General features: G+C 39.2%; 2 protein-coding genes and 2 pseudogenes across 3 annotated transcripts; 2 read left to right on the top strand and 2 right to left on the bottom strand.

Annotated features, from left to right (window-relative positions):
• The first annotated feature begins 3,510 nt into the window (after positions 1-3,510).
• LOC124501269 (homeobox protein NANOG-like) lies at positions 3,511-4,591 on the top strand (annotated as a pseudogene).
• Positions 4,592-13,984: 9,393 nt separating this feature from the next.
• On the top strand, positions 13,985-21,506 carry SETD9 (SET domain containing 9). 2 transcript variants are annotated; one of them, XM_047065450.1, is made up of 6 exons: positions 13,985-14,116; positions 15,562-15,929; positions 17,566-17,689; positions 18,180-18,295; positions 19,011-19,116; positions 21,137-21,506. In XM_047065450.1, the coding sequence occupies exons 1-6, from the start codon at positions 14,019-14,021 to the stop codon at positions 21,222-21,224; spliced, it is 900 nt and encodes a 299-aa protein (XP_046921406.1). In that variant the 5' UTR covers positions 13,985-14,018; the 3' UTR covers positions 21,225-21,506. The 2 variants fall into 2 exon arrangements, with proteins under 2 accessions (XP_046921406.1, XP_046921497.1); XM_047065541.1 differs by lacking the exon at positions 21,137-21,506 and having other exon boundaries at positions 19,015-19,093.
• Positions 21,507-26,014: 4,508 nt separating this feature from the next.
• MIER3 (MIER family member 3) lies at positions 26,015-60,213 on the bottom strand. Its single transcript, XM_047086769.1, has 13 exons — positions 60,196-60,213; positions 58,728-58,752; positions 55,550-55,695; positions 46,024-46,158; positions 44,378-44,498; positions 43,171-43,256; positions 42,903-42,975; positions 40,773-40,924; positions 37,153-37,234; positions 35,555-35,649; positions 30,342-30,469; positions 30,122-30,264; positions 26,015-30,016 (listed from the first exon to the last, which is right to left on the bottom strand). Exons 1-13 carry the CDS (start codon positions 60,202-60,204, stop codon positions 29,559-29,561), a joined length of 1,653 nt encoding a protein of 550 aa, XP_046942725.1. The 5' UTR covers positions 60,205-60,213; the 3' UTR covers positions 26,015-29,558.
• Positions 60,214-128,356: 68,143 nt separating this feature from the next.
• On the bottom strand, positions 128,357-129,312 carry LOC124501502 (60S ribosomal protein L7-like; annotated as a pseudogene).
• Between the last annotated feature and the right edge of the window lie 14,867 nt (positions 129,313-144,179).

A 144,179-nucleotide genomic window follows, 5' to 3' on the forward strand; every position in this document is an offset into this window, starting at 1 on the left:
TGTGAACCCATTGTGTTCAATCCCATCTCTGTACCTTTGCTCATGCCAGTGGTTCTCAAACTTCTTGAACTCATAGTTTTGTCTGAGAAGTGGTTGAGAACCAATATTCAAAGCTGCCACAACCAACTGTGTACTACACAATTCTATGGGGCATCATTCACACTACAGTCCTAAAAGAGTTTTGTATTTATTACAGTTACTTTCCACTAGATGGCAGTAAAGTGGCTGAAGGAAGAAGTGGCTTTTGCTTAAAAAAAAAAAAGTGGCTTTTGCTAATCCACACAAAGACTAGCAGAGATCATTTTTTTCTTCTGCTTTTAATGAAATATTTTAGGTCCTATGGCACAAAATAACTTCGAAATATTCTGTGTCTAATTTTATCAATATGCCATACACTACTGTAATTCATAGAATGGGCATTAACTCCAATGAAATGTCCTTCCTCAAAATTTTGCATCACAGTTTGTAGTTCTAACACTCGATTCTTAAACATTTTTGTCTTCAGACTCTATTACACTTTTGAAAATTACCAAGAGTCCCCAAGGAGCTTTCGTTTATATGGGATATATCCATTGATATTTCCTGTATCACATGAAAACTGATGTTTTAAAATATTTACTTATTAATTAATTAAAAATAAAATTTCAAAATCTATTACATCTTAATGTGGATGACATACCTTTATAAAAAACAGTTAATCCATTTCCCCCATAAGTAGTGAGAAGAATGACATTTTTTCTATTTTTGCAAAGGTATTTTCTTTCTGGCTTAATAAAAGAACTGGATTCTTGAGACAGGGGAAGCTAGTAGAGTAGGGGGGACCTAAGCTCACCTTTCCTCTCAAACAAATCTAGATAACTATCAAATGATCCTAAATACCCCAGAAATCAACCTGAAGACTGGCAAAACAAACTCCACAACTAAAGGGAGAGGCCATATCGAAGAAGACAGCAAGTACCGAGACAGGTCTGGGAGAGAAATACATTGTGGCCACTGCAGTGAGGAGGGAGCTGTGGCCACAGAGAAAAGCAAGAGACAAACATAGAGGGGAGCACAGGGGGAAAACAAATCCCCAGAGCAATTGGCTAGGAAAGCAAGAGGGCCCAAATTGCTTGAGTTCTTGCACCCAGTTGTGCTTAAAGCCTACAGTTTTAAAGGTCAGCTTGGCTCTGGGAGAGCTTGGAGGATATCGGGCTACTCTTGAAGAAAAGGCAGGTCAAATACTCTGTAGACTTAGGACATGGAAACAGTTATCTGAAAAGAACCTGGGGCACACATGGTGAGGTTAGTAGTTGCTCATCTCAGAGCATGTCACAGAGAGGGAGTATTCAGAGAGTCCCCTTCTGGAAGAAAAGAACTCACAGGCACCATTTCCCACCCTGTCCCTCACCATAAGCACGGGACCACCTGTAGGAACCAGCACAGACACTTGCTACCTAACTTGCTTACACCAAGGCCCACACCCCACACTCTGGTGGAGGCGTCCTTTCCTGTCACGCTGTCACGCTTGCCTCAGTCCCAACATGGCAGGCCCTTCCCAGACCAGCCCAAACCCATGCTCACACCTCATTTCCTGACATGGGAGTTTGGGGGACCCTTGGTTCTGGCAGCAGTGGCACAGTGGTGACAGGTCTCACATCACAAGCAGACCAGAAGACACCTAGGTAAAACTCACCACATCCAGGCCAAGGACGAAACACTGCCCACAACAAAGAGAGCCTCTGCAGACTACTGGCCTGAGAGATAAAGCAGCCAGGACACAACAGCAAAGCAAGAACACGCTGCATACAATGGAGATAGTCTAGAAACCACCAGGCCCGGGGAATAGGTGATACTATACTTAGGCACCTCCTCTTCATAAAACCATTACTCTCAAGAACAAGAGGTATAGCTGACTTTCCTAGCATACAGAAGCAGGCACAAAGACTTAGACAAAATGAGAAGAGAGAGGAATTTCTTTTTTGGGGGGCAGGGGGAGAGGGCGAAAGTAAGCAAGGAGCAGAGAAAGAGAGGGAATCCCAGGAAAAGCAGAGAGAGAGAGAGAGACAGAGAGAGAGAGAAGTGGGGCTTGCCAGAACCAGGGCTCGTGTTCACCTGAAGCGGGGCTTGTGCTCGCCCAATGTGAGACTTGAACTCACAAACGGTGAGATCATGACCTGAGCTGAAATCCGATGTTCAATGATTGAGCCACTCAGGCACCAGAAGAATTTCACCTAAATCAAAGAACAAGACAAGGCCATGGCCAGGGATCTAAGCGAAACAGATATAAGTACACACCTGATGGAGAATTTAAAGCAATGATCATAAGAATACTCACTTGACTTGAGAAAAGAGTGGAGGACACCAGCGAGACCATTAACATACAGATATGGAATAACATAGCACAGATAAAGGGCTCAATAAAAAAGAGAAACATGCTTGACGGAATAAACAGCAGGCTGGAAGAAGCAGAGAAACAAATTAGTGACCTAAAAGACACAGTAATTAAAGTAATCAAGCTGAACAAAAGAAAGAGGAAGAATTATGCAAAACAAGAATTCACTTACGGAACTCAGTGACTCCATCAAACAGAGTAGCACTCATATTACAGGAGAAGAAGAGAAAAGAAGAAGAAAGGGAAAAGAGGGCACAGAATTTATTTGAAGAAATAATAGCTGAAAAATTCCCTAACCTGGGGAAGGAAATTGACATCCAGATCCAGAAGACACAGAGAACTCCCAAAAATTACAAAAGCAGATGCACACCAAGACATATTGTAATAAAAATGGCAAAATATAGTGATAAAAATATTATATTATAAAAACAATGAAAACACTAATTTGAAAGGATATATGCACCCCTATGTTTATTGCAGCATTATTTACAATAGCCAAATTATGGAAGGAGCCCAAGTGTCCATCGATAGAAGAATGGATAAAGAAGTTATATATCTGCAATGGAAGATTATCAGCCATTAAAAAAGAATGAAATCTTGCCATTTGCAACAACGTGGATGGAGCTACAGAGTATTATGCTAAGCAAAATAAGTCCATCAAAGAAAGACAAATCCCATACGATTTCACTCATGTGTAATTTAAAAAACAAAACAGATGAATGTGGGGTGGGGAGAAGACAGAGAGGCAAAGATTCTGTTTAAGAATCATAAAACAGATTCTTAACTATAGACAACAAACTGAGGGTTGCTGGAGGGGAGGTAGGCGGGGGTATGGGTCAAATGGATGATAGGTATTAAGTAGGGCACTTGTGATGAGCACTGGGAAGTGGTGAATCACTAAATTCTATGCCTGAAACTAATATTACACTATAAGGTAACTAGATGGAATTTCAATAAAAAATTGAGTGTTTTGGTAAATTGGGTTGGTTGACGCTTAGCTATTTCAGTGGTGACGCCACTTCATTCTTTCTGATACTCTTACCTCTGGAGATCTTCATATTTCTCTAAGTTCTTCCATCTAAATACATAAGCCTGTATCTCCCTCTTTTTTTTCTCTCTACCCTCTACTCAGCAACATGAGTGTGGATCTAGCTCAGCCCCAATGCCCACTTTGCCCTAAAGCACCCAATTCTAGGGACTCTTCTCCAGTGTATGAGGTTTATGGGCCTGAAGGAAATTATACATCCTTGCAAATGTCATCTGCTGAGACCCCACACACAGAGACCATCGCTCCTCTTCCTTCCTCCATGGATCTGCTTGTTCAGTACAGGCCCAATACTTCCACCAGTCCCAGAGTAAAAGTACTACACACTTCTACAGAGAAGATCACAGGGAAGAAGGAAGATACAGCTCAGGGCAACAAACAGAAGATTAGAACCATCTTATCTCAAACCCAGCTGTATGTACGCAATGAGAGATTTCAGACACAGAAATACCTCAGTCTCTAGCAGATGCAAGAACTTTCCAACACTCTGAAACTTAGCTATAAGCAGTTTAAGACCTGGTTCCAAAACCAGAGAATGAAATGTAAGAGATGGCAGAAAAACAACTGGCCAAAGAATAACAAAAGGGTGACTCAGCTCTCCAGAATACCCAGACTTCTATTCCTATCACCAGGGATACCTGATGAACACTTCCGGAAACCTTCCAATATGGAGCAACCATTACTGGAACAGTCAGACGTGGTACCCCCAAGCCTGCAACAGCCAGGCCTGGAACAATCAGCTCCACAACTGTGGAGAGGAATCCCTGCAGCCCAGATCCAGTTCCAGCAAAATTCTGTCAGCAATTTGGAGTCCATCTTAGAAACTGCTGGAGAGGGGCAGCTGGGTGGCTCAGTAGGTTAAGCATCCAATTTCGGCTCAGGTCACGATCTCACAGTTCATGGGTTGGAGCCTTGTGTCGGGTTCTGTGCGGACAGCTCGGAGCCTGGAGCCTGCTTCGGATTCTGTGTCTCCCTCTCTCTCTGTTCCTCCCCCACTCACACTCTGTCTATCCCTCTCAAAAATAAATAAACATTAAGACAGACAGAAAGACAAAAACTAACTGCTAGGGAAAGCCATAGTGTAATACAGCAAACCACTAAGTATTTTAGTACTCAGGAAACAATAGATTTATTCCCAAATTACTTTGAACATACAGCCTAAAGATGTGTGACGATGAATATATCAATCTCAATGTGGGTGGTGGCTGTATTACTTCTCCTAGGATTTGTCTTTTACGGTCTGTATCTCTTCCTTGATATTGTTTTTCATTATGCTTATTCTGTCAATCAAGGGGGTATGGTTGCAGTCTAATCAAAGAGGATTCCGTAGCGTTGGCCGCTATAGACAACATGCTAAAAGATGTTTCTGGGGGCGCCTGGGTGGCGCAGTCGGTTAAGCGTCCGACTTCAGCCAGGTCACGATCTCACGGTCTGTGAGTTCGAGCCCCGCGTCGGGCTCTGGGCTGATGGCTCGGAGCCTGGAGCCTGTTTCCGATTCTGTGTCTCCCTCTCTCTCTGCCCCTCCCCCGTTCATGCTCTGTCTCTCTCCGTCCCAAAAATAAATAAACGTTGAAAAAAAAAAATTAAAAAAAAAAAAAAAGATGTTTCTGGCTATATATAACTAGATACAATACTAAATTGGACATCTTTCGGCTCCAGAATTCAACCTCAAGAATGGGAAGTAAAAATACAAAGACATGTGATGAAGGATTATTTGTATTTTCTGAGATTGTGAGGCTTGTTAACAACTTCAACTGTTATGGTGATGGGTTAAGTTATAATGTGCATCACTGATTTACTCTGCCCCCTGTGCTGGTTTAATTACAACTCCTAACTTGTTCATTATTCCAGTATTTGTAGAAAGCTGAGTGCCAGCTTGGCTGGTGGTTTATAGGTTTAAGTACAAATAAATACCCACTTTATCTTTAAAATACATACACACATACATAGAAACAAAAAGAACAGAAGGTCTCAAATCATTGATGTAAGGTTCTACTAATCAAGCTGGAAAAAGAAGAGTAAAACCAAAGTAAGTAGAATGTATAATAGAGAACAGAAATTAATAAAATGTAAAATAGACAAACAAAAGAGAACATTAAGACAAAAGCTGTTTCTTTGGAGAAAAAACCCGAGTTACAAGGATGAAGAAAAAGGAAAAAAAAATCACCAAAATCAGGAATCAAAGTGGGGTTCTCACTACAGATCATATATAAGACTATATTTATGAACAACTTTATGTCAAAAGTTTGACAGCATAAATAAACAAATTTCACGAAGAACCTTTTATCAAACTTGAAACAAAATGAAACAGAAATTTTCAAGAGGGCTTCATCTTTCAAGGAAACTGAATTCAGGAGGAGGGATCAAGATGGCAAAGTAAGAAGATCCTGAGCTCACTTCCTCCCATGGACATACCAAAATCTACAGCTATGTAAAGAACAACTATCTTTGAAAACAAACTGAAGACTACCAGAACATGTCATACACAACTAAGGAAAAAAAGAAAAAGCCACATTAATATGGGTGGGAGGGGGTGAAGACATTATCTAATTAGTACCCACACCTCCTGCACAATGATCCCCTGCAGGAGGGTATCAAACATACAGGCCCTCCAAGAGAAACAAGGAGTCCAAGCCCCACATCTGGATCCCCAGTTAAGAGACTGGGAGCTAGAGAGCATTATGCTAAGCACAGGAAAGATGAGTGCCCATAATATCTGGCTTTGAAAACCAGTGGACTTATGTGTGGGAGACCCAGAAGGCAATAGGAAACCTATGTTCCATGCTTTAGGGCAGGTGCATAACCTCAATCATCCCAAGTTCCAGAGCAGAGGCAGCAGTTGGAAAAGCACCTGGGTGCTGAAAAGAGATTCACTGACCAATTTCAGGACATGTGCCAGAGGGGCAGGGATCTGTTAGAACATTCTCCAGAGACGGGTGTGTTACCAGACACCTTTTTCTTCTTCTTTTTTTTTTTTTTTTTTTATTTATTTCCCTTCTACCTAGCTGGTCCAGCCTGGCAGGAGCCATTTCTGACACTCTACCTACTGTGCTAACACCAATCACCTGGCCCCAGCCTTTCTCTGCAGATTGTGCCAGCCCAGCCCAGCACCCCTCCAAAGCAGCTCCCACCCTGCCACACCTGGGGGTGGAGGCAGCTGTACTGGAGCCCTGGCCTCCCACTACTCCCATCCCCAGCAAGCAACCTCCACCCCAGGGGAAAAGAGCCAAATACTAGGGCACCTGCAATAGTTACACCTGGAGGTCACAGCCAGCCACAGTGGAAGCCTATTCCACCCACACACATGGCCACAGCTGCTGCAGCAGGACTTCACAGCCAGCTGCACAAGGAGCGAACTCTGACACAAGCATGCCCATAGTGGTTATGGCCTGTACTCTCAGCCAGACAGACCAAGGACCAGCCCCACTCACCAGGACATCCAGAGTCGACATGGGTAGCCCTCACAAAAAGCTGCACAACTGCCCTGAACACCAGGGAGTTCACACCAAGTGCAACCCAGCTATAAAAGAAGGGTACGTGCAGCCCACATAGGAGAGTCCTCTAAGGCACCTGGCTCAAGAATGAGGAGGTGGGAGAGGGGTTGCACAACTGGGCCTGACAGGACACTTTCTGCATAAAGCCAATCTTTCAAAACTGAAAGATATAATTGATTTACCTAATACACAGAAACAGAAACAAACACAAACAGGCACAAGAGACAGAGGAATATGCTCAAGACAAGAGAACAAGACAAAACCTCAGAAAAAGAACTAAAGAAAAGAGAGAGAAGCAATATACCTGATAAAGGTTCAAATTAATTTTCATAAGATGTTCACCAAACTCCGGAGAATGGATGAACACACTGAGAACTTCAACAAAGACAAACAACATATAAAAAGAATCAATCAGAGCCCAAGAAAAACTGAAATGAAAAAACACACTAGAAGAAAATACCAGTGGATGAGATGATGCACAAGAATGGATCAGAAACCTGGATGACAGAATAGTGGAAACTACCCAACTGGAACAGCAAAAGGAAAAAAGAATCAAACACAATGAGGATAGCTTAAGGGACCTCTGGGGCAACATTCTCAGCAACAACATGTGGGAAGCAGAGAAACATTTGCATAATGGGTACCAGAAGAAGAGAGACATAAAGGGGTCGAAGACCTATCTGAAGAAATATTGACAGAAATTTCCCTGACGTGGTGAAGGAAACAGATATCCCATTCCAGGAAGCACAGAGTCCCAAACAAGATGAACCTAAAGAGACCCACACCAAGACACATAATAATCAGTGTCAACAGTTAAAGGCAAAATCTTTAAAGTAGCAACAGAAAAGCAACTAGTTATGTATAAGGGGACCCTCAAAAAACTATCAGCTGATTTTTCAGATTTCACAGGCCAGAAGGAAGCAGTACAATATATTCAAAGTGTTGAAAAGAAAACATTTAAAACAAGAATATTCTACCTGACAAAGTTATCACTCAGAATTGAACAATAGATCAGAGCTTCTCAGATAAGCAAAAGCTAATGGAGTTCATTAACATCAAACCAGCCTTACAAGAAACCTTTAGGAAACTTCTTTACATGAAAAAAGAAAAGGCCATAACTAGAAATAAGAAAATTGTGAAAAAAAAAAAAAATGTAACTGGTAAAGGTAAACACATAGTAAAGATAAATGATCAACCAGAGTGAGTTATGAAGACTGAAAGACAAAAGTAGTAAAATCATCTAGACCCACAATACTTAAAGGATACACAACATATTAATATGTAAAATATAATATCAACAACATAAAATGTGGTAAGGGTGGTTAAACTATGGTGCTTTTAACTTGAACTTAAATGACCATCAACTTAAAACAGAATGAACCTCATGTTATATATAAACCACAAAACTAAATCCTATAAATAACAGATACACAAAAAAGGAATACAAACATAACACAAAGGAAAGTCACCAAATCACAAAGAAAGAGAGCAAGAGAAGGAACAGAGAAGAACAGCAAAAACAAAGAGAAAACAACTGACAAAAACAGCAGTAAGTACCTATCTATCAATAACTACATTAAATTAAATGAACCAAATGCTCCAAAGAAAAGGCATAAGGTGTGTAAATGGGTTAAAAAAAAAAAAAAAGAAAAAAAAGAAACATAAAAAACAAGACCCATCTATAAGCTGCCTACACGAGACTCACTTCAGATATAAAGACATACACAGACTGAAAGTGAAGAGATGGAAAAAGATAGCCCATGCAAATAGAAGTAAAAATAAAGCTGGAGTAATACTTATATCAGACAAAAACACAGTAACATACAGACTGTAACTGAAGACAAAGAATGGCATTACAAAAGATAAAAGGATCAACCAAACCAAAGAATATAACACCTATAAACATCTATGCACCCAACACAGACGCACCTAACATATAAAGCAATATTAACAGACATAAAGGTGAGAATTGACAGTAAATGAAATAGTAGCAGTGACATTGGTGGATAGATCATCCAGACAGAAAATCAACAAGGAAACAGTGGTTTTAAACGACACGTTACACCAGGTGGACTTAATAGATATACAGAGCATTCCATCCCCAAACAGTAGACTACCCATTCTTTTCAAGTGTACAGGGAATACTCTCCCAATAGATCACATGTTAGGCCACAAAACAAGTCTCAATAAATTTAAGAAGAATTAAATAATATCAAGCATTTTTTCTGACCACACAGTATGAAACTAGAAATCACTTGGAAGAAAAAAAATGGGAAAAAAAAAACAAAACAAACAAAAAACACATGAAGGCCAAACAACATTCTACTTAACAACCAATGGGCTAATAAAAAAATCAAAGGGGAAATTTAAAAAATACCTTAAGACAGGGGCGCCTGAGTGGCTCAGTCAGTTAAGCATCTGACTTCGGTCAGATTATGATCTCACGGTTCATGAGTTCGAGCCCCGCATCGGGCTCTGTGCTGACAGCTCAGAGCCTGGAGCCTGCTTTGGATTCTGTGTGTGTCTCTCTCTCTGCTCTCCCCCCCTCATTCTCTGTCTCTCTCTCTCTTTCAAAAATAAATTAAAAACATTAAAAAAAATGTTTTTAAATACCTTAAGACAAATGAAAATGGAAACACAATGGTCCACAACCTGCAGGATGCAGACAACACAGTTCTAAGAGGAAAGCTTATAGCAATACAGGCCAATCTCAAGAAACAAGAAAAATCTCAAATAAACTTACACCTAAAAGAACTAGAAAAAGAACAAACTAATACTAATGTTGTAGAAGAAAGGAAATAAAGATCACAGAGGATATTAATGAAATACAGAGCTGGTTGTCTGAAAACATAAACAAAATCAACAAATCATTATGCAGACTTACAAGAAAAAAACAAAGAGGGCCCAAATAAATAAAATCAGAAATGAGAGAGAAGTTACAATGAACACCACAGAAATATAAAGGATTATAAGAAAAATCCTGCAATTATAGGCTAACAAATAGGAAAAACCAGAAGACATAGGTAAATTACAAACATACAATCTTCCAAGACTGAATCAAGAATAGAAAATCTGATCAAACCTATAACTAGTAATGAAGTTGAATCAGTAATCAAAAAACTCTCAATACACAAGAATCCAAGACCATGACATATCAGATAAAGGGTTAGTATCCAAAATCTATAAAGAACTTATCAAACTCAACACCCCAAAAAAAAATAATCCAGTGAAGAAATCAGCAAAAGACATGAATAGACACTTCTCCAAAGAAGACATCCAGATGACAACCAACACATGAAAAAATGTTCCACATCACTCATCATCAGGTAAATACAAATTAAAACCATACTGAGATACCACCTCACACCTGTCAGAATGGCTAACATTAACAACTCAGGCAACAACAGACACTGGCCAGGATGCGGAGAAAGAGGATCTCTTTCGCGCTGCTGGTGGGAATGCAAACTGGTGCAGCCAAGTATGGAGGTTCCTCAAAAAATTAAAACCAGAACTACCCAATGACCCAGAAATTGCACTACTAGGTATGTATCCAAGGGATACAGGTGTGCTGTTTCAAAAGGGCACATGCACCCCAATGTTTATAGCAGAGCTATCAACAACATCAAAGCATGGAAAGAGCCCAAATGTCCATCGATGGATGAATGGATAAAGAAAATGTTGTATATATATATATATATACACACATACACACAATGGAGTATTACTCAGCAATCAAGAAGACTGAAATCTTGCCATTTGCAATTACATGGATGGAACTAGAGGGTATTATGCTAAGCGAAATTAGTCAGAGAAAGACAAATATATCATATGACTTCACTCATGAGGAACTTAAGGTACAAAAAAGATGAACATAAGGAAAAGGAAGCAAAAATAATATAAAAACAGGGAGGGGGAAAAACGTAAGAGACTCTTAAATATGGAGAACAAACAGAGGATTTGCTGGAGGGGTTGTGGGTGAGGGGATGGGCTAAATGGGTAAGGGGCATTAAGGAATCTACTCCTGAAATCACCTTTGCACTATATGCTAACTTGGATGTACATTAAAAAAATAAATAAATAATTTTTAAGAAGGCATCATACTCCCTGATCTCAAACTATGCTATAAAGCTATAATAATCAAAACAGTGTGATCTGGCACAAACCCAGACATATAGATCAACAGAATAGACTAGAGTCCAGGAAAAACCTTACACTTATGCAGTCAATTAATTTTCTTTTTTTTTTTTTTAATTTTTTTTCAACGTTTTTTATTTATTTTTGGGACAGAGAGAGACAGAGCATGAACGGGGGAGGGGCAGAGAGAGAGGGAGACACAGAATCGGAAACAGGCTCCAGGCTCCGAGCCATCAGCCCAGAGCCTGACGCGGGGCTCGAACTCACGGACCGCGAGATCGTGACCTGGCTGAAGTCGGACACTTAACCGACTGCGCCACCCAGGCGCCCCAATTAATTTTCAACACAGAAAATAAGAATATACAATGAGGAAGAGACAGTCTATTCAATAATTTGGTCCTGAGAAAACTGGAGAGCTGCTTGCAAAACAACGAAACTAGACCACTTTCTTACACCACATACGAAATTAAATTAAACTAAAATGGGTTAAAGACTTAAATGTGAAACCATAAAACTCTTAGAAGAAAACATAGGCAGTAAGCTCCTGGACATCAGTGTTAGCAGTATTTTTTTGGATCTGCATCCTCAGGCAAGGACACCAAGAGCAAAAATAAATGGGACTACATCAAACTAAAAAACTTTTGCACAGTGAAGGAAAACATCAACAAAATGAGAGGCAACCTACTAAATGGAAGAAGACATTTGCAACTAATAAAACAATAAAGGGTTAATATCCAAAATATATAAAGAACTGATACAACTCAATAAAAAAAAAATCCAATTAAAAAGTGGGTAGAGAACCTGAATAGACATTTCTCCAAAGACATACAGATGGCCAAGAGACACATGAAAAGATACTCGTTACTAATCTTCAGTAAATGCCAATCAAAACCACAATGAGATATCACCTCACACCTGTCAGAATGGTTAGTATCAAAAAGACCAGGAATAACAAGTGTCAGCAAAGATGCAGAGAAAAGGGAAACTTTGTGTACTGTTGGTGGGAATGCAAAATGGTGCAGCTTCAATGGGAAATAGTCTGGAGTTCCCCAAAAAAATTAAAAATAGAAATACCATACATTTCAACAATTTCACAGCTGCGAAGCAAACAAAATCACTAACTGGAAAAGATATATGCACCACCATGTTCACTGCAACATTATTTACAATAGCCAAGATATGTAAACAACCTAAATGTCCATTATCAAAACATGAATAAAGAATATGTGGTGGGGCACCTGGGTGGCTCAGTCAGTTAAGCGTCCAACATGGGCTCAGGTCATGATCTCACAGTTAATGGGTCCAAGCCCCGCATTGGGCTCTGTGCTGACACCTCAGAGCCTGGAGCCTGTTTCGGATTCTGTGTCTCCTCTCTCTCTGCCCCTCCCCTGCTCATGCTCTGTCTCAAAAATAAACAAACATTACAAAAAATTTTTTTAAAAAGAATATGTGGTATAAATATATACAATGGAATATTACTCAGCCATAAAAAAAGAATTCTTGCTATTTCAAAACCTGTAACAACTTTGTATGGTGACAGATGGTAGCTAGACTTCTGATGGAGATCACTTACTAATGTATATAAATGTTGAATCACTATGTACACCTGAAACTAATATTGTATAACAACTGTACTTCAATTTTAAAAACTGAATTCATTATCAAAGAAAACTACAAATCCAAATGGTTTCACTGGTGAATTCTATCAACATTCAAGGAAGGAATAACACCATTCCTATACAAATGTTTTGGTCTTTTTTCACAAGTAGAGGAAAAGAGAATACTTCTCAATCCATTTTATGAGGTCAGCAAAAGTCTAACACCAAAACCTGAAAACAAAACTACAAACAAGCCACGACACTGAAAATTTTATAACACACTTCGAAATAAATTTGAGACAACAAAAGCATGTAAAAACCTATAGAGTATGACCAATGTGTTACTCATAACTATCTAGCTATCTCAATCCAAGCATGGTGTAACATCTGACAATGTATAATTCATACATTAACAAAATAACATAGAGAAATTATGTGATCACCTCAGTAAATAGCAAAGAAAAGCATGTGATACTCATCAACTTAAAACAAAAATTCTTGACAAACCAAAACTAGAAGAGAACTTTTTAGATTCGAAGTACACTTACCAGAAAATTAAATAGTAATAAACGATGTTAAAACCGTAGAAACAGAATAATAGAGTGTAATTATACAAACTAATATGAAGAAACTCCAAAATACATTTTTGAATAAATAAAAGAAGTTGTGGATATTTGTAATAGCTTTAAAACATTCACACATATATCTATGATTTTCTGTAGGAATACAGAACACATAGAAATAAGACTGAAATAAGACAAACACATAGAAATAAGACTGGTAGAAAACATATCAGTCTGATAACTTTTTTTATGTTTATTTATTTATTTTTGAGAGAGACAGAGACAGAGTGTGAGCGGGGGAAGGGCAGAGATAGAGGGAGACACACAATCCGAAGCAAGCTCCAGGCTGCGAGCCGTCAGCGCAGAGCCCTACATCGCGCTTGAACCCACCAAGCTTAACCGACTGAGCCACCCAGGCACCCCATAAATTCTTAACAAACACGTACTGATTTCAGAGATTCTTGTAGTTTGCATCCACTGGAACTAAGCGTGGTCTGAACTTCTCCGAAGTGGGTGTGTGTGTGTGCGCGCGCGTGTGTGTAAATACACGAGCGAATGGAGAAAGAAAAGGGGAATAGAGGGCTTCCCTCAGCTATACGCACCTACGATTCAGCCAGCTGAGGTCAATAAAGGAGAGGGACGGAGGCCACAAGATCCAAGGGAGTCCCAGGGCAAAGGAGCAAGGCACTGAAGGCGGAGACCCAAGAGGGGCGGGACGGCGTGGCCTCCGCTCCTCCCCAGACCAGGGCGGGCCCGAGACTGTGACCCACCTCTCCGGCGCTGTCCTCGTTACAGCGCCGCGGGACGGCCATGCCGGGCCGCCTGCTGCGGGGCCTGTGGCAGCGATGGCGTCGTTACAAGTACCGCTTCGTTCCTTGGATCGCGCTGAACCTAAACCACAACCCGAGGTGAGAGGGCGAGGCCGGAAGACCAGGGACATCTTCTTTCAGCCCCACGACGCCACCAGGGCAGCTGAACTGGAGGCGTGTGGGCCCTAAGTGGGCGGAACCTCCGGCGACAAGCACTTTAAACGGCGGTCTCTGGTGGGCGGAGCCTCAGGCGACCCTGGGGTCCGAGGTGGGCGGGCCCGTAGCGAGCAGAACCTGAGGTGGGGCGGGGCCTGAAATGGGCGAAGCCGAGGCTGGTGGAGTCGGAGGACAGCTGGGATACCGAAGACCGTGGGGAGCCTTAGGAGGGTGGGACCTGAGGCCTCTTCTCCCAGAGTACCCCGCGCTGTGAGGTTTGTGAGGCGGGCGTCCCTCACGGGCAGTGCGGCTCGTGCTCTCCTTTAGAGGTCTTCGCTGACGGGCGTTTCTGTCCGGGCAAAAAATAGAAACTTTTGAAAAAGAGCAAAGTTTATACAGCGTGAGGGTGCATGGCCTTCTCTCCGCCAGGGCATACTTCAAAGTTCCTTAGAAAAGCCAAACTGAGGTTTATTTTCATAGCTCCATAGTTTATATGGTGAAAGCAGCCCGGCTTGGATGTGAGGATAACAACTTGCTGACGCAGAAAAACGAGCAAAATGTCACTAAAAACACGTCCGAATGTGGGGTTTAGAATAGTCCATGCCTGAAGAAAGGGATCTAGTTGAGTGGGTGGCGGTGGAGTCACTGTTAATTCCGGCTCTAGTAAGTGGCATGGTAGCGATCGTGAAGAAGCTCACGTAATGCTCACTTAAATAGGCAAAGCTAGCTCCACTGAAGGCCAGTTAATAACCGAAGAGCTTTTCCAAAGTTTGATTCCGCGGAAACGTGAATTCAGGGCCACCGTTGCTATAGAATTGTGAAGCGGAATGGCTTTCTTTTTGTCAAGAAGTAAAAAATAATACCATTATGCGAGTAAAAATGATGCAGCCATTAAAGAAGTAAGTATTCCCGGGAGAGAATGTGACAAAGTATATGTTAAATTTGTCTTTGTAATTAAATGCCTATAAAATATATGAGGATTCTTATGCGATATTCACATAATGGCCATGGATGTAGTGGGAAGAAGAACTAGTTCTGTTTGAGCTGTGGCTTTCCAGCTTAACAGCTTTAGGCTCTTGGGCAAGCACCCCAACGTCAAGCCTCAGTTTCCCTGTCTGCAAAGATGAGATAATGAATGTAAGGACCCAACAGCATTTGGTACAGATAGACTTTTCACAGATAACCGGCTATTTGTAACTTGGGTAGGTATTGCCAGGAGTTAGCGAACTAGAACTATCCCCAAACAATTCTTTCTTGAACTTTTTAGTTTTATGCCCTTCAAACACATGAGAATAATCATTAAGCCCAGTAACTTAGAAGGCATGAAGGCATGAAGCCTGACTTTTATCACTTGAAGGGTAGTGAATGGAAACTTTTCCTGTTTTCAGGACCGTCCGATATGTTCCAGAGGAATCCAAAGACAAAGTTATCTCAGATGAAGATGTCCTAGGAACATTACTGAAAGTTTTCCAGGCTCTGTTCATTAATGATTTCAATAAGCAATCAGATATCTTGACTATGCTTCCAGAAACCGTTAAATCAAAATATCATGACCTACTGTCAGTTCAACATCCAAGGGTGAAACTGCTTGAATACAGACATCAACAGCAAAATATCTTTAAACCAGAAGAAATTCTTTATAAGACACTGGGTTTCAGTGTTGCCCGAGCAACTAGCTCATTGATTTCTGCTGGAAAAGGTGTCTTCGTTACCAGAGGATTGGTACCAAAAGGCGCGGTTGTAGCTATGTATCCTGGTAATGACACAATTAGTGCTTTGCCAAGAGTTTCCTATTTATCAGTTAATATAAGTCCAACAAAATACTTACTCTTATAATCCTTTGAGTAAGGAGTTGAATTAGAAACTGAGATTTCCACACATTTGTAAATCCTGATTTCGAAAATAACTACAAATTATTTTATGTGCTAGAAAGCATCCTTGAGTATTTATTTGAATAAAAGCACTTTTCTTTTAAGGAAATTTTTGTAGTCAATGTTTAAATGTAGAATATAGTATGGCCTACTTTGATGAATTACTTAGAAAACACTAGAGAATAAGTCAGTTGGCTTACATAATTGATAACTAAAGGTAAAAATAGTACGGGTTAAAACAGGTATGACAGAGTTTAAACCTGTAAATCAATAAATACCTTCTTGCCATTTCTACACTTTGAAAGTAAAGCAGCTTCTTTGCAAAAAGATCATTGACTAGAATGCTTAGTAGGGTATGTTATTTGTTAAACTAAGATTACATTATTTGTAAATGTTTAATTCAGACATGTTTTCAAAAAGTCATTCTATTTTCTAATTTTACATCCCTAAGCAAAAGAGTTGGTTTCCTCCTACACAACTAACTCTGTAAAGGCTAAATAGAACAAGCTGGCAACAAATTAATACTAGAATAAATTTAATAGATTAGGATGCCAGTAACATAGGACACACTCAGTAAATACTAATTTTCTCCTTTCCTCTACTGCTAGCGAAAGGGGAAACAACCTGAATATCAGATTCATTTATTCCCATTTTGTCTACATTATTTAACTGGTTATTAACAGGTACATTTCTTAAAAGACTTTTTTTTTTTTTTTTTTTATTGAGAGAGAGAGGGCGCAAGTCAGTGAGGGGCAGAGAGAAACCAAGCTCACCTGAAGCAGGGCTCGAGCTCACCTGAGGCAAAGCAGGGCTCGAGTTGACCAATGTGGAACTCGAACTCACTACTGTGAGATCATGACCTGGGCTGAAGCTCGATGCTTAACCACTGAGCCACCCAGGAACCCAAAAGACTTTTTAATGGATGTCAAATAACACTCTACTTTAAAAAGCAAAAACATGGGGCGCCTGGGTGGCGCAGTCGGTTGAGCGTCCGACTTCAGCCAGGTCACGATCTCGCGGTCCGTGAGTTCGAGCCCCGCGTTGGGCTCTGGGCTGATGGCTCGGAGCCTGGAGCCTGCTTCCGATTCTGTGTCTCCCTCTCTCTCTGCACCTCCCCCATTCATGCTCTGTCTCTCTCTGTCCCCCCCAAAAAATAAACGTTGAAAAAAAAATTTTTAAAAAAATAAATAAAATAAAATAAAATAAAAAGCAAAAACAAAACAAAAAGCCCCTATAATTTTGTAAAGCTGAATCTCAAATGTGGTGTTCACATTTTAATTAATCAAAATAGTCACATTTTATTTGGCTATGTGAACAAGTTGATTCTCTGCTCCATTTACTTTTGGGCACTCTTTAAAGGGAAGAAGTAGCCAAAGAGAATGTGATAATCTAGACTGGAGTAAAATATTAGAAAAAGGTAGAGAAAATAAAATAGTTCATTTCATGTTATGTTTATTTTCCAGAGAGAGGTGCTTATCATGATGTTAATAATTTTTACATATTGCTATGTCCTTATAATAGGTACAGTATATCAGAAGTATGAGCCAATCTTTTTCCAATCCATTGGAAATCCATTTATTTTTAGATGCCTGGATGGGGTACTTATTGATGGAAATGACAAAGGAATATCAAAAGTCGTATACAGGTAAGTTAGTGCCCATGTTCAAACATAACGATAGGACACAGAGCCACAGGAAAATGACCATGACCCTGGCCTTTTCACTTTAAATAAAAATCTGTTTAGACGGCTGCTAAGTGGCAACTCAGCTGCCCTATTGACTAGACAAAACTTTTTTTTTAATTTTTTTTTTTTATTTATTTTTGAGACAGAGAAGGACAGAGCATGAACGGGGGAGGGTCAGAGAGAGGGAGACACAGAATCTGAAGCAGGCTCCAGGCTCCAAGCTGTCTGTCAGCACAGAGCCCGACCCGGGGCTCGAACTCAGGGACTGTGAGATCATGACCTGAGCCGAAATTGGACGCTTAACTGACTGAACCACCCAGGCATCCCAGACTAGACAAAACTTTTTAAGAGAAATTGGATTTGTTCAGTTCTAGGATTAATTTTGTACTTTTGGATTTTACTGTAAGACATAAAAGAACAATCTCTTACCTAATGCTTTCACCTGTTTCAGATCTTGCAATGGGAGGGATCAACTTGGTCCTTTAAAAATGAGTGACAGTACATGGCTAACATCAGAAATTTGTAATCCACTTGCTGTAGGACAGTATGTCAACAATTGTTCAAATGGTAAGTTGACATTATGGGTCTGTGAGACAAGATATAAATATAGCAGTAGTAATTTTCCTCCTTTGCTATATGACTGAGTGCCAGAGGCAGTTAAATTTAACATCTCAGCTTTTCAAAGCCTGTAAATAAATTGTAATGCTGAGAAGGCAGATATTAAAGAAGTTGGGGAAATAATGATATACATTAATTGGAATTCTTTAATTTACTATTTTTCTTCTGGTTTTTCAGTAAATATAGGTAACTGATAAATGCTCCTTTGATCATTATTATTTTAGCATTTTTTAATAGTTAAAAAAAGAGCATTAGAGATCATTTTGTCAGAGCCTCAGTAGAACCTTGTAGGTTAAACTAGACTGGTATCCCCTTTCTGTTGCTACTTTTGTGAATCACTTACCTTCTCTAGGGCTTGACTTTCCTAAAAATATAAGTTTGATCTCGCCTACATTTAGCATAGGTTTTGGTGTTAGGGAGATATGAACTTGAAACCTGACTTTTCTATGTAACCTTCAATCTTTCTGAGTCTCTGTTTTCTGATCTTCAAAAAGTAAATAATAAAACATACATAATCTAGTAATGCCTGGAAGGTAATAGTGATTATTAATTTGAAAATGTTCTAATAATTTAGAAAACCATGCATCAAGTGTTAAAATTCAGTTCTGTTTTCCATGACCTTTTTTAAAACGGCTATTTCTAAAAATTATATACTTGTTCCTAGACAGAGCCGCTAATGTCTGTTACCAGGAATTTGATGTGCCTGCAGTTTTTCCTATAGAGCTAAAACAGTATCTTCCAAACATTGCCTACAGCTGTGACAAACAAAGGTTAGTCTTTTCCTGTCCCCTGTGTTCTGCTGTACTCAAAAAACATGTATATTCGAGGGTGCCTGGGTGGCTCAGTTGGTTGAGCATCTGGCTCTTGATCTCAGCTCAGGTCATGATCTCACGGTTTGTGGGTTCGAGCCCCACATAGGGCTCTGCACTGACAATGTGGACCTGCTTGGGATTCTCTCTCTCACTGCCCCCCACCCCTGCCTCTCTTGTGTGTCCTCTCTCAAAATAAATACATAAACTTAAAAAAAATTTTTTTAAATATATATATATTCCAAGAAAAAGCTATACAGAACTTGGAATAATTTCTCTTAGGAAAAAATTATAACTTAAATTTTGATTTTCATCATACCTTAATGTATTAATGTAGGCTCATTTGAAGTTTAATATTTTTCATTAACTTAGCTCATTCTGCTTCTTATTACCCATTTTCGTTCTATGTAGTCCTTTATAAGTATCAACCTTAAAATTTTTTTCAAGTGATTCATTGTTACTTTTCTACTTACAAAATCTTCAAATACATTTTTTAATCATTTTAAGCATTATGTTCTTCATCTTACTTGAGAACACCCTGTTGAAGAAAAAGGCTAAATTACACTATTCTTTCTTTTGCTCATTTCACTATTCCGTTTGGAAACTTAATGAAAAATGAGGAAATATTCAGGGGCACTTGGGTGGCTCAGTCAGTTAAATGCCCGACTTTTGGCTCACAGTTCATGGGTTTGGGCCCCGTGTTAGACTCTTTGCTGACAGCTCAGAGCGTGGAGCCTGCTTCGGATTCTGTGTCTACCTCTCTCCCTGCTCCTCCCCGACTCACACTGTCTCTCTCTCTTTCTCTCTCAAAAAAATAAACATTAAAAAAAAAAGAGGAAATATTCAGAAAATACATATTATTAATGTAACATTTGTATTCAATAAGTGGAAAGTCTGAAAGTGTTCAAGTAACAATTTCTAAATGTAAGTAATTCTGTAGAGTTCTTTATCAACAGTGCTATAGGAAAATATAATCTTTATGTCATGTCACTGAGCTGCCAGGTGCTAGCAAACTTTATTTTTTATGGGCCCCATTAAATTGTCCTTTTAAGATGAAAGAGATTTAAAACTTAGACTGTTCTTTGGGGGCACCTGGGTGGCTCAGTTGGTTGAGCGTCCAACTTTCAATTTCAGCTCAGGTCATGATCCCAGGGTTATGGAATCAAGCCCCTCGTTGGGCTTCACACTGAGTATAGAGCCTGCTTAAGATTCTCTCTCTCTCTCTCTCTCTCTCTCTCTCTCCCCCCCCCCCCCTCTCTCCCCGCACCTTCCCTTCTCCCCGACTCCTACTCTGTCTAAAAACACAACAAACTTTGACTATTCTCTGTACTTGATACATACTCTGTCTCTATGTGTGTGTATGTAACAGTTGGGTTTTTTTTTTAGCTATATGCTCTGGAGCATAATATCACTACTGTTCAACAAGTACAGGAAAAGTTAACTGAGTAGGAACATTGAAGGTTACTTATGTCTTACGGTGTTCATAAAAGTATTTTTTTAATCCCAATTAATTTTAAGTAATGTTTTCATCTTTGCAGAATACAAAGATACAAATTAATTTTAAAATGTTAAACCACAGGGGCACCTGGGTGGCTCAGTCGGTTAAGCGACAGTTAAGCGTCTGACGTCGGCTCAGGTCATGATCTCACAGTTCGTGGGTTCGAGCCCAGCATTGGGCTCAATGCTGACACCTCAAAGCCTGGAGCCTGCTTTGGATTGTGTCTCCTTCTCTCTCTGCCTCCCCCCTGCTCATGCTCTGTGTCTCAAAAATAAATGTTAAAAAAAAAATGGTTTTTTTAAACTTACTGATTTGTGGTCTCCATCAGGGATAGGAACTATTTCTTCATGGAAATCAAATAGCTAAGACAATAGTAAAAAATTTGAATAAAATTATGTCTATAACAGCTAAATTGGTTATATTAAAAATATGAGCTTGGATTTGTTAATACTTCTAACTTTTGTGTATTCTTTTTGTCCTCAGCCCACTTCGATGTGTCATTCTTGTAGCACTCAGGGACATCAAACAAGGAGAAGAGCTTTTCTCAAACTACTATACAATTGTCAGCTAACTATGAATTAGAAATTAGGTTTTCTATTCAGCTATTTATTCTAAATGTTTTTGTTAATTGTATCTCTGAGTTCCACCTATAGAACAAATATTTTGAGGCCTAATTGGAGTGGGAATTTTTTGTTTTTATTGATGTTAATGTGTTTATATTAAAAGCTATTTCCTTCATTACAATTTCAAATTTATAATGCAATTATAATTTTAATTGGTTTTCACCTAAAAACACAGTAGCTTATTAAATTAAAACCTACTGCCTGAAATTAAAATTTCAATTTTTCTTTTATTTTGTATCTCTGTGGTTTATAAAATTTTAACCAAATCATCACCATTTCTTGCACTGTTGATGTGTACAAACTTCTTTAAAAACTCTATTTTTAGACCTACCCTATGACCCAGCAGTAGCACTGCTAGGAATTTACCCAAGGGATACAGGAGTACTGATGCATAGGGACACTTGTACCCCAATGTTTATAGCAGCACTCTCAATAATAGCTAAATTATGCAAAGAGCCTAAATGTCCATCAACTGATGAATGGATAAAGAAATTGTGGCTTATATACACAATGGAGTACTACGTGGCAATGAGAAAGAATGAAATATGGCCCTTTGTAGCAACGTGGATGCAACTGGAGAGTGTGATGCTAAGTGAAATAAGCCATGCAGAGAAAGACAGATACCATATGTGTTCACTCTTATGTGGATCCTGAGAAACTTAACAGAAACCCATGGGGGAGGGGAAGGAAAAAAAAGAAAAAAAAGAGGTTAGAGTGGGAGAGAGAGCCAAAGCATAAGAGACTCTTAAAAACTGAGAACAAACTGAGGGTTGATGGGGGGTGGGAGGGTGGGTGATGGGTATTGAAGAAGGCATTTTTTGGGGATGAGCACTGGGTGTTGTATGGAAACCAATTTGACAATAAATTTCATAAAAAATAAAAATAAAAACTCTATTTTTATATTATAAACTAAAGCCAAAAATATATGTTGTTGCCATGAGTTGTGTGTGTGTGTGTGTGTGTGTGTGTGTGTGTGTGTGATTTAAGGATTGTTTTAGCTTTTAGCATGGAAATAAAGTCATAAGATAGTGGTGATGGGAGGAACATGTATTCCCCATTCTCTTTTTTTTTTTTAAGTTTATTTATTTATTTTGAGAGAGAGCGAGCAAGCAAGCAAGCAGGCTCCTTGCTGTCAGCACAGAATCCAATGCAGGGTTCAAACTCACAAACTCTTGAGTACATGACCTGAGCTGAAACCAAGAATCAGACACTTACCCGACTGAGCCACTCAGGTGCCCCTCCCCATTCTCTTATTCCAAGGGGGAGCACTTCCAATAGTGATGCTCCTGGCCTCTCTCTATACCCATTGGAGGAAGAATGATTTTCTGAAATTATCTTTGGAGGAGAACTAGGCACCCATGGCCCAGACCCCTGTATTTTTTTTTTTTTTCTGTGGACTCTGCCAGCAGAGAGGGTGTCCTGGTCTTCTCTCTGCTCAGCCAGTGATAGAGTGAGTCTAGTAGTTCGGAGGTGGAGTATTAGTGAGCTCACCTGGCCACAGCTCTGAAGCCACATTCTCCAGTGAGTTTCATTCGTAATCTTTCCTTGATCTCCATCAACCTGACTCCCACATTTCTCAGTTCCAATCTTGGGTGGAGAGGACACCTCAAATCCTAACATGGAACCAGATTTTAACCACCTTAACTGCTACATCAACAACTTTCTTCAGTTTATTGCAATTTCAATAGCATCGTAATTGCCTTCCCTTGTTTCCACTCCTGCCAGTTTTACAGAATTGATCACCCGGAGAGGTTCTTGTAAATGTAACTCAGATCTTGACCCACCTCTGCTCAAAATCCTCTCGTTACTCCTCATATACTGGAATAAATGCTAAAGTCCTTCACATATATGATATAGCCATTCACTACCTCTGATCTCACCTCTTGCTCGTTCTACCCCAGGCACATCTGCCTCCTTCCCACACCTTGAACCTGTTGGACACACGCACACTTTCAGGGCTTCTGCACTAGTTTTTTGTGCCTGCAAAGGTCTTCCCCTTTTTTGTCACCTTGCCAACCATCGTACAATCACAATTCACAATCCCTAAGTGCCAGCCCTGAAACTTCCTATTACACTTTTTTTCTCTATCATATGTATCATGTATAAATAGTAAATGTATATTTGCGACAGCATCTGATTCTTTTTCTTAGCCTCCTTTATCTTCTATTTGTGTCAGTAAGATCCTTAAAACCAGGAGAAACTAATCTTATTTGGAAAAAAAAACCAAAACAATCTACTTGACCAAGAAGATCCTGTTACCCAGAACCTTATATAAAATACAGAAATACTAACTCCTGTGGACATATTAGGAGGGGCTATAGGATGGGCTGGAGTTTTTAGGAGTGAACTCTTGAAATGTCAATAACTTAACTAGTGCAGGGAAAAAATATGTTATATAGAAAAAGATCAAATATGGGAAAATGTCAGTTCAATCTGGTTTGTTCATTATACTATTCTAATTTTTGTCTTAAAAAGTCTTTCTTTCAAAGCTAGGGGACAAGTCACCATTAGTTTAAGAGTAATATAGGCCATCAAGCATTCAGTGATACCTACTAGGTGAAGGGTCCTGGGATATACAAAGAATAAAACATGGTTCCTCATAAAATGCTCACGGTGAGAGTATAAAGCTTGTCTAGTATCATGACTTGGTTTGCACTGGAGGGGTGAATTTTTTTTTTAATGTAACACTGACATTTTAAAACATCGAAAAACCATGTTATCTTTTTTCTTACTAAAAATTTTTTTAGATTTATAAATGGCTAATTTCATTTCTGACATGCTTACAAAATGCTTTTGAGTTCTATACCAGAAAACAACTTTGTAGCAGTATTGCCTTTACCTTTGTGTAAGCATCTCATCAAAATTGAGTTACACAACAGCCTGTGTGTCTCTCGAAAGTGAATGTGAACTAATGTATTAAACGTAGAAAAACGTGAGCACTCCTGGTCTAGAACCATGAATTCAGTCCCCTAGTATACAATTTTGCCAGAGAATCCACACAGACACAGAAATAGACGGTGAGGATTAAAGAACGCCTACCTGGATGGGAAATGGTAAACAGTGCTATGTACCAGGGGCTAGTTTAAATTCAAAGCGTACGGGCGCCTGGGTGGCTCAGTCGGTTGAGTGACCGACTTCGGCTCAGGTCATGATCTCATGGTTTGTGAGTTCGAACCCTACGTCGGGCTCTGTGCTGACAGCTCAGAGCCTGGAGCCTGCTTCAGATTCTGTGTCTCCCTCTCTCTCTGCCCCTCCCCCACTCATGCTCTGTCTCTGTCTCAGAAATAAACATAAAAAATTTAAAAATAAATTCAAAGTGTACATAATGAAATAGGTAACTTACAGATACCCTGAGGCCTTTGAGAAGTCAGAGAAGCTGCAGGCTCAAAGCCTATCATTGATGAAAATTATGGCCAAGAAAGATAAAGTCTACAAGTCAGGAGAGATTATTCTGCTCCCACAAGGCTCTCCTCTCTCCCCTAAAAGCCTTAAGTACTTTGTAGCTCTCACATGGTACTTGGCCACATGCTTGGCTGGATTGAAAACACCTGTACTTGTCCCCACCTGAAGGCACTACTGTGTTGTGTCCACCACAGACCCCTGAACATTTATGCTCTGTGGCATCTGTGCAAGAAGGAATGTGATTTTAGAAAAGTAACCAAAGCAGAGGAGTCAAGAGCGTTTGCTTTCATTTTATCCTCTTTGTGTCCTTGTACAAAATCTGGACCCTATGTGCTATCTGATCACTGCATATTTTTTTTTTAAATTTTTTTTTTCAACGTTTTTATTTATTTTTGGGACAGAGAGAGACAGAGCATGAACGGGGGAGGGGCAGAGAGAGAGGGAGTCACAGAATCGGAAACAGGCTCCAGGCTCCGAGCCATCAGCCCAGAGCCTGACGCGGGGCTCGAACTCACGGACCGCAAGATCGTGACCTGGCTGAAGTCGGACACTTAACCGACTGCGCCACCCAGGCGCCCCCTGATCACTGCATATTAAGAATGGACTAGGGGCGCCTGGGTGGCTCAGTCAGTTGAACATCTGATTCTTGATGTCGGCTCAGGTCATGACCTTGCAGTTTGTGGGATCAAGCCCCACATCAGGCTTCCCACTGGCAGTGCGGAGCCTGCTTGGGATTCTCTCTCCCTCCCTCTCTCCCTGCTCTCCCCTCCCCAACACCCCCTTCTCTCTCTCTCTCTCTCTCAAAAAAAAAAAAAAAAAAACACTAGATAAAGCTCTGCTCAGAGGAAATGAAATATGCGAACAAATTTGTGAAATTAGACTAAGAGATCTTCAGCTTGAAAGATGAAGGTTTTGAAAAGATATTTCTACGAGGCTACTAAACTATGTATACTAGGGTAAGAAAGACTAGTTTACCATAAATACATTGTCAAATAACAACACAATTAATAGACATCACGTCTTCCTAAAAGACATACTTACCTAGAACAGTGTTTGAAACAAAACAGACATTCAACAAATATTTCCTGAATTACATTGAAAGTATAAGCTAGCCTCATTTTGGGATGGCTGTTTTATTCCATATGGAAATTTGTTATAGAGGATTTAAAGAAAAAGTATTTTATCTGCCATTTGTCACTATCAAATATCTTATTTACTGCCTCAAAAACCAACCGAACAGTGGTTAAATATCTACCCATGTCCCATGAGTTATAGCTTATGATTCATTAAACAAAAATCTAATTGTGGCAAATACTCACACGAACCAAGAAAAAAAAAAGATTTCCAGATGTTTATTTCTGGAACTGTACACCAGGTATTAAAGTACAACAAATACAAAATAATGCTCAAAAAAATCAGTGTTTATGTACAAATATTAAAATCAATGCAACAATAGCAACTTCCTCTTGAACATCTGATACTAAAACTTGTTGTGATTGTCACTAATTAATCTCATACTCACAGGATACTTATTTCAAACTGGGACAATTGGAATCACTGGTCATCTAAGAGGAATTTTAATATCTACCATATTTAACAATAAAACTAATAGTTTCCTCCTTTTAGTGAAAAAATTAAGAACTTTTTAAAAAACATAGTAATGTCAATATTTTTATAAATTATTTCAATTTCCATTTGTAGACAATGTGCTTTGAAACTCTGGGCAAACAATCTCCTTGGTGGTCAGGTTTATTCATTAGTTTACATTCAAAGTTGAAATATTCACTAGAGACTTTGGTTAAATTAAATAGTATCACTATGCTCTATTAAATCTGACGTTCTCAAATATTTATGACCCTCAATTTTAAAAATTAAAAAGGAAACAATTGCACAATTCTTTGACCTAATTGTACACACTTTAGTATTGTTTAAACAGTATTCTACATCCTTCAAGTAAATTCAGCAGTTGACCGTGACAAGAGGAAAACTAAACATTTAAAATGCTAGCATGGAAAAGATGACGTACGACTAACAAAAGTATTGCTATAATCACAGCACCAGTTACACTCCTAAATGGATCCGTTGTCCTCTTCAAATTCCCTGTACATAAAAGATACATCAGCCAACAATGCAACTGCTCACCATGGATTTTTGGTTTGTTCATAAGAAAATAATGCGGCAAAAGAAAACAAAAGAATTTATCACAGTTTGTTATAAGAATTGTGCTTCACACTTCATAATAAAGGCATTATTGTTTCTTCATAAAATTGCAAATCAGTTATTTTCATGCTCTCAAACGCAATTCTTCTAATAAACAGCAACAAATTCTCTGTTAAGATGCTTAACTGGAGGAAACAAAACCCAGTAAATCGAGCTTTTAAAAGAAAATTCAATAAATAGCTATTTTACATGGATAAAGTCATAGTGGTACAATTTATGAATGTCACATCAAGCATGCACAAAAATGGTATTATACATGGCGGAAGCAGTCAGAAAATATTGAATTAGATCTAAAAAGATATGAAGAATTTACATATATATACAAAAATCTTGCAAATTATTGCCTCATTTTAAGAAGGAATTAAAAGTAAACGTTACCAGCTAGTTAGCACTCTCTAAGAGGCTAAAATCAGATTGACATTTAAAAATCTATTAAACTAGCTGGAATTTATTTTTCTCTCATATCATTTTCTGGATTTTGGTCAAAAATCTTTATTTAAATAACTAAAGTGTCCATTCAACTTGCTGATAATCAAAACTTTAGATAAGAAACACTGTTTCCATCTTATATCAAGATCCCAGCAATGCATAGATAAACTGACTATGTTACTGCATCAGCTACTGAGAATGGGCATGTTCATTTAAGTGCAACTGGTATTAGCATTCAGTCATCTTTGTGTAAATTATTTTATACAAACCAGCCACTGTAAACCCAGAGTGAAAATTAAAGTTATAACAATGGAAGATTATGGCCAGTATCTTACTAAATTATAAAAGGTATACTGATTTTTAACAAAAGAAATAAGGTTCAAAGTTTAGCACAACACCACAGCAATAAGAAGCTGATAACTTGGATAAAAATATCTGAAAGCAACATAGAGCCCAGGCTACCCATTATTTACTGTGTGCATACAGGAATGCTAGACTTTAGATGTATAAATTAGAGACTGATTTTAAGTTATTAATTTAACTACTTTTGTCCACTGCGCTAAACTAAATTTTATAGTAAATATGCTACTGCGTAAACACTTCAAAGCAATCTTCATTAAAATGCTGCAAACAAAAATAAGAATACACATCATCCAAAACTAAGGATGTCATTGCAGTTCACAGTTTGTATAATAAATACCCTCCCTTTCCATCACTACTAAGGTCACTACAACCTATCTACTCATCAGCACAACCTTGAAGCGACTTATACTTACAAATATCAGCAATGCAGCCAAACATTTAAGTTTTTTGCAAAGCACGACAACTAGCAGAAATTGAAAATTTCAACTAAGATGGTGCAAAAAAAAAAAAAAAAGCAAAATTCCATTGTAACTGAACTATAAAAGCAAAGCTTATTACATCCTAATACTGTATTGTGTATCATGTGAATTCACCTTTTAACTTAAAGATGCATATCTATAGAGCAAAAATGGCCAAAGTTTATGACAATGGCTTCTCATTCACAATGTCTGGAATAGAAATAAAACTGAGTGTGAGATGCATCTGAACGTCTATCACTTTTTAAAACTTAAAGTGGTAAAGTACCATTCTATGTCAATAGACAGAAACTCACATTTTTCTTGCCAACTGTTCAAGCTAAACAAAAAAAGTTTAAATATACTTCAAGGTTCTACTGCATTAAGTGTAAAATCTAGAAGTCCCTCCAAAATATGAACACTTTGAACTGCAGTGCTACAAACAACATAAGAAGTGTCCCAAATGTAAACCATTGAGTGGCAACATCCTAGGCTCTGTAGACTGTGTCCTGCAAGTCAGTTGCCTCAGGATAAACTAAATTATCAATACCAGTATGATTTTTAGAATTATAATCTTGACAATGGTGGACAAAACCCCATCTAAATACCACATCTTCAAAAGCCAAATTTTTAGCCAATCAATGAAGGTACACAGAACTCTTCCCACAGTAAAATGACAGATTCTGTGTAAGGTAGCCCTGGTCTAGAATTTTGAAACAGGATCCAAGCAAGTGTCTTCATAATTTGCACGCAGTTCCTCGTGCTGGCTTCCATAAAGATGGACTTGCTGTTTTGTAAACTGAAGTGCTCTAGTTGAATAACATGAGAGAAGTTTCCATTTTAAAAAAATCCTTGCATGTTTGTGCAGTTTAAAGAAACCTACCCCTGCTTTTATTTAATTAAGAAAATAAAACCAAAAAATGCTACATTGAGCAGGGATTGGGATCGGTACCTGTAAACATTGTTATTCCACTGCATCCATTACGGCAAAAGGAATTTACACGAAAAGAAGCCACTCCATTCAGTTCAGAACATCTGTGCTGGTTTTGAGCCGGTGGCCTCTGTCTACAGGTTTTAAAATTGGGAGTGAGGGCAGTGGGGAACAGAAAAGAATAGAAAAAAAGGGAGTGGAGAAGAGGTACTGGGGGATGAGGAAGAGATAAGCAGAGCTTAAAGCTGCACCACAGAGTTCAATCTTAGTTCCCAACTCTGCTGATCATAGTTCATTTCCACATTTATGGATTGAAAAATGAAAATACTCTTGATAAATCAAGATATAGTTCTATACATACTGACATCACTGATGTCATAGTGAAAAAGGTTCAAACTTCCAGTGAAAGACTAAGCAAACCTGATCCTTTCCTCAAGTTTACTGGTTCTGCACACCCACTGTTTCTGGGCTCCTCACTCGTGTCACTCAGAGTGAAGGGCGGCATGCTGATGTAGAGCATGGGCACTGATGAAGCCATTGGTCTCACTGGCAGACAGACTGCCAAAGTCAGCCACAGAGACGGCCATTTTGGCACTGGTGATGTGATGTGTGTGATTTTCAAAGTCCACACCCAAATTATTTACAGAAACCTCATTCATAAAGGATTCAGGAACAGCAATGCCCATTTTCAATCTCTTTGCTGGTCTTTCTGACTCTTCACTGCACATGTTCATGGGGTTTAGCTCCGAGTGATAAAATCCAGTCTCAAATAAATTAAAACAATCACTTTCCCCGTTGCTAGGCAAGGTGAGTAACTCTTCCGTTACGACAGGCACATGATTTACTTGTCCACGGGGTGTGTTGCCCAATGGAGGAAAGCTATCATCCAAACAATTAACATCCGTGGGGTTGCAGACAGTTGCTACGCTGTTGGTCAAAGCTAAAAAGAAATGGAAAATGGTTTAAGTAAGTTGTCCTGTGTCATGAAACAAAGAAGACACAATTTTGCCCTAAGCTGAAGAACACAAAAAGATGTTCATTTTACCTGTCAAGTCACTGGCAGTGAAAGAGTTGAGAATGTTCAGCTGTTGATCAGGAAGAGGCTCAGGTCGATTAGAAGTTAAGGCTGAAGAATTTACTGTCCCTCCCAGAGCTTCTGTTTCATCTACCAAACGATCCATATAGTCCCTGAAAAACATACCCCAATAATTTCATGACTGCATATCAGAGTTAAAACAAAAGTCTCTAAAGCCCATGGTACTTACGTAACTCCAGGGTGATGGTTATATCGTTTCTTTCCAAATCTTGTCTGTTGAGCAAAGTAATCATAACGTTCAGATTTCTTCCACATATAGTAGAATGCTACACATTCAGCAACTGTTCTAGTTCTCACCTAACAAAAGAAAGTTGAATTTTTCAGTAGAAACCAACAAACCCAATCCATTTTTTAGTAATTTTTTTAATACAACTATAGCTTTAATCCATGGGTCTTATTTTCTATCTCCCGAATTATGAAATTCTGAACATTTTATTAGAAAAAAAAAAGGCTTTATATTTATACTATTTAATAATAAGGATACCTTCAAAAGGCCAAGGTTTGTTATTTCAATCAGAATGTATTAGTTTATAAAATAAATGTGTACCCAGAAATGATGCTGAAAATCCTAAAACACTGGCAACCTTTACTTTTTTCCTCACTGAACACTCATTGTGATTCTGACTGCAGCAGGAGTCCTTAACCCTGAGGGGTCCATGAATGGGATTAATGGGCATCTATTAAATCCGAAAACTATATGTAGGTACACTTTTCTGGGGTAAAGGGCTGCAGCTTCATCAGATTTTCAAAGGGTTCCATAATGCAAAAGAGACTAAAAACTCTTAGAAAAGGGATCAGCACTCTACTGCATCTGCAATTTAAGATGATTTTCTAGCTAAAGGCAGGGTGTTTTCCTTCAACGTGGGTTTGGTTCACAGCTACAGGAGTTGGGTAACAACAACAACAAAAACAATAAAATTTGAGCCTCACCAACGTGTCTCCACATCCAGACTAGGGCTGTTCAAACTATATGCAGCTAAAGGTATGAGTTCAAACATACAGACAAAATTCTGTGTCCTTCTCTAATAAATACTTTCTCCACTGCTTAATCAGTATCCTATGAGGAACTTTTAGCATCTCTATCCTGATTACTGATCATGACATAAGTGCATAACATAAGGAACAAGCTTTCTTTCTTTCTTTTTTTTTTTCAATATATGAAGTTTATTGTCAAATTGGTTTCCAGGGAACAAGCTTTCTAAGCCAAGAAATAAAGTGTACATTTCAATAAACATCATTAACTAGAAGTCTTTGTGGTGAACATAGGCTTCTTGGGAACAGAAAACTTTCCTGTCTTATTCACTGATGTATTCCTAGTGCTTAAAACAACGTCCAGTCAGTAAATTGTAGAACTTCATTATTTATGGAATAAACGAATAAATTTCCTAAGTCACTGTAAAACTTATGTTTTATTTTGACTTCAACAACCCAGCCTTCTTTAAAAAAGTTTTATCTATTCACTAAATACTTCGTCTCATCTTTGAGAAAACATAAGATTTTCATACATACAAAAAGGCATTAAACAATTCAACATCATACTGGAATATCTAGCAAAAGCAATAAGAAAAATAAAAGGTATACACATTGAGAAGAAATAAAACTGTCTCTGTTTACAGATGACATGACCATACAAAGAAAAATCCAAAGAATCCACAAAAAACTCATGGAACTAATAAACGATTATTGCAAGATTGTAGCATACACAGTTAACACACAAAAGTCAATTGCTTGCCTATATACCAGCAATGAACAAATGATATTTGAAATTTAAAAACACAACATTTACATTAGCACACCCAAAATGAAATATTTAGGTATAAATCTAACAAAATACATGCAAGACCTATGTAAGGAACATTATAATATGATTAAAGAAATGAGAGATATAAATAAATGGAGTGATATCCCACATTCATGGATAAGAAGACTCATTACTGTTAAGATGTCAGCTCTTCCCAACTTAACCTATAGATGCAGTGCAATTCTAATCAAAGTCCCAGCAAGTTATTTGGTAAATACTGACAAACTAATTCTAAAGTTTATATGGGAAGGGCAAAACAATACAAAACAAAAACAGAATAACCAACACAATACTGAAAGAAAACAAAGCTGGAGGACTGATAGTACCCAACTTCAAGCTTACTATAAAGCTACAGGAGTCAAGACAGTGTGATACTAGTGAAAAAACAGATACCCACATTAATGCAACAGAATAGAGAGCCCAGAAAAAGACAGACAAATGCAGTCAACTAATCCTTAACAAAGAGTAAAGGCAACGCAATGAAGTCATCTTCTAAACAAATGGTACTAGAACAACTGAATAGCCACATGTAAAAACAAATAAAAAAACAAGGAAGAAAGGAAGAAAAGACACAGTTCTTAAAAACTTTCACAATAATTAACTAAAAATGGAATACAGATGTAAATGTGTAATGTGCACAACTATAAAGCTCCTAGAACATAACATAGGAGAATATCTAGATGACTTTGGGGATGACATGACTTTTAAGATGTAATACTAACAGCATGATCTATAAAAGAAAATTTGTTAGGTTGAAGTTCATTAAAATTAAACACTTCTACTTTGCAAAAGAGAATGAAAAGACAGACAAAGACTGGGAGAAAATATATGTAAAACACCTATGTGATAAAGGACTGTTATTGGAATTATGTAAAGATCACTTACAACTCAATGATAAGACAACAAACCAGTTAAAAAATAGGCTAAAAAAAAAAAAAAAAGGCTAAACACCTTAACAGAAGACACCTCCTTACAAAAAAGAAATACAGATGGCAAATAAGCAAATGAAAAGATGCTCCACATCATATGTCATCAGAAAAATGCAGAAAACAAGATACATTACACACCTATTACAACACCCAAAATCTAAAACATTGACAACAAATGCTGGCAAGGATGTGGAGCAACAGGAACTCTCATTGCTGGTGGGAATACAAAATGGTAAAGCCAATTTAGCAGACATTTGGAAGGTTTTCTACAAAACCAAACATACTCTTACCATATAATCCCACTCACTGGCATTTAGCCAAAGAAGTCAAAAACCTTCAACCAGATGTTTATAGCAGCTTATAACTATCAAAACTTGGATGCAACCAAGATGTGCTCCAATAGGTGAATGGATAAGATGGTATATCCATACAATGGGATAGAAAGAAATGTGATAAAAAGAAATGCACTTTCAAGCCATGAAAAAAAATAGAGAAACCCTTAAATGCGTTATTACTATGTCAAAGAAGCCAACCCGAAAAGGCTACATACTATATGATTCCGACCATATGACATCTGAAATGGCAAAAGTATACAGACAGTAAAAAGCCAGGTGTTAGGAGTAGGGCTGCAGGGAGGGAAAGAATAGGGTGGAAGAGGTTAGACTACACGGATTTTTAGGGCTGGGAAACTATGCTGTATGACGCTATAATGGTGGATATCATTATACATGTAATGGTACATGTCATTACACATTTGTCAGAACCCATACAACACAAAAAGTGAACCCAAATGTAAACCATGGACTTCAGTTAATAATAATATATCAATATTCATTCATTAATTATAACATATATCACACTAATGTAAGATATTAATAATAATGGAAGCTGTGTATGTGGGGGTAAGGGGATACACGGGAACCCTGTGTACTTTCTGATCAATTTTTCTGTAAACCAAAATGCCCGAAAAAACAAAGTCTATTAATGAAAAAGGCAGAAAATATTGACCTACCCATCTAAACACTTCAGAATCTTATGTTCCTTTAGGATAAAGAGAGATAATAATAAACAAAGCATACTTTAATGAAAATTATTACAAACTACTAGAATATACACACACATACACTTTTTTAAAAGTACTTTATTTTTTAGAGCAGTTTTCAGTTCACAGCTGATTTGAGCAGAAAGTCCAAGTTCCCACATATATCTCCTGCTCCCAAACATGCATAATTCCCTTCACTATCAATTCCCCACCTCAGTGGCACTTGATACAATCAATGAATCTATACCAGCACGGGTTTATTACCCAAAATCATTTACATTAGGGTTCACTCAGTCATTACTTATTACATAGGTATTGAAAAATATATAATGACATACATCTATCGAGTATAACATGATACAAAATAATTTCACTGCCTTAAAAATCCTCTGTACTGCACCTATTCATCCCTCCCTCCACGAAAAATTTTGAAACCACTAATCTATTTATTGCCCCCATAGTTTTACCTTTTCCAGAATGTCATATAATTGAGATCATACAGTATATAGTCTTTCCAGATTGGTTTCTTTGCCTTAGCAATACACGTTTAAAGGTCCCCCCATGTCTTTGTGGTTTGATAGCTCATTCTTTTTCAGCACTGAATAATATTCCATGGAATGGATCTGTCAGTGTATTTATCCATCTTCCTCTCAAAGTGTGTTAATTCATCTATTCAAAGGACATCTTAATTATGTCCAAGTTCTGGCAATATGACTAAAGCTGCTATTAATATTTGTGTGGAGGTTTCTGTGTGGACTTAAGTTTTCAACTCCTTCAGGTAAAGACCACTGAGTACAATTGCTGGATCATATGGGAAGAGTATGGTTAGCTTTGTAAAAAAACACCAAACTGTCTTTCAAGAAACTGTCAACTGTCTTTTTAAGGTGGCCATACTATTTTACACTCTCATCAGCAATGAATGAGAATTCCTGTTGCTCCACAACCTCACCAGCATTTCATGCTGTGGTAACATTTATAGTTGGTTTTATAACCAATGTTTCTTCTTTCAGCAACTGCAGTTCTGGCCACTAAAGGGAAACATTTCTGAGGCCACAAACCTCTGAATAGCTTAGAAAGAAATCAAAGTCAAGGAAAATGGTAAAAGACTAAGACTACCTGGAAAATATAGTAAATCCATTTTCTTTTCTGTTTTAATGTTTATTTTTGAGAGAGAGAGAGAGAGAGAGAGAGAGAGAGACAGAGTGCAAGCGGGGGAGGGGCAGAGAGAGGGAGACACAGAATTTGAAGCAGGCTCCAGGCTCTGAGCTGTCAGCACAGAGTCTGACGCAGGGCTCAAACTCATGAATCACGAGATCATGACCTGAGCCAAAGGCACACACTTAACGGGAATGAGCCACCCAGGCATCCCAAGTGAATCCATATTCTATGAATATGACAACTATATGTGTCAAAAGATAGGTGAGTACACTATCAGCATTCCCAGGAGTAGGTGTTGGCAAATCCCAGTCGTGTTTAGAGTAATATGAGAAATGTCAATGTCAGGAGAGCATTAACAAGTTCTTCCTTTCTTTTGTCCTAAGTGACTTAAAACTTATTTGTTCATATTCATTGTAATTACTAAGCAATCTGTACTAATCTGCCTAATTTACCTTATTCTTCTGTATAAGATGAAAATCTTTTCCAAAAAGCATGAGTGCATGTTCAAAGCTCCGGCATTCTTCTTCTGTCCATGCAGTCATTCCTTCTAAAGAAATGTTAAAAAAAAAAAAAAAAAAAAGATGTATTGATTGACCTCACATCTTTTATGCGAATTGCTAGTTTACTTTCAGTATGTTTCCCCCTATAAAAGGCCATTAACTAACTCCTTCCCTCTCACTCTCCCTGTACCTCCCTCCCTCCCTCCCTCCCTCCCTCTCCCTCCCTCTCTCTCTCTCTCTCTCTCTCTCTCTCTCTCTCGCTCACTCTCACACACACACACACACAGTTCTGTAATCCAATGATTTCAGTTAGGATTACCTAAAGTATACACATTATAAATATTACTTAAAAATCTACAATACCAAAATATAAAAACTAGATTTTTTTTCTCTGCATGAAAGGATAAGGATGTAATTTTTTTAACTTATGCTCATTGTTTTTCTAATTTTTTTTAAACTATAAGCATGTATTTTTTTTTAATTAGAAAAAAAGGTTATTTCCTTTATGGGAAAAAAAGTTCCTTATTTTGCTATTATATCAAAACCATAGTGCTTTAAGTAGAGACCATGAGTAATCAATATACATTTATTTAAAGTCTTTTTGCAGAGTGCTACACTCTGGAAATCTAACAGGAATAAGAAACAGCCCATGTTCTCAAAACACTAAATCCCATTCAACTTCCCAGAAGACACTAACAATAAACTCAAATCTATTTGGGGCAGAAAAGACTTGGGAGTTTTTTCCTCAAAGACATGGGAGACTACATCCCCATGAAGAATAGTCCACCATAAAGATAAAACATAGTTTGAACTCAAGAAAAAAACCCAGTATTTAGTTCTCAACATTAGGAGAGCTTAAAATAAGTTTTTTAAAAAAACAACTTTTATAAGGAAACATTCCAAAAGACTGTCTCAACCTACAAGTTTAAACATACTCTTTTCAGCTTTTCTATTTTTGCCAAGCCATTTATATAATATTAGAGTATTATTTCTTTACCTACTTACTTAATGAAAGCCATGGTGCATGCAATTCACTTATATAATAACAAAACTACTGAAATTAAAGTTAACCATTTTCCTTGACACACACAAAGCAAAACCTAAGCGCTGTAAAAATTTTATTACATGATTACTAAAAACACCCTTCTTGTAATAAATTCAATGGAATATTTTATACATGTTTTTTATCTTTAATCTCCTTTCCATTTCCTGTTTGGTTTAAAAAAACAACTTTTTGTTCAGTGAAATCATAAAAATCATTCTTTTTAATTACTTTGGATATATTGTCATCTCTGGGGTCTGCTTTGTTCTGTAACTATTTCTTCAAGGAAGTGGAGGTGACAGGGGGGTAACTAATGTGTATTTGAAAAATCTCTGGTACGTCTAAAAATAGAGGGCAAGAAAAGGAAACAATTATTCGCTATGAAGATGAACACCGATCTTACAAAACTGTTACCGGACTGCTCCATCCTTTACAATACTTTGCTTATTCTACTCCCCAAATGAGGATCCCCTGTCATTTCCCTCTCTTGATCCCAAGCTTTGCTTACCTTGAGATGCCTTTCCATTGCAGCAGTACCTTTCAATTGCTTCCTTTATATTATGGTTACACTTGAGAAGTTCATATAATGCCTACAAGAGAAAGAAAAAAACTATTCAATAAAAATTATCAGAAATTCATACTTAATAGCATTAAAACAGACAAACAACCAGGACCAGTAACAGTCCTGACAAATACTGTCTGAAATGCTCTCTAAATATGTAAGACATTTGAGGGTATGTTTGTCCAAACATTTAGTCTACATACCTATCCTGATGATAGACTCAAGTATCTCAGAAGTTTGTTCATTTTCACTCTACCCCTCAGAAGTCACCCACTGGTATCACTCTTGACTTTATTTTTTATTGTCAGGCCATCTGAGCTGGGGAAATTTCCCTATTTTAGATGATTTTTCCAGTTGGGAAAAATTAGTATAAATATGGTCTTGTTCTTCACATCACCTACTCCCTGCCTTTTAGAGTGTCAATATAAGGAAACAGCAGCTAGCCTGGAAGAGGATGCGTATTTTAGTGACTTGGGTTTATAACAGTCTCATTGTCTACTATGAAACGTATCATTTTTTAATCCTGTTTAAGATTCTTCCCCTCTCTTTGCCCCTCCCCCCACGTGCTCTCAAAATAAATAAATAAAACCTTAAAAAAAAACAACCAATCTAGCTGCTAAAAGAGCATCTGGTAAATCAATATCCATTTCTAATTTAAAAAAGCCAGGGGCACTTGGGTGGCTCAGTTGGTTAAGCGTCCAACTTCAGCTCAGGTCTTGATCTCATGGTCTGTGAGTTCAAGCCCCGTGTCGAGCTCTGTGCTGACAGCTCGGAGCCTGGAGCCTGCTTCAGATTCTGTGTCTCCCTCTCTCTGCCCCTTCCCCGCTCACACTATGTATGTTTCTGTCTGTCTGTCTCTCTCTCTCTCAAAAATAAACATGAAAAGGGGCGTCTGGCTGGCTGAGTCGGTTAAGCGTCCGATTTCAGCTCAGGTCATGATCTCACAGTCTGTGAGTTTAAGCCACGCGTCAGGCTCTGTGCTGACAGATCAGAGTCTGGAGCCTGCTTCAGATTCCGTGTCTCCCCCTCTCTCTGCCCCTCCCCTGCTCATGCTCTGGCTCTCTCTGTCTCAAAAATAAACAAAAACATTTAAAAAAATTAAAAAAATAAATAAAAAAAAACATGGAAAAAAAAGACAAAAACTTTTTTCTTCATGTTTATTTTTGAGACAGAGAGAGAGAGACAGAGTGTGAGCAGGGGAAGGGCAGAGAGAGACAGAGACACAGAATACAAAGCAGGCTCCAGGCTCTGAGCTGTCAGCACAGAGCACGACGCAGGGACTGAACTCACGAACTGTGATATCATGACCTGAGCCGAAGTCAGACGCATCACTGACTGAGCCACCCAGGCGCCGCAAAGACAAAAACTATTATATGTGTAAGCAGAATGTTACTACCTTACTATAATAAAGACAACCTATATCAAACCAAGCACCAATATTCTTCTTCTTTTTTTTTTAATGTTTATTTATTTTTGAGAGACAGGGAGAGAAGGAGAGAGACAGAGAGCAGGCGTGGGGGCAAAGGGTAGTGAGAGAGACAGACAGATGATCCAAAGCCGGCTCTGTGCTGACAGCAGACAGCCCGACACAGGGCTTGAACTCACAAACCATGAGATCATGACCTGAGCCAAAGTCGGTCGCTTAACTGACTGAGCCACCCAGGTGCCCCACACTGGTATTATTCCTAATGTAAAAACCTTAGATGATTACTTTCCATCAAAAGCAGGCCTCAAATCACTATCACTACCAAACATCTCTGAGTTATGGCTACTTAAAGACTAGAAAGCCTGATAAAAACAACTGAAAAATTATTAGTTTCAACAGCTTGAGAAAAAATAAATTTTTAAAAATTGGTATTTCTCTATATTAACAACATACCATTATAATAGAGATCCCATTTACAAAAGTATTAAAATCACGTAAGTATTTCAAATATTGAAGAATTAAGTTAATTAGATGGATGTGATACCCAAACAAACAAAAACATTTGAGTGATTAAAAAAGTAAAATAAATGGAAAGTCAGACCATGTTCTTGAACTGGAAGGTTTAATGTTTTAAAGGCACTAATTCTTGCAAAATTAATTTATAGTTTCATGGATTATCAGTACAAAAACCCAATGGGATTTCTTTTTGACAGGTGAAAGATACTCTGAAATTCAGTTTCTATAACTTCTCTATGTTACTTGGGAATTCAAGGCTGAGTCCAACTATCACTGGATATTCATTTCAGTTAGGATCACCTAGGCTAAAGATACAGGGTGAAGAGTATACAAGAGGGGCAAAATGGTATCAGAGGGCAAAACTAGGGGCCTCCAAAAAAAAAAAAAAAAAGCCCTAATAGGTATTACTCCCAGCCCCATCCCACATACAATCAGGAGTATTCTGCATCTATAGGTACACAGTGCTTAACAAATGCTCCTAAAGCAAATTTATACAACCTTAATACAAAATACTTTCAAACATTTCCTGAATAAAGTTCGAGAGTAATCCAAAGAATATCTTTATTATAAAACCTACAAGTCTAAGCATAGAGAATGTTTAAGTTAAGTGACATTATAGCTACAGATGGAATATATAAAATCATCAGGAATGAGATACTAAAGAATTTTCAATGGCAAAGGAAAGTAAGTGACTCAAATTAAGATGTGCACATATACATAGAAGAAAAGACCAGAAGACATCAAACAATATGGAATGGTTATCACTACCAGCTCTTGGGACTTTTTATAAGCCAGTATTTTCCAAGTTTCAAAAATCTATCAGGGGGCACCTGGGTGGCTCAGTTGGTTAAGCGTCCAATTTCGGCCTAGGTCATGATCTCATGATGCATGAGTTCAAGCCCCGTGCTGGGCTCTGTGCTGACGGCTCAGAGCCTGAAGCCTGCTTCACATTCTGTGTCTCCCTCTCTCTCCCTGCCCCTTCCCCACTCGCGCTCTGTTTCTCTCTCTCTCTCAAGAACTAAACATTAAAAAAAAAAACAAATTGGGGCGCCTGGGTGGCTCAGTCGGTTGAGCGTCCGGCTTCGGCTCAGGTCATGATCTCACAGTTTGTGGGTTCGAGCCCCGCATTGGGCTCTGTGCTGATGGCTCAGAGCCTGGAGCCTGCTTCGGATTCTGTGTCTCCCTCTCTCTCTGCTCCTCCCCCACTCATGCTCTGTCTCTCTCTCCTTCAAAAATAAATAAAAACAGGGGCGCCTGGGTGGTGCAGTCGGTTAAGCGTCCGACTTCAGCCAGGTCACGATCTCGTGGTCCGGGAGTTCGAGCCCCACCTCAGGCTCTGAGCTGATGGCTCAGAGCCTGGAGCCTGTTTCCGATTCTGTGTCTCCCTCTCTCTCTGCCCCTCCCCCGTTCATGCTCTGTCTCTCTCTGTCCCAAAAAAATAATAAATAAACGTTGGCGGGGGAAATAAATAAATAAATAAATACATACATACATACATTTAAAAAAAATTAAAATCTATCAGAAAAAGAGATATCCAGTTCACATGTAAGAAATATTTTAATCGAATATAAGAAAATCAAGCAGAGACTAGTTAGCTGCTGTTTCGACAAAATTTGAAGAATACCTGTTCATTGTCCCTTGTGTGTGTTCCTGCAGATATCCTATCCATTATTTTTTCATTTCCAGTTCTTAATGAGGTCTCAACAAGGTACTCCTTAACTTTGCTCTCCAAAACCACACCAGGACGCCAAAGTAGCTGGTCTTCATTTTCATACACTGATAAAGAAAATCCCATTAACATACTAAATAATGAACATGCTCATAGATGTATACAAACTGTTCTTCCTCTTCTTTGATATGCTACACACTGGGACTATTTGAGGACACAAGCAATTTGATTGCCTGGCAAGGTGAGTCCTTCATTGGTAAAGGTTTAAAAAAATTTTTTTTAACTTTATTAAGGGCCAAGTGTTCCAGTGGCTATAGCAAGTAGCTTTCTCGCTGGTTGGATTTACTATCCAATCAGAAGGCTTTCTATGCCCTGTAAAATCTAATGTAAAACTCAGAGGAGAGGTTTTATACTCTCCCTAATGAGGGAGTAAAAATAACCTGTGAAAATTCTTTAATAACCTCACTGAACTCCCTGTCTTTATGATGATTATATACAGGTTAAAAACTGTAAAGAAATAAAACAAGCAAACAAAGATCAATAAAAACCAAAATATCTGCCAATAATGAAATACCTAAGAAAGGTAGGTTTTTACTTTACTGATTTCCTCCCAAAAGGTGAATTTTATTTAAAGGAGGAAGCAAATTAATCAAAAATGAATGATTAACAGTAAGAGACTTAAACTTTCCAAAATCTCTTCAAGAGGCTGATATACTAATGAGTGACATGTCACTCAAATAAGGTATATATTCTATCAATGTCCACATTGCCACCATAATTAAAGCTTCTACTTCACAAAATTAAGTAACACAGAGGCCCAAGTACTTATCCCATTGCTTCAAGTGCAATGCATTCTTCAAGTGTGTAATAAAATAATTTGCTGAAATCTCACTATGTACCAAGGACCGTGGTAAGTGCTTTACATTCACAACTGTTGGGAATCACCACAGGAATCACCACTCCCAGTGAGCAGGAAAGTTAAAAATAAAATATGCCTGTGAAATAATAAGACTGACTTTTCATGTAAATTTCTGGAACCAGTTTCTTTCCTCTTCGGTCAAAACTGAATAGGTAAAATAGTTTGGGTTTATTCCCTCTAAGTATAGAGAAGGTATATCTTTCCTTCTGAATGTGTAGAACTGAGAGATGACTACCTGCATTATGTCTAATCTAAGAACTGACAGCTGCTAAGCATGTATTTGACTTCCAAGGTTTGTGTGGCATTTAGGTGGGCAACTGGGGCATCTGAAGGTGATCATCTACTGTTTGCTTCCCTGGGAGCATATCACTTTGAAAGCAGTTTAGGAAAATGTTATTGGTAGGGACTGAAAAGGCTAAGAACCCTACAGTAGCCAGTCCTTCCTTCCTTCCTTTAAATAGAGGATGAGCTAACAAAGAAAAGGAAGAAAGACTCAGGAAGGGTTGTATCACTGTGACGCTTTGGCCCCATCATGTCATAAGAACAAATAAACTCATTAGGGAAAAGGTCAAATGCACATGGCCAAATCTACAGGCTTCCCAATTTCGGCTAGAGAAATGTACCTGTATCTTTATTTTCCACCACATTTTCAGAACCAACTGTTAACTAGGATCTAGCAAAATTGTGAAGAAAAAACTGATTACACTTAAGTAGGGGTGTACAAAACAAGAAGAATCCTTGTATTCTACCACCTTCTCTTTCAGGGCTCACACAAAATTTCATCTATATTCTTTATTCATTAAGAGTTGTCTTTCCAAGAGGATTTTCTCTCTCAAATACTCATTATCTCAAGTGGTAAGATTCTACCCACTTCTACTAAAGTGGGATGTGGGCCAAGCAGCTGCACCCTCAGAGACGTCCCACTACTTTAGCAGTTGCCTTCGCATACCTGTAAGGCTAAGAAGCACTGTACGGAGAAGAGAGTGGTTCTCCAAGCTCCGCAGTTCATTTCGATATATTATTCCTAAGTCAGTCCCAAACTTTCACTGACTCCAAATTTATCTTTATACTGCCAAGGCTGGTATACAATCAGATAAGTAAACAAACACATTAAGGGGTAACAGCCTACCAAATATTATCAATATCAAAATCAAAAGCCTCCTTACCTTTCTCATCACCATCATACTCTCCAAGGTACGGAGGAATCTCTGCCTGATATTGTAAACCAATCATTATTTCCTACAAGAAAATTCAGAAGTAAAAACACCCTATAAAAATAAATTCTGAAAAACAAGTTCCAACTTATTAATCAGTTACAAGTCAAAAGAAATTTCATCTTGTAACAACAAAATTATCTTAAGTTACTTCAGAAATGTTTTTAAAAGTTATGTTAGTCCAAACAGTCCACTAACTTCTGATGGTAACTCAACTTACTTTCCTCAAATCTTCAGGTGAGTTACCACTGTCTGTTTCAACATCTTCAGCTTCTGATTCCTTATCTCCATCACATGTAGTATTTGCTTAAAAGAAGAAAAGTAAATTTTAAAAAGGTTTTTTTGCCTACTTTTGCAGCACCCGGAAGAACAGCTGGCACATGGTACATTATAAAAGTCTGAATACATGAGAGTAGCACAAATATACTCAACTTCTTGTACTATTCTCAGATCTTAACACCAGTCAAAACAAGACACTGAAAATACTAAGAAAGTGTATATATCCTTAAAAATTTTTGGTCTAGTCATGGGGCACCTGGGTGGCTCAGTCAGTTAAGTGTCCAACTTCGGCTGAGGTCATGAACTTGCTTTTGTGGGTTTGAGCCCCGCATTGGGCTCTGTGCTGACAGCTCAGAACCTAGAGCTTGCTTCAGAATCTGTGTTTCCCTCTCTCTCTCTCTGCTCCTCCCTGCTCGTGCTCTGTCTCTCTCTCTCTCAAAAATAAAGATTAAAAATTTTTGGTCTTGTCAAAGAGTTTGGGAAAGTAAAAGGAAAACCACTACGGTCACCTTAAAAAAGAACAGAAAGCACTGGAGGTCTTATTATATACTAACCCAGAATGGGACATAGACCAAGATGCACATTAAGTCCATCAAAATTATATTTTTGTGCACATACAAGCGTATATGTATTTGCATTTGTTAAGTGAACAGTTCTTCTACAATCAAAATACCTAAAAAAATAAGCAAGTTTGCAGATAAGAAATTATTTCACTTCAAAAACATTTCAATATTACTGATATACATTAAGAGATAACACCAAGAACTAAAACGAAAAAATAAAGAAATAAATCGCTAAAAAATACTTTTTGAGCATCTGATAGTTTTCAAAACCAGGAGAGTAAAGAGTCCAAAAAATGTCCATGAAATTTCATGGCTGAAGAATTGTTTCCCATAGTAACAGATGAATCTTGGGAAAGAAAATATACAGCCTTGCAAAACTAAACAAATACTTTAGGTTTTTAAAGGACATATTAGTTTACCTCTATCCCAATAAAAAAAAGTGATAATCTTATTTGGATTATTAAAGGACTGCACGTCAATTAAAGAAAACACTTAGAATATTCTGACAAACTATTGAATGCCATTAAGTGTACCTGACCTAGAGTATCAATGCTACTACTAATCAGTAACAATTGGGTTTCTTACATCGTAAAGGCCTAGGAAAGAAATCGGAAGTTTCATGGGATGTCACAGATGGTGTCAGGTCATCTGCAGAAGACTGAGTTTCCTCATCATCACCGGACAGCAGGTCTTTAGCAATTTCCTCCTATAAGAATAGGAATGCAGTGTTAGAGTTAGAAATTATTACATCTCATAAAAATATTTAAGAATTAAAAAAAATTTAATAAAAAAATTATTCCAACTCATCAATTTAAGAAAAAGTCTTCATGATATTATTCATAAATGTATTACTATGGTATTATGATACAAGTAAGAATCTGTTGAAGCCCCCTTAGTTTTGAGATAAGTAAGTCTGAAATGCTCTTATAATTTACTTCATATACATAAATAGTGGTAACACTTAATATTTAATTACATATAATACTTAATAACTTTACTGCTTACACACTTTTAACAAACAATTTTGTTTAACTTATGGATAAACAGAAAGCTCATATGAAGCTGCAGGCTAAGTTTTAGTGACTTTACAACAAAAATAATCTTACTTCTAAATGATTAATAATTAAACTCGGGGCTTCTGGGTGGCTCAGTCGGTTAAGCGTCCGACTTCAGCTCAGGTCACAATCTCGCAGTTTGTGAGTTCGAGCCCCGCGTCGGGCTCTGTGCTGACAGCTCAGAACCTACAGCCTGCTTCAGATTCTGTGTCCCCCCTCTGTCTCTCTGCCCCTTCCCCACTAGTGCTTGTTCTCTCTCTCTCTCAAAAATAAATAAACATTAAAAAAAATTTTTTTTAACAATTAAATTTTCTGCCAACATAAATAAAACAAAACCAAAAATTTCTCCAAACTCTTCTCTTCCAATAATTTAAAAAATCTAACTAATGAAAAGCTCTGACTAGTGATATAACTTTAAAAGAACAGATTTGAATTTATTATTTAAGTATATAGTTATCTTGTGCCTGGTACCTAGTAGGCACTCAATATTCGCTAGGTGACTATAGTCATTAAGGTATGGTACAGTAGTATCACATTTGACTGGAAAGGGGGAACAACAAAATTCACAGGAAGAGGTTCCAAGATGTGGATTCCTCTCCCTGCCTGATATCTGAAAGGCAAGGAAAGCTTTCCAAAGACCAAAGAAAGTTAGCAGAGACCATGGTTGTGTGAACTTTCCTCAGCAGGAACTATGCCTTCCCCACAACCAACAATGTTACAGATACATCACAATGGCCTTGTCTACTGTGGCTGCTGTCACTCACAGAGCCCAACAAAACAGAACTTCTCTCTAACCACTCCACATCTAAGTCAGCTTGGTTTGAAGGCTTCTGAGGGATTTATTAATCAATGCGTTCAAGTAGTCAGAGGATCAAAAGAAGTGAGGGCAAAATCTAAGTTTAGACACAATATATCAACATAGGGAAGAAAAAATTGGGGGAGAACACTCAAACATACAAAGCAGCGGGAAGCTATTAGTACTTTTAAAGTAGTGTGATCAAATCCAAACAATATTTAAATTGGGTCACCAAAATGACAAGAGCAATGGGGGCCAATAACAAGTTTACATTTCAGAATTATAAAATGCTTTCAATTAAAAGGAAACTAATAAAAAACAACCAATGATAATGGGTATTTTTGGATCTGGAATTTTTCTTTTAAATGTTTGTTACTTACTTTGTCTAGTGTCATGTCTGGTAGTTCATCAGCAAGTTCACTTGGGGAGCTATTTGCACTGGAATTTGCAACTGCTGGAATTGTAGGTTCATAGCCATAGAATGCCAGTAAATCTTCTAGAGGCATGTTTCCTTCCTAGTCAAGCCAAGGCACAAACATAAACTCAGTAAATGCCACAATACAGAAGTACAGATAAACTTAATGTTCATAAAACAGATTAACAAAACAGCAGTATCAAATCAAAGCCAAGTTTTAGTTTTTCTTTTTGTACTACTGCTAGAAAATAGGCTTAAAGACTTAGAGCTTTTATTAACATATTAACAAAAGCCTTAAAAATTAACATCTTCATTTTTATTTTCCAGCATCATTTCACTATTTTTTTTAATGTTTATTTATTTTTGAGAGAGAGAGAGAGAGAGAGAGAGAGAGAGCGTGAGCAGGGGAGAGGCAGAGAGAGAGAGAGGGAGACACAGAATCCAAAGCATGCTCCAGGCTCTGAGCTATCAGCACAGAGCCTGGTGCAGGGCTCGAACCCACGAACCAGGAGATCACGACCTGAGATGAAGTCAGATGCTTAACCAACTGAGCCACACAGGCCCCCCTATCATTTCACCCTTTAAAAAATTCCTCAAATATTTGCTTTAGTGACTTTTATTTTTTTAGCATTCACATTGGTATAATGATTTGCCTTGAAAGCATTCACAATTAATCAATCAATAACTTCATGTAATTTTTAGCTTGTTTCTTCACAATTAACAGTTGACCACTTGGTTTATTCTTCATATTAATGAAATGATACCTGAAGGGAAACCACTGCTGAGCATTCACTAACACCAACAATATTTATATATTACTGTTAAAAATTATCCTTTTATATTACTACTATCATAGCTATATTCTGTACAGTTGTTTTAGGTTTCTCTTCCATAACCATCTACTGAAGTTTGTATCATTACCACCATTTTACAGGTGACAAAACAGAAGGCTCAGTTCTGGGTTCAAATCCTAGTACCACTTACTGGCAGCACTGCTTTGATAAAACCACATACTTTGGCTGCAGTGCTTCCTGTGTAATGAGTACTTATGCCGTGCCACATACTGGCACCCTTTTCCCCCAACTAATCCATCAGAAAATAAGGAGTGTATTTCCTTTTTAAAAATATCTTAATTCAACTACTAAAGTGTATAGAACTATTTATAATTATTCAAATACATAAACACAAAACAATGTATCTATAGACTAATTTTTTCAATATTGTAAAGATGTTTATGCCCATCTATTAAGAGATTCATTAAGCTTGCTTATGGGTTTAGTTTTCTTTTTAAGGCAAAATGCCTAAGTCATGATGCAAAAAGCATGAAATGCTAAAGCAGAGTATGTAAAATATATCCTCAGCATATCACAAAGTGAGCTGAAAGAAGCCAGTGATGATTCTAGAAAGCCAGTGATTGCCCACCAGGCCCCACAGGGAATTCAGGCTCTGGGGGTGCCCAAGAACCTGACCTTCACCTTTATAGGTCTACTAGAACTTACATTTTTCACTGTGCCTTATTAAAACAGATCAAGCGAAATGAATTTGGAATAAGGTTTAGGACAGAATGCTACTTTGTAAATTTGCTGTAGGAGACATGTGCCTTTTGCAGTGACCATACCAATCATGTCACTCATGAAATCCTTTCAGCTTGGGATTGAAATCAGTTAAAAAGCTGCTTTGGTAGCATGGAGTCAGCACAAATTGAGTTGGATGGTCAGGATGGACAGAAGTTCACCCATGCCATGAGGAAACCTCGTGAATTATTCTTCTCCTGAATCAATGAACAGAACCCCTCAAATGTGCCCAGAACCAGATTTAGAGTCTCCTTAGCCCTGCTCCTTGCAGACTCCATGCAGCCTATTCCCTTTGGCTCATATTGGTTTTAAGAGGAGACTAGGTTGCAGCCTTTGCAAACCATCTGTCATCAGTATTTCTCCAAAACCTCAGAAGTTTCAGATTCTCTCCGTGACCTGAGGAGATGTCAATTTTTACTCATCATACACAGGCAGGTCCACTTTTCCATCAATACAGAATTTACTGCATTCTAGATACTGTGCAGAGGCTACTAGCTATGGATAGAGAAAAGAAAATTTATAGAAAAATCCCTGCTCTCAATGACTGTACTCCTGATGGAAGAAACTGGTAAGTTAACAACTATAATACAATGTGTTGGCTGCATTAATCAATTCTGGAAATAGCACCATACACTGTTGAGTACAGAGAAGGGAAGAACTACACTCTGGGAATAATGGCATTTCCTCATGGGAATACATGAGGTTAGGGAGGTACCACATAGGATGGAAAGACTGAGCTAAGTCTCGAAAGATGAAGAGGGATTTGACAGATGAGGGCTGTATACCAGGGACTCGTGGTATAAGAAACACTGACTGAGCAGTTACTGTGTGCCAGTAGGCCAGTATGCCAAGTGCTGGTATGAAAACAGGTCTTGCCCTTCTACAGTTTACAGTCAGTGCAAAGGGTGGGGGGGGGGAGGGGGCGGGGGCGCAGAGATAGTGACAATACACAAATACAGAATTGCCAATTATGATGAATGCAATGAAATAAACAGGGTCCTGAAATACAGAATAATGTAGAGAATCTACTTTCACCAGGTCAAAGGAAAGACAGTGTCCTTTACTCCCAGGACAGTGGGAAGTAAATGGAGACTTAAAAAAAAAAAAAGGCAGGTGGGGAGTGCCATGACTTCATTTCTTCTTCAATGCTGGGCAGCTACATAAAGAAAAGTGTGAGAAGATGGAGAGGTAAGAAAAAAGCAGGGAGACCACCTAAGAGCCTCATGCTGGATTAAGGTAGTGATACAGACATGAAGAGAAGTAAATAGATGATATACATCCGGAGGTGGAATCAAATGAGTTCCGGGATGTGAGAGTGAAAGGGGGAGACAAGGAGGATTCCCCAGATTTCTATTTGGGCAACTGCCTGCATGGTGATAACTTTTACTGAGATAGAAAGGACTGAAGGAAAGGTTTGTGAAGGAAAAAAATTAAGAGTCCTGCAGAAGACACGAGTTAAATTTGAGAGGACTATGAAACATCTAAGCAAAAGAGTCAAGTTGTCCAGGAGCCTGGTGCTTAGAGGATCAAGCTGGGCTAAAGATATAAATCTGGCATTCATTAGCATCTAGATGATATTTAAAGCCACAGAGGGGCACATGGGTGGCGCAGTCGGTTAAGCGTCCGACTTCAGCCAGGTCACGATCTCGCGGTCCGTGAGTTCGAGCCCCGCGTCAGGCTCTGGGCTGATGGCTCGGAGCCTGGAGCCTGTTTCCGATTCTGTGTCTCCCTCTCTCTCTGCCCCTCCCCCGTTCATGCTCTGTCTCCCTCTGTCCCAAAAATAAATAAAAAACGTTGAAAAAAAAAATTAAAAAAAAAAAAAAAGCCACAGAAGTTGAGAGGGTAGACAGAAAAGAGAAAGGAATATATAGTTTATTAGAAGAACTTTCAGATATATTACCCTAAAGGCAATGGGACACATCTAAAAAATTTTAAACAAAATATGCATTTTGAAAGTAACATTCTGGGGGGAGTCCAAGAATGAGAACCTCAACTAAGGAAGGGAATTATCTGAGTGAAATTAAGAAAAAAGAATCTGTTTCTTGGCCTACATGATAAAGTGAAAGTAAGTGACAGTGAAGTCTACATGAACTGCCCGTTTCTGGCCTAAAAAGGCTAAATACTTATAGCACCATTATGAAACAGAAACATCAGACAAATGAACTTGAGGGTGGAGGGTAGGATGGTAAATGATAATTCAAGGCAAAAGTTGAAGCAGTGGGCCTGAATGAGATCATCCAGAAAGGCCATACAGAGTGCGAAGACAAAATCTAGAGACCTGGGGAATGCCATCAGTTAAAACATGGGCAAAGGAAGAAAAGCTCATAAATACAACAGAGGGAGATACTGGAGAGCAGAACTAGGTGAAAGCAGAATTACATAAGTTAAGGAAGAAACAACTATGGAGAGACCAGAGATAGTCACTTAAGTCAAATATCAAAGAGAAATCAATTGAGATATAGAGAGACATGAATTCTCTGTACCTATCAATCAGGAATTATTGGTGACCCTACAGACTATTGGGAGAAACAAAGTTGAGGACTGAATAGAGGGGGGAAAAGTGCATACACTATAAAAAAAGAATCACTAAAGATAACACAGGTTAAAAAGAATTTCTTCTAGGGCTCCTGGGTGACTTAGTCTGTTAAGTGTCTGACTTGATTTTGGCTCTGGCCATGATCTCACCATGAGATTGAGCCCTGCATCAGGCTCTGTGCTGACAGCATGGAGCCTGCTTGGGATTCTCTCTCCCACTCTCTCTCTCTGCCCCTCCCTTACACAGTCTCACTCACTTTCATTCTCAAAAAACATGAACATGAAAAAAAATTTTAATAAGGCATTTAAAAAAAAGTTCTTCCAAATGTAGGAAACATATGAGTAGGACTTGCTATGCTGAAATAAAAAAAAAATAAGTGGGAAGAACAGACTCAGAGCATGAGGGATAGAATTAAGAGTTAGCCTGGGATGTGGCATATACTCTAGGGACAGTAAAGAAAGAAGAAAGAATGAGTACAAAAGTTATATTTGTATGTGTGGGGCAAACAGGAGATTCTAGGTAGTCATTCATGAAAACCCTACTTTCTCTATAAAAATAATTATGGGGGCGCCTGGGTGGCGCAGTCGGTTAAGTGTCCGACTTCAGCCAGGTCACGATCTCGCGGTCCGTGAGTTCGAGCCCCGCGTCTGGCTCTGGGCTGATGGCTCAGAGCCTGGAGCCTGTTTCCGATTCTGTGTCTCCCTCTCTCTCTGCCCCTCCCCCGTTCATGCTCTGTCTCTCTCTGTCCCAAAAATAAATAAACGTTGAAAAAAAAATTTTTTTTTTAAATAAAAATAATTATGATCATCTGTTGAGAAAGAAGGTGGGTATCTTAGTGGAAACTTCACTAATACAGTCAAGGAATGGCACTAGTTACTAAAAGGGAGCTGATGTTAAAATACAGAAAAGGTGAATCTAATCTCTGAAGCACTTTACAAATGAAGTTTCTATTAGAGCCTATCAACATCTTAAAAGTTTGATCTAGCACCTTATTCCAGGTAGGAGGATTTTTCTCGGGTATTTTGTTGACCCTATTTAAATTTTAAGGAGCACATTGAGTCTACTCCTAAGGGAACTGTTTTTAAATGCAAAGGTTTTATATCAGAAAGAACATAAAATTTAGAGGCAGAGGACTCAGTGTCATTACCATAGACAAATCACCTAAAATCCCTCTCCCCCTCCATTTCTTTATCTGTAAATAAAGAGTATCATAATTTCCTTGATCCTATGATACATAACTTCACATACCACAAATCAGGATGCATTCCATTACCAACATACAGATTTCCCATAGTACTGTTCGTCTCTGCCCCCATCTATATAATTTCTAAATCTATGGTACATTTCACAATCAACAAGGCCTCTTAACCAAGAAAATAATGCTAATACTCATCCAATCCATCTCATGGTGCTGCTAGATTGGTCAACAGAAATGGTCTAAGTGAAATGTAGATCACTTTTCATATAATACCAGTCCGATATCATAAAACATGCAGAATACACATAGCTTTTTTAAATAATTAAAAAAAAACCCCACAAAACAGGAAGGATCTATTCCAGACTTTAAGTGGTAGAAAAGGTGATTTTCACTTTCTCATCTCACAGTGATTATCAAGGGGGAAATCTACATAATAATGTATAGAACTTTTCTAAAAGTGATGGCTCTAGACTATTAAAACCTTAGCAAAAATTAACATGAATAAATTAAAATATAGAAAGACATGATGTAAACCTTATATGTTCAAAGACATAAATGTAGTCACATAATGTATTCTCTACTTCTAAGTGCTACTATACAAAGTGGGGTTTTTTTTTGTCTCTTATTTTCCATAATATCTAATGTAACTAAAAATTTATAAGCACTAAAATACAGGTCATATTTACAGACTACAAGCTACCGAGTTTGTTTACTTGCAGAATAAAAATTTACTGTAATTTTTGTATTTTTTTAAAAAAAGTTTATTTATTTTGAGAGGGAGTGCAAGCTAGAGCTGGTGAAGGGTAGAGAAAGCAGGGGGAAAGAATTCCAAGCAGGCACTACGCTGTCAGTGTGGAGCCTGATGTAGGACTTGAACTCACGAACTGTGAGATCATAACCTGAACCAAAATCCACAGTTGGATGCTTAACCAGCTGAGCCACCCAGGCACCCCTTACTGTAATTTTTAAAAACAAACATTAACATCAAGCCCCTAAGACTGTGAACATGTAATAAAAGCTAAAACAATGTTCCAATAATAAAAGACTAATAAAATACATTAAATGATATAGAAATAATTTTAAGTTTCTTCTAAAAATAATCTTTACTCTTTACACTGGTATCTCTATCTACTGTTTCTTTTATTCATTTTCATGTTTCATTAAACATCAATAAAGAACAGGGACCACATTTACATAGTTACGCTTTACTACACATAAGAATTATAGTTCAGAGAAACTGGGCAGTCAGTCACTCTTAGAAATAGCTCCTCTTGGGGCACCTGGGTGGCTCAGTTGGTTGGGCGTCTGACTTCAGGTCAGGTCATGATCTCACAGTTCGTGGGTTCGAGCCCCACGTCAGGCTCTGTGCTGATGGCTCAGAGCCTGAAGTCTGCTTCAGATTCTGTCTCTGACTCTCTGCCCCTCCCTCACTCACGCAAACTCTAATATAAATAAAAACATTAAAAAAAATTAAAAAAAAAAAAAGAAATAGCTCCTCTTATCCATTGTTCAATGAGAGAAGATTAGGCTTCTAGATGGAGACACAGTTCTTTGGTCTTCACTAGAAGCTGTTTCAAGATCACCTGTATCAGGGCGCATGGGTGGCTCAGTCAGTTAAGTGTCTGACTTCAGTTCAGGTCATGATCTTGTGGTCTGTGGGCTTGAGCCCTGAATCGGGCTCAGTGCTGACAGCTCAGAGCCTGGAGCCTGCAATGGACTCTGTGTCTCCCTCTCTCTCTCTACCCCTCCACCACCTGTGCTCTCTCTCTCTCTCTCTCTCAAAATAAACATTAAAAACAGTTTTAATAAAAAAATAAATTAAAGATATCCTTTATCTTTCTGTCCCAATTTCTTTTTTTTTTCTGTCCCAATTTCTAAGAATGTGATAGAATACCAAGAAGCCAAACTGTCCAAGTAGAAAGAAGTTGAAATATCTAAAGACGTATAATTTTTCTCAATCTACAAATTCAGTGACAGATATCATTACAAAGCAAAAAAATTAATTACCCGTGTTTATTAAACAAAATGAAAATCATAGGAAAAGGACTAGGTATTTTTGTGAATAGCTCCGTAATTCTTTGCTGTTCATTATTTCTCCATATCTTCCCCAATGTCCTTTTAAAACCCACTAAACACAGATCAAAGCAGCTATTACTACAATCTCTAGAAGAATAAAACCTACACATCTGAAAAACAAAATCTTAAGAGCCAATAAAAATCTCTACCAGATTACTCACACTCAACTAGTAACTGAGTTATCACATTAAATGAAATTTTAAATTCTTACTACTTTACTGACAAAAAGACTATTTGCATGTCTAAAATGCAGTCCAATTCATTTATACCATTTTCCTATGTCATGGTGTTAACTATGCTGTCTTCCCATGTTTAACAACACATAAACAAGGAAGACACATTATGAGACCACCTGAAACTTTTGCCACAGGCCCAAAGCGGTGTCTTCACTTAAAACTGTACAAGAGAAAACTCTCTATTCTAACAAGCATTCCATGAACTTCCACATTAGGCTAAACACCATTTACTATACACATTCTTCCACAGCTCTCACTGCTTATTACCTCCATAGTTTTTTGGTTTTTTGTTTTTTTTAATATTTACTTATTTTTGAGAGAGAGAGAGAGAGCGAGAGTGAGCACGGGAAGGGGAGGGGCAGAAACAGACAGGGAAACACAGAATCCCAAGCAGGCTCTGCACAGTCATCCAGAACCTGACATGGGGCTCAAACTCACAAACCACGAGATCATCACCTAAGTGGAAATCAAAAGTCAGATGCTTAACCAACTGAGCCACCCAGGCGCCTGTCTACCTCCATAGTTCTTAGCATATCATATTAAAATTCTTTGTTCCCCTTTGTCACTCCACATTAAACTGTAAGCTGCTTGAGTTCAGGGACACTGTCAAATTGCTCATTTTTGCATTCCCAGAGCCTACCACAGTCCTGACTTAATGATAACAGTAGCTGAATTATAATTCTGTTATTCTAGACCCATTCATAAGAGGCAGGAAGCAAATGCCTGCAAAAAGCCAAGGCAGAGCTCGAGACTTCTGGGCACCTTTTTTTTAATCAAAAGGCAACATTTTATTATCACCCCTGAAAGGAGCAATATGCAAAACTTTTCTTCTTAAGTATTTCACAACCATTTTATCTCTATATTCCCAAATCTGTTTGGCTATAAGTTGGTGGGGGTTTAATGATTAAATCTAATAACAATTGAGTTGGATTACTCTGCCAAGTAAATGAACACGTTTAGAAATTTTCAGGTCCACCAGACTAAGCCTAGGGTCGAGACCCTGAAGAATGCCTTCAGTTTCCCTGTATATTAATGCAAAGGGAGAAATGCAATAAGAGCTCATCTCTGTCTCACAAAGATAGCAGAAGAGATTATTTAAGAAAGGGTCTTGTCTTCTTCAAGAAAAAGAAGTATAAAAATTCAAAGGATTATTATTATTCAATATTATTCCTGAAAGCTTTTGTTATTCTGGTCTGATTAGAGATAAGGTTAACTTTTAGTAAGCATAATCCTATTTTTTTCAAGTGACCCCTATGGAGACCTCTCTCTGCAGTCCAAGTATAAATACTTGTTTAAAATCCAGTTCAGTTCAAATTATACTGATTTGGGATTTAAAGAGTTATAAACTACATTTACTCTTGCCAACTTTTAAAAAGATGACTAAAAAGAGTAGAAAAATGGGACATTATTACATTTAAAAATAGAATTAAAACTTTTTATCTTTCAATGTTCCTATAGTACTTCTCCCTGTATCTACTGCAGTGTTTAGTTAAACTCAAGTGTGACCCTAAGTAGAATAGTGTGGTATAATGCACTGGGCTGGGCTAGGACTCAGAACCAAGTTTAGGGCTGATAGTTCTCTATATCCCAATATTCTCATCTGTGAGGTGACCAGATGTACGTATTTTACTGTGCTTCCAGAACTTAAAAACTAGATTAAGACATATAAAACAATTTTGAAAAATTAAATGAGAATTTACTCATTTATTAGACTTTCCCTCAAAATAATGAGAAAATCAGTGAAAATCTTTAAAAGTTAGGTCAAAAACAAGGATGCTGAACCTAATTTTATTTCAGATAGACTGTAAAATAATTTATAGTACAGTTTCAAAATCTTTACGTTATTAAGATATGAAAGTAAAATCCTTTACCTTTTCTAAGTCTTCAATTTCAGAACTGAAGTTTTTACCCTCATCCATCATTTCCTCTTCTTCAAGAGTTCTTTCATCATCATAGTCATGGACCAACATCTCAGCAGTGGGGTCAAAATCATGATCCTCAGAAGACAAAGACCCAACTGGAATGAAACAAACTACATCACTTTACACATTCACAATGCTACTTACAAAAGAAAATAATTTGTGTTCTTCTGCCAGTCCCTTTTAATGTTTATAAGTAAGGTTTATTAAATGCATTTACTATATACACTCAACAGGTTATAAAGACCATACAGTTCTGAAAAGATATCTAAATCAGCAAAAGAACAAGGCAGAGTAATTTAACAACACTTTAATAAGAAGTCTAGTCCATGAGAGCACAACTTATAATAGTAGCAAAGTGATTTAAATGGAGCAGTCCTTAAAAAATGATCTAAGAGAAAAGTTGAACCTGTTTATCAGTTTAATACATTTGTCTAAAAGCAAAAGAAAAATGTTACAAGGACTATGAATGGAAGATTTCACAAGAATCTAATATACACTAAAGCTCAACACTTCAGGCAAAGAGAATATAAATTCTGCCCAATTATAACCCTCAAAGATACAAAACAATAGGAACAATAGAAATCTGGTTCCCAGAACAAATAAAAGTTTTTTTGAAGCAGCTATACAGCAAATCAATCTCTAAAACTACTGTCACTTTTCATGTCCCCTGTATTTCAAGCTCCCCAGCATTAACCAGACAGGCATTAAACTGTAAGAGCACACTTTTCTTTGGACTACTAATAATTAGTTTTTAAGGGTATGTGAAGGAAATAACAGAAAATCACATCTAAAAGTTTCTGGGAGATGTATCCAGTTGCAAGCTGTTTTGGCCAATTCATATTTGTTTATAAAATTGTAATGCTTTTTAATAGCAAATATGAAGTCAACAGGATACTCTTAAAACCAAGTTGAGAAATGAATAAGATCCACAATTCCAAGAGAACGAAACCAAATTTATGAAAACTGGAATTTTCTCCATTTTACTCTCATATCTAATTCAATCAGACCAGTGACTCTCAGAGCATAGAAGGAAAGAAGTACCAGAATCTTTGGGTAGAGGAAAAGAGAAGTGGAAGGAAGCAGAGTCAACATAAAAAGTTTGGTCTGTTTTTCGTCAAGCTATTTAACATTTTAAATTTCAAACATTTAAGGACAGTGTGAAATCATTACCAAAATGCTGAACAACACCAAAGATTTTTCACTATGAAAAAAAACCACAGACATAATTCAGTGATTTTGATTTTGAGTCTGGAGAACTATAATCATCAGTTCTAAAAATAACACAATTTCTATGGCACTTAATTCTTTAGGAAGCTTACATTCATTATATGATGTTATGTTTTTAATGTTAAAAGATTATCTGTGCATTTTAAAACCTGTCGAAGTACAGATTTTAAGTACAGAGCTTAATTTTAAGGAGAAAGATGAATATTTATTAAAGAGCTCAAAAGCAGAACATCCACCATTATGAATTTTCTATTTTGAGGAATTCCTGGAAACCTCTGTAATATTACTAAGGGTCAGGGATGAAATAGATGGTAACTTTTCCACCTCTTTCAGGCACAGCTCTGTCCTCTTTTGTAATCCCCATATCACTTGTCACAGCACTCTTCCTTCTTAAACTAGAAGGTATTCAATAAGGGCCAGAAAGCAAAGGGCCTGAGGTCTACTCTAGGCTTTGTCCCTGGCTTGCTGAGGACCTGAGGCAAGTCATTTCAACTTTCTGGGCCGAGTCCAGTTTTTCATTTGTAAGATGCATAGTGCTGGCTTAGATGACCAAGAGTCTCTTCTAAGCTTTAAAATCTTCTTTAAAATTGGGTAAATGATTAAAAACAGGTTATAAAAGTTTGTTTAAACACCAAAACTACACAATCTTCTTGCTATTTAGATTGCAACTTCTTAAAGGCAGACAGTGATGCAAAATGGAAAAATTCCATTATCATCCAGATGTTTGGCATCATGTATATAAATATTCCTTCCTGAAATCAGTTATGACAAAGAAATGCCTGTCTCAAAATTAGAAAAACTTTTTAAAACAATTTTTAAACGTAAAAACATAGATAGCTATTTTAAAAACAACCACAAATTTCTTCTACTCGGTGACCAATTATTCTATACTTTCAATGATAATCAAGTGAGACCTTAAAAGACACCTAAATATTGCACAAAATAATACACAAGCAAACAGGCTCTTCACTCTAAAGCAACATGTTGTAAGGGAAGACTTCCGAACTTTTCCAGGCTCTATTAACTAGGTGACTCTCAGTGGAGTTATTTAAAAGTCTTCTCAAGTGTAAAATAAGAGAGTTGGCGTAGTTCAGAGGTACTTTTCCTGGAGACTATTAGAGGGGAAAGAGGCAGCCAAAATGGGGCTGGAAAGGGGGTGAGAAATTAAACAAAGCTGTCCTCTCTCTGATGGGATTCAGGGGCTCCAAAAGCCCCAAAATGTATGCAATTATGCATATGTGCAGACTTCTGGAGACCGTCTCTTGCTGTCATCATATCCTGACAGAAGTTTCTGATTCCAAAAAGGTTAAACAATGTACTAGATGATCTAGGGTCCTCTGACCTCAAAAAGTCTGTATTAGCACTTTTCTGTGTCAAACTTGGAAATTCTATATTTCTTTTAAGGTAGCTTTACCTAACTCTCATATTCCAATTTTAATAGAGCCCATAGACATTTCTCAATTACGAAAAATTTAGAAGAGAAAATAAGGGGAGATAGGGAGTCATGGTTAATAATCCATATAAGTAATCCCAAAGTTTCGACAAATTAAAGAGTCGGTTTCTCGGGGAAAAAATTATTATCTACACTAAATTGCAAAAGTTAGTGGAAAGTTGATTTGGGATTAACTGTTTTGGGCTTGGACAAAAAAAGACATGTAAGAATTAAAGATATAGTACTTAAAAAAGAACACCTGTCAGTTAGCAGCTTTGTAACAAGTTATTTTTTCAACATGCAAGAAAAAAAAAGAGAAGTGTAACAGTTCCTTCCTCGAACAACTCAATTACCAAAGTGATGAAAAACTCGCAGGACAAATTTTTGTGGGAAAACCTGTAGCAATAGATCTCTGAGCTCCCCATTACCCTGTGGGAGCCACTGAAGAGGTAAGAAAATAGGACAAACCTGGGCTCGAACTTCCAAAAGAAGCCTAGGAGAGAGAAGAAAACGTGAGGTTAGATCGCGCAGCCCGGGGAAGAGGCAGCGCCGGCAACAGGGCGCAGAGGAGGCGGAGCCCAGCGCTCCTCCGCAGCTGCCAAAAGTACAAGACGTAGCTTCGCTCCAATCGCTCCCAGCCCCTTTCGGGCCCCTCTTGGCTGCCTCGCCTTCCTCCCGGAGTCCCCAGTGTGCAAACTCGCAGACCCGGGACGAAGCCCAGAGTCTAACAGGCAACTCCAAGCCCCCAAGCCGTCCTTTGGAGCTCAGCAAGTTACAAAGCGAAGAAGCAAAACCCAGAGCCGTCGCCTCGAAGTCCCGTCTCCGACATCTCGGGGTCTCCCAAATCCCACCTGGCTCCCCACGGAACCAAACACCACCTCGCAAAGCAACACCGTTTCCTGGAAGGGAATCGCCCTCGGAGCACCTAGTCTACCCCCTGGGGCCCGGGAGCCCCAATTCTGAGGCTGTCCTCTAACCCGAGCGTAGGCCAGCTCGAAACAGGACACTCACCCCCAAACCAAAGAGCAAGCCCCCCATTCTCTTTCCCAAAACTGGAAACGCGGCCCCTCAGTCCCAGAGATGCTAGTTCCCTCCAGGGTGTTTAGGCCCTCCATAGAGCCCCTCGCCCCAGCGTGCTCCCGTCCAAGGGGCTCCTGCTGCGCTACCCCCTCCCCCCAGCTCACCAGTCCCGGGGGACATGACCAGGGCAGGTTTGCTCGCCCTGCCTCCTTCCTCCAGGCCAGAAGAAAGTGGGGCTACCGAGAGCCCCCCGGAAAAAACGTCGAGAGTCTTGGACAGCAGCCTCACACCCAGGGGCTCCCGCACCTCCAGGGCTGCGGGGCGAGGAGTCCCGCTCTCCTCCCGCGAAGCCCCGCGGCCGCGCATCCCGCTTGCCTCCGAGCTCGGAGCAAAGTGGAGCGTGAGGTTCCTTGGCGCCGCAGCCCTGACCCGCTGGGCCGGGGGGCACAGAGCACTCCTCCCGCAGGACAGTGGCGCAGCCCGCTCCCCGCTTTGCAATTCGGCCGGGGATGGGGAGGGGGGGGGCTCGGCCGGTTTCCACCCACTCTGGCCCTAGAAAGCGGCGCCGAGGCTCCGGCGGCCCGCGTCAGCTGCCTGGGGGGCACGGCACGGCGCTGTCCCCAGGCCAGGGCTCGCTGCCGCCGGTCGCCACCTCCCGTCCGGCCCCGTCGCCCGGCCGGGTCGGGGCCGGAGCCGCCGCGGCCTAGTCCCGGAGGGAGACCGCTCCCGCGCCCGCTCCCGCCCCCCGGCCGGCCCCGCCACGGCCCGTTGCCGCCCCGTAGCCCCCGCACCGCCGCGCCGCCCCGACGTTAGGCCGGGGGAAGGGCCCCGGATCCCCCAGGCCGTCTCCGGGGCCGCGGGGGACCGCCGGGCGCCCGCTCTAGCCCGGCCGCTCCTGCCCGGTTTCCCTGCTCACCTCCGCCATATTGGTACCTTTAGGGCGAACGAGCAGCGCCGAGCCCAGTCCCCGGATGGGGCGCCTGAGCCAATCGCAGCCGCCGCCGCCGCCGCCGCGGTCCGCCCGGCACCCGCCCGGCGGCGGAGGCGGCTCGGCCCCTTATAGGGCAGGGCGGCCCGCGACGCCCCCGGCCCGCTCGCACGCCCACCCCGCCCGGCGCCCCACGCCGCACCCCGCGCTCGCTGCGGACGGGCCGCTGCACACCCGCGCTCGCCCGCCCTCCCCTTCTTGGTCGGAGTAAAGTTCCTGCCGAATTGTAGGCAAGTGGGGGACGGATGGAAACTTGGGCATGGGACAGACCCACGTCCAGGCAGCCGAGGCCGAAGAGCTGGCCGGGGCAGCGGAGAATCGACCGACTGACCGACACTCTAGTCCGGTAGGACATTGGGGGAGGCCGGCAGGAGACGTGGAGGGACAACTCGACAGACTTCCCTAAGTAAAAAGAAAGAAGGTGACCGATGGAGTAGACTGATGGACACGAGAAAACCCCGGGAAATGGGAGAAGTGACTGATGGACGGCAGGGCCAGTCCAGAATGAGAGGCGGCGACCGGGCACCTTGCGGTTTTCCCGAAGAGACCTGAGAAATGGGGGATACAGGTCAACATGCACTGGCTCGTGGAGTGGACGATGGAAGTGATCGTTTGCCAGACAGGCTTTGGAAGGTAGTGACAATCACAGAACAGGCAAAAGATCAAAAAGGCAAAGAATGATGAGTAGACTTGCACAATTCAGAGAAGACACTCAAAATATAAACTGTGCACGTACCCCCAAAAATTAGATCTTAAGAGGTTTTGAGTCACCAAATAGTCCAGGGCACACACTTGATAGAACAGTGGAAAAGCGAAAATAGTAGAATCAAGGCCCTGAGTCGGGTCTCAAAAATTCTACCTCCATCCCAGAAAGCCAAACATTTGCTTAAAATGAAAACTAGGTCAAAAAGAAAACTAGTCCTGTGGGCAAGTGGATGGATGGAGAAGGGAGGACAAGGCTTAACAGATACACATACTCCTGCACGTGCCTTCCTCTTCATTGGAAGAGGTAAATCTAACTCCTGGCAGATTCATATCCACCTGAACAACTTTAAGCAAAGTACACAGAAATATTCATTAACAGTTCATGGGTAGCCCACAGAGGTAAATCCTGCAAGCTTCAAGCCATCATGCCAAGTTGCCTTGGCACACCATTGTCTTAAAGCAGGAAGCGAGAAATAACAATACATATGGAAAAGAAAGTTTAGAATGTGGAAGAGAAAATTTTGGCACATCCATGGGTAAGTCAGATATAAATACAATCAAAAGTATGGCAGGACACCCACAGAGAGACATGCACAGGAGAGTGATCTCAGACATAGAGCTCTTCTCCCAGTTGTTGCTAAAACATGTAGTATTAAATGATAGAGTTGAGGTTTTTGCTAAGAAATTGAGAGCCTTTTTTGAATTCTAAAACTTGCCATACTTTTAGTCCAAACATGACAGGTTTGCTTTTATGCTGGGATCACCTTTGATTCTCCCCTCCAAGAGAATACACGGACGATGAAGCTGAAGATACGATTATGGATAGGAGAGCAAAGGGTTACTTTTAACATTTTTGCCAAGGCATCTTAGAATTAAAGTTATTCCCCCAGCAAAAGTTATTTATTTATGGAAATTTTAGGGAAAAATCACTTCAACCATTTCAAAACATCATAAAGACATGGAAAATTACACTTTCCCTGCTGTGAAAGATATCTTTCGACCTTTTGTCCAGTCAAAGCTGAACTTTGAAACCAGAGGCTTGGCACACGTTGTATGTGCTGTCCTCAATGAGGCGTTTAGAGTTTTCAGAGTAAAAAAAAAAAAAAAAAGTTGCTTGAAATTAAGTGCAGGTGATTAACTTCAGAAATGTTGCAGCAAGCACGCCCTGTGGACAGAGCCATTAAACAGTGCCCTGATCTGCTTGACCACAGCATGAGCCCCCATAGACTAGGTCAGGGATCTGAATCATGAAGTGTCTCCAACAACCTGCCTTGTACTTAACACTAGGAGAAACGTTTTCTTCATAGCAAAATTTGGCTAATCCAAACTACCTGTGGTCTTAGGTTCCATTTTGCCATGTCTGAGAAATACAGAGACTCATGTACTCGGATGAACTTAGTAGAGCGTCTGCAGATTCTTTTTTCATTAAACTGCAAAGATTACATATAGGCATTTATAGTTTTGACTGCTTATATTCTCTCCATCAGAGTACACTGTTTATGTAGCCTTTGCCACGTATTAAATAAGGATTCACAGAAAAATAGTGAAACTAAATAAATTTCCAGTATAAGGAAGCAGAGCTACTTTCTCACCTTCCAATCACTAGAGAAAAAGTTTACTGCCCAGTCTTACATAACACATTCCTTTTATGATAAAGTGTGTAAAGTCTACTTATGTACATGGATCTTTCATTCTCTTTGATGACAAGACTTCCAGGAGTTGGTATAGATATAAAGTCCCCTGTTCCAGGGAATGGAATAAAAAATTATATTTTACTGTTGTTTTTATTATCCTGTCACTACACAACAGGTGGCATTATATAGAGAACAAGTCCTATGCTGGACACTAGGCAATACAGGATCACCATAAAAGTCCTTATCTCTCCGGTATTTCAGTCCTTGTAACTGAATAATTCTTGTATGTGGTGGATGGGACCAAGAGCAAGAAGACTCAAAACTAAAACGATGGTAACCCTCTAAAGAGAACCAAAATGTAATAGATGCTCTAGCCATCTTTAGAAATGAGATAAATCAAGAATACTTTATAAATGTGTGCTTTGAGATGTTTTACAATAAATACATAAAAAAAGAAAATGTAAATATAAAAAAAGACCAGTAAAACAAAATGCACTAGGAGGTCAACACCAGAGAAAAAGTTACAAAACAAGAATATTCAAGTAATGAGATGTAATACAATATGAAAGTTAAACCATAGATGTGGTTTGCAGCTTTCTGGAGACAAAGCAAATAAATAATGGCTATCAGTTGCTTGATTCTCATTGTCTTAGAGGAGAAATACACAAATTCTTCAATGGCAACAAAGCTTTTCAGGACACTTTAAAAGAAATGTCTTGCCTGCACTACACAGCAACATAGTAATGTAGAGGGAAATACCCTTTACCACCTCTTCAAATTCACTAGCTCGTTTTACAACACTGTTTCTTTTAGTGACCATCCATGAAAGTTGAGGGTACATTATGGGTATATGACCTACCAAAAGCAGTTTTAATGGGAAGACAGTAATGCAATGCAAATATTTAGCTTTCTACAGATTCCATCTAACCCAAGGGAAAATAATAGGCTATCCAATGTTAAAGTCTATGGTAGTCAGGCAGGTATGATAAATAGGTGAAGTAGGCTAATATGAAGACAAAGGTGGGGGCCATAGCAAACCAAGAGATAATAACCCTGCCTAAAAGGGGCAGCCACTAACTTAGTCTCAGACTGGCCTTTGCATTGTAAGAATGTAGGCCCAGTGCTTCCAGACATTTGAATTTTCCAAAAACAACTAGAAAGTTGGATTTTTATGTGAAATCTGTTTTTTTAAACTTGCCAACTAATTAAATTTTTAAACACAGTGTAGGCCAAATATATCACATTAAGTAAATCATGGTGTGAACTTCCAGTTTGCAGACCCTAAAGTAGAACATCCAATTAGTATTAGTTCTCAATATGGCTTCAGATAAGACTGTAATGCCAGCAATTCAGCTCTCCATCGGATTGAACTACTTGCATTTTTTGTAAATATATCCACTTCTCCTGAGAGATACTCAAATATTTTTTGTTGGAATGAATGACTAGTCTCTGAGAAGACTAATTCATTATAAGTTTTGCCTAAACAAACACTGTTAACGGAAGGGGGATGGTCTTCAGAAAAAAAGAAAAGAACATTCACAGAGATGAAAAAAGACAGTGAATCCTCAGTTCATTACAAAGAAGAAGAAAATCTGGTCCACAGACATGAGAATCTATCTGACCCATGAGTTACGGCCATCCTTCAAATATGATAGATTTGGGGCACCCAGGTGGCTCAGTTGGTTAAGTGCCTGACTTTGGCTCAGGTCATGATCTCACGGTTGGTGGGTTCAAGCCCCACATCAGGCTCTCTGCTGTCAGTGCAGAGCCTGCTTCAGGTTCTCTGTCTCCCTCTCTCTCTCTGCCCATCCCCACGCTCTCTCAAAAATAAACATTAAAAGGGGCGCCTGGGTGGCTCAGTCGGTTGAGCGTCCGACTTCAGCCAGGTCACGATCTCACGGTCCGTGAGTTCGAGCCCCGCGTCGGGCTCTGGGCTGATGGCTCGGAGCCTGGAGCCTGCTTCCGATTCTGTGTCTCCCTCTCTCTCTGCCCCTCCCCCATTCATGCTCTGTCTCTCTCTGTCTCAAAAATAAATAAACGTTAAAAAAAAATTTAAAAAAAAATAAATAAAAATAAACATTAAAAAAAATTAAAGAAAATATGATAGATGCATCAGGCTAACACACCTTTGTAAGGTGACACAATTAGATCTTCAAACTCAGTAACTTTAAATTTAAGGGATCTTCTCAAAAGAATTGTGAATACCTATACCCCTTTCCACATATCCAAGCTGACATCTAATTTTTCCATTATAAGTTTAAAGAGTTGCAAAGGATATACTTCCCAAAATATTGTAATGGTGGCCCTTTAAAAAGAAAGCCTTCATTTAACACTTTAAAATGCATGCAATGGAATCTAAATACCACAGCAATTTGATATGTCCATCATTCTTTTTTTTTATAAATAAAGAATATGTTTCTTCTTTAACAGTAGGAAATTTTATGATTTCTTTTTCTCTCTGATCTCAAATTCCCATTCTATTTCATCCAAAGAACTTTATCCCAGTGTAATATGTTTAAGCCCAAAAGTCTTTTGGTGATGCCCTACTGTCTTTTTCTGCAACAAAAAGATCTCTATAAATTGACACTCAAAATTAATAATTTCCCTCTAGATTACATTATCAGTCCAATTATTATTAATTCCCAATCAATCAAAACAATATACATGTATTACAAATTTTGATTAAAGCTTATTGAACAAAAATCAAAATTGAACTAGATATCAATCTCTTAATAAGATGGATGGGACCTGAAAAAATTAGGTCCTGTACCTGTGGATAAATTTTATATAACACTAGAATGAGAATGAGTTTAGCATCAGTTCCATTCTTATTCTTTATGTGTATGGAAGTAAACTCTGAGAAACCATATTCACACAATAGGGTTTTGTTGCTAAACCATCACTGAATTCTTTGAACTCCTTAGTAATATATCATGGAGTGATCTTCCTTAAAACGTTATTGTTTATAATCTTACACTGTTATTTTGATCATCTTCACTTGTGTTGAAAGCAAATAATTAAAAGCTACCTGACTTAACAAAAGGATTTGTTACCCAGTCCTCACGGTCCTTCACTATAATTCACATCAATCTTGATGAGTACCAAAAAAGACTTTGCCAAAACTTACCAAATGAACGACTGTACTGGTTATTTTTTTCTCTTAGAGGCACACATTTAAGCCAACACCCTCAGAAAAGGGAGGGCAAATGGACATATTCTTAATTTTAATACTTTCTTGTCAATATAGTATTTTTAAATAAAACCTTTTTCTTTTATTTTATTTATATTGGTCACATTTTTAAAGTTTATTTATTTTGAGAGAGAGAGCATGTGCACTCCTGAGCAGAGGAGGGGCAGTAAAGAGGGAGAGGGAGAATCTCAAGCAGGCTCTGTGCTCCCATGAACCGTGAGATCATGACCTGAGCCAAAATCAAGAGTCGGATGCTTACATCTTATCACACATTTTAAATACATTTTTGTCAAAACCATGGAGCTTCAGATTCAGCCCTTTCAGATTGTGGAAAATATTTGCCATACAACTCAACCAGCAAAAACTGTCCCCTTTGTCAAACCACACTGCCAGGTCAGATTTGCTTTCTTTCAAAGAAAATCTGACTTCACTTTCTAATTTCACTGCCAATCCTAATGAGCATGTTAAATCTTATTTTGAAGCATATTAAAAATCATTGAGAAATAAATTACAAACCATGTGCTATAAAACAGATTACTAAAAGGCAATTCAAGATTAAAATGAGGTAAGATTTAATAGAATGTATTCATTTTATCATGTTATAAAAACAAGAGTAATCAATACACAGTTCCTGATTACTTAGTTTGTTTTCATTCAATGTAATGTGTAGCTAAAATTGATAAGTTATTTATTTTGCAAAGGATGTGGTAAACGGCACAGTAATCCTTTGGCAAATGTGCATGTGTGTGTACTGAACTTTGGTATTTGCTTTGGAAATAAAGAATTATGAGTAAAAAATCAGAAATACTCCACTAATTTCATTTGTGTTCAAACTTTTCTTATATATTTGATGATATACAAAGGTATGTGCTGTGAAAAATAATCAGTCCAGGAGTTAGCCTTTCTTTTTATTTTTAATAGAAAGTGGGAAAATCTTAGATGAAATTATATAAGGATTTTTATCTGTGACTTTTATCTAGTGTTCCTAGAAATGTAGAAATCTGAAAAAATTTGTTTCCTCTTGGAGTCATGTTTATTGAGACTAATTGAAAATACTTGCTTAAATAGTGTTTACTATTTCCTATCAATGCTTGCTTCTGTACTTTGTTCTTTCTAGAACTCTCCTTCAAAAGCATTCTATTTTTTTGACAGTGGTTAGAAAAGAAAGTCTTTAAATGAAAATTATTCTGCCTCTCACTACTCCACAACATACTGTCTCTGTTATCAGAAAATCCCAACAAGGACCAAAATACTCCATTCTTCACACCATATTTAACTTTAAAAATATATAAGACAGGAAGACTTAACATGCATTAAATAATTTCTACAAGCTTATTATATATCCTTCATTTTAATGTGCATTTCTAAAACTATACGGTGAAGATCTCTTCTTATATCTTGGTCACTCTAATTGTAAAAAAAAAAAATTCACTTCTCTAAGACTGACCAAAACAGGCTGAACAAAACAACTGTTCAATTACTGACAAGTGCTTCATAATTCTGTTGTGCTGTATTAGAATAGAAGCTAGAAAGAGTATTAAAAAAGCTTAACTGACAATTTCAGAATTTTAGCACTAAGTAACGGGCAACCCGTTTGGAGAACTGGGTTTGTGATGGAATGCACAGGGCATGGAAAAACAGGGACTTCTGCTGATGCAGGATCATTAGCAGGGTATTAACAGAACTAGACTTATTTTATAGACTTATAAATTATCTTGAAGAAAGAATGTACAATTCAAGGAATGCCAGTGACTTTGCTCTCCATCCCCCTGATGAAAATATTCTGGTTTTATCTTGAGATGAAAAGACTTGAATTTTCCATACTCTTGGTTGGCTTCTCACAGTGTAAGCATCTTGCTGCACTGACTGTAATTCTGGTGTTTAAAGATACTTTTTTTTTTTTTTTTTTTTGGTACAGCATGGCCTGTAAATACAAAACTCCTTCATTGTCTGGTGTTAAACTAAAGAGATACCAAGTTAATACTGAAGGAAAATTGACTTCACTGGATTTTTTTGAGAGGTTGTAGGTCCACCTTCAATGTGGAAGTTTCCTAACTTTTTTTTTTTTTTCATTTCAATTTCTTTTCAAATTATTATTATGGGGCACCTGGCTGGCTTACTTGGTGGAACATGCAACTCTTGATCTCGGGGTTGTGAGTTGGAGCCCCATGTTTGGTATAGAAATTACTTTACAAAAATAAAATCTGGGGGTCCTCAAGTGGCTCAGTTTAGTCTCCAGCTCTTAATTTCGGCTCAGGTTATGTTCTCACACTTTGTGAGATCTAGCCCCATGCCAGAGCCTGCTTGGGATTCTCTCTTTCCCTATATCTCTTTGCTCCTCCTCTGCTCCTGGTCTCTAAATAAATAAACTTAAAAATAAAATAAAATCTTTAAAAGGTAAAATAATTATTATGAAATGTTTTAGGAATATCAAAAAGTATGCCATTTAAATAGCTTTTTATCTTCCTTTCTCTTCATTTAGCTTGCACAAACTAAATGTAAATACAGTGTTGATTCCACATGATAAGCATTTATTGAGTACCTATTAAGTGTGTATCAACCACCTTGGAGGTTGGTATTGTCTCTGTATTATAGGTAAAGAAACTAATAGAGAAATTGAAACTTACCCAGCTTGTGAATGACAGTTAAATTTGGGCCCAAATCTGCCTAAGCTGTTTTCTTCATATCAAAATATTAATGAGTAAATCAAGAACTATTAAAAAACAAAAAGCACTTAGGTGAAATCTTGGTAATTAAGAGACTGAGAAAACTCTGTTGGAGGAAAAAACATGCTTAAACTAAGGGACCAGCTTTGGAAATAACCTATGAAACTGGATAATAGAAAAAAATATGTATCATATCAACTTATTGTAATGCTCATACAATTAGGTAAAATAATCTGAGTTATATTGTACGTAAAAGATAATAAGCTGAGAGAACACAGACTGTGTCCATTTGAGTCCCTCTTTGCATACACTTGGCCTAGCACACACACTCAGTAAATATAAGTTGGATGAATGAGTAAATCAGGATCCAGTTAGACTACAGCCACTTCCAAATAATCCAAGGCATACAGTAATGATGATAACAGGCAATGTGTCCTAGTGCATCACTGGAAGGGTATTTTAGAGGCAGCAGTCATTCACTTATTAATCCATTTACAAATCACTTCCATCCCTGGCCTTTGGTTGGATAGGGCCTCCCCATGCAATAAGTGTACCAGGAAGACAAGTCAGGGACAGGAACTGTCTGACTTCACTGTGCAGTCAGGCAGCCCTATTGTTCACCTGTTCTGGCTTGTTGCAGTCCAGCTCCCTCCCCCACCTCAGATAACTAACTCCCCTTGATGTCACACACGGAGTAATGTTCCTAAGGGCCCCCTTTTTTGTATGACTCATTGGAACATGCTCCCTTGGCTTTCACTGTGTTCCCTCTGGGACCTCCACTCACCCATAGCTGCAGGTTTTTCCTGGTCCACACAAGCCACGTCAGCTCTACCTGGCCCTCTATCTCGGAGAGGAAGGGACATAATGAGCTCCCTGTGCTAGGCTCTCTAAGTGGATTCACTACAAAACTATAATCATTCACCAACTTGCATTTCAGCTTTTGAAATACTTACATGCCAACACTTAATTTTACACACAAATGAATACTCCCCACCACCGAGTGGATTTCTATCCAAAATTACCATGCCAAAGTTGTGCAAGAACAAGCCTATTTGGGGGAGGACTTTTCGACATAGAAAGAACTTTCTATCAGAAGCATTTATGTGCTGTATTAGTCTGCTGGGCCACCATAATAAAGTACCACAGACTGGGTGAGTTCAACAGCAGAAATTTATTTTCTCACAGTTCTGGAGAGTGGAAGTCCAAGACCAAGGTGTCAGAAGGATAGGTTTCTCCTGAAGCCTTTTTCCTTGGCTTTTAGGTTCTCCTCACATGGCCTTCCTTCCGTGTGCACATATCCCTGGCGTCAGTGTATCCAAATGTCCTCTTATGAGGACATCAATCAGACTGGATTCGGGCCTATCCTAATGGCCTCATTTTAACTTAATCACACCTGTAAAAGCCCTATCTTCAAGTATAGTCACATTGTGAGGTACTACAGAATTCAACATAGAAACTTGAGGGGACACAATTCAATCCATAACAGGCGTCCCCTCAGATTCTTTCCACCCAATCTGCCTCTCACACTTGTAGCTTCTGCCCTGGATGATCACCTCCACGCAAGGAACTGCATTCTGGTGTCTGGAGTCTTCTTGCCACTTCTGCACTTGGACAACACACCAGCTGCAGAGCACAGAATCTGGCTTTTTGAGTAACTGCTGGAGGGGCTAGATGGTGTAAGGCAGAAACATGGAAGTTTTGATTCTATATCAAACTTTCATGAATGGGGACATGGGAGACAAATTTTGATAAATGGGGACATGAGAGACTGAAGGGTATCTGGCAGTTAAATTTCCTCTCCTCCTTCCCTTGGATGGATGACTCTGGGGTGCTGGTTCCTCCTGCAACCTGTCCTGAGATGTCCATTGTGACTGAGAAGATGCATCTGCTGAGTGACCTGCTGGGCCTCCTGTGGCTTTGTCACAGAGCAATGAGCAACATGATTATGCACCACTTTGCAGTGCTTTCCATTCTTCCCTGTTTAATTTCCCTTTTTCCATCCTCTTGCTGCCATGGTTTTCCATCTCCCAAATACTCACAAGTACATCATCACTTAATCCTTGCCTCAGGTTCTGTTTTCTAGGAAACCTGAGCTAGAACACTGGCATACTTGACAAAGAGAAAATGAGACTGAAAAAAAATCCTGTTAATTAGAGACAAACACTGACAAGGAATCTTGGGGATGATTCTGAGTAGAGTATCATTTAATCAATAATGTGGCCCTACACTATACATGTTGAGCTCAGAGGACTCATCATCACTCTTAATGAAATAGAAGATTAGGAAGTATATCAGCCAGTTCCAAATAGAAAATGAGAAAAACCATTCTAAGATTTAAAACAGAAGAAATTCAGGGCGCCTGAGAGTAGCTCAGTCAGTTAAGCGTCTGACTTTGGCTCAGGTCATGATCTCAAGTGGGTTTGAGCCCCGCATCGGGCTCTGTGCTGACAGCTGGGAGCCTGGAGCCTGCTTCAGATTCTATGTCTCCCTCTCTGTACCTCCCCCACTTGCATTTTGTCTCTCTGTCTCTCTCTTAAAAATAAATAAACATTACAAATTTTTTAAATAAATAAAACAGAAGAAATTCAAATAAATAAACAGAGGAAATTAATCCATGAATGGGTTACACAAGTCTAAGATTCAAAACAGAGTACTGTGAAGTTATTCAGAGATTTGCAGAAAGTGCCACCACTCTTAAGCTGGAGGGACAAAAAGCATAATCAATGTTACCACAGCCCGGGGGCCAGTCAGTGGGGGAAGCCAGAACTATGGTATACTTGCCTAGCTAGAGCTGTACTGGAGATGTAACCAGAGACAGAGAAAGAGGGACAAATATCCTGGCTTCTCTCCTTCTCTCTGTGATTTATTACCAGTGCCTTCCATTACCTGAACCCAAGAAGAAGCCAGCTAACCCAGGAGCCTGGGAAATGGAGCTTGTAGGAATTGTTGCCCCTGTCATATGGAGGAGTTCAAGAGAATTAATGACATAGGCTAAGGACTGACCCAGAAAACAAGATTGGTCAACTTGGAGAAATTGTTAGAAGGTCAGTAACTTTAGGGGTGCCTCGCTGAACATGGAAGAACATGCTACTCTTGATCTCGTGGTTATGGGTTTGAGCCCCACGTTGGATGTAAAGATTACTTAAATAAATTTAAAAACTTTGAAAAAAAAACAAACGAAAAAATAAGGTCAATAACTTTATGGACCAGGGAAGTGTATCTTGGGAGGAAAAATATAACACAGATACAACAGTGAACGTTGGAATAAAACAGACCTGAATTTAAATGTTACTGGCATGTGAACTTGGATAAGTCATTTAATGTATCTGTACCTCAGTTTCTTTTTTTTAGTCTGTGTTGTACCCCTCTTAGAGTGTGTAACTCTTTAGAAGCGTTCCACAGAGGGATAAGGAAGTTGGAATTATATCCACCAATTCCCATCCCCATTTGCATCTAATTCTTGGCATTAACTCTCAGGCACTTTCGTCCTGACCTTCCGGAAGGCCCAGCCTGCTGTCTCGGCCAGATAACTCTCATAGGCAGAGAAACGCAGGAACTAGGTGTATAAGGTGCTGTCTGAAGGTGACTCCAGGTGGACTGAAAAATATGGATCAAGCGTCGGCAGTATCTACTGCTGACGGATAGCTAAAAAAGCTCTGAAAATCATAATGGACCAGAATCCAGCCTTAAATGAGCACAGTTGCACTTTCACGTTTTCCTAGACCAGTGCTTTTTATACTTTTCTGACCAATACCCACACTTGGAAAGGTATTTTGACATTGTGACTCAGTACACATGTGTAGGTATATATACATGTATATAACTGAAACAAAAGATTCATACAATTAAACTCATTCTAAATAGCACATACTCTGATTTTTTTTCCATTTCATTATTTTTTTTTAACAAGGTTGCAAGTCTTGAATTGATTTCATGACCCTCTAAAGACCCTCGGTTCATATCCTAGCCACACAAAGTGTGGAATGCTGCCATGACAAGGAACTGGAGCCAGAATGCAAATAAACTATGTCACTATACACTAAAGTCATTAAACACTAAATTCAGCTGACATTTCTTTCATAGCAAGACATTCTCAGTGAAGGAAGCAGTATGTTGATTGATATTTTATTAAAGCAAAAAAAAAAGTTTTCTAATACGCTTCTCTATTGTTAAAACATCCTAGCCCTCCAAAATCTTGTTCAGTTATTTCTTGGCATCTCTAAGGAACACCTCTGATGCTGCCATCAAACTACATTTGCAAAAGATTCCCACCCTCTCCTTAGTGCTGATGGCTAGAAGCAAGGGTGAAGACCACTGCCCACTCCTACTCACCCTTGCAAGAAGGACCACATGGCCCATACCCCTGGGCTCCCTGCTGCTATCACCATCTAGCCTAGTGGGAAATGAGACTCAAGTTCCACTTCTGTGGACTTAAAAGAGAAGGAAAATTGGGTCCCTACTATGACTATAGTTTCCATACTTCAGGTTTCAGATGATGTCTGTGAAGCTATCCTCCTCCAGGACAGCAGTCCTCAAACTGGAGTACCCTAAGGCAGTGGTCCTTAACCAGGTGTATTTTGCTCCCCAGGGGGACATGTGCCAATATGTGAAGATATTTTTGGTTGTTACAATGCGAGGAAGGGGGTTGCTACTAGGATTTGGTATGTAGAGGTTAAAGATATTATTAAATATCCTACAATGCACGGGACAGCTCCCCTCATGACAAAGAGTTAAAGGACCCAAAATGTCAATAGTGCTTAGATGCAGAAACTGTGCCCTAACAGTGCACATAGGCTTCCACGCAGTGAGCAGGCACAGATTGTTTTAAGCTGACTGGTTACAGATCTTTAGTTTCCATTTGTACTCTTTCCTGACTTTGGGCTGCTACAGCCTGCCAATTCTCCTTTCCAGCCTTCCTTTCCTGATGACCCTTCTCCCAAATCCCATATAAACCTGCCCAAGTTGAAAAACCTAGAGAGCACCTAAAAAAAAAGGACATGAGATTGTGTGCTCTCTCCTGTGAGGATCATCTGTGAGGCAGTTCCCTGAGGGCAAAGCAGAAGAGCTTCATAAAATTGATAAAGCATCAGTTCCTTGGTTCAAGCAGGTAACAAACCGTCTGGCAAGCCCCTGAGCTTTATGCACCCATTTATATGTTTTAGAATTGGAATCCAAAAGTAAGATAAATCCATCACAGGGAGACCTAGGAACACATATATATGAGTTGATAAATGAAGTCAGACTCCTTCTGACTGAAAATTCAATCTGGCTAATTGGTTTAAGAATGAAGACTGGCTTTGCCATTTAGATTAGATAGCAGACATTTCCATAAACGAAATAGGTTCAATCTGCAGGCCAAGGTACACTATATAATATGCCAGTAGTGACATCCTTTGAAATTCTTTAGATTTATAATAGAAAAATCTTCATGTGAACTGAAAAATGTGAGATGATGGTGATAGAAGTCAGAAGAGTGGTTACCTACAGGAGGGAGAGGGCAGGTATCAACAAGAAGGGAACATGAGGGAACCTGCTAGTGCTGGAAATGTTCTACATCTTCATCTTGATGGTGATAACATGAGTGTATAAATATGGAAAAGTTCACTGAGCCTGTACATTTAAGATTTAGGTACCTTAGAAAAGTTATATTTAAAATTTATTTTTATTTTTATTTTGAAAGAGACAGAGAGAATGTGAGTGGAGGAGGGGCAGGGAGAGGGGAAGAAAGAATCCCAAGCAGACTCTGTGCTGTCAGTGCACAGCCTGATGTAGGGCTTGATCTCATGAACCATGATATCATGACCTGAACTGAAATCAAGAGTCAGACGCTTAACCAACAGAGCCACCCAGGTGCCCCAGAAAAGTTATACTTGAATAAAAACAACAACAACAAAAGTAAAGGAGGTTTTAAAAATCTTATGTGAGACTATTCAAGCAAAAAAGTTTGAAGACCACTGCTTTAGGAGATTGGGAGGAGGAAGTTTTCCTGCAGTTGCAGTCCAAAATATGCCTCTCCTGTCCTATATCCTCAGAACCTCTCCTTCTTAACATGTCTTCTTTTCCTCCCAAACTCTTCCACCAAGCCTCCAGGAGTCCTACTCTGTGATCTACACACCCCTTATATCCTGAACCACTTCCCTGGGCATTTCTCCCCACCACCTGCCTTAACTGAAATTTGCTCTTCTCCTGATCCCCCACTGCCCCCACCCACCCAGGACATCACCCTTTCAGACCATACAAACTTCAGGGTCAGGAGGTGAGGTCCATGTCCTTGTTCCTCTGGTAGGAAGCCAGGATGCTCCACCCTCTGAGAATCCTAATATTCACTCATACTATCTTCATTCCTGGTCACTGTCATTTACTGATTACATGGCCACTGTCCTTCACCAATGTAGGATCTGGTGTATACACTGCCTTCTCCCCCCTAATCCCTGCTATTCTCTTGGTTGCATTTATACTTGAAGAACAAAGATTTTAATTTTGATGAAGTCCAATGTATTAATTTTTTTCTCTTATGGTTGGTGCTTTTTGTAGCCTGTGTAATTTTTGTCTTCTCAAAGTTTTCCAAGATTTTTTCTGATATTGTTTTTCAAAGTATGTTATAGTTTAAACTTTAACATTCAGGCCTATGACCCATTTTGAGTTAATTTTTATATATGGTGTGAGTTAAGGGTCAAGGTTATTTTTTTTTTCAATATAGATACACAGTTGTCCCAACACCACTTGTTGAAAAACTTTCCCCATTGAAAAAACTTGGCACCTTTCTCAAAAATTAACTGAATATAGATATAGATTTAGATATATAAATATTTTTGATGGTTATATATATATCAAAATTTTTTTTCAATTCATATATATTTATGAAAAACTGTATGTGTATAATGCCTGTTACTAGGGTCCATATATTTTTTCATGATTCTTGACGACTTATAATAATAAGATTCATAATAAATCTTGAAATTGGATAAGACAATTCTTGATAATTTATAATAATAAAATTTGTAATAAACCTTGAAATCAGGTAGTGAAAGACTTCATCTTTGTTCTTTTTTTAAGTTATTTTGGCTATTCACTATCCTTATTTCCATATGAATTTCAGAATCAGTTCATCAATTTCTACAAAATTCCTGCTAGTATTTTGCTTGAGATTGTATTGAACCTATAGATCAATTTGGAGAGAATTGCTATCTGAACAACAGCAACTCTTCCAATTTATGAACACAACATATCTCTCCATTAACTTAAGTCTCATTTAGTTTCTCCCAGCAAAGTTTTATGGTTTTCAATGTATAGATCTTGTACATCTTTTACTAAACTCAACCCCAAATATTTTATGTATTTTTGATACTATTTTAAATGGCATTTAAAATTTTCATTTTACCATTGATTGTTGCTAGTATATAGATATGCAATTAAATTTTGTATATTAATTTTGTATCATACAACTTTGGAAATTTTATTTATATGTTAGTGGCTTCTTGTAGACTCCTTAAAATTTTCTATTTTCACAAATATGTCATCTGCAAATAAAGACAGTTTTACTTCTACCTTTCTGATCCATATATCTTATTATTTTTCTTGCTCTATTGTGACTGCTAGGACCTCCAGGATAATGTTGAATTAAAATGTTGAAAGTATTTATTCTTCCTTTTTCCTGATATTCCTGGGGGAAAGCATCTCATCTTTTACCTTTGTGGTGGTTTTGAAATATAGTCACTGTTTCTCTTATACTCCTCCCCTCAGAGAGTGGAGTCTTTCCCCCTCCCCTTGAATGTGAGCAGTAGTCACTTGCTTCTAATGAATAGATTCTGGTGGAAAGGCTATATGTGACTTCATAAATGGTCATAAATGGTATTGTAGCTTCCTTCTTGCTTTCTCTTTTTCTTGGATCACTACTCTGGGGGAAGCCATTTGTCAAGCCATGAGAAGACTTATGAAGAGATGCATATGGTGAGGATCTAAGGCCTCCTTCAAGTAGTAAAGACCTGAAGGCTTATCCCAACAGCTTTGTGAATGAGCTATCTTGGAAGCAAATCCTTCAGCCCTAATCAAGGTTTCAGATGACATAATCCTAGCTGATATCTTGAATGCAACCTCATGAGAGAATCTGTTAGAACTACTCTACCAAGTTGCGCTCAAATGCCTAACCCTAAGAAATAGTGACATGTTAAGTGTTTATTGCTTAAGCTGCTAAGTTTTGGGGTAATTTTTTACACAGTAATAGATAACTAATATAGCCATTAAGTATGATGTTTCCTGTAAACGCCCTTTATCATATTAAGGATATTTCCTTTCTATTACTAGTTTGCTTAGAATGTTTATTACAAATGGGTGACAAATTTTGTCAAGTAACTTTTTTGCATATATTGAGATGATCACATTCTTTTTCACCTTTATTCTGGTAATTGGTGATTTTCAATGTTTATCCAATCCTTCATTCCTAGGATAAACTTTAATTTGTCATTTTGGTACATCCATACACTAGAAATAACATCAAGCAGTAAAAAGGTATGAAAACAGATATAAGTAACAACATGGATAAATCTCAAAAACACTCTGGTTCCAGTTATATTAAATTCACAAAATACAAAATTAATCTAGGAAAAGAAGGTAAATTTGTGTTTGCCTGGGAGTGGAAAGTGTGTGGGGACTGACAGTAAAGGACAGGAGGAAAGGTGATAGAGATGCTCTATATCTTGATCATAGTAGTGGTTACACAAATGTATAACTCACTAATCAGTACCCTGAAAAATGGGTGCACTTAGGGGCACCTGGGTGACTCAGTCAGCTAAGCCTCTGACTCTCGGTTTCAGCTCAGGTCATGATCTCATGGTTCACTTCGTAGGAATGAGCCCTCTGAGCTGGAAGTGCAGAGCCTGCTTGGTATTCTCTCTCTCTCTCTCTCTCTCTCTCTCTCTCTCTCTCTCTTTCCCTCCCTCCCTCTCTGCCCCTCCCTGCTTGTGATCTCTCTCCCCCAAAATAAAATTTTTTTAAATAGGTGGTGCACTTAAATGTTAAGTGAATTATACCTCAAGAAAGTTGACGTTTAAAAGTTTATACTTGAATTCTACAAAACTATATAGTTTCAGAATGTATGTCCTAATCATGCACATTAAAATAAAAATGCTAAAACGGTAGGTGTAGGTTATCTTTAAACATGGTTTTCTGTGTTACACCTAATGCTAGCAATTTGGTTAATAACCACAGTGAGGGAGAAAACACTGGCTTAGTTAATGGATTTAATCTATTCCTGAATCTAAATGGTTGTTAAGTAAAGTCTTCAGCTGTGTATAGAATTGTTACTGAAATAAGTGTACTCACTGAGCCTGGTTTCCCAGGGTAAAATTCAAGTACGGTTGAGAGATTCAAACGCAAGTCAATTTTCCAAGTCAGAAACCTCTACTTAAGTCATCCCAGCCTAAGAAAAGAGGGTTAAACAGAAACACAATCCATGACTTTTCTGATGGCCTTTCTCTTTGTGCTGACAGGTTTTCTCTTTCAGCTGTGGTACTATTGAAATCTGTCTCACCCCAAACCAGGACTCTTCAGCCTGGAATGCATAGAAGGTACTAACACCAACAGTTGTTTCTAAATAAACCAGCCATAAAAGAGAAGTCATTGAAAAGAGGAATGATAAACATTATCAGTTGTAAGTTACTATCAGCAAAAAACAGTTATTTATTACTATCTTACCTAATGCGGAGACTCCTCTCCCTTCCCCTTTGCAGCAAATAAAAAGACCGAAGGAAATGAGAGTCCACCTCTAAACTGATCATTGCACTGGCTGTTCCATCTCATCCTTGCCACTCTCAGGTTGGAATTCCAGAATGATTGCTGTCCCATCCTCAGTTCAGCCCTTCCTTGGTCCCTCAGCTGGTCACTCCAGCAACTGGAGTAGAAGAGAAAGAAAAGGGGTACTGTCAGTCACATTTAACCTTCCTCTTTCTCTCCTCTTTTATTTTGGGGGTAGCATCTGAGAACCCCAATATCTGCCAGCCTTATTCCTTAGTGGAGGAAGTCAAGGAGTCTGCCAGTGTGATGGAGAATGACTTTTACAGGAAACCCAGAAGATGCCTGAAATCAAGGAAGTGCAGGATTTCTAAGGTCAGTGAGCCAAACAGGCTCTAGGAGAATAGTGGGAAGTAGGGTGCCATAATCAAAAAGACAGATGATAGCAAGTATTGACAGGGATGTAGAAAACTGGCACCCTTATACGCTGCTGGTGCGAATGTAAAATTCTGCAGCTGCTTTGAAAAACAGTCCGGGGGCGCCTGGGTGGCTCAGTCGGTTGAGCGTCCGACTTCACTCAGGTCACGATCTCACGGTCCGTGAGTTCGAGCCCCGCATCAGGCTCTGTGCTGACAGCTCAGAGCCTGGAACCTGCTTCAGATTCTGTGTCTCCCTCTCTCTCTGGTCCTCCCCCCGTTCATGCTCTGTTTCTCTCTGTCTCAAAAATAAATAAATGTTAAAAAAAAAAATTTAAAAAAAAAAAAAAAGAAAAACAGTCCGGAGGTTCCTCAATAGGTTGGGTATAGACTTCCACATGACCCAGCAATTCCACTCCTAGGTGTACACTCAAGACAAATGAAAACATATGTCCACACAACAAGTTATATACAAATATCCTAGCAGTATTGTACGTAACTGCCCCAAACAGGACACAACCCAAATGTTCATCAACGGGAGAAAAGATAAATAAAATGTGGTATATTCATATGATGGAATATAATTTTGCAACAAAAAGGAATGAAGCACTGAAACATGCTACATCATGGATGAATCTTGAAAACATCATGCTACATGAAAAAAGCCAGTCACAGAAGACCACACATTGTCTAATTCCATTTACAAGACATGTCCAGAATAGGCAGGCAAATCATTGAAACAGAAAGTAGAATAGTGGTTGCCTAGAGTGCGGAAGGGGATGGGGAGTTTGGTGGCAGAAGGATTGGAGGTTGCTGTGTTTCTTTTGGGGATGATAAAATATTCTAAAATTCATTGTGGTGATGGCTGCCCAGTTCTGTGAAGGTACTAAAATCCATTGAATTGTACATTTTGAATGGGTGAATTGTATGGAAGGTGAATTATATTTCAATAAAGCTATTTAAGGGTGCGGGGAAAAAAAAAAAAGAACCATGAGCCCAGGGCAGGAATAGAAAGCCCAGGAGCTAGCCTGAAGGGAGGGTTGAAAGAGAGAGATGGTAGGCAGGTGGGTGGCCTGAGGCAGCTCCGAGGCTAGTGCTGGGAGTTGCTGTTGCTGGTGTCTGTACATTGCAACAACAAGAGGCAATTATAGGTTGAGCAGAATGTATTGGTAGAATACAGGTAGAATACAGAGCAGAATGTAGTTGGTATTACAGAACTCCAAAGAGGCTGCTTTTGCAGGGTTTTTTTCTTTTTTGTTTTTTATACCAATTTTATTTTATTTTTTTAAATATAATTTACTGTCAAATTGGCTTCCATACAACACCCAGTGCTCATCCCAACAAGTGCCCTCCTCAATGCCCATCACCCATGTTCCCCTCTCCCCCACCCCCCATCAACCCTCAGTTTGTTCTCTGTATTTAAGAGTCTCATAGTTTGCCTCCTTTCCTCTCTGTAACTTTTTTCCCCCTTCCCTTCCCTCATGGTCTTCTGTTAAGTTTCTCAACATCCACATATGAGTGAAAACATATGGTATCTGTCTTTCTCTGACTGACTTATTTCACTTAGCTTAATTCCCTCCAGTTCCAACCACATTGCTACAAATGGCAGGATTTCATTCTTTCTCATTGCCAAGTAGTATTCCATTGTATATATAAACCACATCTTCTTTATCCATTCATCAGTTGATGGATTTTTGGGCTCTTTCCATAATTTGGCTATTGTTGAAAGTGTTGCTATAAACATTGGGGTACATGTGCCCCTATGCGTCAGCACTCCTGTATCCCTTGGGTAAATTCCTAGCAGTGCTATTGCTAGTCATAGGGTATTTCTATTTTTAATTTTTTGAGGAACCTCCACACTGTTTTCCAGAGCAGTGGCACCAGTTTGCATTTCCACCAACAGTGCAACAGGGTTCCTGTTTCTCCACATCCGCCAGCATCTATAGTCTCCTGATTTGTTCATTTAGCCACTCTGGCCAGTGTGAGGTTGTATCTCGTATGGCTTTGATTTGTACTTACCTGATGATGAATGACACTGAGCATCGTTTAATGTGCCTGTTGGCCATCTGGATGTTTTCTTTAGAAAAGTGTCTGTTCATGTCTTCTGCCCATTTCTTCACTGGATTATTTGTTTTTAGGGTATGGAGTTTGGTGAGTTCTTTATAGATTTTGGATACTAACTCTTTATCTGACATGTCATTTGCAAATATCTTTTTCCACTCTGTCTGTTGCCTTTTAGTTTTGTTGATTGTTTCCTTTGCAGTGCAGAAACTTTTTATCTTGATGAGGTCCCAATAGCTCATTTTTGCTTTTAATTCCCTTGCCTTGGGAGATGTGTCGAGTAAGAAATTGCTGCAGCTGAGGTCAAAGAGGTTGCTTGCTTTCTCCTCTAGGATTTTGATGGTTTCCTGTTTCACAGTCAGGTCTTTCATTTATTTTGAGTTTGTTTTTGTGAATGGTGTAAGAAAGTGGTCTAGTTTCATTCTTCTGCATGTTGTTGTACAGTTCTCCCAGCACCAATTCTTAAAGAGACTGTCTTTTTCCCATTGGATACTCTTTCCTGCTTTGTCAAAAATTAGTTGGCCATACATTTTTGGGTCCAATTCTGGGTTCTCTATTCTATTCCATTCACCTATGTGTCTATGTGCCAATACCATGCTGTCTTGATGATTACAGCTTTGTAGTAGAGGCTAAAGTCTGGGATAGTGATGCCTCCTGCTTTGATTTTCTTCTTCAATATTACTTTGGCTATTCGGGGTCTTTTGTGGTTCCATACAAATTTTAGGATTGTTTGTTCTAGCTTTGAGAAGAATGCCAGTACAATTTTGATTGGGATTGCATTGAATGTGTAGATTTCTTTGGGTAGTATTGACATTTTAACAGTATTTATTCTTCCAATCCATGAGCATGGAATGTTTTTCCATTTCTTTGTGACTTCTTCAATTTCCTTCACAAGCTTTCTATAGTTTTCAGCACACAGCATAAAGCTTTATAAGCTTTCTGTAGTTTTCAGCATACAGATCTTTTACATCTTTGGTTAGGTTTATTCCTAGGTATTTTATGGCTCTTGGTGCAATTATAAATGGATCAGTTTCTTTATTTCTCTTTCTGTTGCTTCATTATTGGTGTATAAAAATGTAACCAATTTCTGTACATTGATTTTGTACCCTGCGACTTTGCTGAGTTCATGTATCAGTTCTAGCAGACTTTTGGTGGAGTCTGTCAGTTTTCCATGTAGAGTATCATGTCATCTGCAAAAAATGAAAGTTTGACTTCTTCTTTGCCAATTTTGATGCCTTTTATTTCATTTTGTTGTCTGATTGCTGATGTTAGGACTTCCAACACTATGTTGAACAACAGCGGTGGGAGTAGACATCCCTGTCATGTTCCTGATCTCAGGGGGAAAGCTCTCAGTTTTTCCCCATTGAGGATGATATTAGCTATGGGCTTTTCATAAATGGCTTTTATGATGTTTAAGTATGTTCCTTCTATTCTGACTTTCTGGAGAGTTTTATTAAGAAAGGATGCTGAATTTTGTCAAATGCTTTTTCTGCATCGATTGACAGGATCATATGGTTCTTATCCTTTCTTTTATTAATGTGATGTATCGCATTGGTTGATTTGCGAATATTGAACCAGCCCTGCAGCCCAGGAATGAATCCCACTTGATCATGATAAATAATTCTTTTTATATGCTGTTGAATTCGATTTGCTAGTATCTTGTTGAGAATTTTTGCATCCATATTCATCAGGGATATTGGCCTGTAGTTCTCTTTTTTTGTTGGGTCTCTTTCTGGTTTGGGAATCAAAGTAATGCTGACTTTATAGAACGAGTCCGGAAGTTTTCCTTCCATTTCTATTTTTTGGAACAGCTTGAGAAGGGTAGGTATTAACTCTGCTTTAAATGTCTGGTAGAATTCCCCAGGGAAGCCATCTGGTCCAGGACTCTTATTTGTTGCAAGATTTTTGATAACTGATTTAATTTCTTCACTAGTTATGGGTTTGTTCAAATTTTCTATTTCTTCCTGTTTGAGTTTTGGTAGTGTGTGGGTGTTTAGGAATTTTTCCATTTCTTCCAGGTTTTCCAGTTTGTTGGCATATAATTTTTCATGGTATTCCCTGATAATTGCTTGTATTTCTGAGGGATTGGTTGTAATAAATCCATTTTCATTCGTGATTTTATCTATTTGGGTCCTCTCTCTTTTCTTTTTGAGAATCCTGGCTAGAGGGTTATCAAATTTAGGGAATGAATGGTGAGCACTGTATTAATATGTTTATTTAGGTCTTCAGAGTCAGGAACCTGAGCTACTCATGCTCAGTTAGAGACACTTTATCTTCACTGATTCCATGTAAGGCCTTTTTTTGTATGTTCCTTTATGTTAATTCCTTTTTACTCCCATAACCTACCAAAGCAACCATTCTAATGGGCATGATGAACATCTTTTTTTTTTTAAGTTTATTTTGAGAGAGAGAGAGAGAGCATGAGCATGAATGAGAGAATCCCAAGAAGACTCCACTGACAGTGCAAAGCCCAACACAGGACTAGATCTCAAGAACCCCAAGATCATGACCTGAGCCAAAATTAAGAGTCAGTTGCTTAACTGACTGAGTCACCCAGGTGCCCTGAACATCTTTTGGTTTGTATGTATACACTTGCATATTGAGTGTTACTGTTTTGTATGCATGTATTCGTACATTCAGTAAATATTGTTGTGATACCTCATTCTGTTTCTTCTTTTTCACTCTACACATTGTTTTTTAGATTCATCCATGCTGTTAGGTATACCTCCAATTCTTTGCTTTTAACTGCTTACTGATGTGTGTCCAGTACATATTATGTATTTACTGTCTCCATAATGGACATATATGCAGTTTCCTCTCCCTGCTACCCCCAATACTGTGTGCCATCCGTGAGAATGCTTCTCACAGGCCTCTAGCCCCAGCGAGTGTAAGTGACTGAAGACCCCAGCTGCTGTGCTCTGAAATCTGTCTCTGTGCTTCACCTAAGGTCACACTTCCTGTGGGCTGCTCCCAGGAGGGAGCAGAAACACTAAGACAGACCCATTTCTGGGTAACATGAGACTCCTCTCATAGCTGATTTTTCCTGGAGGACACCCAGGTGGACTTGAAAAACATTCCTTAGATCACAAGGCAATTGAGGACAGTTCCACCAACATTCTTTCCCTCTCTTCTTCACTCAGGACCAGACTTGCATCATGGAATGAAGGTTATCCCAGTCCTCCCAATTTTCTTTCACAGGTACCTCCTCTACTAATATCTTTGGACATTTAATTCACATCTTGGTGTCTGTTTTTCAGAAGACCCAGGCTAATCCATAATGCTATATTGAGCATCCTTGTTCATGTTCCTTGATAAAGTTGTGTAAAGATTTCTCAAGGATGTACATCTAGAAGGAAACTTTTGGGGTCACTTGGTGGGGCCAGATTGCCCCCAGAAGGGGCTGCTGCCCCATCTCTGTTCTCACCAGCAGCACCTAGGGCTCCAATAGCTTCTCACCCCCGCCTCCTTGGGGTATATTCTAGCTAATGTCTGCCCATCTAATGCACATAGTGATGTCTTTGTTTTATTTATTTATTGATTGGTTGGTTGATTATTTTGAGAGAGAGAGCATGCACATGAGCAGGGGAGAGGGGCAGAGAGAGAGAGAGAAAGTGAGAGAGAGAGAGAGAGAGAGAGAGAGAGAGAGAATCTTAAGCAAGTTCCATGCTCAGTGCGCAGCCCGACACGGGCTCCATCCCAGGACCCTGGGATCATGACCTGAGCAGAAATTGAGTCAGACACTTGGGGCACCAGGGTGACTCAGTTGGTTAAGCTTCGGACTTCAGCTCAGGTCATTATCTCATAGTTCGAGCCCCACATCTGGCTCTGTGCTGACAGCTGAGAGCCTGCAGCTTGCTTCAGATTCTGTGTCTCCTCTCTCTGCCCCTACCCCACTTTCTCTCTGTCTTTCTCTCTCTCTCAAAAATAAATACATGTTAAAAAAAAAAAAAGCGTTGGACACTCAAAGGACTGAGCCATGCAGCCGCCCCATTCATCTTTGTTTTAAATTTCTCTGATCACTAAAATTATCAATCATGTCTTCAAATGCTTATTAGTCTTCAGAGATTCCTCTTCTGTAAATTATCCATTACACTCTTTGCCCGTTTTTACATTGAGATTGCTTTCTTTATCTTTTTGGTTTCAGAAATTATCTGTATATTCTGAATATTGAACCATTGCTGGTTTCAGACATTGCAAAATCTCCCAGTTTATCATCTAGTAACTTTGTCCACAACATTCTTCATTAAACACAAATCTTTCATTTTAATGTAATCGAGAGTATGGCGGGGAAGGGTGTTTACATGTCACACGGGCAAGTTATCTCTAACTTTTAATTTTTCATCTCCGAAATGGTAGTAATATAAGAGAATCACACCCATCGGAAGTAAGTCAGTATGAGGCAATTGGTCAACTAAAAATGGAACATCATAAAATGCCATATATTTGCCAAACATTTTTTTTAACTTAAAACATACAAATAAACCTTTATTTATACGTCCTTATGTAGTGTATAGACCTTTCTTTGGCTAACTATTCTTCACATCTTTTTTTCTTACCTGATCCACATCCATAATACATGGACAACAATTTCCAGTTTGGGACTCTTTAAAGTAAAAGCAAAAACTATGTCTTCTAGATTTTTACAGGTTTTTTTCTATCTTATTACAATTGTTCTTATTCATATTTAATTAAACAGAATGGTTTTTTTAATCACATCATTCCAAAACATTCCATTTAGTTTTCTTCAGAAAAACTCTTCACACTCATATTTAATCAGTTTATGTGCTATTTTTCTTTCTTTCTTTCTTTCTTTCTTTCTTTCTTTCTTTCTTTCTTCCTCCCTTCCTCCCTTCCTCCCTCCCTCTTTCTTTCTTTCTTTCTTTCTTTCTTTCTTTCTTTCTTTCCTTTCTTTTTGAGTTAGGGAGCATGAGCAAGGGAGGAACACAGAGAGGGAGACAGAGGATCTGAAGCAGGCCCTGCACAGAGAGCCTAGAGCCTGATGTGGGGCTTGAACTCACAAACCATGAGATCATGACCTGAGAGCCGAAGTCAGATGCCCAACTGACTGAGCCACCCAGGCGCCCCAAATTTATGTGCTTTTTAATCAAATCGCACAATTGTAACAAGTATGATAGGCACAAACAGGTTTGAAAACAAAGACATTTCTTTTTAAACATATCAGTCAACATGCCAGGGCAGAAGTACACGGGTGAACCAGAGTCCTTAGGAATAAATATTCATGTGTCCTTGGAATTCCTCCTTATTGGTCATGGAGGAAATAAGTGGACAGTCTTGTAGAATCTGGTGAGTTGTTTTAGTAGGGTCTACTCACCAATTTTCACCATTATCTACCTTTTGGCTAGTTGTGCTGAACACTGCACCTGACACCTAGTAAGTGCCCAGTAATTGTTCATCATTAATAATACTAGACCATTGGTCTCATCCCTGGATAATCTGTCCCTCCCTCTTTCCTCTCTCCCCTAAAAAAACATCTGGCAATGCAATGTGCTGGAGGCATCTGGGGATGTCTCAGCTGGAGAGGTGGTACTGGTATCTAGTGGGCAGAGGCCACATATGCTGATAAACATACTACAATGCACAGGACAGTTCCCATGACAAAATTTCAATAGTGCCCACATGAAGAACACTTCACTAAACTGCATGCTTCAAGAGAACAGGAACCATACAGGTGTTTATTCACAATTGTATCTCTAGCACCTAACACACTTCATGGCCCATAGTAAATATTCAATAAATATGTGTTAGCACATTCATGCAAACTGACTACATGAGTGAAACCCTTTCGAGATGAGTGAGAGCACACCCACAGAGCCAGGCTCCAAGACTTCAAAGGGAGCACAGACCCCTTTCCCAGAAAATTAGTTCAGACCACTTACACAACTTAAGTGTCCATCGATAGATGAATAGACAAAGAAGATGTGGTATTTATATACAATGGAAAATACCCAGCCATAAAAAAAGAATGAAATCTTGCCATTTGGAACAACATGGATGGAGCCAGAGAGTATTAATGCTAAGTAAAATAAGTCAGACAGAGAAAGACAAATACCATATGATTTCACTCATATGTTGAGTCTGAAAGCAAATCAAATGAATAAACAAACAAAACAGAAACAGACTCATAGACACAGGAAACAAACTGTCAGTTACCAGAGAAGGAGGGGTTGAGTGGGTGAAATAGGTAAAGGACATTAGGAGGTACAAACTTCCAGCTATAAAATAATCAAGTCTGGTTGATATTACATACAGCATAGGGAATATAGTCAATAATATTGTCATAACTTTGCATGGTGACAGTAACTAGTAACTCATCTCATAATGTATAAAAATATAGAATCACCATGATGTACATCTGAAACTAATAAGATATTATATTTCAGTTATACTTCAATAAAAACAAAACAGAACAAAATACAAATATCTATAATGTTCCAAAGACACTGGACTAGAACACAGCCCAGTATTCTTTCCACTAGGATGCCCTGCTCCTAAGCAGGTTATTTAAAGACATATGAAAATGATTTTGATAAAGTAACACAAAATAAACACATTTCACATGGGTTGGCATAAAAGGAAGCTGCACAGCACACATGTTAAGGACTTTTTTAAATGTTTATTTATTTATTTTGAAAAAGAGAGAGAAAACGAGTAAGAGTGCAGGGAGGGGCAGAGAGAGAAGAGAGAGAGAAACCCAAGCAGTTCCATGCTATCAGCACAAAGTCTGACATGGGGCTTGATCTCACGAACTGTGAGATTATGACCTGAGCCAAAATCAATTAAGCCAATGCTTAACCAACTGAGTTACCCAGGCACCCTCTAAGGACATTTTTAAAAAATGTTTATTTATTTTGAGATGGGGGAGGGGCAGAGAGAGGGGGAGAGAGAGAGAGAGAGAGAGAGAGAGAGAGAGAATCCCAAGCAGGCTCCACATTGTCAGTGCAGAGACTGACACAGGGCTTGATTCCACAAACCGTGAGATCATGACCTGAGCAGAAAAGTCAGACCTTCAACCAACTGAGCCACCCAGGCACCCTGCTAAGGACATTTTTATGATCACATTCCAGAATGTTAAATTAGAAAATCACAGAAGTACACAACTAGTCATCTTTTCTTTGCTTGGAAACATTTCACAGAGAAGTTTTGCATGTGGTCCTGAAATTTCTCTGCTCATTCAAGTTTTGGCTATTCTTTTTGTGGCATGGATCTACAGAACAGCAAATGCCATAACCTTTAGTTCACGCATGACTGTCGCCTGTGTCACTCTGTGGGATTCAGCCAGCCTTGGCAATCCTCACGGATGGATGGAAGGGGAGAGGCCTTGGATACATCTGGGTTGGTCCCAAGGGGTCAAACACAAGGGAGGAAGGGAGAACCAAGCAGCTGCAACTACAGACAGCCTGAGCAGGCAGTTGAGCTGGAAGAGAAGCCCAGCGGGTATGTGAAGTACAGGAATGGGGCACTCAAAGTGGAGCACACTTAGAAGTTCAGGACACCAAGCCAGCAGTCTGTCATTACTGGGGCTGTCTGTGATTCTGATCCTTGGGAGCTGGACTGGCATAGCTGAGGAAGGCTCCTGTTCTAATGGATGGGATATCAACCAAGTTATCAACAACAGGTTCAAATACAGAAGCCCAGATTCAAAAAATGGAGCCTGTGAAGGGCGCCTGGGTGGCTCAATAGGTTGAGAGTCTGACCGGCTCAGGTCACGATCTCACGGTTCATGAGTTGGAGCCCTGCATCGGGCTCTGTGCTGACAGCTCAGAGCCTGGAGCTTGCTTTGGAATCTGTGTCTCCCTCTCTCTCTGCCCCTCCCCCGTTCATTCTCCCTCTCTCTCTCTCTCCCTCTCCCCCCGCCCCGACTCCATCAAAAATAAATAAACATTTAAAAAAATACTAAAAGAAATGGAGCCTGTGAAAGTAGATGGAGAATTCAGGAATCAAGTAGATACTGCCTAAGGATCTCTGTGGATCGGTTATGGATCAGCTGGAGTAGAAAGACTGCTCTGTGGGGAGATAAAAATGAAGAAACCAGGCTCCGGACTGGACAAAAAGAGACAAGGGGTTAACAACTGTCAGGAGGCTGTGGGATCTTTGATTGTTTCTCTTGCCCCATTGTGAGCACAGGAGCACTGGAGTTTCTGGGCTCCAGAACATTCCCTTCCCATATGCTGCCCCAGAGTAGATTTACAGGTTATACCACAGAGCTATTATTAGAGAGAGAAAGGAAAACTTGAGAAACTCTTTGATTGAGATTTTAAATGTTTATAGTATTTTTTGCAATTGATTGTTAGTCGACTTCTTTTGCTCCCTGGTGCCACCTTGCACTTGCACTAGCCCATGGAGCTCTTTGTACACAGCCAGCCCTGACCTCCTAAACTTATGAGCAATCTCCTTGAACAAAACCCACCAGAGATGTCTCCATGGAGAAAGGATGAGACAAACAGAGGGAGGGATGGGAATCAGCTCTAAGTGAGGTTTAAGTTGGAAGAACACTGAAAAGGAAGTTGTGTAAAGAGAATGCAGGTGTGCTCTGAAGCATTTTGTGGTAGGATTGAGTCCCCCTGTGTATACACCCTGTGTATTTTTTCAATGCTGATCTACAGAGAAATGAATAAATGAATGATCGAATGAATAAATCAGTGAATGAACCAAAGAATCAATGGACTGATAAATGAATGAATGATGATGATAAGAAAATGGCAATGAACAACTATCATTACACAGATTTGTGTGTGTGTGTGAAGGGAGAAGAGTTCAATGAGTTGATGGGTGTTATCAGTAAACAGAGGGCTGCTCAGGCCCTTCCAGAGGGATTGGTGACAAACTACAGGAGATTCACAAGCACCAAAGTGCCTCCGAAACCCTCATCCCTAGGATGGCTACAGACATGTGTGGCAGGTGCACCCTCATAGTGGACAGCTGTCATGTTCAATGCTCCCCTTCCCCCATCCAACCACCAGGTGTGGAACAGAGGGGCCCAAGTCGAAGGACTCACCACTCAACCAGTCCTTTCTCCAAGAATCCCTTATGTTAACTCTCTGACAATGCGAGAGAAACAGAATCACAGAGGATATAACTAATGTATTAATTCAAATGAAATTCCATGCCTCTGAAAGATCAGCTACCCAGCATTGGCCACAATGATACTGTACACGTGTGCCACACAGTGGATGGTGAAACTGTTAGCTATACAGAGTGAGATGACCTCCAGCTCGATTTTATCTAGCCAATCTATCAGGGAACAATGTATTCTAATGGCCTATTGTGGCTGACCTTTTCAGATTGAATATTGAGTTCTCAACTGATAGACGGAGTGAGTACCAGGATCACCTGGGGAGCTTGTCAAACTTCACATGCCCCAAGAGTCCTAGCCCCGATTCTGGTACTCCCTGCCTGAGATATCAGCTACTAGATAGACAGCAAGGAATTAGATGTGAAGTTGTTTGCACCCAATACAAGGTCTACCATTCAATGTGGCTCAGTATGTAGTTCTTGAATAAATGGATGAATAACTTAATTTAGTTGTTTTTTTAACCATAGAATTTAGAGGGTTTTTTAAAATTTATTTGTTTATTTTGAGAGAGAGAGCATGCGGGGGGGGGGGGGAGAGAGAGAGAGTGAGAGAGAGATTCCCAAGCAGGCTCTGTGCTGCCAGTGCAGAGCCCGACTCAGGGCTCTATCTCACGAACAGCGGCGAGATCATGACCTGAGCTGAGATCAAGAGTCAGATGTTCGACTGACCAAGTCACCCAGGTGTCCCTAGAATTTGGAGTTTGAAGAGACCTTCTAACTCAGTCAAACACCTTAATGACAGAAATAAGGTCCAGAGTGGTGACGTGATTTGTCCAATATCACACATTTAAATAATGGCTTAGCATGGCTACTAAAATTCGAAGAGTATTCAGAGTAGTGAGTATAAAAATGTAAGTTAATCAACAAACATAACTTTTCTGCAAAAGGCAAAGCAACAGTTTGAGAGGACTGGTCAGATGGTGTGATTGAGAGGGATAAAAAGACATGCAAGGATCACACATCAAATGTAGGGCATGGATCTGTCCTATCTTTAGGTTCCTGCCCTCCACATTCTGAAAAGACCTACTGCCAACTAAGCCTGTCCTCCAAGCCTAAGCCTACAAATTACAGCAGATGGGCATCATTTACCAGGGAAGTATTTCCTTTAGCAGGAGAAAAGGAATCAGTGTCAAATGCCAATTTGGTGCCTCAAAGATTCTGGAAGAGATGTTCATTGATTGGGAATGATTTAGATGAGATTCCATTTCAAGACCTATGATCTCTATTATGAAATTCCTTACCACCATTAAAACATCTTTTTCTGAAGCAATAGCGGTATCAAGAACATGGCTATCAATTTGAGAGGAAAGGCTACTTATTTCTAAGGTCGAGAGCCAATAAATCATTCAACATTGAAACAGCTACTTCTTTTTTCACTGGGCAAAGGCCAAAATAAAAATCAGAGCCTCTCCTTGCAGATGAAATTCTTTCCAATACTTCATACTCCAAGAGCCTATGCATAAATCTACTTGGTTTTAGGTTGCCAGAGAGCAGGATGTTATTTTAAACAAACATACCACTGGGAGTGACACTTTCCATGGGGCCACTAAGATACCACTTAGCGAAGATAATGATGAGGCACAATCATCTTCTTAGACTCTTCTTTGGTGATTGAGCAGCTAGAAGGAAACACTGATTTGGAGAGCCCACAAATTTATCAAGCAAATGCCTTTTGATAGTAGGAGCACTTTATGAAACTGGGCTCCATGAAGTTCCATGATATGTCTTTGGATTCTATCCATCCACCCAAATGGTTTAAACCAAAATCAAGCACTGCCATATGAAATATTTTTAAAATGTGTGTTTGATCCTGATTAAAAATGTTTATGGCCACTATATTTCCAAAAATATCTCTTGTGTATGCCAACAATTGAGCCCACAATCTATGTTATCTGTGCCCTCAACCACTTGCACTGTTCTTCATCTTTGAAACCAGCTGTTAAAGGGCATTAAGAGTGAGGTCACTTAGCCTCCAAAGAGGATCATTTGACAGTGCTACACAAAGTCATCCACTGATGAAAGATAATAGTCTTTGCAACTGTGTGTGGCCTGCACCATTGCACAATGTCATTGAGACCAGAGAAGTCACCAGGGACACCTTTCTGAAATTAAAACATGCATTCTACTGCCTTGTTTTCCCTGAGAAAACTGATTTGTGAAATCCACCAGTCACATAAGGTTTAAAAACCTTCAGACGGCAAAACTTGCAATATATACAACAAGTTTCATCCTAAGGTAAAAGTATCCCTCATCCCTCATATTTTCACAATTCTGGTGTTAATAGTAAAAATAATAAGATTTTAAGGAAGTTTTTTGTTTTTTTAAATGTTTCTCTATTTTGAGAGAGAGTGTGTGTGTGTGTGTGAGCAGGGGAGGGGCAGAGACAGAGGAAGAGAGAGAAAATCCCAAGCAGCCTTCATGCTCAGTGTGGAGCCCAACACAGGGCTCAATCTCATGAACTATGAGATCATGACCTGAGCTGAAATCAAGAGCCAGACGCTTAACCAACTGAGCCACCCAGGTGCCCCAAGGAAGTTTTTCGAAGGCAAGTAAGTCCTTAGCAAATGTAAAAATAAAAAGTTTCTTGACCAGAGTGATTTCCACAAAATGTTAAATGCAGCACTTAGGTTAATATGTGTCTGAGTATTTAACTGCATCCTTCCAGGCAGATCTCAACATAAAAAAATAAGGAACAATGGCAAGAAACCTGTTTACCCCAGGAGAGGCTCACTTCTCAACTTAATAGAAATTTCAGTTGTAATGAACTTGCTAAAACTATTTTAGGGTGAGAGATTAATTATAATTCTAAATAACGAGACATTTTCTTCTTCAATTGGTCATGATACAACAATTATAGTTGGCAAGCTCTCCCTTGGTCACACTTATAATCTATGACATTAAAATATAGCTGTGGTTTAGTCAAGGCCAATGAAATCAAGCAACTCTGTACTGGGTGTGGAATGAAATGTTATATTAGCAATTCCACTTTAATGAGTTTATCTTAAGGAAATAAAGATACGAGCAAAGATTAATGCACAAAGATATTCATAGCAAGATCTTTCTTTCTTTCTTTCTTTCTTTCTTTCTTTCTTTCTTTTCTTCCTTCTTTTAGAGAGTGAGCAAGCAGGGGTGAGGGACAGAGGGAGAGACAGAGGCAGGGAGAGGTGCCCCAGCAGGATTTGTGCATAAGAAAAAAATTGAGAACAATTCTAATGCTTAATAACGGGTCACTAAATAGATCATGGTACTGCCATAAAAATGATGATTTTTTTTTTTCCTGGTGGCTCAGTTGATTAAGCAACCGACTCTTGATTTCGGCTCAGGTCATGATCCCACAGTTCACGGGACTGAGCCCCACATTGAGCTCTGCAATGACAGTGCGAAGCCTGCTTGGGATTCTCTCTCCCTCTCTTTCTGCCCCTGCTCCACTATCTCTCTTTCAAAATAAATAAACAAACTTAAAAAAAAGACAGATGAGTTTATTTTTAGAAAAAAAATTCATATACAGAGAAAATAGTCCAGAAGAATATATGGTATTATTATATATGGATTATATTATGGGTTATAATTATGGGTTATCTTAACTTTCTTCCTTCTTTCTAAGTTTTCTACAATAAATATGTAGAGACTTACATAACTTTATTTTTAAAAACACATTTTATAGAAAAGAATAACAATGTTAGAGGCCAAAATGTTATTTGCCAGATGTTTGTCTTAGATACCTGCAAGCCCTCCTTCCTACTTAAAAAGTCAGGATGGGCTAAGAGGATGAAACAGGTAAACCCAACATCTCAGTGACTAAATCCAATGAGAGGTTAGTTTTTATAAATGCGATGGTACAACGCAGCTGTTCCTATGCAGCTCCCTTAAGCAGTTCTTCTCTGATCAGTGACCCAGGAACCAAGGTTCTTTTAACCTGTTGGCTTCACTAGACCCTTTGCATTAGATCGGCAGGGAAGGGAAGAGAGAATTTGTAGGGTTACACAGAAGGTTTTCTTAGCCAGTACCAGATATAACACATAATATCACCCAAATCCATTGTTCAGAATTCAGTCATATTGCCGTGTCTAACTGCGAGGAAGACTGAGAAACATGTAGCTATGTGACTGGAAGGAAAAGAAATTATTTGGTCATCAACTAGCCCATTGCAGCCACACTACCATAACCAAGATGGTCATGACTTCCACATGATCACTCTTCTTGGTACATGGAGGTGAGGGTGAGGCATCCTTCCAAGAAGTAGAAAATAAGGAAATGAAAATTAACATAGCTGAAGCCAACTCAAATTCATGAAATATATCAAAATCTCACCTATTTGAGCAATGAACAGGAGATTAGATGGACATTAAAAAGGAGGGCATTCTCACCTATGCCCTATATTCTGGGACTTATTTTTTTCAACCCCCAACTCATGATCACAATACCAGAATGGAATGTTTCATGCGATCTCTGACAGAAATCTGGATTGGCTACATGTAAATGACTGAGGATCTGATAGCACCCAGAACAAATTGGGCTGACTTGAGTCCAACCTTTCAGAAACATGCTTGTACAAACAGAGCTGAAAATGTGGCACAAACATTAATTTAGCCCAATATTTTTAAAATTTATTTATTTGTTTGTTTGTTTATTTTGAGTGTGTATGTGTGTGTGTGTGCGTGCACAAGCAAGGGAGGGGCAGAGAGACAGGGAGAGAGAGAATCCTAAGCAGGTTCTGCACTGTTAGCGCTTGATCTCACAAACCGTGAGATCGTGTCCTGAGCCGCAATCAAAAGTCGGACACTTAACTGGCTGAGCCAACCAGGTGCCCCAGGGTAGTCAAATATTTAAGATGAAAGCTAACAAAGTGAAGCACTCTATCTGAAGAATAAGTGTGTGAATAAAAAATGATCTTCAGAAAATCCAGTAAAAGAGCTAGAAAAGAGGAAGAATTTGGCAGTTTAGCCATCACTATTCAGGGAGAGACATTAAATTATATTCATTGAACCCTGTGGCTCTCATGCTTATAAATATTTCACACATATTGTACCATTTAATTCTATAACAACTCTATGAAATAGCTTCTGTTGTTGTAGCATTCCAACAGATGAGGAAACAGATGGTCAGGGAGTGCAGGGACCTTAAAGCAGGGATCTGCTTTAAGTTTTCAGTTTCTAAGCACTGAAGTCAAAAGTGAACCAATGGTTTCTGACACCAGAAGCTGAGAGGCAGTGAGCTCACTGCATCACATGGGACATGAAAATCATGGTTACCCAAGAGGTGTATCCTATGGCAGGACAGGAATAATTCATCAGGTCCCACCTTAGCCTGAATGAAATATTTCCCCATTCAGTTGTTCCTAAACTTGGGTGGTGTTTTCTGTGAGCTTATAAAATTCCAGTTACCAAGCTCCATCCAACCCCTAACCTCTAGTAGTGCAATTCAAGGATTCATATTCTTACAAAGCTCCTATGGTGATTCTAATATGCAGTAACATTCAGAAATTCATACTCCAGAATCTCCCTTCTTTAGCTCTGATTCATACATTTGAAATATTCTATTGAAAAATTCAGCCATGTGGTTGATGGGATAGGGTATCCTAGATGATATACATAAAATTCTACTCACAGGGAAATTTGTTACTCTTTTGTAAGTTAAAAGGTCAGCTTTTAATTTTGTAAATTCATCTTTTAGAAATTTTATCAACTGTCCCACCCCAAATCTGTCCATTTCACTTTGTAGTTTGGGTAGAGGAGCCAACAGTCCAAGAGTTTTCCCGGTATTAACACTGTAAGTTCCACATCCCAGGAGATTCCTCTGGTCAAACTGGTATGGTTGGTAGGGTGACCAATTCATTCGGGTTTTCCTGAGAATGCACCATGTTTTCAAATTGAAGGTCCCACGTACTGGGAACCCCCTGAGTCCCAAGCAACCTGTGTCAGTTGGTCACCCTAACTGGTCACAAACCACTGCCTTCCTATGAGACCCTGCATAGTCTGATAATATCAGACAAATTCTCTATTTTATCATTTACTAAAATATATCTTCCCAAGACTCAATGGTTTCCAGAGTTTTTAGGAAATAAGGATTTTGTTCCTAATGAGACCTCATAAATATTAAAACATATAGCATAAGGGTGCCTGGGTGGCTTAGTCGGTTGAATGCCCGACTTCAGCTCAGGTCATGATCTCACATTTTATGAGTCTGAGCCCCCCATCCTCCTCTCTGCTGTCAGCGACAGCTCGGAGCCTGCTTCAGATCCTCTGTCCCCATCTCACTCTGCCCCACCTCCACTTGCACGCTCTCTTTCTCAAAAATAAATAAAAAACATTAAAAATAGAAAAATAAAACATATAGTTTATGGAGCACTGTGAAGACTTATTCAGAGAAAAGAAACTCCTCATTAAGGATTTCTCAAAAATGGAATGCTCTGTAATTTCCTTACATCCTTTCATAAATAGGACTGAAAAAGCAAACCAAAGATATGTTGCTATATAGGTCCAAATATTAATAGGACGGGATCCAAGAGTCACATCATAAATGTGATCATAGCAATTCCGAGGTTCCTGGAGCCTGCAAAAAACTTAATGTCACCAAGTGTTCCTCTCTGATTAGGAGTTCAGGCTTCATTCCCCATCTCTCACATAAGCAGGCTATGTTTCAAATGAGTGACCCAAGACAGTGAGTTTGCCTAATAGATTTCCACTTTGCTTGTGAGATCTTTTCTTTATGCAAGAATGCTGGGTCAGTCGTTTATACATTAACACATTTGAATATTCATAAACAGTATCTGCTTTAATGTTCCCAAACTCTGCTTCATGAATAATTCACATGTTTGACAGCAACCTATGTTATTCAATTTATTTAAAGACTACAATCAATACAGCATGCTGCTCCAAAACATAGCAACCAGTCCTTTAACTATAGTGTGCTTCAAAATTTCTTTCCAGTTATTTCTCCATCACACTGAACTACAAATATAGGGTAATTACTAATAATTCTATCTCCATTTTGCATGTCACCACAATCAACATATTGATTGCTTTTTGATTATAATAAACGGTTGGTTAAATTGAAGGTTTGCGATTAAGAATGTTAAGCTCTGATATTTATTTAATTCAGCTGCACCAATTTAGGCTCTACATGGTAATTTCATAAAAGCTATTGAGAATCAGAGTAGTTATTTGAATCAAGTTATAAAGAGAGCCCAGTTTCCCCAGGAGAATCTGGCATTTGAGTAAATTACACCAAGTAGGGGTTTGGTTTTGCCTCTTAGAGCATACAAATCACTCCAGCATTATGCTCATTTTGATATGTAAATATCAAAGCAGAGAAAAACAGGAAATTTTTTTAGGTTAATTTTTTACGTTAGGATTTAAAGAAGCAAGTTTCAGAGAAAGAGTAAATGAAGCCTTATTTAAAAACAAACAAACAAACAAACAAACAAACAAAACAACTTTATCCTCAACTGGCTGGGTGAAGAGAAAAACAAGAATTATAGAAGAAATATGACAAAATAGTCACTTTGATAGAGAATTTGAGAAATTAACAAGATTTTGGCTTCAGCCAGGAAACCCATTTCAAAGAACTGAAAACCCTCAATGTTTTAGAATCCTTTAGGAGGAGATACCAAGTTTTTGTATAAACCCAATATTGCAGTTATAAAGACCAGCCCAAACTAAAATAATCAGTGATTGGAAATTCTTGATAACATCATGAAGACCTTTCATCTCCTCTCCTCTTATTTTCTTTGAATGGCCATCTCTCAACACCTTCCTCATTTATTTAATTAAGAAATAAAGTATGTTCCATCGAAGACTGTGTCCCTCACCTCCACTAACCAAAAACATGAAGAAGTTATACAGAACCAGCTTTCATATTTTCTTAACTCTAAGGCATGTATGTTTTATACTGTAATGTTTCTGAAATCAGGTTGGGTAGTAAATATATTCTTTCCTTATTTTTCCCCTAAAAGCTGTTATTTATTGCATAGTCTCATGATTCATATTGTCTTAAAATGAAACTATGGTACTGTTATTGTTCATGGGCTCATCTAAACTAGATTCCTCTTGGAACTATAATCAACCAGGGCCATGCCTGACTTTGTACAGAAAACTAAGTCCCTCCTATACATAAAGCCACTGTGGAAACTAAGTCTTCCAGATGCCCTACTTTTAGTACAACATGGTTCACTTCCATGTCACCTTTTTTGTCATCTCTTCTCTCCTAGACTCTTCCTCATACTATTTTGTCCTTCCTTTCTCTTGCCTCAACCACTACTGTTCCTCTTCCCATTGTACTCTTGGGAAACTACTTCTTATGCATAAATTCCACAGGATTTTCAACATCACCAAGTGTTCCCTAAGTATCTTGCCTAACCTGAAACCCAGACCTTTCCAAAGAAAACGTCTTGCCTTGACACCCTCTGAAGAGTTGCTTCTTAGTTTGCTATACCGGATGTACTCTGAGGTCAAAAGATTATCTTGACAGCATCTTCCTTAAGCAATGATGCATTCAGGGCATTATTCTTCCATCCTTGAGTAAAATCCTCTTTTCCTTGAAGGCCCAAAGCCTGGCTTTACTGTCTTCCCTTCCTCATCTCTCTTATTTGTTGACCTCCTCAAATGTCCCATCATTCACTGTGAACCTTGGCTTTTCATCTATCATCTCCCTCTTTCCCCCAGTCTATCATCATCGATGGTTCCTTCAATGTCTATATGAAAGACCCATCCAGTGCTTCTTTACTTATTCAACTCTAAATACCATCACCTTCACCTATTTCAATTGACATACATTGGGTCTCACCACCACCTAAAATTATTCCACCTCTATATGCCATTACCTGGATGATAATGTCCTATCTTGTTTTCTCATTCTGGAATTCGCACTGTTTGTTCTTGACTCTCGTTTCTTCATTCTCTCTGCATTTACTTTTCTATCTAATCTAGACCCCACAAATCACTTTTATCATTCTCCATCCAGTTTCCTCTACTGCCTTCTTTTTTGATCCTTCCATCACACATGCCCAGGAAAACTCCATGACTGAAGTACGCAACCACTTGCCTTTGTGCTCCACACCTAGTCTGTTAGCCATGATGGGAAAAAAAAATTATACAAACACTTATAGTCAGGCTACTAGGAATTCATGCACTCCAAACAGGTTCTCAGTGGGTGTATGGCAATCCTTCTGTTGTCTGGGTAGCTTTACTCCCACTCTACAGAAATCATTTGAAACTTCTCCCTCCTTTTCTTAATCTATATCCCATCACTTCTCACTCTCTGTAAGAGACTTCACCTTAAGGAAAATAGAATTCATCATTTGGGAACACCTTCAACTTTGTTCTACTCAATGCACAAATTTACTTTTGTCTGTACCTCTTTCTCCTTTTCTCCATTGCCAAAATGGGAGAGATGTCCTGCCTTTTATCCAAATCTATTCTACTTGTAATCTGATCTCATTTGGTTCTACCATCTCTCAATATTGTATCTTCACTCGTACCCTCACACTACCGCTCTCCTGAAAGCATTTCAACGTTTATTTATTTTTGGGACAGAGACAGAGCATGAACGGGGGAGGGGCAGAGAGAGAGGGAGACACAGAATCGGAAACAGACTCCAGGCTCCGAGCCCTCAGCCCAGAGCCTGACGCGGGGCTCGAACTCACGGAGCGCGAGATCGTGACCTGGCTGAAGTCGGACGCTTAACCGACTGCGCCACCCAGGCACCCCTCTCCTGAAAGCATTTAAACGGGCCCTAATATTTCCCATCTTAAAAAATACACCCATTCTCAACTCCACATCCATTCAGGCTCTCTCGTCCTTCAAAAAGGTATCTGCTCACTATCTCCTCTTCTTCACCTGTCATTTATTCCTTGGCTGCTGCAATCTTGGCTTTTCACTCCACTGAAGTGACTCTCACTGAGATTCCAATCCATATTGCCAAATCCAGGGGACTCTTGCAAGTCTGTATTAGAGCTCTGTAGCATTTGACCATATTAACCATGTCATTCTTTTGAAGATCTCTTCCCTGGGCTTCTGTAAAGTCATGGTCTCTGTTTCCTTTCTGCTTCTTTGGTCACTTTTTTTCAGTCTCTCTCTTTAAAAAAAAAAACAAACTTTTTTTAATGTTTATTTTTGAGAGAGAGACAGAGCACAAGCTGGGGAGGGGCAGAGAAGGGGGGGGAGACACAGAATCTGAAGCAGGCTCCAGGCTCCAAGCTGACAGCAGAACCTGATGTGGGACTTGAACCCAGGGATTTCAAGCTCATGACCTGAGCTGAAGTTGGATGCTTAATCAACTGAGCCACCCAGGCACCCAGTTATTAACCTCTTTCTGTAGTCACCTCTTCCTCTGTCCAACCTGTGAATGTAGATGACCCTCAGAGCTCTGTTTTGGACCTTTTCTCTTCTACACTGGATGATCACTGCTATTTCTATGCCTAAAGTATCATCCACACTGTGTCAGTTCAAGTTTTCCAAGAAGCATCCACCAAGATGTGATTAGATATGCAAGAGATTTATTGGGAGAAATATCTGTGAAGGATAACGGAGAGGCAGCAGAAGTAAGTTGGGAAAAGAATTTAGATCATGATATCATTTCAACAACTCACCTATGAAAGAAGAGGGTAAAGGAAAATCAGTAGGAAGAGTCTCAGACTGCCATTGAGTTCTAAGACAGTTTCAGTCAGGTGCAAAGGGAATCCTGGAGCCAAAGTTGCCTTTTAAGTAGTCCTATGGCTAGCTGGGAAGTGTGGCCTTGGTGTGAACACAGTGCAGGATTCAAAGGTTGGGGGAGAGGTGGTCAGCTGGGTCTGTCAGTCAAGTGTGCTTCTCAGACCAGGTTCACCTGAAGGAAGTCTGAGCACCGCACTTTCATAGCTATCATCAATATCAGTAAATTTCAACCTTGGCAGAGCATCAGAATCCTGATGGAGCTCTTTAAAAACATATGTATCTAGATTCTGCCGCCTGAGAATTTTGATTTAGTCAGGCTTAGATGAAGTTAGACATGTTATTTGCAAAAAGCGCCATAGGCAAATCTGATTCCTAGCCAAGTTTGGAAACAAAGATCTTCATGTTGATGGCTTGAATTGCTCTATTCGGGGTAGGTCTCCACCTTGAGGTCCATACCCATATAAGCAACAGGTCTTTGCATTTGGATGTCCCAAATTAAAGTCAATATAATCTGCCCCAAGTGTGCTCCTTTTCCTGATTTCCCTACTTCAGTGAATGCCAATACCTTTCAGTGGTCCAAACCAAAAGCCATGGCATCCTAATTGATCCCTCTTTCCCTTATTCCTCACTGTCTCTTACTCACCAAGTCCTGTTGACTCTGCCTTCTTGATATTTGCTGAATATCCATCTCTTTCCTGGTGTCACTATGTTAGTTTAAGCTATCATTCTTGCCCACATTCTTTTTTTTTTTTTTCAACGTTTATTTATTTTTGGGACAGAGAGAGACAGAGCATGAACGGGGGAGGGGCAGAGAGAGAGGGAGACACAGAATCGGAAACAGGCTCCAGGCTCTGAGCCATCAGCCCAGAGCCTGACGCGGGGCTCGAACTCACGGAGCGCGAGATCGTGACCTGGCTGAAGTCGGACGCTCAACCGACTGCGCCACCCAGGCGCCCCTATTGCCCACATTCTTGACCCCTCTAATTCATTCATTACATGACAACAAGGTGATCCTTCCATATTTGGTGATGTCACTCTATTGTCTCCTCATGGCCTACCAGATAAAGTCCAGAATCCTTTACATATTACACAAGGCCCTACACATTTGAACCCTTGTTTATCAGTCCTGCCTTAACTCTTGTCATCATCCTGCTTCCTGCTGATCTATTTGGAGTTCTGGGAGATCTCTAGGCACTTGTTTCAGCTCTAACTTCTTCCTGGAATATACTGCCTACTTCCTTTCCTTGCTAATCCCTGGTGTCTCAAGGCTCCATTTGAATTCACTTCCTTCTTAAACCTTCCTTAAGGTCAGTGTCTCTTTCCACTTCCACCAAGATGAGTTGATGCCCTTGCACTCCCATCACATCCTACCATTGCATGTTTCACAAAGATTAATGTGATCCTTGAGGCTGTGAATGTGCCTTCTTCAATGGTACATCTCCAGGACTTGGCACACTGGAGCTCTCAAGCTGAGGTACCTTGAGGTTATGAGCAGTAGAAAGAGCACAGGCTTTGGATTTCACCATGGCCTATTTCTGAATAACCTTGGCAAACACTTAAACTCTTAGACCTCCAGTCTTCTCATTTGTAAACCAAAAAATATCCCTCTGAATTGCTAAATAGATCATCTATGTAAAGCATGGTGCCTGTCATTTGGAAGTATACCCTAAAATTCTAGTTTTTTTATTCTCTTCACTTTTGCAAGATCTCAGTTTAACACTTCATCTAATTGAATCTGATCTGTTTCCCCCTTAGAGCTGTTTCCTTCCTGTATATTAGACCATCTTCCCACAGCTCATCCACACAGCTACCTTCCTCTTTTCTTTGATTTCTTCCATGAGCCAATTCCTGTACCTCATTGCTGAGGCAGACACCACTAATGGTTTTTGCAGAAACCGTGGCGTCAGACACAGCAGCAGATCCATAAGTTACTGCACATCCATGTGAGCAAAGGCTAGGGCTTGAATCCCCAGGTGGGAAATGATAAATATAATTGCTGAAGTGGATACCATTAATGGTTTTTGCAGAAATCATACTGTAAGATCCTCCATCATATGGACACATGAACTCCCCCAAGAGCAACTAGGATAATAAATTCTGGTGTATCAGAAGTTCTTAGCCAGATCTTGGGCATTAAAACACAACCTCACTTAAGCTTTTCCTAGGGACAAAGCAAAAGCTAGGTAACAAATCCTTCTTACCCAGATGTTCTAAAAAAAATGACTTATGACTCCTGTCCTACATAGATTAATTAACTAACTAACTAATTAAATCTGCTAGTATTTACTGAGTACCTTCTAAGTACTAGGCACTGTGACTGGTCTAGGGATAAATACAGTTGTGAACTGAAAGCAGCTTAGCACAGTGGCTAAGATCATGGGCTCCAGTTCCTGTCTGCCTGAACTCAGATGTAGGCCCCATACTCATTACTTGTATGACCTTGATCAGCAAGCTGTGGTGTGCCTTGGTTTTCTTGAATGTAAATTGAATATATATAATAGTATATTTCTGATAAGTCTTCAAAGAATAAATGCATTAACACATGTTAAGATGTACTTAGAGCAGTGTCTGCCACTGTATAAATTTAAATATGTTAACCATGATTATTGTGGGAACACAGAGGAGGGGTATCCAGCCTAGGCTTGGAGACCAGTAAGGGCTTCCCAGAGGAAATGATGTCTAAACTGAAACTGGAAGGATGATGGTAGGTGAAGGAAAAGATGATTTAGGCAGGAACTGCATATGCAAAGCTCCACAGCACAGTGACAATGATCCACAGGGGAAAACTGTTAGAGCTGCTAGGTTATAGTGCATACATGTGTACGTGTGTGTGTGTTGGAAATAGGGGAGCTAGAGAGAGAGAGATGATAAAGGTAAGCAGGTGTTCCCTCTGTCCTCCATTTGTCCCTTCTATTTAAATTCTCCTCCACCCTGCTCTTTGTCCCAAGGCTGACTACTATGGACTACTTTTGTGGCTCCTTTGCTTAGTGACTTCCAGTTGTTACTTGGCCAGAGAGTAGCCCTGGAAGGCCATCAGAAGGAGGGAGGAGAGTACAGGTGGGCTTACTCCTTGGTGCTCTTCCCAGGGAGCCACAGCTTCTTCCAATCACCCTTCCTCACCCACAATCTTTCCCAGGCATGAGGAAAGATTCCCAGCCCAAGAAAGCACCTAGGGAAGGAAGTCACCAAGCCTGATATTCTTTGGATCTCTGGATATTTCTAACACTGACTGGATGTTTGCAACCCTAGCCCAAGGGTCAGCCTTAAGGAGCAAAGAGAAAAAAACTCTCTTTCTCTTTTCTTAAATATTTTATTTTATTTTACTTTATTTTACTTTATTTTACTTTATTTTACTTTATTTACTTTATTTGTTTTTAAGTGGGCTCCATGGCCAATGTGGGACTCAAACTCATAACCCTGGTTAGGCATGGCCTAACCATTTGATGGAAGTAGTATCTGCTTTGTACTATGACACTCACCTCTTTGTTCTAAATACCTCAGGAGGGGCTCTAGAGATGGGATCCATAAAGTGAGTTAGCCCCACAGATTATCTAGGACAAAAATACATTGGTTTAATATGCTCGTGATATTTTACCTGTTACACAAAGATTAGCAATAATGTGTATATCATGCACTATACAATTCCTGGCATGTAGAAAGCACTTATACAGTACCTGTTACTATTTTGTAAGTTAGAGATAATGGCTGATGTGATTATTATAAATTCTTAAGAAGTGATTCTTCAAAGCTCTCTCTACTGCACCCAGATGAATACAGCCCCATTTTCACAGCCTTTCTTCTTTCTCAGAGTTTTTTTAACTCTGTATCTGGATTTTTCCATGTGGAGCTATCTCAATCCTATTATCACCTGCCAGGCTAATCTGTTGACTGTTCTGGTTTCCAACACTCTTCTGCTCTGCCCTTGGAAACACATCTCCAAATAGGAATGGGTCAACCACTGCAGCTGTCCCTGATTCCAACTTGCAAAGCTTTCAGGAACAGAACTTCCTCAGGGCCACCTGAACTTAAACCTTTGCCAGGCCTGAGAGCTGCTGGCACTACCAGACATGGCCTCTAGGGGCACTCGGGTCTCTCTAGTCACCAGAGCTGCAGTAGGCAGGTAGATATCACAGGAATGGACGCTTTTACGTGAAACAAGTTCTTGATCTTAATGTAACTAGAAAAACACTAGACTGGTTTTATTTGCACAGTTCCCAGGTTCTGTAGGGTATGATAAAATATTTTCAAACCTGACAAATGAATAGTATCTAGAATACATAAGAAAATCTCAAAACTCAATAGTGAAAAACAAACAATGCAATTAAAAAATAAGCAAAAGACATAAAGAGACATTTCCCTGAGGAAGACACACAGATGGAAAAAAAAAGCAGATGAAAAGATATTCAACGTCATTAGCAACTAGAGGATTTCAAATTAAAACCACAAAGAAATACCACCATGCACGGCTAAAATCCAAAACACCGACGGTACCAAATGCTGCCAAGGATGTGGAGAAATCCAATCACTCATGCAATGATGGTGGAAAATGTAGAATGGTACAACCACTCTGGAAAAGAGTCTGGCAGTTTCTTTAAAAATGAAACAATTATATACTACCCATCAGTTGCACCCCTGGGTATTTATACCAGAGAAATAAAAAATTATGTTCACACAAAATGTGTACACTAATGTTTACAGTAGTTTTATTCATAATAGCCCCACAATGGAAACATTTCAGATGTCCTTCAAAGAGTAAATAGTTAAACAAATGATGTTACACCCATATCATGTAACACTACTCAACAAAAAAAGGAAACAAACTACTGATGCACACAACTTGGATGCATTTCCAGGGAATTATGATGGGTGGAAAAAAAATCCAAAAGGTTACAGAATATATGTTTCCATTTATCCAACATTTTGAATGACAAATTAGAGAAATGGAAAACAGTGATAGGTGGGAGTCAAGGAACAGGGTAAGTGGTAGGAAGTAAGTTTGATTACAAAAAAGCATTGTGAGATATGTGGTAATGGAAATATTTTGTTTTGTATCTTGATTCTATCAATGTCCATGTCCTGGCTGTGATACTGTTCCATAGTTTTCTAAGACTTTACCATTAGGGATAAGGGGTAAAAGGATTATGGAATCGCTCTGCAATATTTCTTACAATTGCATTTAAATCTCAAATTATCTCAAAATAAAAAGTTTAACTTAATAATGGAAAAACGCTACTTAAAATTCAGCAATTGTTCAATATTGGCATAATTTACTAATATTGATCATTAGTTACTTTGGATTTACCTGTTATGCCCTTAGTTTCTTAATGTGTGTTTATTTTTGAGAGAGATAGAGACAAAGCGTGAATGGGGGAGGGGCAGAGAGAGGGTGATGCAGAATCCGAAGCAGGCTCCAGGCTCTAAGCTGTCAACACACAGCCTGATGCAGGACTTGAACTCACCAACCATAAGATCATGACCTGAGCAGAAGTCAGATGCTTAACTGACTGAGCCACCCAGGCGCCCCACCTTTTATGCCCTTATTAAAGTCATTTTACTAATTTAAATATGACCAAACTCCCTACCTCCAACCCACATACACATGTACACACATTCACCTAAATATTAAATACTCCTACTCTGCATGTCTAGTGTGGTGCCTAGCAATCTATATTTCTAGTAATCAGATAATTCTGATACATACTAAAACACTTCTTTAGGTGAAATTTGGCATCTTTCCCTATCATTCTAAATTAATATTCCAAAGTCACCTATAAGTGATCAAGCAGTGTCAGTGATAGGACAGCGCTTTGCCAAGCAAACATCTTCCCAGGAAGTCTGGCTCCTGCTATTTCATAGGACATGTTTCCTATTGGAGTGCATAGCCTCCTACTTCCTGTGTGCATTAACACCATCTTTGCTCACCTCTGCAGACTGTACAGGTGACCCATTCAGTTGCACCTGGAGGAAAAACATGGCATTGAGAGTCTTGGGTTCAAAATGAAGGTCTTTTGAAAAGTACAGATGATCTGACCTTAAAATAAAACTCCTACCGTTACAGTTCTGGATCTTGCAAATGGTAAAGAATGAGAAGAAAGTTTCCTGTCAAAACAAAAGCTCTGGACTCCATGTAATCATATATTCTTGTCCTGGGGTAAAGGTTTGCAGCTAAGCTAAGGGATAGCATTTCCTCCTAAAATCTATTTAAGGCAAACAGGGATTTAAAAAGACACACAAGTTACCTCTGATACCAAATAGCAAGAATTAAAACCTGCACTAGACAGCTGCTTGCTTCCAAAAATGTCTTGGCAGGAACACAGCTGCAACTTTTCTGAAATCTGAGGAATCAAATTCAGAGAGAAAGTTGGGGGCTAAAGAAATCAAGACTTTAGAATACCAAAGCATTAGAAAGTTGAGAGGAATGTCATCAAGTAGGCAAGTAATTCATGACAAATAAATCCATGTCAAGGCAGAGGAGCAGTGCAATGAGGCTGGGAAAGGGAGATAGATACACTTTTATATCCTAGCACTTGTAGACCTTTTCCAACATACTTCATGGCCAGGTGTGGACTCTTCTATCAAGCAAGTGGGCTTTCTCCCAGAGGACAAAGAGATAAACTGTATGTTTTCTTCTATTAGAGGCAGGTATGGAAGAATGAACATGGACTGAACATTCCTGAAAACTCCACTTGGTTTTTGTACTGGCCAGAGAACTTGGCTTCACATAATGAAGATTTGGGATAATTAAGCAAAGTAGGAATTAATCATAAGGAAACTTAAAGAATCTAGTTCAGAAAAGGAGTGTGAGGGGCATCTGGGTGGCTCAGTCGGTTAAGCCTCTGACCTTGACTCAAGTCATGATCTCACGGTTTGTGAGTTTGATCCGCACATTGGGCTTGCTGCTGTCAGTGCAGAGCCTGCTTTGGATCCTCTGTTTCCTCTCCAGCTCGTGAGTGCAAGAGTGTTCTTTGTCTCTCCCAAAAATAAACATGAAACAAGGGAAGGAAGAAAGAAAGAGAGAAAAGGAGTGCAGGGGTGCCTGGGTGGTCCAGTTGGTTGAAAGGCTGACTTTGGCTCAGGTCATAATCTTGCATTTGTGGGTTCAAGCCCTGCATCAGGCTCTGTACTGACAGCTCAGAGCCTGGAGCCTGTTTCAGATTCTCTGTCTCCCTTTCTCTGTGCCCCTCCCCCACTCATGCTTTGTCTCTCTCTCAAAAATAAACATTAAAAAAACTTTTTAAAAATAATAATAAAGATTCTGGGAAGATGGCGGCGTAGGAGGACGCTGGGCTCACCGCGCGTCCTGCTGATCACTTAGATTCCACCTACACCTGCCTAAATAACCCAGAAAACCGCCAGAGGATTAGCAGAACAGAGTCACCGGACCCAAGTGCAGACGAGAGGCCCACGGAAGAGGGTAGGAAGGGCGGCGAGGCGGTGCGCGCTCCACGGACTGGCGGGAGGGAGCCGGGGCGGAGGGGCGGCTCGCCGGCCAAGCAGAGCCCCCGAGTCCGGCTTGCAAAAGCGGAGGGGCCTGACGGACTGTGTTCCGACAGCAAGCGCGACTTAGCGTCTGGGAGGTCATAAGTTAACAGCTCTGCTCGGAAAGCGGGAAGGCTGGAGGACAAAGGGAGGGTGAGCTGCGGAGCCCCCGGACGACAGAGCTCAGTTTGGCGGGGAACAAAGGCGCTCGCCAGCGCCATCTCCCCCGCCCATCCCCCAGCCAAAATCCCAAAGGGAACCGGTTCCTGCCAGGGAACTTGCTCGCTCCACGCAAACACCCAACTCTGTGCTTCTGCGGAGCCAAACCTCCGGCAGCGATCTGACTCCCTCCGGCTGCCACAGGGCCCCTCCTGAAGTGGATCACCTAAGGAGAAGCGAGCTAAGCCTGCCCCCCCTGCCGCCGTGCACCTTGCCTTCCCACCCCAGCTAATACGCCAGATCCCCAGCATCACAAGCCTGGCAGTGTGCAAGTAGCCCAGACGGGCCACGCCACCCCACAGTGAATCCCGCCCCTAGGAGAGGGGAAGAGAAGGCACACACCAGTCTGACTGTGGCCCCAGCGGTGGGCTGGGGGCAGACATCAGGTCGGACTGCGGCCCCGCCCACCAACTCCAGTTATACACCACAGCACAGGGGAAGTGCCCTGCAGGCCCTCACCACACCAGGGACTATCCAAAATGACCAAGCGGAAGAATTCCCCTCAGAAGAATCTCCAGGAAATAACAACAGCTAATGAGCTGATCAAAAAGGATTTAAATAATATAACAGAAAGTGAATTTAGAATAATAGTCATAAAATTAATCGCTGGGCTGGAAAACAGCATACAGGACAGCAGAGAATCTCTTGCTACAGACATCAGGGGACTAAGGAACAGTCACGAGGAGCTGAAAAACGCTTTAAAGGAAATGGAAAACAAAATGCAAACCACCACGGCTCGGATGGAAGAGGCAGAGGAGAGAATAGGTGAACTAGAAGATAAAGTTATGGAAAAAGAGGAAGCTGAGAAAAAGAGAGATAAAAAAATCCAGGAGTATGAAGGGAAAATTAGAGAACTAAGTGATACACTAAAAAGAAATAATATACGCATAATTGGTATCCCAGAGGAGGAAGAGAGAGGGAAAGGTGCTGAAGGGGTACTTGAAGAAATAATAGCTGAGAACTTCCCTGAACTGGGGAAGGAAAAAGGCATTGAAATCCAAGAGGCACAGAGAACTCCCTTCAGACGTAACTTGAATCGATCTTCTGCACGACATATCATAGTGAAACTGGCAAAATACAAGGATAAAGAGAAAATTCTGAAAGCAGCAAGGGGTAAACGTGCCCTCACATATAAAGGGAGACCTATAAGACTCGTGACTGATCTCTCTTTTGAAACGTGGCAGGCCAGAAAGAATTGGCACGAGATTTTCAGGGTGCTAGACAGCAAAAATATGCAGCCAAGAATCCTTTATCCAGCAAGTCTGTCATTTAGAATAGAAGGAGAGATAAAGGTCTTCCCAAACAAACAAAAACTGAAGGAATTTGTCACCACTAAACCAGCCCTACAAGAGATCCTAAGGGGGACCCTGTGAGACAAAGTACCAGAGACATCACTACAAGCATAAAACATACAGACATCACAATGACTCTAAACCCGTATCTTTCTATAATAACACTGAATGTAAATGGATTAAATGCGCCAACCAAAAGACATAGGGTATCAGAATGGATAAAAAAACAAGACCCATCTATTTGCTGTCTACAAGAGACTCATTTTAGACCTGAGGACACCTTTAGATTCAGAGGGAGGGGATGGAGAACTACTTATCATGCTACTGGAAGCCAGAAGAAAGCTGGAGTAGCCATACTTATATCAGACAAACTAGACTTTAAATTAAAGGCTGTAACAAGAGATGAAGAAGGACATTATATAATAGTTACAGGGTCTATCCATCAGGAAGAGCTAACAATTATAAATGTCTATGCGCCGAATACCGGAGCCCCCAAATATATAAAACAATTACTCATAAACAGAAGCAACCTTATTGATAAGAATGTGGTAATTGCTGGGGACTTTAACACCCCACTTACAGAAATGGATAGATCATCTAGACACACGGTCAATAAAGAAACAAGGGCCCTGAATGAGACACTGGATCAGATGGACTTGACAGATCTATTTAGAACTCTGCATCCCAAAGCAACAGAATATACTTTCTTCTCGAGTGCACATGGAACATTCTCCAAGATAGATCATATACTGGGTCACAAAACAGCCCTTCCTAAGTTTACAAGAATTGAAATTATACCATGCATACTTTCAGACCACAATGCTATGAAGCTTGAAATCAACCACAGGAAAAAGTCTGGAAAACCTCCAAAAGCATGGAGGTTAAAGAACACCCTACTAACGAATGAGTGGGTCAACCAGGCAATTAGAGAAGAAATCAAAAAATATATGGAAACAAACGAAAATGAAAATACAACAATCCAAACGCTTTGGGACGCAGCGAAGGCAGTCCTGAGAGGAAAATACATTGCAATCCAGGCCTATCTCAAGAAACAAGAAAAATCCCAAATACAAAATCTAACAGCACACCTAAAGGAAATAGAAGCAGAACAGCAAAGGCAGCCTAAACCCAGCAGAAGAAGAGAAATAATAAAGATCAGAGCAGAAATAAACAATATAGAATCTAAAAAAACTGTAGAGCAGATCAACGAAACCAAGAGTTGGTTTTTTGAAAAAATAAACAAAATTGACAAACCTCTAGCCAGGCTTCTCAAAAAGAAAAGGGAGATGACCCAAATAGATAAAATCATGAATGAAAATGGAATGATTACAACCAATCCCTCAGAGATACAAACAATTATCAGGGAATACTATGAAAAATTATATGCCAACAAATTGGACAACCTGGAAGAAATGGACAAATTCCTGAACACCCACACTCTTCCAAAATTCAATCAGGAGGAAATAGAAAGCTTGAACAGACCCATAACCAGCGAAGAAATTGAATCGGTTATCAAAAATCTCCCAACAAATAAGAGTCCAGGACCAGATGGCTTCCCAGGGGAGTTCTACCAGACGTTTAAAGCAGAGATAATACCTATCCTTCTCAAGCTATTCCAAGAAATAGAAAGGGAAGGAAAACTTCCAGACTCATTCTATGAAGCCAGTATTACTTTGATTCCTAAACCAGACAGAGACCCAGTAAAAAAAGAGAACTACAGGCCAATATCCCTGATGAATATGGATGCCAAAATTCTCAATAAGATACTAGCAAATCGAATTCAACAGCATATAAAAAGAATTATTCACCATGATCAAGTGGGATTCATTCCTGGGATGCAGGGCTGGTTCAACATTCGCAAATCAATCAACGTGATACATCACATTAACAAAAAAAAAGAGAAGAACCATATGATCCTGTCAATCGATGCAGAAAAGGCCTTTGACAAAATCCAGCACCCTTTCTTAATAAAAACCCTTGAGAAAGTCGGGATAGAAGGAACATACTTAAAGATCATAAAAGCCATTTATGAAAAGCCCACAGCTAACATCATCCTCAACGGGGAAAAACTGAGAGCTTTTTCCCTGAGATCAGGAACACGACAGGGATGCCCACTCTCACCGTTGTTGTTTAACATAGTGCTGGAAGTGCTAGCATCAGCAATCAGACAACAAAAGGAAATCAAAGGCATCCAAATTGGCAAAGATGAAGTCAAACTTTCGCTTTTTGCAGATGACATGATATTATACATGGAAAATCCGATAGACTCCACCAAAAGTCTGCTAGAACTGATACATGAATTCAGCAAAGTTGCAGGATACAAAATCAATGTACAGAAATCAGTTGCATTCTTATACACTAACAATGAAGCAACAGAAAGACAAATAAAGAAACTGATCCCATTCACAATTGCACCAAGAAGGATAAAATACCTAGGAATAAATCTAACCAAAGATGTAAAGGATCTGTATGCTGAAAACTATAGAAAGCTTATGAAGGTAATTGAAGAAGATTTAAAGAAATGGAAAGACATTCCCTGCTCATGGATTGGAAAAATAAATATTGTCAAAATGTCAATACTACCCAAAGCTATCTACACATTCAATGCAATCCCAATCAAAATTGCACCAGCATTCTTCTCGAAACTAGAACAAGCAATCCTAAAATTCATATGGAACCACAAAAGGCCCCGAATAGCCAAAGGAATTTTGAAGAAGAAGACCAAAGCAGGAGGCATCACAATCCCAGACTTCAGCCTCTACTACAAAGCTGTCATCATCAAGACAGCATGGTATTGGCACAAAAACAGACACACAGACCAATGGAATAGAATAGAAACCCCAGAACTAGACCCACAAACATATGGCCAACTCATCTTTGACAAAGCAGGAAAGAACATCCAATGGAAAAAAGACAGCCTCTTTAACAAATGGTGCTGGGAGAACTGGACAGCAACATGCAGAAGGTTGAAACTAGACCACTTTCTCACACCATTTACAAAAATAAACTCAAAATGGATAAAGGACCTAAATGTGAGACAGGAAACCATCAGAACCTTAGAGGAGAAAGCAGGAAAAGACCTCTCTGACCTCAGCCGTAGCAATCTCTTACTCGACACATCCCCAAAGGCAAGGGAATTAAAAGCAAAAGTGAATTACTGGGACCTTATGAAGATAAAAAGCTTCTGCACAGCAAAGGAAACAACCAACAAAACTAAAAGGCAACCAACGGAATGGGAAAAGATATTTGCAAATGACATATCGGACAAAGGTCTAGTATCTAAAATCTATAAAGAGCTCACCAAACTCCACACCCGAAAAACAAATAACCCAGTGAAGAAATGGGCAGAAAACATGAATAGACACTTCTCTAAAGAAGACATCCAGATGGCCAACAGGCACATGAAAAGATGTTCAGCGTCGCTCCTTATCAGGGAAATGCAAATCAAAACCACACTCAGGTATCACCTCACGCCAGTCAGAGTGGCCAAAATGAACAAATCAGGAGAGTATAGATGCTGGAGAGGATGTGGAGAAACGGGAACCCTCTTGCACTGTTGGTGGGAATGCAAATTGGTGCAGCCGCTCTGGAAAGCAGTGTGGAGGTTCCTCAGAAAATTAAAAATAGACCTACCCTATGACCCAGCAATAGCACTGCTAGGAATCTACCCAAGGGATACAGGAGTACTGATGCATAGGGGCACTTGTACCCCAATGTTCATAGCAGCACTCTCAACAATAGCCAAATTACGGAAAGAGCCTAAATGTCCATCAACTGATGAATGGATAAAGAAATTGTGGTTTATATACACAATGGAATACTACGTGGCAATGAGAAAAAATGAAATATGGCCTTTTGTAGCAACGTGGATGGAACTGGAGAGTGTGATGCTAAGTGAAATAAGCCATACAGAGAAAGACAGATACCATATGGTTTCACTCTTATGTGGATCCTGAGAAACTTAACAGGAACCCATGGGGGAGGGGAAGGAAAAAAAAAAAAAAGGACGTTAGAGTGGGAGAGAGCCAAAGCATAAGTGACTGTTAAAAACTGAGAACAAACTGAGGGTTGATGGGGGGTGGGAGGGAGGGGCGGGTGGGTGATGGGTATTGAGGAGGGCACCTTTTGGGATGAGCACTGGGTGTTGTATGGAAACCAATTTGTCAATAAACTTCATATAAAAAAAAATAATAATAAAATAAAATGTTTAAAAATTTTTGAAGAAAGAAAGAAAGAAAGAAAGAAAGAAAGAAAGAAAGAAAGAAAGAAAGAAAAGGAGTGTGAACTGAGGTGGGCTAAGCAGTTAGGCCCACTGCCAAGGTCATGCCAGCCTGGTTGGGTGCCATTGCTGCTGCAGCTACTACTGCTATAAACTGAACGCTGCCAATGGCTCTGCTACCATTGAGTTCTGAGGGGCACCACTGTTGTCGACAACACTAGGGAAGCCATCTCTTCTGAGAATAGGATGAATCAGAATGAAAGGTCCTAATGATTCAGGACCTCCAGAATTGTAGCCTATAAATTTGTATTTTAAAACATAATCCTCAAAGTGATTTTAAAGATCTCCCGATTTGGGTAGCAATTACTTAAATATGGAATACTAATTGTGTTATTGTTCTTCTCAAGGCTTTCCTGTTTGTTTCATGTTCAAAATTACTCAATGGCTTATTACTACCTATGGAAAATGAGGTTCAGATTCCTTAGGCTGGCATGCAGTACCCCAGGTTCTCTGGCCCTACCCCATTTTTCCAGACATGTCCCCCTCTCTCCTCTGTGTACCCAACACAGCAGTCCCACTGGACTACCTTGATCATTCCACAACTGTGCTGATACTCCTCTTGGCTCTGCTCCCATTTTTATCTGCTGAAATGTCTTCATTTTTCAGGTCACCTCCACCACAAGTTTTCCTTAACTACTTCTCAGCTTTCTCTGACACATGTGTTTTTCAATACATCATATTATGACGCTGACATATATTTCTGACATATATGGTACTTATAATAATAGAGAATAATCTTTGCATCACCTATTATATATACAATAGTACCTGATTCATAATAGATATTCAATAAATATATAAACAAGGGATGCCTGGGTGGCTCAGTCAGTTGAGCATCCAACTCTGGATTTCAGCTCAGGTCATGATCCCAGAGTCATGGGATCGAGGCCCCGTATCAGGCTCTGCACTGAGCGTGGAGCCTGCTTAAGATTCTCTCTCTCTCTCTCTCTCTCTCTCTCTCTCTGTCTGTCTCTCTCTCTGTCCCTCTCTCCCATTCACGTGCATGCTGTCTCTCTCAAACTGAAAAAAAAAACCGTGTGTGTGTGTATATATGTATATATATACAATATAAACTATACACACACACACACACACACACACACACACACACACACAAAAGCCATTTTGGGAAATTTTCCAGTCAGATTTATAAAGTACATTAACCACGATAAATGTCTCCAATCAGGGGCAGAGCTGGCCACAAATTCTGGTGTTCTAAACAACAGTCCATTTTTCACAGTTATAGATCATGATTCCTTAACACGAATGGATGATCACACTAAGTCCCCTCAACTACAAATGTTGCTTACACTAAAACAACTGAATACCAATACAACTATGTTTTACATAGTTAGATCATGCCCCTGCCCTCAAAAGTTAAAATTAAGAATGTCTATTAACTTAAAACAAATATTACACAAAGATCATTCCTGTCTGTGGTAGCCAGAGATAAATACTTCATTGTAAATATGTGGCAGTGAATTTGACTTAGAAAATTCCAAAAACCAAGCATCTACTTTTTTAAGGGCTTAACCACAAAGAAAAGGTTGCTCATTTACCTCCCAGGTCAAAGTTTGAAGGCTGAGAGTGATTGGCACAATGGTGTGTGGTTAAAAAGGAAGAAGGACTGAGTTTTGGATTTCATTTCTGTGGCCACCTTATTTCAGAGAGCCACTGCTGTGAAATTTAAACAAAGTACTTCCATTTTTCTCTGTATCTTGAATGTTTCTTCTAACTAAATTTACAAAACCAAGTCAAGCCAAAATGAAAATAAAAAAAACAAAACAAAGCCCTTAACTCCTTTGCTTTGACCTGGCAGATCAGAACTACATAAACATAGAGGTGAAATAAGTGTGCGGAAGGGCTTTATTGATGGAATTGTGAGGTGGTCAGTGAGTCTGGAGATTCCATCCAGAATTCAATCCATACTCAGGAAAGGACTGTGAAAAAAGCCTCAACATAGGATGATCCCATGACTCTTCATTTATTCAACAAACATTTACTACATGTCTGGCACTGTAGGTCTTGGGGTAAGTAAGACATAGTCTGTCTCCTCATAGAAATTATCGTTCAGTAAAGAAAATAACTAACAAATGTTTGTACAGATGATCATCCTGCTGTGGTGACAACAGTTCCTACAAAGGAGATGCACGCAGTGTATCCTGAGATTGTGTAACACGGGTCCCCACACCAGCTCACTTCTTGGCTTCTAGACTTTTAGTATTTACCTCTACTGTTTGTCCTCAGTTTGCTTAGCTCTTCATTTTACTCATTATGTCAGTCCTGTCTATTCCAGCTCCCTCTTCTCCAGAGCTCTGGCAAATCATTACACCTGTGTCACTATTATGCATTCAGAATTTGGAAAAACCAATATTATTTTCTGCATAGTACCCTAGTCTGGCCAGAGCTAATTAGAAGAATTATCATTGTGGATGATCCCAGACAAGATTCTTTAGATTCCTATCATTCTAAAACAGAATCTGCATTGTCTACAGAAGGTAGTGTGGGAGGCCTGCATTAAATGACAGCAATTCATGCCCCCCCTGCCCCCGCCCCGGGAACCACCAACAGTCCTCTCTCTTTCCTTCAGTGGCAATGGGAGTGTCATCATAGCCTCTATGAGATGATGCCTCATGTAAAATGCTCATAGACAGGTTTTTTCCTGCTGCACTCTCCGGGGGTTGGGAGCATTATCATTGCTCAGGCATATTTACTCAGGCCAGTATCTATAATCTTGACCAGCTAATACAATGCCCACAAACTGATAAAGTTCTTGATTTTCACATTAGTTTTTCTTATTTCCTTTTAGGTCATAAATATGGAGACCTGCTATGCTCAAAGATGCCCAATTGTGGACATCAATCTGTGGAGAGGTAAAACTGAGGATGAGGAGGATCAACAAATTTCTGTACAACCCGTTTATGCAGTCACACAACATTTTTTCACCCTTCTACATACCCTTCTGGGTTTCATGCTAAAGAAGATTCAAGGTGAGAAAGATACAGTTACAATTTCTAGGCAATAGGTTCGACTGAGCTGAAATAGAAAGATCACCCTCAAACAATAATATTGATGGTAAAAAAAAAAAACCTAACAAAAAATTTTAATACAGAGTTAAGCTTGAAAGCAAGTAAAGGAAATTCCCAGGTGCTAGGGACACAAAACAGGAGTTGGAGCCAAACCCCTTAAGAAAATATTGACAAATCAATATTAGCCTCAGAGGCCAAGGACTATAATATTAGTGGTTTCACGGAGATGAGAGGTGAGGATTTGAGCTTCCCACAAAAACCAGGCTCACAAGGCCACTCTGCTCATGATAAAGAAATGGAAGGACACTGACCACTGACCAAGGAAGGTCAAAGAAGCTATTTATCCACCAAGAGAAGGTGGCATCCATCAGAAATCAGAACCTCAAATCTGTGTCACAAGTGTGAGAGGCTACAAATTCAGACTATCCTGTGGAGATGTGAAACACCAAACCAAAATATTAACCTAGAAACTTTTCCAGAGCCACTGAAAACTTTAGGACTCTAGAAGAGGTATCATATAACTATCTTGAAGAGATGTCCACCATGTTGAGAGTCCCCAAAACCACGCTGAGGTTCAGTGATTTGCTAGGAGGACTCACAGGACTTAACATATAGTCATACTCATGGCTAGGATTTATTATACTAAAAGAATACAATGCAAAGCATAATTGGCAAAGAAAAAAGCATATGGGCAAAGTTCAGGGAAAACCAATTACAGTTTTCCAAGAGTCTGCTCCCAGTAAAGTCACATAAGACACATTTAATTCCCCTAGCAAGGATTTGTTACAACATGTGAATGTTCCCAGAGCACCTGGGTGGCTCAGTCGGTTAAGCGTCTGACTTCGGCTCAGGTCAGGATCTTCCGGTCCCATGGGTTCGGGCCCCTGTTGGGCTCTGTGCTGACAGCTCACAGCCTGGAGACTGCTTTGAATTCTTGTCTCCCTCTCTCTCTCTGCACTCCCCTGCTCGCTCTCTCTCTCTCTCTCTCTGTCAAAAATAAATAAACATTAAAAAAACAAAAACATGTAAAATGTTCTCTACCAGGGAAGCTCATTAGAGACTCAGAGTCTGTTAATTAGGCAGTTGGTCAGGTAGGCATCCTCTCCCTATCTCATACCCAGGTGCAAGACTCTCAAGAGGAAAGTAAGCGTTCATCATAAGCCAAATTGTACAATTTGAGTAGAGAGAACCACTCTGATCAGTCCTGAGAATAGTGGGACCACTCCTAAAATCTAAGTGTGAGATATAGAACCACAAAGACATCTTAAGTATTCTTATCACACACCAAAAAGCTAACTATGTGATATGATGGATGTGTTACATAACTTGATTGTGAGAATTCTTTCACAATGTATATATGTATATATATATATATATATATATATATATATATATATATATATATCCAAAACATCACATCGTATGCTTTAAATACAATTTTGTTTGTCAGTTTTACCACAATAAAACTGGGGGCAAGGGAGGGGGAGCAAACATAAACAAACCAACAAAACCCAAATCCATTTCTGTTAGTTACAACCAAGAATCTTGATGTATATAAGAACAATCTGGGGGCACCTGAGTGGCTCAGTTGGTTGAGCGTCCAACTCTTGATTTCAGCTCAGGTCATGGGCTCACTCTCCATGAGTTTGAGCCCCACAATCTGAAAGACACTTTAAAATAATATATGGGATCTGGAGCTTCAAGATTTTTGGCACCTGGTGGGAGAAACATACACATAGAGACCTAACTATATACAATTTGGAAAATGCTGTAACAGACACACCTACAAAGCACTCTACAAACCCAACGGAGGGAGTCTTTTTGTTGTTGAGTGGAGCAGGGTTCCAGGTCAGGCTTCCCCAGGAACTGACAAAACAGGAACTGAGTGTCTAAATGTCCATAAGATTTCATCATACAAATAGGAGAGGGAAAAGATTTGTATTTAAAGGGAAAGACATGATCAAATGTATGGTAGGAGGAAGCTGAGTCTGAAGATAAAGTAACTTAGGGTATGAGCACCATTACATTTAAGTTTGAAGAAAAAATAGGGAGATTATCTGAAGAAGGATAAGGAAAATTAAGGCAGATAAGTAGGTAGAACTAAGTTCTATAAAACCTTAAATTGACATTCCAAAATATTTGAACACTACTGTTGTTGGATTTCTGTCACTTTTAGAGCCAAGGCATATCGGACCATCACCTGCATGAGCTGGTGGGAGAGGAGTGGGTCACTGAAATGAGGAATGGATTGGAGCCAGAGGGCAATCATCCAGCCCCAAGGCTAGTCACTGAAAACAGGACAAAAACCAGTAAATTATATTAGGTTTAAAGAGCCTTATTCAGATAAAAGAACAAAGAGGAAACAAAAGACATACTGGAGAAACAGAAAACAATTAGCAAGATGATAAATTTAAATCTAACTATATCAATAATTACAACCCTAATTAAAAGACAGAGATGATCATGTATCAATTTTGGCTCATCAGTTGTGTTATGGACTGAATTTTGTCCCCTGACAAATCCCTTTCTTGAAGTGCTAATCCAGAGTGACTATATCAGGAGATACGGTTTTAGGAGCTAATTAAGGTTAAATGAGGTCATAAGGGTGGGGCTCTAATTCAGTAGAACTGTGGCCATATAAGGAGAGGAAGAGAGGTAATCTCTGTCTCTGTCTCCCTATCAGTGTGTGTGTGTGTGTGTGTGTGTGTGTGTGTGTGTGTGTGTGTGTGTGTGATTTTACCCAGAAAAGGAAGAAGGTGTCATCTGCAAGCCAGGAAAATCGCTTTAACCACCAGTGACTGAATAGACTCGGTCCTTCGTCTTGGATGTCTGTTTCCAGAACTGTGAAAAATAGTATCTGTTGTTTAAACTACCCAGTCTATGGAATTTGTTATGGAAGACAAAGCTGAGAAAAAATGCAACCAATGTACTACATTAAGGCAAGAAGTCAATAATAGGGAAACTGGGGTGCAGGAGTAAAGGGATCTATGGGAATGCTAGTACTTTTCACTTAATTTTTCTGTAAAGTCAAAACTGCTCAAAAAAGATAGTCTATTAGTTTTTTTAAAGGCGGAAATTGTCCAACTGGTTATAGAAGCAAGATTCCCTATATAGCACATGTAAAAAATGCACGTTATAAAGACACAAAAGGTTAAAAGAGAGAGGACAGGAAAAGATATATCAGACTAATGCTAATCAAAATAAAGCTGAAGAGCCTATATTAATATCAAGACACAAAAGGTTTGAAAGCAGAGAGTCTTTCCAGAGACACAGAAAGTCAATTCATAATGATAAAGTGTCAACCTACCACAAGGACACAAGAATCTTAAACATTTATGCAATAACAGAGCTCCAAATAAACATAAAGCAAAAATGTACAGAACTGCAAGGAATAGTAAATAAATCCATAATTATAGTCAGAGATTTCAATAACCCTCTCTCAAGAATTAATAGAACAAATAAAGGAAAAGTCAGTGAAGCTATAGAAGACTTGAACACTGTCAACCAACTTGACCTAGTCAATGATTATAGAACACTGCATCCCTAAACAGCAGAAAACATACTCTTTTCAAATGCATATACAATATTTACCAAAATACATCATATTTTGAAGTCTTGACAAATTTTAAATGATTCAAGTAATTGTATATTTTATGACCAGTGTGAAATTAAAAATCAACAACAGAGGGGCACCTGGGTGGCTCAGTCAGTTGGATGGATCATGACTCAGGTCATGATCGCATGGTTCGTGAGTTCGAGCCCCACATTGGGCTTGCTGTCAGCCTGTCAGCATAGAGCTCACTTCAGATCCTCTGTCCCCCTCTCGATGCCCCTCCCCTACTTGTGTTCTCCCCAAAATAAATAAATATTTTTAAAAATCAATAACAGAAAGATCTTTGTGAAATCTCCACATACATTTGACCCTTGAACAACATGGAGGTTAGGGACGCTGATCTGCCACACAGTCAAAAATCCACATATAACTTTTGACTCCCCGAAACTTAACTACTAATAGCCTACTATTGACTGGAAGCCTTACTGATAGCATAAACAGTCAATTAACACATATTTTGTATGCTACATGTATTATATACTGTAAATATAGCTTATTTATACAACAAAATAAGCTATAGAAAAGAAAATGTTATTAAGAAAATTGCAAGAAAGATGGGAATGCAAGCTGGTACAGCCACTCTGGAGAACAGTATGGAGGTTCCTCAAAAAATTAAAACTAGAACTACCCTACGACCCAGCAATTGCGCTACTAGGTATTTATCCAAGTGAAACAGGTGTGCTGTTTCGAATGGACATATGCACCCCAATGTTTATAGCAGCACTATCAACAATAGCCAAAGTATGGAAAGAGCCCTAATGTCCATTGATGGATGAATGGATAAAGAAGATGTGGTATACACACACACACACACACACACACACACACACACACACACACACAATGGAGTATTACTTGGCAATCAAAAAGAATGAAATCTTGCCATTTGCAACTATGTGGATGGACCTGGAGGGTATTATGCTAAGTGAAATTAGTCAGTCAGAGAAAGACAAAAATCATATGACTTCACTCATATGAGGACTTTAAGAGACAAAACACATGAACACAAGGGAAGGGAAACAAAAATAATATGAAAACAGGGAGGGAACAAAACATAAGAGACTCTTAAATATGGAGAACAAACAGAGGGTTACTGGAGGGGTTGTGGGAGGGGATGGGCTAAATGGGTAAGGGGCACTAAGGAATCTACTCCTGAAATCATTGTTGCACTATATGCTAAATAATTTGGATGTAAATTTAAAAAATTAGATTAAAAATAATAAAAAAAGAAATTAAATTACCTTTGCAATTCAAAAAAAATTGCAAGAAAGAGAAAATACATTTACAGTACTATACTGTATTTATGGTAAAAAATCTGTGTATAAGTGGATCTGCTCAGTTCAAACCTGTGTTGTTCAAGGGCCAACTATAATTGGAAACTAAATAGCACACTTTTAAACAACAAAGGTGACAAAGGAAAATAATCAAAATTAAAAAAATATTTTGAACAGAGTGCAAATGAAAACACAACATATCAAATAGTAGGGGATGCCTAAGTGGTAGAGTGAACAATGGCACCCAAATATGTTCACATCCTAATCTCTAAAACCTGTGAATGTTACCTTATATCACAGAAGGGACTTGCAGATGTGATAAATGAAGAATCTTAAAATGGGGAGATTATGCTGAATTATTAGAGTAGGCCAATGCAATCACAGTAATCCTTATATGAGAAACTGAGGAGGAGTCAGAATCAGAGGAAAGAACAATGTGATGACAGAAGCAGAGACTGAAGTGATACAGTCTGAAAATATAAAAAGGGCCCTTGAGCCAAGAAACACAGACAGCATTAGAAGCTATAAAAAAGAGGGGGGTGGGGCAGACTGGTTGATTCAGTTGGTAAAGCATACAGCTCTTGACCACAGAGTTGTGAGTTTGATCCCCGTATTGGGTATAAAGACTACTTAAAAAAAAAAAAATCTGGAAAGGACAAAGAAACATAGTCTCTCCTCAAAGATTCCAAAAGGAGCCAGCCCTGCCAATACCTTGACCTTAGGTCAGTAAATCTGAATTTGCATTTTTAATCTCCAAAATTATAAAAGGACAATTTTGTATAGCTTTAAGCCATTAAGTTTGTGGTGATTTGTTACAAAGACAATACAACAGGACTCTGATATAGCCCTTTAAATACTACTTAGAAGGACATTAAGAGGAATATATGCCCGACTTTTGCCTTAAGAAACTAAAAGAAGCAAATTCAAAGTAGCAGAAGAAAGCAAATGATAAAAATCAGAGCAGAAATCAATGAAAAATAAAAGAGAAAAACAACAGAGAAAAATCATGAAACAAAAAGGCTGGTTCTTTAAAATCAATAAAGTTGAGGGGCAGCCAGGGTGGCTCATTTGTTAAGTGTTGGACTTTGGCTCAGGTCATGATCTCGCGGCTTGGGAGTTTGGGCCCACGTTGGGCTCCGTGCTGACAGCCTGGAGCCTGGAGCCTGCTTTTGATTCTGTGTCTCCTTCTTTCTCTGCCCCTCCCCTGCTTGTGCTCTCTCAAAAATAAATAAATGTTAAAAAATTTATTTTTCATCAATAAAGTTGATAAACCTCTAGCCAGATTGACCAAAAAAAGAAAAAGAAGACAAAAATTACCAGCATCAGGAATGAGAGAAGTGATAGCCCTACAGATACAACTGATGCTAAAATAATGATAAGGAATTTCCTTTGTGCTGATGCTGGGCAGGGCCCCACTTGTCCCTTTCATACACCTTGGAGGGCAAGGGGCTGAAGAGGGCCAGACCCAGGTTTCAGGGGCACAAGCAGGGCAGCTTTTGGCTGTGTACATAGGGTGCTTTATTCTCCACAGAGTGATACATGCTAAGATGGGCTGGGTTGGGCCAATGTCCCCATATGTACAGAATTGAATAAAGTGGGTCTCTGAGGAAAAAAAAATGATAAGAAAGTATTATGAATAACTTTGTACTAAAAACTTCGACAACTTAAATGAGAAAATGGACAGATTCTACAAATTATGAAAGTTGCCTCAAGAAAAAATAGATAACTTCAATAGCCCTACATCTGTTAAAGAAATTGAATTTGTAGTTAAACTCCCTCCTCCAAAGAAAACTCCAGAGTCAGTGGCTTTACCGAGTTCCACCAAATATTTAAGGAAGAAACAATACCAATTATATACAAACTCTTCCAGTAAATTGGAGAGGATGAAATAATTCCCAATTCATCCTATGAGGCCAGCATAACCATGACACCAAAACCAGACAGAAAAAAAAAAGACCAATATCCATCATAAATACACATGCAGATATTCCAGACAAAATGGCAAGTGTAAACTGTATCCAACAATATATAAAAATGATAATACATTATGATTACATGGGGTCTATCCTTCTGTATCCCCCATTACGTGGGGCTTGAAGAAAATGAGAATACAAGATTGGTTTCATATTCAAATATCACTCAACATAGCTCACCATACATGATTATTTTTTAGCTACAAAACTAAAATAACAACAACTATCTATGTAATCATGTAATAGATGCTGTAAAAAAAAATGTTTCCGATAAACAAACAAAATCTCTCAGAAAACAGGTACTAGAAGGGAACTTACTTAGTCTGACAAAGTACAATTACAAAAAAACTGACAGCTAACATTGTATTTAATGGTGGAAATTAAATGTTCATCCCCATAAATTCAGGAGTAAGATGAGAACGTGTACTTTTGACATTTTGGTGCAACATTATATGGGTGGTCCTAACCAGTGCAACGAGGCTAAAGTAATAAATAAATAGATAGCAGTCATATTAGAAAGAAAGAGGTCAAACTGTCTTTATTTATAGAAGAAATATGGAAATTTCTATATAGAAAAAGATAGAATCTGCTTAAAAGCTACTAGAATTAATATATGAGTTTAGAAATGTTGCAGCATTCAAGGACAATATATAAAAATCAATTGTATTTCTATACACTAACAATATGAAAAACTTAGGGTTAAGTCTGACAAAAGATATGCAAGGTACATACAAAACTATAAAATATTGCTGAGAAAAATTAAGGAAGACTTTAATAAATGGAAGAGATGAAGTGTTCATGGAAAACTCAGTGTTGTTGTTAAAGGTCAATTCTTTTCAAACTCATCTATAGCTTCAACACATTCCCAATAAAAAACCCAGCAGGTTTTTTTGTACTATTAGACAAGTTGATTCTAAAATTCATATGGTAGTGCAAAGGACTAAAATTGCCAAAATGTCTTTGAAAGAGAAAAAGCAAAACTGGAGGATCAACACTACCTCATTTATAAAACCACAGTTATCAAGATAGTATGTCATCGAGAGAGACACATAGATCAATGGACCAGACTAGAGAGTCCAGAAAGAAACCTACACCTACATGAACAGCTGATTTTTGACAAAGGTGCAAAAGCAATGCAGTGGACAAAAGATAGCTTTTTCCACAAATAATGCTGGAGCATTATAAACAAAAATGAATTTTGACCCACATCTTGTGTCATTAAAAAATGAACTCTAAATGGATTATAGATACAATTGTAAAATATAAAACTACAAAATGTCTATAATGATAAAAAAAAAAAACCAAAACAGGAGAAATTCCCAAATCGTGGTGACCACAGGTTAAGCAAAATTTCTTGGATATAAAACCAAGAAGAAAACAAAATTATAAGTTGTACTTCACCAAAACTAAAAATTTCTGGTTGGTCTTCAAAAGAAATTATTAAGAAAATGAAAAGAGGGATAACTCAGTGGGTTGAGCATCCAACTCTTGATTTCAGCTCAGGTCATGATCCCAGGGTCATGGGATCAAGCCCCATGTCAGGGTCCAAGCTAAGCATGGAACCTGCTTAAGATCCTCTCTCTCTCTCTCTCTCTCCCTCCCTCCCTCCCTCCCTCCTTCTGTTCCCCCCCTCCCCCGACTTGTGTTCTCTTTAATTCTTTCAAAGAAAAAAAGAAAGGAAGAAAAGAAAATGAAAAAGAAAAAGCCCCAGATGGGGTGCCTGGCTGGCTTAGTCAGTGGAGTGTGCAACTCTTAATTTCAGGGTTGTGAGTTCAAGCCCCATGTTGGGTGTGGAGATTACTTAAAAATAAATTTTTTTTAAAAAGAAAGAAAGGAAGAAAAGTCACAGAGTGGGAGAATATGTTTGTAAGTCACATTTCTGATAAAGGTCTTATATTAATTATGTATAAAGAATTCTCAAAACTCAGTAATCAAACTTAAAGGCAGGGATTCAAAGAGATATTTATACACTCTTGTTCTCTGCAGAATTACTCAAAATAAAGTGATAGGGGAAAGTGATCCAAGTGTCCATTTATGGAGGAATGAATTAAAAAAAAACATGTTATATACACACAATGGAATATCTGGCCTCTTAGGAAAGAAATCCTGACATATACTACAGTTTGGATGAATCTTGAGGAAATTATGCTAAATGAAATAAGCCAGTCACAAACCATATGATTCCATTGATAGGAGATACTTAAGATGAGTCAAATTCATAGAGATAGAAAGTAGAATGGTGGTTGCCACAGTTGGGGGGTGCGGGAGAATAAACACAATAAACTATTATGGTTTTACTACGGTTTAATAGATACAGTTTCAGTTCATCAAGATGAAAGAGCTGTGGCAAAGGATGGTGGTGATAGTGGCACAACATTTAATGCCATTGAATTTTACATATAAAAGTGGTTAGGATGGTAAATTTTATATTAAATGTATTTTAACACATTTAAAAAAATTTTTAAAGTATTTATTTATTTCTTTGAGAGAGGAAGAGAAAGAGCGTGAGCGGGGCAGGGGGAAGAGAGAGGGAGACACAGTATCCAAAGCAGGCTCCAGGCTCTGAGGGTTCACCACAGAGCCTGACGTGGCGCTCGAACTCTTAAACCACGAGATCATGACCTGAGCTGAAGTCAGAGGTTTAACCAACTGAGCCACCAAGGCACCCCTATTTTATCACAATTTAAAGCAAACTTAATAAATAGAAAACAACCCAGTTTTTTAAATGGGGCAAAATGTTTGAACAGACTCTCCCCAAAGAAGATAAACAGATGGAAAATAAGCATATGAAAAGATGCTCAACATTGTTAGTCATTGGGGAAATGTAAATTAAAACCACAATGAGAGATCACTACATACCTATTAGATGGCAAAATTTAAAAATACTGACCATACTAAATTTTGGCAAGGATATGGAAAATTTGGAATTTTCATATAGTGCTAACGGGAATGTAAATGGTAAAACGACTTTGCAAAACAGTTGGGGAGTTTCTAAAGAAGTGAAATATATTCTTACCATATATGCTCTAGCCTTTTGACTTCTAAAGAATTTACACAAGAGAAATGAAAGCAGATATCCGTACAAAGACTTGTAAAAAAATATTTATAGCAATTTTATTTGTAATGGCTAAAATCCTGGAAACAACCCAAATGTGCATCAACAGGTAAATATGTATAAACAAATTGTGGTATATCCATGTGATAGACTACTATCTCCCTCCTTTTATTAGTCCTTTTTATTAACAAAAGGAACATGGGTAGATCTCAAAATAATTATGCCAAGTGAAAGAAACCAGACAAAACAATAGTGCATACTGTATGATTTCATTTACATACCATTCCAGACAATACAAACTAGTCTGTACTGACAGAAAGCAGATCGGTGGTTGCCTGGGCATAGAAAGAAAGGAGGAGGAACAGGACAGGAAGGAATTAACTACAAAGGGGCATGAGCAAATAGCTGGAGGTGTTGGATAGCTTCCTTATCTTGATGGTAGTAGGGGTGGTTTCATGGGTGTATGCATATGTCAAAACTTTCCAAATTGTATACTCTAAATATGTACAGCTTATTGCATATCCATTTTACTTCAATAAAACTGTTAACAAAATAAATAAACAAGTTTTATAAGCTCAGACTCAATCTGCCTCAGTAAATTCCACCTGTTGGTGGAGGCAGAGATGGAGGGGCATAACCATTTGGAATTTTTCACTTTGGGAAATGACCAAGGAAGACAACCTGGGATGAGAAAAAAAATATTGCTGAGCCACGTGGTGTGTTCTGAAGAGGTCAAGCAGTGTTCATTTTCTCTACATTTAATGAACATAGAAGGTCTCAGAGTCAAAAGATATTGGAGCCAGGAAGGAACTCTGAGAAAGAAAATGCAGTTTAGTTTTTTTTTTTTTTCAGATGAGGAAATGAATCCAAGAGAAATAAAGGGCCTTGCTTTCAGTCAGATAGCTTGCAAAGCTAAGCATAAAATGTGAATCCTCTGAAACCTACTCTAATGTTTTTTATTTTCTATACCTAGATATCCTAAACCCTTGGGTAATTGTTAGTCTAGGTTAGTCTATGAAAATAACATCCATAAGACTCTGAGATAATAGCTCTAAGATATCTTTCATGACCACGTGGACAGCCCAGAAAGTAGAAGGCAACACCACTACCTCAACCTTCATATTTTCAGTTCCCAAAGCCTCTTAGACATCAGGCCCTATATGCCACTAATGACCTCCTTACTACTGGCAGAGTCTTGACAACTTGAAACTATTACTTTTGATGTGAACTCCTTACAGTCAGAGTCAGTTCTGCAATAATGCTTGCCTTGAAAACACAAATATGGTCCAGGGTGATTCATATGTTAGGAAACAATATGAGGATGGTGCGCATTTACCCTTGCCTATGTAAAGTGAGGTCTTATGAGTGAGAAACTGGATGAAAACAGAAAACTTGGCTCAGCTGAACCCAGCAGTGTGGGACACTCAAAACGCATATGCACATGCGCACAGATGCTTAACGCTCTACCAGCTAACTCTGTGCGCTCCGTGTATTATGTTGTCCCATCCAAGTCTGGTGTTAAATTTTTCCTCTGACTTTACATAACCTACCTTCCTACCCCTTTACAGTGAGTCACAAGCTGCTACCCTTTCAACATTCACGTCCTCATTGAAGTCTTTTTAAGATAGAGTGCCATGTTTATTATTTATGAATTTCCCTTTTTTTTCTAACTTGGAAGTGGTCACTGTTTATTAACTGAACAGATTATAAAAATAATCATGGGAGACACCTTAGTTCATCCTTCTAACACGTCTATTAATCTGGTCTTCCCTGTTGGTCACCATCTCTACCTTCTACAATATTGGTGATCTTTTTCTTCATTCTTCCTCGGGGAGAAGATAATTTGAAGGGCTGCAGGAAGTTGTTTGCTTCTCTGAAATATTTTCCAGCAGGACAGACCTCATGAATAAGACCCTCCATGTAGACGATGCCCTTTTCCCCAAGAGTTTGAGCAATCAAAGTGTTATCTGTCAGCACAATTGACTTTTTGTTGATTTTGTCATGACTATGCTGGCAGATCAATTTATTTACTGATCTCGGGTTTGGGTACCCCATGCAGTATATGGCTCCACCATCCTCAGCATGTTAACTGAAGCCTTGCTGAGCTTAACAAAGGTGCCACTGAAGAACTGACAAAGATAAAGTGTCAACACCTTTTGGATTTTTGGGCTCACACCGCTGATATCTCTGATCCTGAAAACAAATGCCCACTTGGGTTCCACATTACATAGAAGTTGTTTGCATTTCTTGCCCAATCCTCACAATTCGAATCTTACTTCTATACATCTTCCAATCTTCCCTATTCTGGTGCTTAGCTTTTTCATAGATAAGCTTCATCCTTGCCTTGGGAAGCATCTTTTGAGCATTTTTCTCAGGTGCTTGATCTTCAGCACTGCAATACTTTTTCTTAATGGTTTCTGGCACAGCAGAAACCTTCTTTTCTCCATTCTCCATTCTCCATTTCTTTTCTCCAGAAAACTTCTTTTTCTCCATTTTCCATCCTCTGTTTTGGCTGCCTATGAATTTCTTAAGTTATGAGGCTACTTATGAATTTTTTAACCATTTAACATGTGTAAAACTGTGCTAGCATTTTTATTAGGTTCCTATACTTTTTCTTTAATGTGTCATTGATGAAGTTCTGAAATGTTGTCTCTCTGATCCCATCTTTTCCCATAAACCCTTTCATTTCTCTTGCACTGTTGTGCATAGCACAATGATTTTTATGAGTGCATATGCCACATTATAGCGGAGCTAAATCAGGAGTGAAGGGTAGACCCTTGAAATACTAATTTTGGGTCCAGTAGCTGTGCCCATGCATATGCACATACATACATACATACACAAACACACAGAATTTTGTTTAAATACTACTGGGCTGGTGTCCTGTCATAAAAGTTTGTTTCAGAGCTGACAAGAGAACAAAGTATCCTTTTCAGAGTCAGCTCACACAATGATTGTTAGTTACAGCATACCAGTCCTTTGTTCCTTCTGAGCAGTGACTGATCTTGGATGCAATGGAGACCATTAGTACTGGTCAACCAGCAAAGACAAGCATTAAGTCAGCTCATACATAATGGATCAGGCTTAGCAATGACCCACCCTCTTGGCATCTTAGTTGCTGGTAACAATATAAGTCAAAGCATGTTCCACTATGGTCTCCATCATAATCATATGGGGAACTGAACAGAATGCAGGTGCCTGGGCTCCACTCTTTATCTGCCAAATCAGAGCCTCTAAGATCAGCAGTGAATCAGCATTTTGTTTTTGTTTTATGTTAATTAATTAATTAATTTTTAATGTTTATTTTGATTTTTTAAAATGTATTTATTTTGAGAGAGACAGAAAGCACAGTGGGGGAGGAGCAGAGAGAGAGGGAGAGAGAGAATCCCAAGTAGGCTCTGTACTGTCAGCCTGGAGCAGACATGGAGCTCGAACTCACAAACTGTGAGATCATGACCTGCGCTGAAGTCTGACACTTAATCAACTGAGCCACCCAGATGCCCCTATTTATTTATTTTGAGAGAGAGAGAGAGACAGAAAGCACATGCACAAGCGAGGGAGGGGCAGAGAGAGGGAGAGAGAGAATTCTAAGCAGGCTCTGTGCTGACAGCAGAGAGCCTGACATGGGGCTCTAATTCACAAACTGTGAGATGATGACATAAGCCAAAGTCAAGAGTTGGAGGCTACCCAGGTGCCCCCATTTTTTTTTTGGTGGGGGGAGGGGCAGAGAGAAGGAGAGAATCCCAAGCAAGCTCTGCACTGTCAGCACAGAGCCCAACACCGGATTTGATCCTGCAAACTGCGAGATCGTGACTTGAACCGAAACCAAGAGTCAGACACTTAACTGAGCCTCCCAGGCTCCCCAAGGAAGATGCATTTTGACAGGCATTTAGTCATCCTTAGGCACCCTGAACTTTGAGAACCCCTGGACTGGACTGTCTACATGAATTGCAGCAAGACACATGATACAGAGCCAGGCTCTTGAGTGCTTAATATTAAGCTTAACTTCTTTTTTACCTAAAACAGCTGGCTCTTACTCCATTTTACATATTATTATTATCCAATTACAATAGCTTTTGTCCAATTTTAAATCAATATCATTGAGGATTTGTCACAGGTGCCACATGTTGACCTGTTGTGAGGGAGAGTGGGTTGATAGAAAAGTTCCAGAGAGTACTTTGACATAGCAGAGAGTGTTGTTCTGTAGCTGGTTCATTAGGTTCATATCTCATCTGTCAAAAAATTTTTACAACTATTTTTTCAGAACTTTGAACTAAATTCTCTGGTGTGTTCTGAAACAAGGACAGGACACCTGGAGCTTCCTAATGAATACTTTCTATCTTCTATAATCTAGCCACTGATTAATTGGTACTATGATCTGAACTTGTGTACTAGATGGGCTGGGAACAAAATACCAGTTAAAAATTGCAGAGATATTTATGAGTACACTAAAGGAATATAATTATTTTTCTGGAGAAGATAACCATTATCATGATGTAGCATACAGTAATGTTTTACAATCACCAGCAAGTATTAATGTGATGTTTAACATCTTCCACCTTGGAAGATGGTTCAAGTCACAAGAAAAATAATGAAAGATCTTAACTTAAAAGAGATCTTTTAAAGAGATCTTCACTCTCTCCTTAGCAGACTCAAATACATATTACAAAATAATTCTAGTAGTACTTCCTATGTTGGGAGGAAAAAAGCAAGTTCTGTCTTCTAGAGTGTACAAGAGAAGATTGTAATAAAGATGTTTTTGAAGTAAAGCATGAAGAAAATGGACATTACAGACTTAAAATGGATTTTCTTTGTCTCTTTTGAAATTATTGAAACAAGAACTAGCAAGAAGGAATTTATTATGCATGCTTCATAAAACGGCACCATGTATCAGAAAATCAATGTGAGAATTAGCTAAGTGCTAGAAACCTCCATGACCAGAAGAAGCTATGCTGACAATTCATCTTGTCCACCTTTCCTTTTTTCTTTTTAATTTTTTTAGAGTTTATTTATTTTTGACAGAGAAAGAGAGAGAGACAGAGCTCAAGCGGGGCAGGGACAGAAAGACATGGAGAAACAGTCTGAAGCAGGCTCCAGGCTCTGAGCTGTCAGCACAGAGCCTGAGCGGGGCTCAAACTCACAAACCGCGAGATCATGACCTGAGCCGAAGTTGGACCTACTAAGCCAGCCAGGTGCCCCTTGCCCACCTTTTCTAAACAAAACTTGACTTTACCTATTCAAAAGTTCTCACTTTCTAATGGCATGATAAGTGCCAAGGTTGGTGCGGTATTTAGGAGTAAAATGTCATGATAACTACAACTTAATTTCAAAGGGTATAAATATATATAAAGTTCAGAGAAAGAAAAAACAAATATAGCAAAATATTAACTATTCCTGAATCTACAAAGAAGGTACATGGGTGTTCACTTTAGTATTCCTTCAACTTTTCTGATGTTTAAAATTTTCCATAATATAAATCTGAAGGAAAAAAAAAAAGAAATACACAATTTAGCCACTTAAAGTCAATGAAAATATTTAGTCACTCCAGAAACCCGTGTAATCATAGCCAAGCCTGTGAGTACAATTTAGTGTGTAATTCTGGTTTTATGACTTAGCGTGGCACTCCTCTAAAATTACAGCTGAAGAAGGAAGTGAAACCTGAAACCGCCCTACCTACTGCAATTCTTTTGATACCATGCATATTCCCCTCCAGAAGTATGACTTGTATAGTAAACGTTACAATGGCTTTCTACCTTTAGGCCCCTTGTCAAAAGATTTGTCCTCTTTCTGTGATTGACTAGCAACTGAATTGTCATAGTGTGGAGATCAAAATGAGAAGCAGCTGCAGAGAACCGGTTTTACGTAAGTCTTCAAACCAGTGGGGATGTAAAATAGGAAAAGGTTCCTAAATAGACTTGAATAAAATTTTTATTTATCAAAATAAGTGACAACATGGATTTATTCATGGAGTGAAATCATTGAATCGGAATTTTCCCCTGGAAGGGTCACAGATGTTTAAATATTGCATATGTTTATATTTTTAATATGTTATGTATATTTCCGTTTCAGGAACTTGAAGTAACTAGTTCATCTCAGATTCCCTTTTCGTCTCTCTGTGTCATCATCCTTCTTCTGCAGACCCCACTACTTCTGTCTCAGCCTTTCATATTTGAAGGGGGCCTCGGGGCAAAGAACCGCATCTCATCTGCAGAATGAGGAGGGCTAAAGCGCCTCCCAGCCCTCCTGGATCGCATAGCAGTTCAGCTACATTTTCTTTGCCAGCGAATTGTCTTGTTTACTTTCCTCACCTCCTGGGAACCCACTGGCCTCAGGATCTCTTCAATCAATACTTTAAATGGCCCCTTTCCTGAAAGACGAACAATGAGATTTTAACTCTATGTCTCGCTGTCCTTCGTTCTCTCCTTCCTTTTTCCTACCAGCTTTCATTTCTGTAAGTCCAACAAATGATGAGTTTATGAGTTTCTAATATTAGCCCTTAGGCTGCCTGACCTATTAACCCTTTCACAGCTGGCTTCCCTCTGCACCTGCTAGACCATTATAGTTCTAAACTCCATGGAAACCAAAAGATTCTTAAAGCAAGCTTAGTAAAGGCCGGTTTCCATTCTCCTAGAAATGCAAGTTCATGGCAGGTGATGTGTCTAATGGGGTTAGCTGGGCCTAGTTAAATTCTCTACTGGACCTCTCAGGTATAACCACATGACTTCCCAGTTACTAAATATTTCCGTGTACGTCATCATGCACATATAGTTCCAGATGCAAAGTTAAAGTTATGACCAGACAAACACAGAAACACCTGCGCATAGTTTTCTAAAGCACCTTCAAGATGACAGGTATTGTGTATGCTCATCTGCCGCTATTATTAGAAGCACTTCACACTGACTAAGCTGGTATTGAGGATGAAGTGGATTAAAACTTACAGAGCCCGAATGGTAAACACATGACACAGGGCTTTGGGGGCAGGCTCCATGGTGTGCAGTTTTGTTCAGCACCACACCTCAAATGCTCAGTAGCGAAGCCTGCATTCAGGGCACTTTCTAAGCAGCAGAGAGGCAATTCAAATGTTTAAACGACTCATCTAAACTGACCTTCCACCACAGCCCAACTAATCTCAGGGAATGGGCAAACTGACAGCACAATGCCAAGGTCAAAAGCACTGGAGGGGAAGCAAGGGAACCCCAGATGCCCACCAATTAAGCAGATGAATCACCATGTCCCTCCATGCCAGTTTCCCCTGAAGTTCAAGGACAAGAACACCTGACTCATCTGGAGTCAGGTAAGGTTGTTTGGAGCACTGCAGATAATGCTGACCACTTGGGTCACTCAGTGACCATGCTTGAAATATGGAGTGATGCTGAAGGGCAAGCACAAATGGGATGCCAAATGACAGCAGACACTCTGAACACCTGGGTGGCTCAGTTGGTTAAGCATCTGACTTCCACTCAGGTCATGATCTCACAGTTCGTGAGTTTGAGTCCTGCATTAGGCTCTGTGCCGACAGCTCAGAGCCTGGAGCCTGCTTCAGATTCTGTGTCTCCCTCTCTCTCTGCCCCTCCCCCACTCATGCTCTGTCTCTCTCTCCTTCAAAAATAAGTAAAAACATTAAAATAAATTTCATTTTTGAGAAAGAGAGAGAGTGCAGGTGTACATGAGCAGGGGAGGGGCAGAGAGGGAGACAGAGGATCCAAAGCAGGCTCTGCACTGACATCAGCGAGCCCAGTGCTGGGTTTGAATTCACAAACCGTGAGATCATGACCTGAGCCAAAGTCAGATGCTTAACAGACTGAGCCACCCAGATGCCCCAACACAAATGTTTTTACATGATGATCTAATTAGTAACTAGAGAACCATTAGATAGAAAGCTCAGCATAGCTGTGATGTGACTGCCACTCAAGGAGAATCCTAGAAGTGGGGGCAGTGAGACAGCAGGAGCCTTTGACAAATGTGTGCTTGAGATGGTAATCTTTTAAGAACTACATCTGTTCAGAGGGTGAGAGGGCAAACAAATAGGTATGGAAGATTCCACCACCTTCCAGCAGAGACATTTGGTGGAAAACTACTTGAACTGGGCCGGGAGTGGTGCACATCTACCAGCCACTCTCTGTAGATCTGACTTGTGGACCCTACCATCCCCCAAGTGAAGAGAGAGCAGCATGAGGGCAAAAGACACACCCAAGTAAGACCGCTGAATGAATCTTGCTTCTTTAGAGGATACATAGGATAATCAACAGATAGTAAAATGAAGCCGGTGGAAAAATACCAAAAACAAGAGAAGGGGCAACATCCTCAGACTCAGATAATCAGTAGGAATCCGGGGGAGGGGGGGGTGGGTGGTGGTTAAAGTTTGGGAAATTTTTCCTGCTCAAAAGAATGCAAAGTAACTGACCTCTTTGAAACAAATTCAGAAGAGCATAGGATAGATGGAGATGGAAAGACAATGGGATGAAAAGAAAAGGGAGGTAGGTGAAATGACTGAAAAAGCAGAACTGAAATCCATGATAGAGACAACGAAGAACAGAATTGGCAATGTGGTGTCACCTTCCTGGACGACAGGTTAGCAACATGTATCAATATCCTTAACTATGAACATGGCCTTTGACCCAACAATTGTATTTCTAAAACATTTAATCCAAGGAAATAGTAAATTTGCAAAATTTTGCAAATTTGCAAAAATATAACTACAGGATGTTACTGAGGGATTCTTTTTAAATATTTTTTAAGTTTCTTTATTTATTTTGAGAAAGAGACACAGCAAACGGGAGAGGGGCAGAGAGAGATGGAGAGAGAGAATCCCAAGCATGTTCTGTGCTATCATCACAGATCCCGACACAGGGCCCAAACTCACAAACCATGAGATCATAACCTGAGCTGAGATCAAGAGTCAGATGTTTAACTGACCAAGCCACCCAGGTGCCCCGAGGGCTTTTTTATAGTAGAAAAATAAGTTTTCACCAATGGGGAATTACTGAAATAAATTATGGTATCACTATATCATAATATTAAAATGAATGTAGCATTAATAATATTAAACATAATAGTATCAATATTTATTTAGCACGGTTATTTATTTAATACATGTTACATTATTATATTATGCTATATATTATATGTTATTGTTATAAATGCCACAAATAGGTGCATATATATCATATATACACTCTATATACCATATATGCTATGTATTATATTATGCTAAAAATAAAGTTTACAAAATAATACATAGAGTAAAACATTAGGTTATTTTTTAAAAAAACATATATTTGTGAGCACTGTGTTGGTCTCTGTGCTGATAGCTCAGAGCCAGGAGCCTGTTTCGGGTTCTGTGTCTTCCTCTCTCTGCCCCTCCCCTGCTCATGCTCGGTCTCTCTCTCAAAAATAAAAAAAAAAAAAAAAACATAAAAAAATTTGTTTCATAAAATAAATTAAATTAAATTAAAAAGAAAGAAAAGAAGTCTGGAAAGATTGTATTATCAACTTTGGCTGCATAACAAACCATTCTAAAACTTAGTGGCTTAAAATAACCATTTCTTTAGTTCACGATTTTGCAGAAAGACAATTTGGGCTGGGTTCATATGGGCAGTTTATCTGGACTCAAGCTCTGTCATGCATCTGTGGTCAGCAGCCTAGTGGCTGGACACTGAATGGTTTAGGACAGCATCAGCTAGGACAGCTCATCTCTGTTCTTCCTGGTCTCTCATTCTAAGGGAACCAACCTGGGCTTGATCACATAGTGCTCCCCATGGTTCTGAAAGCAAGAGTGAATCCTGAACTGATACCTGGCTTGTAGTTCTGCTGCATTTTACTGGCCAAAGTAAATCACAAGACCAGCTCATATTTGAGAGGAGGGAAAAGAGACTCTCTCTCTCTCTTTTTTTTTGTAATGTTTATTTATTTTGAAAGAGAGAGAGAGAGAGAGTAGGAAAGAGGCAGACAGAGAAGGAGAGAGAGAATCCCAAACAGGCTCTGAGCTGTCCGCACAGAACCTGCTGTGGGGCTTGAACTCATGAACCATGAGATCATGTCTTGAGGCAAAATCAATAAGTGACCACCTTGAGGTGCTGGGAAAACTGGACACTGACATGCAGAAGAATGAACCTGGACCACTTTCTTACACCATACACAAAAACAAACTCAAAATGGATGAAAGACCTCAATGTAAGACAGAAAGCCATCAAAATCCTCGAAGTGAAAGCAGGCAAAAACCTCTTTCATCTTGCCCGCAGCAACTTCTTACTCAACACGTGTCTGGAGGCAAGGGAAACAAAAGCAAAATGAACTACTGGGACCTCATCAACATAAAAAGCTTCACCACAGCGAAGGAGACAATCAGCAAAACTAAAAGGCAACCAACAGAATGGGAGAAGGTATTTGCAAATGACACATCAGATAAAGGGTTAGTATCCAAAATCTATAAAGAACTTATCAAACTCAACACCCAAAAAACAAATAATCCAGTGAAGAAATGGGCAAAAGACATGAATAGACACTTCTCCAAGGAAGACATCCAGATGGCCAACCGACACATGAAAAAATGCTCCACATCACTCATCATCAGGGAAATACAAATCAAAACCACAATGAGATACCACCTGACACCTGTCGGAATGGCTACCAGTAACAACTCAGGCAACAACAGATGTTGGCTAGGATGCAGAGAAAAAGGATCTCTTTTGCATTGTTGGTGGGAATGCAAGCTGGTGCAGCCACTCTGGAAAACAGTATGGAGGTTCCTCAAAAAACTAAAAATAGAACTACCTTATGACCCAGCAATTGCACTACTAGGCATTTATCCATGTGATACAGGTGTGCTGTTTTGAAGGGACACATGTACCCCCATGTTCATAGTAGCACTATCAACAATAGCCAAAGTATGGAAAGAGCCCAAATGTCCATCGATGGATGAATGGATAAAGGAAATGTGGTATATATTTACACTGGAGTATTACTCGGCAATCAAAAAGAATGAAATCTTGCCATTTGCAACTACGTATATGGAATTGGAGGGTAGTATGCTAAGTGAAATTAGAGAAAGACAAAAATCATATGACTTCACTCATATGAGGACTTTAAGAGACAAAACAGATGAAGGGAAGGGAAGGGAAACAAAAATAATATAAAAACAGGGAGGGGGACAAAACAAAAGAGATTCATAAATGTGGAGAACACACTGAGGGTTACTGGAGGGGTTGTGGGAGGGGGGATGGGCTAAATGGGTAAGGGGCACTAAGGAATCTACTCCTGAAAGCATTGTTTCACTATATGCTAACTAATTTGGGTGTAAATTTTAAAAGAGAAAAAAGAAAATTAAAGAAAAAAAGAATTGACCACTTTGCTGACTGAGCCACCCAGGTGCCCCATCTCTATCTCTTGATATAAGGAGCTGCCAGACCATACTGCAAGCACATGTGGATACAGGGAGGGGGATAATTGTGGTAATTTTTGCATACAATCCACCATAAGCATGTACTAGCATGTTAGTAGCACATGTTTAGAACATGTAATTACAGGTGATTTTTATTTTGTTCCTTATATTTTTCTATACTGACAACATCTTTTGCAATGAGCATGTATTACTTTTGTCACTGAAATCAAGTTGCTACCTCCATCTTATAATTTAGCAGTCTTTTAATTTATTTTGAAAGAGAGACAGAACGAGCAGGGAAGGAGCAGAGAGAGAGGGGGATAGAGGACTCAAAGAAGGCTCTGAGACAGACTCTGTGCTGACAGCAGAGGGCCGATGTAGGGCTCAAACTCATGAACCATGAGATCATGACCTGAGCCAAAGGTGGATGCTTAACCGATTGAGCCACCCCGGTGTCCCTCACAAAAAGTTTTAATGGCATTGCAAACTGACCCTGGTATAACCTTGAGTTAAAAGGATGATAGAAAAATTAAAAGTATATGCAAAATATATCCTAAAACATAAAATGCATGGAGAGAGGTCTAGAAGGAATTATCAAAATGTTAATAATGGTACTGTTTAGGTGTGGGGTTATGGATATTTTTCTATTTTATTAAACTTCCTAAATTTTCTCTAATTAAAAAAATTACTTTGATAATTAGAAAAGAAAGCATAAAAACTGGTAAATGAAACAGGTTTTTAAAATGACATTTAAAAGACTATGATGGGGCACCTGGGTGGCTCAATCGTTTAAGCATCTGATTTCGGCTCAGGTCACCATCTCGTGGTTCATGGGTTCCAGCCCTGTATTGGGCTCTGTGCTGAGCACGAAGCCTGGAGCCTGCTTCAGATTCTGTCTCCCACTCTCTACCCCTCCCCCACTCATGTTTTCTCTCTCTCTCTTTCTCTCTCTCTTTCAAATATAAATGGACATTAAAAAAAATTTAAAAGAAGGCTATGAGGTGCCTGGGTGGCTTAGTTGGTTGAGCATCTGAGTCTTGATTTCAGCTTTCAGGCTCAGTGGTCAGCACAGAGCTTGCTTAAGATTCTCTTTGTCCTTCTTCCTCCACCCTCTCTAAAATAAAACATTAAAAGAAGAAGAAGAAGAAGAAGAAGAAGAAGAAGAAGAAGAAGGGGAGGAGGAAGACGATGACGACGACGGCTAAGCATTAATGTCTAAAAGACATCCTGGAACCAACAGTAACAGTGTGCCATACACTGAGAATGATTAACTTGGTTCCCTGCACTTGAAATCTAATGATAAGAAAATCATTTTTGCTGGAAAACAATGATGAATTTGTCTACTTGTACAAAAGCATTCAGAAAAATGTAGTGCAAGCTCCCCATTTTCCAACACAATTTAGTAAAACCCCTATATTTTGGAGTTGCTGGACACTGCCCAGCTGCTATGAAAGCTTCTGCTATATTGGTTTCTTATATCTACATCCAACTGATTGGGACTCCAAATGCAGGAGTGATAGATTGATATGCTCTAACCTCCAGCAGCAAGGCCAGGTGAGTGTGAGAAGAGGGGCTCCTGGGACACAAATAGGAGACGCTCCTTGTTCAGGCCAGCCTGCACTTGCACCACCCTCGGAATGAATGTATCAACCTAGACCTGGCTGTGCCTTAGAGAACTAATCTCACTCTTCTTTACCAGAATACAAATACTCTCCAGCTATGCCTCTCGTGGTAGGGGTACTGACAGTGTCTTAGCCTAGGTTCCCCCAAAAAACCGTCTGAAGCCACTGGTATATGCCTGGGTGCTTTACTAGGGAATTCACTCCCAGGGAGCAGAAGTGAGCCTCAAATGCAGTGAGGCAGAGAAGGAGAAAGAACCAACAAGAAAAAGATCTAGCAAGATGACCTCCAATAAGTGGTAACTCAAAACCATGAGATTGTTCCCCTAGAAACCACATAAATGGCATCTCAGCATCATCCTGGGAGAGAAAGGGGGAAACGGGGAAGAATTTACCCATAGGTGCCCATCTTTCATTGGCCAAATTCCTCCCTAAGAGGCATTAATTCCACCACACTGCCAGGGTACACTTGAGCAGTACTGCTCTTTAGATCCAGACAAGAACCTCTGCCCTTCTCTTGATGCTCTAGACTTGCCCTGCACACCACAAACCCTGCATACCATAAACACACACACATACACAAATATCAGAGAGCATGTTAGCCATTGGGGATCTTACCATCAGCCTTGGCACAGCACAACCTTTAACCCTAAACATCTGCTACTGTGCGGACCGCGGGGGAATCTTTATTCACATGGCTTGCCCTATATCCTCAAAACAAAAGGCAACTGTGTCAAAATGCCATGAAAATTTGTGGGTTATTCCACTGTTGATATTGGAGGCCAACACCTTTTTGGAGTTCAGGGCGGATTTGAGAAACAGAAGTGCTTAGGTTAGAAAAAGATAAATTTGTTAACTTGTCAAATTCTTCTCAGAAAGCAGGAAGGCAACAGATCCTTCCACAGAGAAGTATTTCCCAATAGGGCCAAGCGTTCTTGTTTTTCTTTTGTGTTCCAGTTGATGGCTCTGGAGGAGTGCTTGCTTCAGCAGCACCTATAGTAAAATTGATGGCTTTGGAGGAACTGACAAATGGATGCTGTAGTCACAACAGTTGCATATGGTGGTAGAGGAACACTTAAAACATCAAACAAGCTGTTTTACTCTTAAATTTGTATTGTCTCTCAGATACTAAACGACCTTCTGCTCTGAGGCAGAATCTCTACCTTCTGCCAATAGAGAATGCTAGAGGAGGCCGCGAGGCCAGAGAAGGGGGGCTTGCTTCTCCTTCCTGTTTGCTGGGTGTCCCTGTTAATATCACCTCCACAACAGTCCTGCAGCTCAGCAGCGACACCTGGTTTGTATCCAGCTTTTTGCGGTGGTCCCAGATCCAGTATCACAGCATCCACTAGCCAGGCAGGTTTTCCTGTTCAAAGGTGTCTGCCCCAGTTCTGCAGTGCCCTCCTGAAAATTTCTGGTTTCGTCTTTCTTTTCCCACCTCTAGGCGTGGGAGCTTCTACTGATACTATCTTCAATGTCACCTTCCTGATCCCTTTTCGGTGGTTTAGTTCTCGGATACCTGTTTGGCCAATTCCTTAAGTTTTTGTTGTGAAACCAACTGGTGTGATTTGTTTTCTCCTAACTGGCCCTAACTGACACAATAGATCTGAGTGAAGCATAACAATTCTTTACAGGGCAACGAGATGGACACTGAGTGCAGGAATTTAATTAAACTGCCAAAAACTAAAGTACAATTTTATTTGAATACTTTGAGTATAAATTTTTTCTTTTTCTTTTTTTGTTTATTTATTTCTGAGAGAGACAGAGAGTCAGAGACAGAGCATGAGATAGGGAAGGGCAGGGAGAAAGAGAGACACACAGAATCCAAAGCAGGCTCCAGGCTCTGAGCTGTCTGTACAGAGCCTGTCATGTGGCTCAAACCTACAAACGGTGAGATCATGACCTGAGCTGAAGTTGGAGGCTTAACCGAATGAGTCACCCAGACCCCCCTAAATTTTTTACATTAATGAATCATGATATATATTGGGCCTTTTACTTATAATAAATAATATTGAATATTTTAGAAGGAAAATTATCTTGTTTTTAAAACATAATGTATTGGTCAGGATTAGAGACAGAGACTTATTACAACAAATTGGCTCAAGTGATTGTTGAGTTTGGTAAGTTTGAAACCTGAAAGGATGGAAGTTCCTGGGTGGGAATTGATACTGTGATCTTGAGGCAGAATTTTTTCTAGTCCCGGAAACCTTATTTTTTGCTCGGAAGGTCTTTCAATGGGGGCAACTGGGTAGCTCAGCTGGTTGAGCTACCAACTCTTGATTTCAGCTCAGGTCACAATCTCACAGTTCATGGGATCAAGCCCTGTCAAGCTCTGCGCCGATAGCGCAAAGCCTGCTTGGGATTCTTTCTCTTTCTCAAAATAAATAAACAGACATTTAAAAAAAGAAACACCCTTCAACCAAATGGATGAGACCCACTCACATTGTGGAGAATAATCTGTATGTAAAGCTAACCAATGACAGGTGTTAACTACATCTATACCTCCACAGCAACACCTAGATTAATGTGATTGAATAACTGAGTAGTATAGCCTAGCCAAGCAGACACATAAAATTAACCATCATTTTTATACATAAAATATATAAAATAATGTTGTATAAAATACATTAAAATGTTTTATATTAATTTATATATATTTATATTAATTTGTATTTTTATTAATTTGTATTTTTATATTAAAATTTATATTAATATGTATTTTTATAAATATATTTAAGGTTTGTGTTCCTTGAATATTGTTATATTTGATTTAGAAATGAACATTACAAAAATAGAGCTTAGAAAATCTAAAAAAAAACAGACCTTCCCCCACAAAAATGTTAACCTGCTGGTTAATATTTTTCTTTCAGTACACCCTTGCTGCCCCCACAGTCCCACCCCTGGCATCTGGAGATCCTGGGACATAAGTACAAATGGAGTCTACCCATATTTTCATTTTTTAATCAATAATTAAAATCTCTATTTGTTACATATTTAAAGTTGCAGAAACTTTGCTGAATTTATCATGATCATACCCAACTGAAGGCTGCTCATTTTCCTTATTTTTAAGTTTTGAAATTTTGAGCAGACCGTCTCTTTCCAAAATGGAAAATCTTGAACACCTTTGCTAAACATGCTCTAATTTGGCAATGTCCTTGAAACATGTTACAGCCAGGTGTAAAAAAATATGTTACAGCCAGGGTGTGTCAAATGGCTTTATAAAAACCTTCATAACAACCTACTAATGTAAATGTTTTCATTTATTAATTGTTTGGGCTAATTTGGTAGACCAAATTGATGGTAGGCCAAACATGATACCTTGTTTTTAATTATTGCTGAGGTGAAAGTTTCCCAAGTGTATTTGAACCAACACTCTGTATCATAAGGTATAAAATTATTTATAGTTCCTGACCAAGCAATTCTATTTGTCAATTTATTCTAAAGAAATAATCCATACTAGGTATAAAAACATTTTTTCTGGAGTTAGTGTAATACTGGAAAATCAGAATGAAGTTTGATCAGTGGGGACTTACTGTTTAATTATAATAAATTTGTTTATCAAGTTTATGCAGCCCTTGAAAATGGCTGCTATATTAAGGCTAGATGCCATCATGGGGTGGCAAGGCAGGAGGAAGGGTTAGGGAGACTCATAAGAATAGAAAATCCAAACCAAAAAGCTCAAGATACTAATTACTTGTACACTTTGAGTACACTGAGACTTTGGGTTTTTTTTTTTTTGTTTTTTGTTTTTTGTTTTTTTTTGAGACTTTGTTTTTTAATGCATTCAAAACACCAGAAGAAAATTCATCAAAATGCTAATGGTGGTTATATTAGGGTCATAAGACCACAGCATTTTTTTCTTCTTTAACTGCCTTAAAATTTTCTATAAAGGGGATATATAACTTTTTAATTAGAAAATTTAAAAAAAGAATTCTATGTATTCCACTAAAACTTTTGAACTCATTAAAAGTCTTCATTATTCAGAGCTAAATGAAATATTCAACTTTTCACTCCTTTTGGATCACCTGGCTTCATGATTTATTGTGACCGTAGGAAACATGGGAAGAGGACTCCATCGGGTTTTCTTTCATCACCTGCAAAACATTTTTGGGTACTGGACTGCCCTGTCCTATTGTCTTAAATATCCTGCCTATTTTCCAAAAGTTAACTTTCCAATTGGGTGCTTGGTTTAAATTCCTTCCATCTCTCAAAACTTTGCCTCAACCATGGTAGCCTCTCTCTTGTGTGGATTTGCCTCTGCTTTCATTGGGTCCTTCCCTAAAGAAGGCATCTTTTCATATACTCACCAGTCATTTGTACATCTTCTTTAGAGAAATGCCTATTTTTGAGTCCTTTGTTCATTTTTTAAATTGGGTAATTTGCCTTCTAATATTTGAATTGTAAGAGTTCCTTAAAAATGTGGATACAAGTGCCTTATCAAATATATAATTCACAAGTATTTTTCCCCATTCAATTGGTTGTCTTTTCACTTTCTTGATGATATCATCTTCAGCACAAAAGCTTTGCATTTGGATGAAATCCAATTTAGTCCAATGA

Source organism: Lynx rufus, unplaced genomic scaffold, assembly GCF_022079265.1.
Source record: "Lynx rufus isolate CCGP_SWC_20201006 ecotype Redwood Valley unplaced genomic scaffold, mLynRuf1.p SCAF_1, whole genome shotgun sequence".
Classification (NCBI taxonomy): domain Eukaryota; kingdom Metazoa; phylum Chordata; class Mammalia; order Carnivora; family Felidae; genus Lynx; species Lynx rufus.

Coding starts and splice junctions, on each gene's coding strand:
- SETD9 (XM_047065450.1), top strand. CDS start 14,019: ATGCCGGGCCGCCTGCTGCGGGGCCTGTGGCAGCGATGGCGTCGTTAC. Junction 17,690..18,179: donor ATATCAAAAGTCGTATACAG/GTAAGTTAGTGC, acceptor CACCTGTTTCAG/ATCTTGCAATGGGAGGGATC. Junction 19,117..21,136: donor TACAGCTGTGACAAACAAAG/GTTAGTCTTTTC, acceptor TTTTGTCCTCAG/CCCACTTCGATGTGTCATTC.
- MIER3 (XM_047086769.1), bottom strand. Junction 44,499..46,023: donor CAGACATGACACTAGACAAA/GTAAGTAACAAA, acceptor CTATTCTTATAG/GAGGAAATTGCTAAAGACCT. Junction 42,976..43,170: donor CACCTGAAGATTTGAGGAAA/GTAAGTTGAGTT, acceptor ATTTTCTTGTAG/GAAATAATGATTGGTTTACA.